This window comes from Sinohyriopsis cumingii, chromosome 11, assembly GCF_028554795.1.
Source record: "Sinohyriopsis cumingii isolate HCF-2022 chromosome 11, ASM2855479v2, whole genome shotgun sequence".
Classification (NCBI taxonomy): domain Eukaryota; kingdom Metazoa; phylum Mollusca; class Bivalvia; order Unionida; family Unionidae; genus Sinohyriopsis; species Sinohyriopsis cumingii.
In genome coordinates, this window is record NC_142971.1 from 87,678,470 (window position 1) to 87,813,340 (window position 134,871).

Sequence of the window (134,871 nt, forward strand, 5' to 3'; positions counted from 1 at the left end):
TATTTATTTATCAGGACATGATACTGTGGCAGACTTCCTCAACTGCTTGATCGTAAATTTGTCTTCTAAACAGTTCAGACTTCTTGCCTGCTGGTTGATCTTGGTGACTAAAATTGCTGACAAATTTTCTGCAGCTAAGGAGGCCCAAAAGTCTGTCTTATTTTTCCTCACTAGAGAAAATACTCTTTTGCTGTCACTGTTGGCTGTTGCTGTGAGGAATGCACAGGAGCTACAGCACTTTTGGTTCTTCCACAGGAAAATTTGGAAGTGATTTTCAAGTCCGGGAACATTTGTCAGAACAAATGTTTAGCATGGTCTCCAGCTGGTAAAGGTAGATTGTGTTCGACAAAAAAACTCACAAATAATGCTTCAGCATTGGTAGCCGGCAGGTCTTCTGCCAATGGCTTAAATTATTCCAAAGATGAAATCTGCGAATTCTTAATTTTCCCAACTTCTACGTGTTTTTTGCAACCAACGTGCTTCCTCACATTGTCTCTGCGATGGCACACTGAGTACAAAATGCAAAATGAATATCAATGTTTAATGGCAGAATGCATGGCCAATTTTTGATATATTCCAAATTAAACTTCACTTTTTGAGTAATACATTTCTTTTTCCTTGGTGGTGAAGACATTTTCAACATCTTACATGCGATGCTGAATGGTAACTCAAATCAGTGTTGGTGACGCATGCATGGAACATAATTCCGGTTAGGCCCGTTTCTCTCAAAAGCATTTGTTAAACTACTCTTATACATATAGATTAAAATAGGATAAAATTGCTTGCTACCGGGCCAACTGTACTAATTGTAGATCTACTAATATCGCGACCAGCAGTACCGAACCGTTTCGGCAACTGCAAATATCGCGACTAGCGCTTAACAGGAAATCGTTTATTTTAGTAAAGATTTAAAATAATTGAGGATTGGAGAATTCATGAATTTTGGGCTTGCGGCGTGAATCCGTGAATCGCTGAAAAAGTCGTGAAATTCACACCAAATTTGTGAGGGTTGGCAGCTATGAAAATGTACTTTGCAGATTAGAAGAACTTTTGGTTGCCATCGAGTTTAATTTCCACATTCTTTATAACACTGACATGTACAACCGTGTCAGCCTATTCTGTGCGTTGGGTAATTTTGCACAATGATACTTCATTTCTGTAAACATTGGATCACGTGTTGTTTTGGTTGTAACTCCTATTTGTATCAAGAAAGAATGAGAGTTCTTTAATTAAGGAAAGTGATACTCATAAAGTGTTCAAAAATAACCCACCTTTCGATTCTAAATGAGTATAAAAATGTATAAAATGTCAACCTGAAGACCCACTCCATGACCTTCTTGAACTTGTAACCCAGAAAAACCTATTTAATATTTATCTTTTAGAATCATACAAATAAATACAGTATTTAAATGATAGAATTCTTTACCTTTGAGCAATGATGTGCCTAAATACGGGTTTCTAATTTTGCATAAAGTTGTCACACACCTACTTTATTGTCTGCTATCCAGTCTGTCACCTTGCACCTCTGACAGAATCTCAAGAAATTCCCAGGCCTATAATCTGTTTCTAAATTCTTAAGTAATTTTTCCCCATAAATGAGATGTAAACAAATTACATCCTATTCATTGTTGTTTCTTTTCAACATAATAGCTTATTTTTGATAAAATAATGAAATTTTACTAATTGTTTTTACAAGATTGGTTTAGTTTGCTTAATAGCTCTTGCCCTTTATTGGCATCATTACATTGAATTCTGTAAAACCAACTATAAACATGACCTAGTTCATCGGCTGAAAAGCTGACAGAAAAAGTCCAAAGTAATGCATTTAATTTCCATAGCCTGATGCATAAACATTACATCTTTTCAAAGCCATATGCAGAATAGGTTGACATATCACGAGTCAGGAAAACTTAGGGGTAGTATCCTGTTTGTCCAAAATTAGTATTATTTTGAACAGAATATTCTGGTGACAATTGCCAATTTTCAATCAGTAAGCATTGCAGTATTTTATTTTTGTCAATTGGTTGAATTCAGTATGCATTTTGCGGCAATATTGGTGATGGAAACCTTAGATGTGCAGAATAGCCCGACAGCAGTATAACTCTCTTATCCTTCAGAGTGAGACTGAATTTTTTCAATCCAAGGAAAGGTCTTATTCCAAACACTAAGCCAGGCATCACACACCTTCTTACAGTTGGCTACTGTCCCATTAAAACTATCAGTTCTAGCAGCTTTAAAACTGTTTTGAATCTCATTAAAATCTTTGTCAGTTTGCCGTTTAACCCCAAAATACTTATCCAAATTTGCAAATGACATTTTGAGGTCACATGCACTACATTGTATTTATTAAAGTTACAATCAGAAATGAATACAATAATGGAAGCTACAGTTCTGATGTACTCATATAATAACCACTTGTCACTCTCTGGGTCATTCAGACTCTGAATTCAGTCATTGTAAATATCAGCACATTTTCCCACGAAGTCTTTGAACTTGCCACCCAACTATTGCATCATTGTTCTTTCGATGTACAGCAGGCACATCTGGGGGTCTTTTAACCACTGAATTCTGTCATTGTAAATATCAGCACAGCTAAAATGATAAAAATCATCAACAGTCTCCCTCTCAGTAGGTGTTTGAAGTAGGACTGGTATGTCTTTGAATTTTGCCGTCCAGCTATTTGCATGCATATGGAGGACTCCTGCATGGGTCATTTTCTGTATCCCAGATCAAAAATTTGCATCCAAATAAGCGCAATTAAGCATTTCCAAGACATCTGAACCTTTTGTTTTGGTTACAAAAGATTTGAATGTCCTCTCAAGTTTAGACAAAACAAACTGGTATCCTTGAACCAAAAACAAATAGTTCCTGGTAAATTTTTTGGATAAAAGCAAATGTCTTATAAACCAGACTTAAACTTACTAATGTTTATTTCCTTAATTATGGTTAATATGTTCTTGTTATGTAATTATATAATTATATTTGATTTTATGTGTTATCTCATATTGTCAAATGCTTACAGTTTCTATAGATTAGGACCTGTACTAAATCCACATTATTTTTATTTTTATTATTATTATTATCATTTAGCTGTTTTTCAGGTGCTGTTGTATTAAGTCATGAAACTGGATACACAATTTCTTTGAGTGTACTACTTACTACAAGCAAAAATAGGCCACAGTATTTTGCATCTCTGCTTCTTGTAAAACACTATTATATGTAAAGTCATGTAACCTGATGGATGTATTTAACTTGGAGAGCATCGCCAAAGTCACAATGGCTTATTTTTCAAGCTCCATTTAAATTTTTTGGCATTTAGCTTCATTTCTCTGAGACTGTATGTAAAATAATGAAATGTGACGAGTAAAATGTACTACTCATCACGGACAAAAGTAGGTCACAATAACAAACTTTTTCCCCTCTAGTGATTATTTTAGCAGTTAGCTAGTTTTCTCTAACACTGTTGCACGTACAGCATAAAACTTGATGTGCATATTTCTCTTGGAGTATGTTACTTGCCATGAGCAAAATTAGGTTTTCATATCAGTACTATACCTGTTGCTGTTGCATAGCTGGTACTTTTCCAGGTTGAAAATACCTACCGGTAGATCTTAAGACAAGAATTTGTCTTCCCATTAGGATAAACCTGAAGATTCCAGATAACTGGATATTCTGTGTTCTTATTCTCTGTGTTAATCAGGTTGGGAGAAGGATTACTCCTGTCTTTGGAATCTCTTGGATTAGTCAGCCCCCTCCCAGGGGAGTTTTAAATGGGTGGAGAATGAGTCACCCCTTTTCATGAGGGAGTATCAGCACCCTCCCCAATCTGTGAGTGCAGAGAGTGAGTTGTGCCTGCCCATGAGGGAGGAGCAACACCCTCTCTTTTTCACTTGGACAGAGGGCGAGTTGCACTCTCCCCTTAGGGAGAAGCAGCACCCTGTTTCATCCAGAAGGGCAGAGAGTGATTTGTGCCTCTCTGTGAGTGATGAAGAGTGTCCTCTACACTCTCACAACTCGCCAGTTACCCAGCACTGGACACCAGTCACTGGAGTCTCAAAGGTACAGAATGGGGATCAGGCTGAAGCCCCTCCCAATCTCCAGACTGCTGTTTCATCCTACTTGGAACTGAGAATTGACTTATATACATCAGATTATTTAGAAGAGTGCAGCAGAGAGGGTATAGCTAGCTAATCTACCTCATTCCTCTGTGGAGCATGTGACGAAAGCCACATTTAAGCTACTTTCTCCTCCTTTAGACTTTGCCTGTTAGCTCACCAAAGTGAAGACATTTTCTGCTTGGGCCTGATTGTCAGCATTCAGAAAGTGAGCCAGTAGATTCCATTCTATTGTAGCCTCCTATTCTTCACCGAGGATGAGTATTCCTTGTTTGTTTTTATTTGCCAGTTGTGGGATTAGCAACCTCACCATACTGACAAATTCAGCTATGCAATAGCAACAGGTATGGTATTACTGATATTAAAATGTAGTTTGGGATAGATGAAATACTTAACCTATTGCTATTGCCAGATTCCCTCCTCCCACACCATTCCACCCTGCACTGATGTCCCACTAATTGGTCTGCATCCTAGAAAAAGAATGAAGAGCAGTGTGCATGGGCAGCATCTCTATGGGGTGTCCCAGGGGCAATCTAGTCTTTTGGTTCACCCTAATGGGAAGACAAATTCTTGTCATGTGGTTGAGGTATTTTATATCCAGAAAAGTACCAGCTATGAAACAGAAACAGGTAAGTATTACATCATTAAAATTAGTTTTACACCCCACTCCACCCACATTTCAGTGGCCAGCCTTTCATGCTCCCATGATTACATTACATTCTGGCATTTAGCTTGGTTTAACTGACAATGGTGCATGTAAAATCTTGAAATCGGATGGCTGTATTCCAGAGCTGCCAACCCTCCAGACTCTAAATTAGTGAAAAGAGGGATAAAAATGACTAAATTTTGAAAACAATTAGTGAAAAATTATACCATGACACTAGCTCCAGCCTCTTTGATGGTCAGTGTGCAATATATGAAAATCGCAAAATCAAAGTAAAACAAATTATTTACACTAACAACATGGACAAATTTATTTGCAGCCAAATTTACTGATATACACAAACTGCACTCTTTTAGTAATGATATGAGGGTGTGGCAAACTTTGCCTTCATTAATTGGGCTTTGGTAAATTTGTTTTCAGAACAGTTCAGGCTTTATGCTTGGTGGTTGATCTTTGTGACTAAAAATAACTGTTCCAAATTTTCAGCACATAAGGAGGCCCTAAAGTCCATCTTATTTTTCCTCGCGATAGAAAATACTCTTTCACCATCAATGATCTCCAACAGAGAAAGGCAGGTTATGTTCAACAAGAAAACTCACAATGCTTCAGCAATGGTGGCTTGCAGGTCTTCAGTCAAAGGCCTGAAGTATTCCAGAGCTGAAATCTGCTGGGTACTCTTAATTTTCTATTAGACCTATCTGTGCTTTTTGCTAGCAGTGTGCCTTTTCACATTGTCTCTGCCACATGCCCACAGGGGCTCATATCATTGCTTACAATTTATCTGTCATACATGCGATATATAATATTATTATACAGTACATGTATAACAGGTAAACTGTAAGCAACAATACAAGCCCATGTACACATTCCCAATTCTAAAATGTGCAGAATACTGTGTGGAGAAAGCATAATGTACATCAATGTTTGATGGCCAATTTTTGGTGTATTCCAATCTTCACTTCACTTTTGTGGAATACATTTCTTTTTCCTTGGAGGTGAAAACATTTTAACTGTTGTGTAGCTTAATTACAAAATGTTATTAATCCAATAGATGAGATGTCAAACAGTTAATGATTAGTGGTGCTGGCATATATGCAGAAAAAATATGAACTCAAGCAAATTATGATATTTAGTAATATTAATCTTAGTGTTACATGTACTTTAGCCAACACTTCTTTCAGTAATGGAAACCTAACATCAGGAGACAGGTACTGACGGTAGAGATAATCTGATTACTCACCTTATGATATTATTGGTTCTGGACACATTTGAAATAAAAAGTGGCTGCTTGTGAGGGGAACATTTTACATTTTTGTATTAATATGTTGGCTGCTGGTTGCGTTAGCAGGGTGGCCATTCTTGAGGGGTTCTTTTAAGAAGGGGACCACTGTATGCTAATCTTTCAATATCTCAAAAATTCCTACACTCGAAAAAGCTGTCTTCATTAAGTGTTTGTTTTAAAAAATTACAGTTGATATGCTTGTGTGTATGATTTGGATTTTTTACATAGTTTTAAGAATTTTTCAGTCATATTGCTATGATGCAGTGTGGCAGTTTATAATGATGTCTAGCACTGGGGCATTATGCCACAGACATACAGAATCATGTCCCATCAAGTCACACCATAACCTCTTAATGCTGAGCACCAAGCGAGGCAGCTGCCCAGTCTTTGGTATGACTCGGCCTTTGTTTGAACCTGTGACCTTCCGCATCCAAGCGGATGCAATAACCACTAGGCCACTAGAGCAGTCGCTATGAAAATGTACATGTGCCAACCAAAAAAAAAATAAAAAACAAAATTCCAGTTGGGCCCCCGTTTTCTTCACAAGTGTTTGTAAAACATCTCTTCTGAACAAAGATTAAATACTTTAAAATGCTTGCTACTGGGCAAACTGTAACAATTGGATAGAGTTTTGTTAACACTGCGATGAGCAGTATAGGACTGTTATTGTGACTAACACTTAATGTTTAAAAAAGTTATTTTATTCCTATTTTAGCCAATTGAGAATTGAGGAATTTATTTTATTTATCATGTGGCGTGAATCGGTCTCAAGAGTTGTGAAATTCATGCCAAAATCGTGAGGGTTGGCAGGTCTAGTATTCATTTGGCAGAATGCTATATACCATGGGCAAAAACAGGTCACAGTGACCTACTTTCACCACTGGTGATTGCGATGCTTTGAATGACACGACAGAGTTTGTGAGACATAATGCAATCAGCAGAATGCTTCACTTTTATTATAGTTAATACTCAAGAGAGCCAGAAAAATTAGCTTTCTGATACTAAAATAATACTGTATTTTTGTGGTTTAATTATTTAGAACTCCGCCTTGTTGGAACATCCCTCAGTATAAAACATCCATGCTTATAATGCAGGTAACTTGTATGGTTTTCATGAACAGCATTATGAGGGAGCACTATCAGTAAAAGACTCCAAGCCAGAATTACATTCAATGATTACACCCTCACTATCATTTCATCCTACCCTAAAACCATGACACATTTCTACTTTGTACATATTTTAGTACAAGCTTAAAATCAGGTGATAAAAAAAGCCCCCATAATATTACTGATAAAATTTAAATACTGTATGAATAGACAAAGCCATCCAATCTATCTAGCCTAACTCTTCTGATAAACTTTATGACAATCTACTTGCTTGACTGCAAGAAACCATTTTGTGTATTTTGTCCCAAAATTACAGTGCCAAAGTCAGATACTGAATTGGCTGCAATCAAGACAATTTGTACGAGAGAAATAAAATTATGCCCAATATTTGTCCAATAAAAGCGATTGCCTGATAAATCAATGCCAGACTGTACTCTAGTTTCCAGGCTAAAACAAACCTTTGGGTTTTAATAACAAAAAAGCATACAGAACTTTATCATTAAATTGTGACCTTATATATTGGCATGTTTTTCTACCCAAGCCATTTATAAAATTAGGTTTCTTGTTTTTTTTTTTAAAACGATGATACAACACTACACTATAGTGTGGATTTGAATATCATGTTCTACAATAGGACCAATGTAAAAAATACATGTTTGTAATATTTATCACAGAATATTTATTAACTAATATGCCATTCAGAAACACAGGACAAGATTGGGGCATAACACTTTAGATTGCTGAGCCAAAAATGGTAAAATATTGTGTTCCCATCTGTTTTCACCAAAACTATAACTTTATCAAAATGCTTTTTTCTTTTTCAAACTTGCAACAAAATGGGGCTGGAGTGACATACTTGACTTGATGAGTATAAATAATATATTACAGATAAAGATGTTATAATAAATGGTCAAAACACAAAATAGGAACCATTTCTAATGAATGCACAAAGACCAAAGCAATATACCCATCACAATGATGCAATGTGAAGACTAACAAACTACCGTGTACAGTCGCTTAGAAGTGGGATTCAACTGCAAACTGCAAAGACCCAGATCTGCTGTTGAATAATGTGGTATTAGATCTAGGTTTGTGCTGTTTGTTATAAAAAATTAGCAGAACAAACAACATAGACCCTGATCTGCTGGTACATTAGGCTATTAACTGCAGCTGGATCTGAGTTATAAGTGAATAAATATGGTAATCATACTACATATATGACAGTTACATGCAAAGTAAATTTAATCTCACTGCAGAGTTTGAAATACATTGGTGTACTTGGCAGGGCTGTTCTGTGTGAATTTATTTTAGTTCCAAAATGTGGTTTATGGTACCAGCAAGTCAGAAGATCAATGAACAGGCAATATAATGGATGCCATTTAGTGGTTACATATCCATCATGATGACTTTTGTAGCCCAAACTATAGATGCAGATTTTTAAATTAATTTTCCATATATCTAAAAGAGTTCAGTGGATTTTACTAAATTTGGTTTATATTTTCATTCATTTAGTATACTCATTTAATGCACAAAACAAACTATTTTTTTCCCTCTTGAATAGTTCACGTAGGAAGTACAATCAATTTGATCAGTACAAAGGGATTAAAAAACATTTTTTTCTTCACTTTCCCACAACAAGTTACTGTAATAATAAAGACAAGTTAATATCTACATTTGTATTTCCTGTTTTCTTTTGTTTTCTATCGCCAAGCAATAAATATGAAATGGGTATACAACCAGAGCCCCTCAAATTACATCAATAGGTAGGGAAGCAGCAAAGTACAGAGACAGGGAAGGATACAAATAAGCAAGTCTGTAACCAATTATGTGCACGAATGTATGTGTTTGCATGTATGCATCTTGTCGTTAAGAATGCCGACATCATTCAAAAGAAGTGAACAAAACTTTCAGATGGAGATTCAGTTTGCTAACAATGACATATATAAGGACTGAAAATTTCAAGGATTTTCTGTTTTCTACAGATTTGCACCTTTAATAGTTATGTTGAGCATTAGTGTAAAAAAATTTTTTTAGAGGTTTTGTTCAGGAGATTTGGGATTCTATTTCTTCAAAAAATATGTAAATTGTAGATGAAATATTCCGCTTTGAAATAGATCAAATATATTTATAAGTTTGAAGAGAAAAATATTTCTGAAACAGTAAAACATTATTGAGTTTAATTAAAGTATGATCTGGAATGGAAACTTCTACAGTTCTTTTATCAAGTCTATTTATCAAAAGTGTATTTTTCTTATGGAAATTCTAGAACTAACCTGGTTTGTGGATGTATTTCTCTGCATGTCTGCTGATATTCATTTTTAACTTTTATTACAATGACCAAGTTCATTTCCATCCCTTTTGTCAGACTAACAAATTCTGTCATCATACAGATCAAGCCTTTCATGTAAATGACTTATCATTCTTGTCTTGTAGTTGTCAAACGATCATTTATAAATAAGATTGAATCAGAAATGTAAATCTGTTCATTTAATTTCATGTACATTTCCTATGTGGAATTTTTTTTGTGAATAAATAGAATATTTACATTGTACTATCTTATTCATATGCCATATTCCCAGTGGAAATTGATAACGATAGGAATTATGATACTGTAAAGAGGAATATATACAGAAAATATGCATGTTATTTTTTGAGTTGCCATCCTAGTAAAAAGATGTATAAAAATTCACCATTGAACATGTTTGCTCCCATCAGTGTCCTGTTGAAATCCAGATATTCCACAATAATGAAAACCACTGCAATCAGAGTTTACTGTATCAGATTATGCATGTTTGTAACATATCAATTTCAGATAGACAATCATCCAAAGCGGAACACAGAGAGATTAGATCTGAGAAGCCTGTCTGTCGATATTCGTATTTAATAGTCAACTTTTATTACATGTAAATGTATACCCATGACACAACATCCATGGAAAATGAATACTGTGAATGTTATAAGCCTCCCTATATATAATAGTGCTCTACATGGATAACTAAACTTTTCTACAAAAAAAACTTTCTTTCTTCAATCACTGTGATCTTGAACTTTAAAAATTTTTGACCCCAAAATCAATAGCTTTCTTCCTCACCACAGCTATAAGCTAGCTGCAAGGTATTGTTCGAGGTATGTTACGTAGAACTAATGTTACTGTGCTGAAACCATTTTTCTTGTATCATTCACAGTGACCCAGACATCTTTGAAACCAAAATTGATAGGGTTTCTTCCTTTCCCCATGGTAATATTGATAGTGGACATCTCAAGTTATTGTGCATAAATAAAAATGGTAACAAATGGATGGACATCATCATGTAATATGCCCCAGTTTATGGCAGGCATATAAAGCGAGTAGAAGCCACATTTCAGTCATACCACTACGATATCTGCAGTGTGACAGTTTATAGCGATGTCTAGCACTGGAACATCATACCGCAGACGTGTAGCATGATGTCTCACCCAGTCACATTATCCTGACACCAGGCCAACCAGTCCTAACACTAACTTCTTATGCTGAGCACCAAGTGAGGCACCTGTTAGTACTGTTTTTTATAAGTCTTTGGCATGACTCTGCCGGGGATTGAACCCATGACATCCTGCATCCAAGGCAGATGCTCTAACAACTAGGCCACCAGAGTGGTGCCACATTTAATCACTTAAGTAGTGTTTGCATATACTACTTAGGTTGGGACCATCTCTATTCAAGTTAAACACTAGCAACAAAATGAAACCTTAAATGAACTTAATAACAGCAAACCATTTTTCTTAACAAAATCAACATAATAAGGAAGAATTATTTTCATACCATTCTGGTACTTTAAGCACAAAATAACTGGCCATCTCCGGAAGCCAATTATATGCTGGAAGTTTACACTGCCATTTATAATGTGCTTGGTTCCCATGGAAAATAAATAACCTCCCTTTATTTCCTTCTTTTTTGCATCACTGTCTGAATGGCTGCTTACTAAAAGCTTTGTTGCACCTGAGAGAACCTTTTGTAGATTATGCAAAATATATCAGTAGATAAATATGTATCTTAAATATGGAAACGTCATACTGATTGCTTTATCTTCTGCAGTTCACAACAACTTAGTCCAGTTTTATCATTATCTAGAAGCTGTCAATGATATCTGATGCAGCAATCTTTACCAAGCTTCTGCACTGCTGATGCCATTATTTTACATCCAATTAATCCTGATGATGCCATTATTTTACATCCAATTAACACTGATGATGTCATTATTTTACATCCAATTAACAGTGAAGAGAAGTAGTCTGAGTGAACACTGTAAGCGCTTGCAATACATGGGTATATGTATAGAAATGCTTTCATTAATATGCATTTTTGTTGGTTTTGCACAAGTGTGCATATTCAAAATGCTAGTTTATTGTTCACACACTGAAAAGTGAATCTACCAATGCTAACAAGAAATCATTTTAAGAGCAGACTGTGTGCATAGTTTACACATTGCCTATCCTATGGGAATAATTAACACACTACCTATGCCATGTGAATAGTTTCAAAGATAATCTATGCCATGTGAACAGTTTACAGTCTATCATGTTAAAAGTGCATACACTGCATATGCCATATTTATAGGTTACTGCATTTGTATGGGAAACTATCAACAAATTTTTGGGATGGAATATTGCACGACCATGGGAGTGCAATATATCCATCTGACAAAACGAGTTCATATTTTCCCAAACAAATGCAGTAAACTTTTTATTATATGCTCATTTTTTTAATTCTACCTAAGGCTTAATTATGTAAACAAAATACAATACAAGAAACAACGTAAATGAATGTATGCCATATTCCAAACTAAATACACAAGCGCAGATTCATCATTACACAACATTATTAATGCGCACATAACCTTCAAAAGAAATTGGCATGTCTAGTTAAAATTGAAATTTGCAGTCATATTGTGAATAAATGTGCATTGCAACAACTTTCCATCTATCTGGAATGAATAGATTTTGGTATTTTGTTTTGATTCAACAAAAGTTCGTGATTTTGGACTGGATTCATCTGTGCAAACTGTACATGAAAGAGGGAGAAGCGTGTTTACATCTGCAAGTGTGTTTGTTCTGTCACTGGCTATGAAATCATAATGTGGGAAAAATATGAAGTGTTTCATTTGCAATTATCAAAAAGACACTAATGAATTTAATGTTTATTTCGAGTGCAGTAAGGAAGAAGTAACTGCACTTGGAATATAGTTGAAATTACAGTAAAATTTTGAAATGTGTAATCAAGCTAGAGAACTCATGACATGGCTCATGTAATTCGGATTTGCAGAACTAAGAAAGTACATTTTGAGGAAATTCTGGATGTAAAACTGTAAGTAAATTTATTTGCCATTCTTATTACCAGCTAAAGGAGACAGTTTATGCCTTTATAGATTGCATGTAATTTGTAGGTACCAAGCAATTTTATGAAATCTGGTGTCTATTGCAAAATCTGAAACAACATATCAAAAGTTAACGTGGAATGTAGCAAAACAGTTGGTATGTTGCAGTCCATGAAATATCTGCTTTAGTTCATTCAGAAACAAATTTAATCAACCAAAACATATTGTGCCTACTATGCGAATGTACATGATTTGTTTACAAAGTAGTTCCTAATACACTATTGGGCACAGGTGTCCTGTGCGTGGGTGCAATATGAAGGTGTGCAATATCGTAAAATACGGAACGATTCTGATAATGTAAAGTTAACGGAGAAAAAAATGAGCATATAATAAGAATAAGTTACATATTGCCTATGCCATGCAAATAGTTTACACACTACCTATAACATGTGAATAGTTTCACACATTACCTATGCCATGTGAATAATTTACTATTTACCTGTATTTACAGACATAAGTTACAGATCAACATGCACACATCTATGCAATTATCAGGTTTAATTTTCATGTGAAAATTTTATTTAGCAATATGAAAATATCAATCAATTTACAAAGAAAAAATACGCATTGGATTTAATGCATCGTTTCACATAAAAACAATGTGTAACTCGTTATTTTTATTATACACAAATTTGGATCAATAGCAAAAACTATACAGATCAACTTGACATACTGCAGGCAAAACAATATTAACAGATTTGTGCATATGAAAAATGCTAGGCATAACATCTGTATAATATTATTATAATAGTTAAACAATAGCATCATGCGATCAATTTTTTAAGTACAAATGCAACAAAAAAATAGTACCAATATTGCTCATAGCTGTATAAAATGATCAATTAACATTTGCCTTCTTTCACACTAAGAGTTTTAAAAAACATTTATGTCATGTAACAGTGATGGTTCCTTTTTAAGTCATATTTGGAACATATGGACTTAAATATAACAAAAACCACTAAGAATCTCCCATTATAAGGAAATGTTGACAGTTTACATCATTTCTACTGTATTAATCTTGCAAGCTATCAAGGCAATTTTGATGATAGATACAGTAATTCCTTTTTTGAATGGAAGAAAATATATGTACATGTGTTTTATGTGAGCACAAAACGTGTACCATTGTATTATTACCATCACCAAACACTCTGAACATCATTTCACAAAGAAAATAAAGAGCTATGTTGCTGTTGTTGTTGTGGGGTTTAACGCCATTTTTCAGTACAAGATAGGCTATGCATGGTGACCAGTATTAATGACGGAGGAAGAACCCAGGAAAACCCCGGAAAGAACCACCGACGAGAAGCTACTGGCAAGCTTTCTCACATACCCACATTAGCCGAATCCTAGACTTGAACCCACTCAGACAGAGGTGAGACGGCAGTGATCTGTAACGGAGATTGCTTTAGACCGATAGGTCACTCAGGGCCCCTTAAGAGCTATGTACTAATGAATATCTACAAGTAGACTAAGCTTAAAAATGATAAGCATCTTACTTAAATAGGCAACACAAACTCATCAAAGGAAGCATCATATGTATTCATTTTCACTTTTAGCATTATCACACAAAACTGTACAAGTGCTATGTGCTTTCTAACATTTTTGTTTAACTCATTAATCCCAAGTGTCTTGAGTTTGTATCCCACTTCCGAGCTCTGTACCATCAACACCATTTAGAATGCACCAAAGTGAGTGGGATTTCAGAGAAGTAGACAGATGTAGCTCTACTGTGATGCCAAATAATGTACACTTTCTATTCACATTACAATATACAGTGGGAAAAACCTAATTAGAGACCTAATTTTTTTAGGCAAAACATTACCAGATTTTTGGAACTGGAGTTTTTGTCCAGATTTTAAACTTTTTGGCCTGAAATCTAGAGCAGACTATTTCAAATTGTACACAGACAGGTAAACTATACAAAAAGTATGAAAAGTTTGAGATCTGGAGTAAAAAGAGGCCAGGGCATGGAAACTCATGGGTCTATTATGCAACAAAGGAACAAAAAAAGGAGTCAAATTTGTACCCTTCTGCACACGTGCAAGCAAAATAGCCAATCAAAAAACATCTTGTACAACTAGACATCCAGCTAAATGAAAATCCCTTGGAAGCAGATTATATTTGGATGCAATGAAAAGTTATTCCAAAAATATGTTTCCAATCCCCATTTCAGGTGGAAAGAAAAGAATCTCCAGGGGTTAATGAGTTAATGGGTGAACTGTGATGATGTCACTAAATTTGATTATTCTTTGCATATTTAATCATTATGCAATAATACTGCACAGAAATTACAAAAAAGTTGTTGTTGTTATAGGGTTTAACGCCATTTTTCAGCATAAGATAGGTTATACATGGTGGCCAGTATAAATGGTGGAGGAAGAACCCAGGAAAACCCTGGAATGAACCACTGACCCACGAGAAGCTACCGGCAAGCCTTCTCACATATCCACACTGGCCGAGCCCGAGACTCGAACCCACACAGACAGAGTGGAGATGGCAGTGATCTGTAATGGTGAGTGCTTTAGACCACTCGACCGCTCTGGACCCCTTACAAAAATAGTAATTCCTTCACAATAGTAAGAAATTTCACAAAACATTCACCACATGTGCTATGTTTATGTGTCATGAGGGTGTACCTATTTCTGAGCTCTGTACCGAAAATATCATTTATGATACAAAAAAAACTAAATTGTGTTGTATTACAGAAAAGTAGACAGATGTGTTTCAACAATGATATCAGATAATGCAGACTTGCTACTCACATTACAATATACTGTGGGAAAAATCTCATTTTTGAGACCTGATCTTTATAGGCCAAAAACTATCAGTTTTAGAAACTGGAGTTTGTATCTAGATTTTAGAATTTTTGGCCTGAGCTCTAAAGCAGGCTGGTCCGAATTGCACACAGAATGGTGAATCTTTGCAAAAAGTAGGATAAGTTTGTGATTTGGTGTAAAAAGTGGCAACGACATGAAAATCATGAATCCAATAAGCAAAAGAAGTAATATTTTTACCAATTCATCACATATGTAAGCAAAACAGCCAACCAAAAATGTCTGGGCATCTGGCTAAATGAAAATTTCTCAGAAGCAGATGTTTCTGAATGTATTGAGAAATAACCCCCAAAAAGCATTTCCTACCCCATTTCAGGTGAAAATGAAATGAATCTCCAGTGGTTAATGAATTAAATTTCAAGGAGAATATTAATACATATCCATACCTTTAATATAAAGTAGGCTGCAGAGATTTTAACAATGAGTAATTTGAATAGCATGTAATATGCCCATCTGTGTTTTATAGACCTTTATGTTAACTGAAACTTCTGTGCATGAAACACTTTTTTCTCTTTCAATCACAGTAACCCTGACCTTTGACCTTTTGATCCCTAAAGTGATAAGCTTCTTCTTTACCCCAAGTGTAAGAAATCCACAAAGTATGGGCCAAATTGGTGTTCTTCAACTATTGTTATTGTCCAGAAACCAAATTTTTTTTTTGGTTGGTGTACTTGACCATAGACCTTTAAAACCCTAGATCAGTAGGGTTCTTCTTTATACAAGGTATAAGATATCCATATTTTTGGGTCAACTGTTTTGGTGAAGGACTTGAATTTATGTGCAGAAACCATTTGTCTTCTTTTAGTCAGTGATCCTGACCTTTGATCTTTTGAATCCAGAAATAAAACAGGGTTTTTACCCCGAAAGCAAGCTATCCACAAAGTTTGGTGAAGGTACATGCTGTAGAACAGAAGTTATTATACAGAAACTGGTTTTTGTTTTTTCAGCTACAGTGGCCTTGACTTCTGAGGTTTTGACAACCATCTCTTCCCTACCCCAAGTGTAGGCTATTTACAGACTTTGGTAACTGTAGACAGCTTAAGCTGTTAGTAGCAAACTAAAATGATAACACACAGAAAAACATCACAATATAATATGCTCTGCTTTATGACTGACAAAAAATGGGATGCAGTGACCTATATTCATCTCAACTTCTTAGATTAGCATTTATCTGACATATCAGAACATGCATACAATTCACAGCAACTAATGGGTGAATGAAAATGGGGAAGAGCTTTTGCAATATCTGAGTGTTACCTAGTCCCACTAACAAAGTCAAAATAATAATTCAATTTAACAGTATTACATTCTGGAGACAAACTAATAAAAATGAAATCAAAGATAAACAGAAAAATATATATCTTTCACCTCAATTTTAATGTCAATTAAAAACATAACATTTTACTTAAATCTACAGACTGATTTAAATTTTAGAAAATTACAAACCTCCCAAACAGGGTCAGCCATCCATATAGGCAGTTGCCTAGACACCAAGTTAAATGGGATGCCAAATCTGAAGAGAAACTATCGGGGTGGGGGGTGGGCTGATGACATGGTTCGCCTATGGCACCAGATGCCGGCAGCTATTCTGGGACTGCCCCTGCTCCCAAAAAGTTTTAAAGTTTCATGTAAGAGAAGAACTGACAAATGATATGACAGAGTTTGAATTATCTTTTACACTCCTACCTATTATCTACAGTATGTTGATTGCACTACTACTTTCAGGAATGTGACATGTGATTTTCCAGTGCACCATTCCTATGTTGCATCAGCCAGTGTACAAGTTAAATTCCAAAGCAAAGTCATTCATTACATGTCAGGTGTCATGTTGAGAACCCTTCATTTTGTACTTGTATCTTGCACTAATGTGCTTTGACTCCCTGGGTGTTCTACCCGAATTCTGTTTCTTCTTGTACTTCTCAAAGATCTCTACAAGTTTGCTATGGACATTTCCCAGATGAGGGCGCTGTATGGGATCCCCTTCCCAGCATTTAGACATCAAATTCCAGCAATCATCGTCAAAAATGGACAATTTCTCAGGTCTCAGTCCTGTTAAGGAAATGGACAATGAAAATGAAACACTCTTCAGTTAAGACTTCCCATGTATACCTTACTTAATGAAATTTCATGATATGCAAATTAACCATTACATAACGATTCATTAGCAGCCAATCACAATCATCATCTGTGAATGCACCAATTTCAGTAGACAAATGTTTCTTCCATCATACTTATCTGATCATAATGTGTTGGAGTAATATCCACTATCTTGCGAATATAACCATCCCAAGCAAACATAGCCCCATTAACCATATCATTTGGTTTGTTTTAGCAATAAAAGTTTACCAAGATGGAAGTTTGACAAGAGTGGACTCTCTTCTAATAAAGGGGCTGATGCCAAATACAATTCTTTTTCAGCATAAAATCTTTAGCACTTATGCTGCAAAAAAATTTAAAATATGTGAATGTCTTTGTAGCTTAGAAGCAGTGAATTTGTGAGGAAGTGATTACACTCTAAATGTACTATGATCAGGCAAGCAATATCAAAGAAAATATTTTAATATAAAAATAGGTCTCTTTAATTTCCAAACAGTAGTGTAGGAGATGTGGTAACAGGCAGACCTACAGATGAACAGACAGGTGTACGATATCACAATATCCTCAGATTAAAATTAAACACCTTACCTTTTTTGACTGATGTCCAGAGTTGATCTTTGTTGGCACACTGCTCAAAATTTGCTGGAAGTTTAACATTTCCAGAACAGACATACCAGAAAAGGATGCCAAATGCATACACATCTACACTGTTGTCATAGCGACCTGTAAACAGCTCAGGTGCCATGTGGATGGGAGTACCTGTGATAAGATAAAATCTTTTATTATATGTAGATACTGAGATCTATTAATGTCAGAAAAATTAATACATGTATTGCACTTGTGGTGATAAAAGTGGTAATGACATTGTCATGATATCACTTCTGGAACAACTGTTCTTTTTTGATTCAGAAAATATATCTGTCCTAAGATATATATATATATATATATATATATATATATATATATATATATATATATATATATATATATATATATATATATATATATATATATATATATATATATATATATATATATATATATATATATATATATATATATATATATATATATATATATATATATATATATCTGTGTGTGTGTGTGTAGCATCAACAGCCAATAAATAACCTGTGTCTACAATGTACATTTAATATGTGTATTATGAAACACTGTGGCACCTCCCAAAAACAAAGTATCTTAAAAACAAACTACATGCCACAAGTACAATAAATGTATTAGCTTGTTTTAGTGTATTTCCAAATGAATCATCTAATCTTGCAAACTGCCATTTACACATCTTACCAAGACCTGTTTCTATTAAATATTCATCGTCACTGACTGTCCAAATACCACATGAACTGGACAATCAAGTTTAAAGGCAAAACTCTTGACTAAATATAATAACTAAATATAATATTACAACTTGGTTAACTAGTTCTTTTAATTCTCATCACACTCATACCTATGGTCATGGATAAGTGCTGATTGCAAAGCAAGATGAAGTGACTAATGAAATTTAGATGAAGTATCTGTTATTGAACTGGACTTCCAGTCGCATTTATATGCAGAAGTAACAAATGCTCACACCATAACAAGTAGCTCACGATCCTTTAAATCTTTAGTTAATAAGTTATGCTCTGAAGGCTGTTGGATTTCACTGAATTGTGATACTAGACTCAACATAGTTCAAGGTACCAATAAAAAAGAAATGTGTTAACTAAAATATTTGTTTCAAATTTTCATTTTCAAAATATCAATTAATTAAACAAAAGACTATTTAAATTGGTGGTCTCAAACTCAACTCACCAAGAGGGCCACATGAGAACTAGTACATTGGCCCGAGGGCGCATCACTGAGGGCCACATGAGGACTAGTACACTGGCCCAAGGGCGCATCACTGAGGGCCATGTGAGGACTAGTACATTGGCCTGAGGGCGCATCACTGAGGGCCATGTGAGGACTAGTACATTGGCTTGAGGGCTCATCACTGAGGGCCACATGAGGACTAGTACATTGGCCCGAGGGCACCTCACTGAGGGCCACATAAGGACTAGTACATTGGCCCAAGGGCGCATCACTGAAACCTTTTCATGCAGCAAAAGCAGCTCATATAAAAGGTACCCAGCTGAAATGCTGTAAACAAGTAAAGATGTAACAATTTAACATTTATCAAACCTGGCTGGATGTAAGGAAAAACTCTGCATTGTTAATTGGTTTACATGTGTTATTGCAGGCCACAAGAAATACCTCAATGGGCCATATGTTTGACACTCCTATTAATTACCAGATGTTGGAGAATTTATTAAAAAATTACTGTCCTAAATTTTCATAAATTTCATAGCTTTTTATCTTTGTAGCAATACAGCTGACTCAGTCATTCATTCTAATATAACCAAACTTCTCCAAACTGGCTATGTCTAAAAAAGGAGCAAAAATATAAGGTAACATCACTGCCCAGCTTAAGGGAATTTTGGTTTATGTTTATATAATCTCTTGCTGTACAAAGTCTCCATGATATAGGAGAAGTTGATGCAATATACTATTTGGATAAATAGACATAAGCATCAGTATTACCACTAACTCAAGTCTTAGAGAACAAAAAAAAACAATAGAACTAGATGCATTTTTAGCATTTTAATTAATTAATAATGGTTTTAACTGCAGTACAACCTGTTTTGAGAAACCACTGCTATGAGACCACATGTCTTGAGGGACCATTATGTTTTGGCACAAAGGGTGGTCTTTGAAGACTGGTTCTACTGTACTAGCAGATTAGTGAATTTAACATTTAACATTCACAGGACATCAGACTTTAATGTTTATAACTTTAAAAAGAAAAATATGCAATTATATTTTAGGCTAGGCCATGAATTAATAGATTTTACAAGAGAAATAATTTTGATAACTTCACTGTCCTCTCAATAGGCATAACATTATGACAAAGAAATATGAGCTATTTTTAGATGCTTGCATACTCTCCTAGTAAGTATGGCCACCTCGTATGCAGACAAAGTTCAAGTCCTCAGTGTGCATATGAATTGCAATTCATGCAATACAAGGTGTATGGTGCAAATAACCAAAAGTGTATTATGTCCAGGTTAACAACATAATATTTTGCTCAAAAAAAAATTATCAAATAGATCCACTGTGAATACAAATGACAATATATTACAAGAGTATTCTTAAAGACAATTAAAGCTGCATAAGCTGTTGTACTCTGCTGACATCAATGCCTGTTTGTATCAATTATGATAACAAGGTGGAAAACAATAAAAACTTTTGTGGTGACTGAACACACCTGGTAGCGAGAAGTATATCCATTGTTTCAACTTGAGCTACGAAATACAATAATGTTATTTTATTTACAAAGCAAACCAACCCAAGAAGCAGACTTCAGATTCTTTTAAATATGTTAATTTTTTATATACAGTGTAGGCTGACCTAGAGACGCCAACCTTGATATTCACAGGAACTCTGAAAATAAACTGAAACAAAGGAACATTTTGGGCTTTCGGCATACATTCTGTGAAATCTATTAAAGCATATGCCTCAACTGAATAGGTTTAAATTGTGCGGCATAATCATAGGAAGTTCAAATAAACTTTTAACTGAATTAGGACCACTTGGCACTGAGCAATTCAAATTCCTGGCAAACAAAGGGTTGTGAAAAAAGTGAGTGTTGCCATTACAAGCTAAAGGCTTTGTGCTGGCAGATAACTAAGGAAGTATTACTTGGGAAATTGACCTGCCTTATGAAAATAGCAAACAAAAATAAAATCAGAATTTTTATTGCATCAAACACATTATACAGCAAAACATAAAATATAATACCAACACTTGCAAGAAAATAGAAGCAATATACTTGCTAGTAAACACCCAAGGGTAAACAACACTGATGGAAACTTCACTCTGTGGCAAGTAATACTTCATATTTAAAATTATTAAAAGCCAAATAAATGTAGAAACTAATATCATGTAACGAATACTGCAATAAACAGATAAATGAAGTGCATACCATAGTCTATATGCATTTCTTGGTGGAAATAGTGGCGTGATAATGTAAAAATATTTGAATTTAAAGTACCTGTATACACCTAAATCTATGAACTTTCTTCATATGTTTTGCGGTTTGGAAGAAAGTTGTGAAAAACGATGACCTTACTCTATCAATTTTAATAAAATTTAAATTTGCATGCATTTTTTGGACATGTAAGTTTCAAATGATTTCTTTCATAATTCCTACAATTTATAACTCTTATTGCCATATATACTTGCGTATAAGCCCATTTGCGTATAAGCCGACCACCCAAACTGAACAGGTATATATCAAAAAGTGTATGATCTGCATATAAACCAACCCACAACTTCAAGACATCTCAAGATGCATGAATTCTAAATGTGTTTATTTATGCTTACTTATATTTAATAAAAATTACATGTATATTTAAGTAATTTATTTAAGTTTCTGTTATCTTATTGTTTTGCGTAATTTATATTTGTGTATAATGATGACAAGAATTTAGCAATCACAAGTTGCTGTAACACTACCCTTTCCTATTGACTCAATTATTTTTTGCTTATGCATTATTGCACTGGACATTTTATATCAGTGCACCAGTAATTATGTTTTTACTTTGCTTTGAAATTGTATATACCTGACTCATTAAAATGTAATCCCAGTATGACAACATAAAGAACGACAATACGGTCCAATTCAACACCCACAGGCACCACCGCATGTACATTGTAGGTTTAATTGCATGCTGAATTAAGCACATCCCATGGAGTCGAATCATGGGCACCACTGCGCTAAACTTTAATGATATTTCCAAAATACAATTATGAAGTTTCTAAAATAATGCTTTGAAAATTATGCTAATACTGCAAAAGCTGAGTTGTAGTTTGCTTTAATGTAAGTGACCTTACACTGTAAATTGTCAAATTTCATGCCAGGAGGAAAAGAAAAACTTTTTTGGGTTGCTCCAAACCTACCTCCTAATTTCATATCTTCCGATTTTTGCAAAGAACTCCTGATTATTACATTAAGTCTTGGATTTTCATTTCTTCTAAACAAGAAAAGTCCTACATGTTCTGGTGCATCACCTGTGAGTTATTGTTGTGACAAAATAACTACTTTACTAGAAAGAATTCACTTCTTCATTAAATAGAATGTTAAGTTTAAACAGTATTCACGTAAATGAATGATTTTTTAATTCTACAACAATACAAAAATAAAAAATAAACCAGAACAAAAAACTCATCCACAATTAATTTCAATCCCTAGAGTGATCACTATGAATGCTGTAACTCCATATGCTATAGCGCCATTCCCACAAAAGAAACTTACACGAATGAACACCTGGCATTTTTATACCATATACACCAATGTTAATTACCATGGTTAAATTAAAAGAAGGAATGAAAATACATACCACACAGCAAATGTGTCTTCAAAAAACGAATTCATAATACATGTTTTATAATAAACATTAAGGGAATATGGTTGGATATACAAAGAGGGGAAAATAGTTGCCACATGTTAGGTTACCATGAGGCTGGCTATTTTGGTACCTTTAGATCAACAAAATTGTGAATCCTTTATTTGCTAATCATTTGCTGGTGCTTGCATAACACACAATAGTGTAGAACATGGTTTCTTTGAAATACAACACGGCCAGTTGTTTTCACAACAAAGATGCATCGATAATGATTAACTTTTAATTAGACATGTTAGCTTTCTTGCTTGTTTAAGACTAATCTTTAGCTATTGTGCAGTTTGACCACAGCTGACTAGAATATGAATCTAGGGCATGACCTGGGCAAAAATATGGTGCATCACAGGGAGAAACAGCGAGTCTTTTGCGAATTTCACGCATACTGGACCGGGTAGGTTGATCAATATTTAGTGAGAACAAGGCTTTAAAAATGCCACAAAAAAACTCCCGATTTTAGGTCCCAATCTCTTTTTTATAAATTCTGTCTCCCTACTTGGCTTTTGAAAAGTTTGTAGGTATGTTTTATACCCATGTTACAAAATTACGGTAATTGCACTAATATTATGGAATTAAACATCAATGTACTGGTATAGTTGCCAGTCAAATTTCCCTCTTAACACAAGCCAGTTTCAGGGTTTTAATAATTAACTGGCCTGTACTGCTGTTGCAAAATGAAAAACAAATTTGCTGACTATCAAAATAGGAGACACCGAAACATCAAGCTTTCCATCATGTGGAAAGTTATGATATCTGTTCAGTCAAAACACAAAACACAAAACTAAAACTGACTGATGTTGATCTTAGTTGATCTATATGTGAATTTTAGCCTTTATTATTACCACTCTTCCTGAATATGTAAATTATGCTGGTTATGTGCCTTGTACAATTAAACATGCATACCTTTTTAAAAATAGTACCTCAATTTGTAGGATTGCTAATATCATTGAAAATGAGTAACTTGTGAGCACGTGATTCAACGTAAATGAAACAGCTATTAAGGACTAGCCGAAATATTATCTGGAAATATGCAATTTGGTCGAAACAATGAATAAAGCAAAATCTGCATCTAATATATTTAGGAATAAATAAGGATTTAAGTGATGCTATGCACGCTTTTTTGTGTAACTACTGTACATTTTAGTTCAGCCTGGTCTTCCATGTAAACTCAACCGGTCCGCGAATTATGAAGTTTGCATTTACCTTTATTTAATTTAGTGTTGGAGAAATCAGAAAATATGCACTTGCAAAATAAGAAAAAAATCAGTCATAATACTTTATAACAGTTTAATAAATGTCGGGTTACCGAAAAAAATTTTTTTTACATGCTTACATGCTTATGTCTTAGTACACAGAAAAATTACTCTTTCATGTCCCAAGATTTACAGCCATTAGAGTAGTCAACAAAAAGATCTAAAAACTGTCAAGTTTAGACATTGGCCCATGGATAAGCCAACACCCCCTTCTTCCAGGCCTTTAATTTTCTTAAATTATTCAGCTTATATGCGAGTATATATGGTAATCATTTTACCAGTTAAGCATCAATAGTATGATTGAAAAGATATTCCAAAACTAACGACTCAAAAATAAAGATCTGTTCCAGAACATTTAGTGCACAAAACAATACTTTAGAAATAAATTTATTGGTACAGAAAACACAGCAGAACATAACAAGCTGCTGACACAGTAAGAAATCTACTTCAATCTGATAACCAATATATTTGAGCATAAAGTAAAAATAACATTTGCTTGCTCTGAGTGAATGAGAGATATTTCATTTTGTGAGTGAAAAATGTTTCACCCACAAATGAAAACCGCCTATTTATTCACTTGTTACAAGCAAATATCCCTTGTGTAATGCCACACACAAGTGAAATATTTGTGTGTGACCAAATATATTTAACCTACCCACTGGCACCTATAGTGCAAAGGAAACTGCTTCATGTGTACCTATGAAATCCCTGGTTCTGGTATGTGCATCGGTAAATGGACACTCATCAAAATTTGTTTCTCTCTAGGTTCTCCAGATTTGATCATCTCCGAAGATTATGTCATGCTAACATTTTATCCAATAAGACTGCAAGATACTGGTTATTATAATTAGTACAGGTGATGTGAATTAAGTGTGATAACTTACCCACAATACTTCCACTCATCATGGCTTCAGGTTTACAGAACCCAAGATCCGTGATCTTGCCTCTGTTTTTTTCATCCAACTACAATGTATTAATTCAAACGTAAAAAGACAAGAAACTTATTTGAAAGTTAAATACAGAATATACTAAAGTTTTAAAAAATTACAGTAAAGCACACATTTAACTGATTAAAGGTAAATACTATCTTAAAATTCATAACATGTCAATAAATAGGTTCATCACACCTTTTATAAATTTCTTCAAATACCACTGGATAATCTAGGTCACATGGTGATCATGGAAATTCAGTATTGCGTCTGTGTTAGTTCATGTCCCATGGTTCATACAGATATTTCATCAGGAAAATCAAGCACTTTTCAAAGTCTTTTCAAGGACAATAATTTAATTTTCAAGTACTATAATTAACTATTTTAAAACCTGGGAAGAATGTTAATTATGGTATTATAGTCAAAATAATTTCAGAATTACGTATTTCATTCTTAAACAAGAACTCCGGAATATTTCATGTTAAATTAGGCCTAATAGAAGATACTTAAGTTTAATGGTCTTTGGAGCATGGGGTAGAGATGCAGCCATCTCATCTATGTCAGTTTCAGAGGCAGCAGTCTTATTTGATTCAGACTCGTGTTTTTTCAAGTCTTGTCTTGTGACTTCTGAGCATCTTCCCTCACTGAGGTTTCAAAGCTCTTTAAATTCATAGTTATACCGGTGGTGCAAAATTTAGAGCTAAGGTCAAACGCATGGACATTTTTAGCAGAGGTATCAGATCCCAGTGATAAAATATACTGTGCTATTTCTATTGTATTTCTTCATCAATTTTAATTAAATAATTATGTATTCTATGATTAATTCTCTATTCATTCTAAGCAATTTTTTATTCAACATGACAAGAAATTTACCATTCTGAAATTTTGTGGATCAACATGCAAGTCACCATACTGTCCCCACCATGTGCAAAATCTGGAGACTTACAAAGCTATAATAGTAACTTCAGTTAGCATTCATCCAACATCTTTCAACAAACACAAAGACACTGCACTTGATTTATTATTTGGTCTTACAAATATATACAGCATCCAGCATGTACAACTCAGGGAATCTTGTTTGGAAATGTGCTTCCCAAGCAGAGTTCTTGACCGATTTCCGTTCATCAGCCTTAACAGCCCAATGAACACATCATCAATTTATTTTACAACAAGGGATGGTTACAATCCCAAATGAGGCTAAGTCTTACTGAATATATAAGCAAACCAACATGGCAATAAAATTCCAGGAAGACTCGGCTTCTGATTCTTTAATGGATTTTTTATTTTTTCTTCTTAATATTTATGTCAGAAAATTAATGTCTTTTAATGAATAGTGCCTCTTTTAAAATTAAAACACTTTTCAAGAACTACTAGTACTTTCTAGCACCTTTCCAGTACTTTTGCAGTCAGCCACAAGCATTTTTCAAGGTACATTAAAAATTCAAGCACTTTTCAAGATTACGCAAACCCTGGTATCAAGCATAAATCTGCAAAATTGAACTGTCTTCCTTTCGTTCTTTACCATGGCAACCTAAAACTGTGGAGGCAATCACATGCTTCTGTTGCTATTATTATAGTCCAATGCAGAGGATTTTTGATGGGATAAATTCATAATATAGCTTGTTAGCGACTGGATTTGAGATTTATGGGACCAGTGTGAAATTCGTACAGGACTTGGGGACAAGTGCCTTGTCCAATATTAATTACGAACTGACCCCATACATCTCATTTACGGTCATTTGTAAATACTGTGCAGTTTGTTATGAGTAATCAATTGAACAAATAAGACCTTTCCGGTGGCCTAAGTGGTTAGAGCATCTGCCTCAGATGCAGGAGGTCACGGAATTGAAACTCAGTCAAGCCATACCAAAGACCGATAAAAATGGTACAAACAACTGCCTCGTTTTGCAGTCAGTAATAAAAAAAAGCTTACCAAGACATTTTTCATCTTGATGTCCCTATGAACTAGACCCTGGTTATGAAGATATCGGATTCCCTCAACTACATCAATTGACACCTGCAGCCTTGAAATAGAAAAAAATATACATATATTGTCCTGCAGACATAAAACTATAGATGTGACCAGTATGCACGTGTGGTCTCTCTCAACAGGTTCAATATGATATAATCAATAAATCTGTACTATGATAACCTGGTCCTCCCAAGTGATCTCTAACAGCTTGAGAAGAAGAGAAATCACAATCTTAAAGAGTGACAATAATTTAGAAGAAAATGTGATAATCTAAATTTCATCATCTTGATACTCCATCAGATTTTAAGAGTTATCATTGGGAAATTTGTTGTTGTTTTTGTTGTTGTAGGGTTTAACGCCATTTTTCAGCACATGATAGACTATACATGGCGGCCAGCATTAATGGTGGAGGAAGAATTCAGGAACACCCCAGAAAGAACCACCAACCCTCGAGAAGCTACTGGCAAGCTTTCTCACATACCCACATTGGCTGAATCCGAGACTCGAACCCACGCAGACAGAGGTGAGATGGCAGTGATCTGTAACGGATAGTGCTTGAGATCACTTGGCCACTCGGGGCCCCCATCATTGGGAAATAACATTTGTGATCCAAGGGATGAATATACTTACAAAGACAGACAAACATAAACAGACACATGTAAAAACAAGACAAAAAATTAAACCATAAAGGTATGCAGCCTTTTTCAAGACAGGAATAATGGTAATTGGGGCAAAGTACTAACAACAATTCTGCTAAATTTTAGAAAGGAAATGTCGCTGTCAATTATCGTTTTACTAGAATATTTACCAATTCACATTAACATTTGGAAACTAAGCTCTGCTACCTCCCAAAAAGATAAAAAAATTATCTTTTCCACCTTTTATTTAGATAGACAATAAAAAAATGAATTTAAAATTAATATTAATCTAAAAAACTTTCACCTAAACCTAGGGTGTGGGCAAACATATATTTGGACGCTGACACAGATACCAAAGTGACACTTACATCAAACTTCCATCAAGGCAAACTCAACAAAAAACATGTATTTCTGGATTTGTTTAACCATAATACGAAGTTAGGAATTGGATCTATACTAGGCCTAACTCATTATGCTTGGCTCAAAATCATCATGTTCCGATACAGAATTTTCAATTGCTAACATTTACAGTTGACGTGAGCTAAACAGTTTGATCAGATATACTGATAGGTATAGTTTTGAAGACATATTCAAAATAATTCTACATCTTTCCTACATTAGTCACCATGTTCACGTGATGGGAAAAATTACTAAAAATATCAGACACTTGATATTAATCAGGACTGAAGAAGTGATACTGACCATAAAATGTGTAATGTTACTAGTGATAAAAAATAGAATGCACAGCAAATAAAGAATGAATGAAAACAGAATATAAGGCTATACAGAATGAATACAAATGACATGCAGAAAAAATGCAAATGAAATGATGAATATAAATAGAGAGCACAAATACTAGGCAAACATAATTATTTTCAAGCTGATGCTACATTTCCATATTCAAAAGCCCTTTCACAAAACCAAGGACCTAGTCTTTACACTGATGGGCCATTATTGAACTCCTTATATCCTGTGACGTAGTTCTTATTGAGGCAGACATAAAAAAACAACTACCATGTATATGTACAGTTTTTATCTGAACAAAGAAATAAAATCTGCTGTCAAATATTCTGAAACTACATTTTTACACTTATTGCAGTTGCAGTTTTATTTTCATTTATTGTAAATTCAATGGCATTTTATCCATTTGCTTTTTTACTTTAAGCTCATTTTTAAGGACAAGAAATCAAAAGTTTTTTCCCTTTATATTTTTAAATTATGGTTAACCTCACTTTACTCGATATGTACTTCCATTTAATTTCAAACAAAAGGGAACAATGGATGGAGGCAATAAATGCTACATCTAAAAGCAGTCTGAGACCATCAACGATGAATTATCAGATATCATTCTAAAAGAAAACATGACTGGAATGCAGATGGAAAGAAAGAACTAAATTCTGAATAACTTTTTTTATATAAATGACTGAATGAAGTTTGCAATAGTAAATTTCTTCTTCAAAATATATTGAAAAATGGAAATGCACAGGCACTGCACCTTTCATGTGAGTGCATATTCAAGTAAGGCTATAACATCTTCATGATCAATATGTAAATGTCACATTATGTTTATGTCTCGCCTACAAATATTATGCTGCACCCTCAAGGTATAAACTCTGAAAACAATTTATTAAAAATTGAAACCTAAAATTTTAACACATCAATGAAAAACTGTTGATGTTGGCGAGTCTAAAAAAAAATACATACCTGCCGGCCCAATCCAGTCCCTGTTTGATAGCAGCATACAAGTCCTTCTGTAGTCTGTCCATAATAAGCAATACAGCAGGATTTGTCCCCCCTCCATAGCTGTAATCTATCACAGACCCCAGTAATGTCAGAATTCTGTCATGGGGAGGAATGTTCCTGATATTCAATTAAACATTAAGTTAGACTTACCCTGGTAAATTGCACAATTGTACAAAGAGTGTCTGAAAGCAACTTTTGAAGACTTAATTGACATTTATTTTAAAAAGATATGTCCTTGCAAAGTTAATCTTTATAAAGTTAAAAGTAAAGAATAAGCACTATTTCAGTAAATATTTTTTAAAAAAGGTTTGCCAACGACCAATACTTATAGTGTGAGCTTGTATTAACTTATCGTTATTCAACTGGTTCCTTTTACATTTCTGTGATGAATAGCCTTACAAAAGAAAGAAGACCCAGCCAAATGTAAAGTCATGGCCAAAAGTAACAACTGTACAGTCTTATAATTTACATAAAAATTGACCTACTGCACTATTATTTTTTTTAATGTGGCTCCACAAATATTAATATTACTTAAATGATATTTCTCAGAGGTAAGGCAAATTGTTTTCCAATATATTATTTTCCAATATTTAAGATTAAATTTTAAAAAATAAATTTTAAAAAATAACAATAATTGGGAAATCACAAATCTTAGCATACTGATATACTGTGGTTTCGTTAATTTTCATGGATATCATTGTTTCCTCAAACCACAATATAAAGACTCAACAAAAAAATATGCCACATGTGATGAAGAAGCCCCTCTCTATTCTCCATTTTCTAACTGAAATATTCCTAGAGATCAACAAAGCTATTTGATAAATCACACTCTGTTCTCCATTTTCTAACTGAAATATTAATAGAGATCAACTCTATTCTCCATTTTCTTAATGATACATTCCTAGAGATCAACAAAGCTATTTGATAAATCAGACTCTGTTCTCCATTTTCTAACCGAAATATTCCTAGAGATCAACAAAGTTATTTGATAAATCACATTCTATTCTCCATTTTCTAACCAAAATATTCCTAAAGATCAACAAAGCTTTTTGATAAATCGCACTCTATTCTCCATTTTCTTAATGATACATTCCGAGAGATCAACAAAGCTGTTTGATAAATCAATGTCGTTACTGTGATCTGGTAATATTATTACACTTGTTTCATTTAACTCTTTAAGAAAATACAATCATAATGCATTTTATATTGCTCCAATGTACATGTACCTATACAGTAACTGGTAGCTTTAATTTCCAATCACTACCTTAAAGTGATACTTGTGAGATAAGTAAGGATACAGAGAAACTAGAAAAACATATGGTACTCAAGCATTAGTACTGCTGAAAATAAAAAATAAAAATAAAAACCTTTACTTAAAACCAGATTTATCACTTATTCTAAAAAACTTCTTCATTCAAGTAAAACTATTGTCAAAATCTTTAAATCTTCCTGATAGTACATCTCATTTAATCCATGCATGCTTGAAGCACAATCACTAATGGAGCCCTATGCTGATACACTAATTACAGCACAGTAAATAAGCTCACACTGCACTCATTTTCAGACAAAAACCCTGAATCAAAAACATGTCCATAAAGACTGCTGGTACATCCAAATGTTTGTCAGGTAAATAATCCTTAAGCTGTTGAATTACAAGTCCAGCTTTCTCAAAACCATGGATAATTAGGTCCATTTCTGCACACATCTTCACACAAGCCACAATTATTTATTCATTATGAATCAATGTTTTAAGGTCCATTAATATGGCACTGATCTTCACCAGTGATGCCTTCTTTTTCTGCAATGGCCTCCATGAAGTGTTTAGTGTACAGGTTGTGGAAGTGTGAACTGAATTCTTTTTTGTAGTTTATTTATTGTTATGTCTTGCATTCAAGTTGGTTTGTACATAAGGCAGGCTAAAATAAATTCTCTTTAAGATCTTCAAACTCTGATCGGCTCTGAACAAGGGCTCACATGTGGAATGATGATATTATCCAAACAGATGGGGGTCTAAGCCAAATTTTACCACACTTAAGCCACAGTGTTAACAACATATAATGTACTTATGGTGCAACTTTATGGACAGTGTTTTAAGGAAGTGATCATTAAAGATGCCAATGGGTACCCAGGTACTCACCCACTGATAATAACCTGGGTAATAAAACGAACAACTGGTACCTGTTTTAAAAAAACAATTTTCCAAGTTCAGATCAAGACAGAATAATGATTACAGTTCGAGGCTCATGTCCTATATGCATTATTCATCATCACTGGGACATCTATGGTTGCTAACAATTTAAGAATCAATGCTAATATTTCAAGCTTGACCGTCCCAACTTCGTGCCCATCCATGGTTCGTGCACCATTTTTTCATGACTTGAATGCACTTGTTTTGATATCCTGATGACATTAACTAAAATCAAATTTAAATTGCACTACTATTCAAATAAAAGAAAGCACAATGGAAATGTCTGGTTTAACCAATGCCATCTTTGTCTCAAGTTTGTGGCCTTGGAGCCAGTGTTCGCTGTTCAAGTCAGGGTCGCTTTTCACATGTTTAATTACCTGACTTTTATATTAGTAGGAAACCAAAGACATTTTTTTTGTCATGGCAAAGGCTACACAAAAACGTGTTACTCTAAGATGCACTTCATATATCATGTTATGAAAAAATAAATGAAATTGACAACTATATAAATTTAAATTTTTCACTGAAATATTTAAATATAAGGGAAAAAATCTTTATCTAATAACATCAAAATAAATTTTATACAAAAATTCACATGTAAAAGTAATTTTTGCATGAATTTTACATTGAACAGTTCCAAGAAAATAGATGAGTTTCTTGACTGTGAAACCACTTGTCCTAGATTCATTCTATTTTGATACTGCATACACCACTCCCTCTATAACTCGCACCCTGATAATTCATGACTCAGCTTATAATGTGGGGTCAGGCGTGGATCCCATTTTTTAAACCAGAAAATTACCAAAAACTGATCATTATTTGTTGAGCTTGAAGAAAATCGCAAACAAAATTGGTAATGGAAAACTTGATACATCATTCGTTTTATTGTCAAAAACAGCAGATGGGAGATGGACATTTTAATCAACATTAGGAAATATCAACTCATAAAATTTGTTATATTTTCTTTCCAAACTACATTCTTAGTTCACTGTAATTAACTATATTCAAGGAAATTGTAATCAATGAAACTGTCACTTACACCTAGTGAAGGCAGCACTTTAATAAACAAATATCAATTAAATAATTTTTTTATCAACTGAAATTTGTGTTCTTCTATCTTTCAGTTCCTTTAACTCATTCGGCCCCAGAGGTTTTTGTTGTTTTTGCCTGAAATGTGCATAGGAATGACATTTGGGGTGCTATTTCTGAATACATCATAATACAGCAGTTTTCAACAGATTATCCATGAGAATAATGCTTAGTTGTATTAGAAACATCAATTTCCATTGGTTATTTTGCTTGCGCATGAGCAGAAGGGTAAAAGTTGGGTTCTTTGGGGTTTTTTTTGCTTAATAGACCCATCATTTTCATATGGGGACTGCAATTTATTCCAAATGCCCACCTTATCCTAGTTTTTGCAAAGGTTCTGTGTGCAGTTAAGACCGGTATGCCTTAGATCTGAGGCCAAAAGGTCTAAAATCCGGACACAAAATCGCATTCCGATCTCGAGCGAATTTTGGGTGAAAAAAAAACGGGTCCAAAAAATGAGCTTTTTCTCTCTGTATTTTGTAGTGCAACTAGAACTTCCAGATTATTTGATATCTTTTTAGAGCTATATCTGTCTGCTTTTTTCTAATACCACCCACGTTGGTGTATCTTAAATGGCCTTGATGCTGCAGGGCTTTGAAGTAGGGTACAGCCTCATCACGCCTATAGACGGGATCGGGGCCAAATCGGTTAAGCAAGTTTATGGAAATTTCTTAGAAATTGTCACAGAATGGTTCTTTTTGTAATTTATGTGCAAAACTGATTCACAAATGATGAAATAAATAAGTAATATTCCGATTTAGTGATGTCACGAAAATTCACCCATTAACTTATTCGGCCCCAGAGGTTTTTGTCGTTTTTGCCTGAAATGTGCGTGGGAACGACATTTGGGGTGCTATTTCTGAATACATCGTAATACAGCGGTTTTCAACAGATTATCCATGAGAATAATGCTTAGTTGTATTAGAAACATCAATTTCCATTGGTTATTTTGCTTGCGCATGAGCAGAAGGGTAAAAGTTGGATTTCTTTCTTTTTTTTTTTGTTTGTTAATAGACCCATCATTTTTGTATGGAAACTGCAATTTATTCCAAATGCCCACCTTATCCTAGTTTTTGCAAAGGTTCACCTGTCTGTGTGCAGTTAAGACTGTTATGCCTTAGATCTGAGGCCAAAAGGTCTAAAATCTGGACACAAAATCGCATTCCGATCTCGAGTGAATTTTGGGTGAAAAAAAAACGGGTCCAAAAAATGAGCTTTTTCTCTCTGTATTTTGTACTGCAACTGAACTTCCAGATTATTTGATATCATTTTAGAGCTATATCTGTCTGCTTTTTTTTAATACCACCCACGTTGGTGTATCTTAAATGGCCTTGATGCTGCAGGGCTTTGAAGTACAGCCTCATCACGCCTACAGACGGGATTGGGGCCGAATCGGTTAAGTGTAATCATCATAAATGCAATGTGTCCTCTTGTAATTAAATGCAAAATGTGTCAAAATCTACTGCAACAGCTATGTCTGCAAGCAACTCTCTGAAAACCTAATTAATTGCCTCCCGTGTTTTGATATCGGACTGGTGGAAGCATTTGTAGTCTTGTTGTACTAATTAAAAAGCAGGTCTACTTATCTGTTGTCATGTTAATTACATCTTTTGAATTAAATAAAGGAGGTGGAATAAACAAAAAAGTTAAAATGCATACAAATCCTACATACTTAAGAACCAGTGGCCCCAGCTGTATGTAAGTTGATCAACTGAACACTTGTAATAGTTATTGTGCATGCAATCTAATTAAACTACTTTGAATTAACCTACTCAATCATAACTAACTGAAGATAGCAAGGCAACCAAGAGAAATGAGAAATTCATAAAATAAAGAGCTTTGTTTCACAGATACGGACCATCATGGGGAAAACGAGTTTCAGAGAATTCCTGAATTCACAAGTACGGATATCCTCAAGGATGATAAGAAGTTTCACTGTTACTTGCAGTGAAATCACGACATCAATATTTTACAAATTGAACAATTCAAAAATTGAGTTTGAACGTAGACAATTGTCTCAGGAAATGTTGCATTTTTTTTATATAAAAAAGAGTCCTGTATGGTAGTGTATAAACAGTTAGTCTGGTTCTCTGCTTCATAGACTCCTTGTTTCACAAATACTATTATACACAACTATGGGAACCAGACTAATCAACAAAACAAAAAGCTGTGACATAATACATTAATGTTTTTGCATATCGTGTTGGTTGTTGAAACCAGTTGGAATCATGTTATTGATCTTTCAGATGTTGGACAAAAAGGTCGAAAATAATACAGCAATCATCATTTGTGGACTTTATGACTATCTGCGAAAGTTACTGCAGACGTGCAGACTAGTTGAAATGAGTGCTATGCATAAATAATTTTCAATTTCTTGTGTCTATACCCTTTTACTAACTACTAATCCACATGAATTTAGCTGATTTGTGACAAAAGTATTAAATGCAGATCAAGGTAAATAGCAAACATAAAGGTACGTTTTTCATAGTTTTCTGTAATTATGGCGCGTAATATATAGATTGCTCTTTTTATGCTCAGACCACTCTGGTGGCCTAGTGGTTAGAGCATCCGTCTCGGATGTGGGAGGTCATGGGTTCAATCCCCAGTCGAGTCACCTGAAAGACTTACATAAATGGTACCAACAGCTGCCTCACTTGGCACTTAGCATTACGAGGTTAGTGTTAGGACTGGTCGGCCTGGTGTCAGGATAATGTGAGTGGGTGGGACATCATGCTAAATGTCTGCGGCATGATGCCCCAGTGCTAGACATCACTATAAATTGCCACACTGCAGACATTGTAGCAATATGACTGAAAAATTGTTAAAGCTACGTTAAAAATCTAAATCACGCACTCACTTTTTATGCTCAGATTACATTAGTAATCATTATGCATATACTTCTCTTGGCGGTTGGCATGTTCAGGTTCACATTTAATACAATTTCCCTTTGATTGGGTACCTTGGTAACTGATAGTTAGGACTGACAGGTACCCAACAGAAATTTCACCAAATTTCGACATCTTTAGTGATCTAACACGTATACTCTAGCAACCAATTAGCTTCATGTTGCTAGCTGCATCGGCTCACTTTTATGTTGAGTGTAAGTGATTGATCTTGACAGATATTTGATTAATGCCGTTCATCTGGATCTATTGTTTTAACCGCTTTAGTGACCATCATTTGTTGCTGATGTAGTTTTCTTCTTTTGTAATCTTTATTTTGGGTCTTTGCTGTGGTTAATCCATGAAATTAAATACCTACAAAAATGTGAACTTTGAAAGGCAAATCCATGAATTTAAGTACCCAAGACAATATCTTTTAGTTATAAAACCATGAGAATGGGACCCAAGAAAATAAATGAAACTCAGGACCACAGCCCTACTATAATTTTACTTACTTAGTGTAGAAGAACTCTAGTGCCAGATCATTCCAGTGTTTATCATCTGGGGGAACAACAGACTTTATGGCACATGGAGAATGCCCTGCCCAGGAGTCACAGGAGTAAACAACTCCATACTGACCTCTTCCAATCTCTCGGCCTGCCTGAGGCATACCTGGTGAAGATGAACAATGTTCTTACATGATCTAGCCACTTCCATTTAAAGTGTGTATAACATACCTACCATATTCCAAGACAGTGCAAGGGGTGGGGTTGAGACTAAAAAAGTGTGTTTTGTGATACAAAGGGGGGGGGGGGTCAGCGCATGTGACAAAACAAACACATCATCCAATAGAGAAAAAGCTATCTTTGATAAAAGCCAATGGAAAATTATTGGAAATTCAAAATCTGAATAAAATAAAATAACTTTTGTGGGTTTTTTTAAAGCATTTAATACACTTATAAAAGGAAAAAGTTGTATACCTACAACTGTTAAATATCATCACAACACACAAACACATATTAATAAACATGCAAACAATCACAACCACACTGACATTAAATAAAAACATACACCAAGCTTCTATCTTTAAAATCCACTGGATAGCAAAATATAGACAGAAATAGATGCAGTGTTTGTGGCTCTCAATAGTTCAATAGGGGTGTCTGAAGGTAATGCAAGTGTCATTTGTGTTCATCTTAGCACTCATTGGAGACTAAATCTAATTTCCCTGCTAGATTTTCTGAGCTAATCCTGGTCAGAACTGAGTTGTTATTGATGACCAGAATGTTAGAACTGAATCTCATGCAGCCTGACCATTACATATGCTCGTCTCTATTGAAAAAAAATATATACATCACATTCTTTTGCACATGCTTAAACAGCGTTCTTTTGCATACCAGGGTCCAACAACATGGAATGAATTGCCCACTGAACTTAGACACAAAGACACAGTGATCACATTCAAGAGGGCTCTCAAAACTCACTTATTTCAATTGCAAGAACAAACTTAAAGACCTAATAATGTTTCCTACCTGAAATATTCTCAGCATGTTTTTTATTTTTTAATGTTTTTCTACTTTCGTGTTGTTTGTTTTTGTAATAATATTATTGTTTCTTATCTTATAGGTGTTGTCTGATGTTGTAAAGCGCTTAGAGCTTCTGAAGATTAGGTGCTATACAAAGTATTCATTATTATTATTATTATTTGGAAGTCACCACTTCAACGAGGGAAGGGAGGAGGGAACCACGATATTTTCAAGTCAAATGGGGACCTTACAGGTAATACATAAGTAAGAAACACCTCTGTCCATATGGGTGCTGCCACTTTATTAACACAAATCAACTGTACTTGTCTTTCAAATATCTATTTCATAGCTAAAAACATCCTGGGGGCCCAGAGTGGGCAAGTGGTCTAAAGCGCTCTCCCGTTACGGATCACTGCCATCTCACCTCTGTCTGCGTGGGTTCGAGTCTTGGATTTGGCCAATGTGGATATGTGAGAAAGCTTGCCAGTAGCTTCTCAAGGGTCAGTGGTTCTTTCCAGGGATTTCCCGGGTTCTTCCTCCACCATTAATACTGGCCACCATGTATAGCCTATCGCGTGCTGAAAAATGGCATTAAACCCTACAACAACAACAAAAACATCCTGAAAAGTATGGGTCAATTAAAAATTGGTAATACAATTACAATAATGAATAATAAAAAAAAATCTGAATGTTCAATTTAGTGTGCCAAAAGTATTCTGCTATTTTTATGGACTTTGTACACTCCAGAATAATTCATGTCTATATTGTTGTTTAAGCATGTGCAAAAAATGCAATGCTCCCTTTGCTGCTCTGCTTGATAAAGTCAAATTTCATAAATCAGGAATTCTGTTGCTGGGCTTTGCATGTTTTGCCTACAGTTTGATAGTTTGATGCTGCCTGAATCAAAGGGAATGTGTTCTGATATTTTGCCTTTAAAAAAAAAATCACACTTGAGCATTATTCTGATGACTAAAGTAATCCATTTTGCATTTTATATATGGAGTCTAAAAAAATCTGACTCAATTCGTCAACATGCATCTCTTTTATTAACCTATAACCTAAAATGAATTGGGATGTTCCCCTTTGTGAACTTTACCTATGCAAATTAGCATGGAGAGAAAAAGTCAGTGATTATGTTAGAATGTTGTGTTATGGCAGTAATGTTATAAAACCGAGAGTGATACCTTCTGCAAAGGACACTTGTGCCCTATGAACACTTAGTGTGCTGATTAACTTCCTGATTCACAGAATCTAACAAGGTCCAAGTTTTTATTAGAAATCAATGTGAAATTTTGACATTTGATTCAAGTATTAACATGAAGGTAGAAAAAAGTAATATATAGGATTGCACATTATTTATGAAGTCTTTGATAACAGTAAGCACTGAAATAATAAACAAACAGAACTCACCATACAAAATTACATCTTTGAGAGAAGTGCTTTCTAGAGCAACTTTAGCCACACGTGGGGCATGGACTTTCCGAAGCTGTAGCCTGCTCTCTTCTATCTTATCAAGTCTGCCACTATGCTTTGCCTCTAGTTGTTTCAGGGCATGGGAGAATGCCTCATGAGACTTGCTCAGTCGATCCTTTATCTGGGAGGATATGCTCTTGGCAAGTCTGGACAAAACCAAATGACAATATTTTTATTTGTAATCCAACAAAAAATTGTAATCCAATACAAAACTTCTATTACAAAGGGGTAGTGGGGGATGAGGTGGGCAAGCATTCTTTTAATATGCACTGATATGCCGTATGCAAATACAAATCAGCTGCCATAGTGTCCTGTAATTTGTTATCATGGTGTCCCATAATCAGTTGTCTAGGTGTCCAATAACTAGGTACTGTTTCAGCCAAATGCGGTATTGTTGTAACTGTCTTGGTACAATGCAAAAATAATAAACTGGCATTTCCACCCTTGGCCTGAGCACCAGGTAGCATATTGTGCTTAAAATATGAGGCAGATAGTCAAAATATACAGCTCTCCTGCATTATAACACAGTAGTCAGGTTGATAACTGCAGACGGTATAATGTACAGAACAGAGTTATTGAATATTATAAGAGTACTTGTGTATTAGGGAGGGATGGGGAAAACAAACTGTTTAGCAATACTGTTAGTTTATGTAAATTGGGTATTTTGATTTCACTGCAAATTGTTTCCAATAATAATGTTTTAAAAGTAAATACAATCATACTACCAAGCTTCTGGCTGTTTTCTTTTCAATCCATAATGTCATACATATTATGGATCAGATGATAGTAACAACAAAACAATGATGCAAACACCTCATTTTAATAAATATACATTCTAGCTATAATTTCCATCTACAACTGCATCACGTATAAGTTATTTTAAAATGATGAAAAATATCAATGGCCCAAAAAAAATTATTAAATTCAGGTTGCACTTGAGGTCAATGCATCCTGATCTTAAAAACATCTTTTTTAAATACTCAGTCCACGGTTGCACGTTTACCACTTCTACATCCATTTTGCAACAAAATAAATGAACATCTATCTGTCTGTAACAAGTGCACTGAGCAACGTCAAGTCATTTTTATTAATAAAATATTGTTTTCAATTCAAAATATCAGTTAAATATGATGATTAATGGCTAAATGATAATCACATCATGTGCTGAACATCATCAAATGAGTTAAAAAGTCCCCATAGTACAACATTAGCCTATTCAAAATCCTCCTCCTTGAATCCCTTAAAATCTAAATCATATTCTCACGATAAACTTTCCTTTTCCCGGACATCTCAATTGTGAGGATTAAGCGTCTTAATTAATTTGTAAATACCAATAATAATGCTGAACTCACTTTTAAATCTAACTGATTTCACTAGAAAGAAAATTACAATGGCTTGAATGGACCTTGCTTGTAGCTTTTTTATGCAAATGAGGAATTGTCTATTCTGGGCTGTAATGCAATACAATACAAAAAGTGGCAGTAAATACAAAAGATATGCTGCTTTAATCCTTTCTGTGATCTGTTGCTGTCCAGGTTTCGGTAAACAATGATCAACAATAAGCTGGTCTACTGTATAATCAGTGAGCTGTGTTTACTGAGATTAAGTCACTGATCTGTCCTGCCAGAGAGGATTTAGTGTTAAAGGCACGTTCAACAGTCCTGTGCACCTTTGTCAAAAACACTAGTCACTATAATCCAGCGACAATTATGGCTTATTAAGGAAATGACTATATCGAATCCAATATTTTAAACTGTGTGCATACAATAGTTGTTAATCAGAGTTAAACCGTGACTGTAAAAACATGTTCTGGTAATCTCCAAATCAAGTACAGTAGCTATGATGTAAAGTTTTCAGCTTATATATTTTTAACATAAAAATAAAAATTGTTATAATTTTTATTGTAGAGTCGATTGCATTGCATTACTGTTATATCTGCAATCACATTATAGCAAAGCTTATAATTATGTGGAGGAGAGCTGTATGAAGGTCAACATTTTATTACCATTCTACTGTTAACTACATGATTCTAATAAGAAAAAAGGTTAGAACACTAGTGACCTATCAGTAATTAAAATCTTAAATCATATTCTCTACATTTAGTAATGACAGACAATAACAGAGTTTATGAAGCAACAAAGCAATGTCAGAAACTGAATTTACCATAAATACTTGCTTATAAGTTGGGTACAACTGCAAATAGCACAGACTGTGATCTGCCATTGCATAATGAGCCAGCAAATCAGGGGCCATGTTGTGCATATGATTACTCCTAAGAAACTGTGGAGACCCAGATCTCTTGATCCATTATGTAGCATCAGATCTGGATCTTTGCAATATACAGTAGAAATTGACTTGTAAGCAAGTATATATGGTACTCTTGTTGATATTGATTTTCATGGTTTTGCACATAGGTCATTTTTTTTCAATACTTAAATTCCTACATATCACTCTAATTCAAAAAGGCCATATTGTCATCACATAACGAATGATGAAGCACATTTTCTTTAAAGTACGTTCCAAGTTGGTAAAAGTTAGTTTGCGTTTTAAGCCGCCGTTGGAATAAACGTTTTCCCTACAAAAAGGAAACTTTCACAGCACAGTAAACGTGTTCCAGTCACGTTGGAAAATGCAAAAATCCATAAGATTCCATCACTTTTGTTTAAGTTTGGTACTGACTTCCTTTGAAGAAAAGTTCTTTGCTGTTATTGAAAGATTGCAATCAGCTTTCTTTGATGAAGGGTGCATGCGCTATTGGAGTCACCGCTAAAGGACAGCTTTGGAGAACCAAACGAATGCCCATTTCTTATTGTGGCAGCAACATCAAATAATTGTATTGCATAACTGAGACTGGTATTTTTTCCATTTGATGTGCACATTTTCATAACAGTCGGTGCTTCAAAGGTAATCTCTTTCCTTTGAAATTTCAGCAAACTATTTTATCTGGGCACATTTTTACAAAGGAATTAGCCATCGTTTAGACTATTCTAGTTACTGTCCCTCCATGCCTACTGAATAAACCAATAAGTAATTACAGTGGAACCCCGCTATAACGTGCCCCGATTTAACGCGAATTCGGATACAATGCGGTTGTGGCATGGCTCCCGAAATTTCATATTTTTTTCTCTCGAAAGTACATGAAATAGCACATAAATAAATTACTATCATCATGGAGAGGTGATCGCATATGGATTCTAATTTAATATGATCATGGCGTGGTTCCTGAAATAGGGTGTAAAATGTTTATTATCATTTTGGGGGAAGAGTTTGCGTATAAATTTTAATATAATACGATCGTGGCGTAACTTCTGAAATTTAACAATATCACCAGGTTCTTAAAGTGTTATGCCAAAAATAAACATTATCGGAAATGTTACTTATTACTGATCCAGTAAAAAGAAAAAGCCGCCAGCATGTTTGCTGGGCTTGATGGTGTTATTAGATGAAATCAGTTGACCAGTAAATAATGTCTGCTTTATTAGCTGGAAACTGAAAGGCTATGAAATCAAATTTTATATGATCGTGTCGTGGTTCCTAAAATTTTAAATACATGTGTATTTTTCTGGTACCGGGATTTTTTTTATTTTAGGTACGAGAAATAGTGTGTAAAATGTTTATTATCATTCTGGGGAAGAGTTCATGTATGAATTTTAATATAATACAATTGTGGCATAGCTTCTGAAATTTAACAATATTCACCAGGTTCTTGAAGTGTTATGCCAAAATAAACATTTTCGGAAATGCAATTTATTATTGGTCCATGAGTAAAAGTCAGTAAGTCATCCTTGTGATTGTTTTCAATTAATTCTGTATACAATCATTGCTCAAACAATAGCCAACATGTATTTCTTCTTTAACTGCGTTCACAACCAAGCATCAGACAATGCGGTGGTTGATTAAAGATTCTCACAATTTAATAAACATCAAAAAAGGGTAGGGTAGGAAATTGTAAATGCGTTACAATTTAATTTTTTATTTTTATTTATAAAAGTGCCTCGTTGCCATTTGGTTGTTGTTGTTGTTGTAGGGTTTAACGCCATTTTTCAGCACAAGATAGGCTATACATGGCGGCCAGTATTAATGGTGGAGGAAGAACCCGGGAAAACCCCGGAAAGAACCACCGACCCACGAGAAGCTACTGGCAAGCTTTCTCACATACCCACATTGGCTGAATCTGAGACTCGAACCCACGCAGACAGAGGTGAGATGGCAGTGATCCGTAACGGAGAGTGCTTTAGACCACTCGGCCACTCGGGGCCCCCGTTGCCATTTGGGTTTACTTATGAACTCATTATTGCGCAACAAATTATTATCATTTTGGGGAAGAAATCGTGTATGAATTCGAGTATAATACGATATAGAATACGATCGTAGCATGGTTCCTGAAATTTTAAATAATGTATGTGTATTTTTCTCGTACCTGGGAAAATACTTTTTTTAAGGTACGAGAAATAGTGAGTAAAACGTTTATTTTCATTTTGGGAAGAGTTCGAGAATAAATTTGAATATAATATGATCGTGGCTTGGCTCCTGAAATTTAACAATTTTACCAGGTCCTTGAAGTGTTATGCCAAAATAAACATTATCAGAAATGTTGCTTGCTTGTTACTGATCCATGAGTAAAGCCAGTAAGTCGTCTTTGTGATTGTCTTCAATTAATTCTGAATACAATCGTTCCTCAAACAATAACCGACATGTGTTTCTTCTTTAACTGCGTACACAAACAAGCAGCAGCCAATGCAGTGGTTGATAAAAGATTCTCACAATTTAATAAACATCAAAAAACGAAAGCCGCCAACATGTTTGCTGGGCTTGGCGGTGTTATTAGATGCAAACAGTTGACTAGTAAATAATGTCCGCTTTATTAGCTGGACATTGAAAGGGTATGAAATTGAACATGCGTTCAGCTTTAAATTTTTTTACAAATAAAAGTGATTTGTGATCATTGCAGGCCTACTGCACCTAGTTTATTGAATAGTTTACATATATATGCAATTTTTACAATGGAATTACGTATTTTATGGATTAATTTCAAGCCCCGACGGTACGATACCAGACGGCCAGTAAACGGTGTTGATACTCTGTTCATGCTATATATTAAACGTTGAATTCAGACACAATGATCTGGGGAAAAATATTGAATATTGTAAGTCTGAGTGCCATTTTTCAATGGAATTACGTGCATTATAGATGAACTGAATGCCACAACGGCACGATAGTAAACAGTGTTGATACCCTATTCATTATATACATTAGGCATGAATACAGTTGAGTTGTTTTCTGAAAAAAGTAAAATACTTTAAAACCCCACATTAACGCGACCCCGGTATTAACGCGATCCAATTTTGTGGAACCCAATTATCACATTATAGCAGGGTTCCACTGTACGATGTATTTTTTATAAAAATTAAATATTTTTTTATACATTTGTGGTAGCAGCGTGATGCTGCCTTCCATGCATGCGTCTGAAAATTAACAAAGGGTCAATTGACGATAGACACAGGTGTTTTGATGACAGGGATTATTACAGAAAACATGAGCGTTCTGAAGAATTTAATTCTGAGTGAAACGAAGAGGAATTTTACTTAACATCCACATACAAATGTCAGTCTTTGTAAATATATTAATTACTAGCGAGCGGCCAAAAATCCGATGGAAGATAGATTACGAGACAATGCCTCATCCGGTTGATCTCCGTTACCAGAAATGTCAACAACAAAAAATTGGATATTTCACAACATAGAGAACTCATGCTAGATGTCAGGATAAGCGGATTATGATATAACAATGCACTGTTTAGATGGTTTGTCGGTATGGACAAAGAATTTGTTTATGTAACAATATATAAATTTCAGTGCATTTTATATCCAGTTTATGGCTTCCTTTCATGGGGCCTCTGAACTTCTGCACTCCAAACCAATGGTTGTATATAAAAGTTTAAACAGCCAACAATGTCGGCAACAAATAAAAAAAGCCACATTATATAAAACAGAAAATAAGGACAAACAATCCAAGTTTGCGTCATTGGCGAAAACCTACACAATCCCAGAATAAACTTTTTATGCGTTTTTTCTTGTTCTTACTTTTAAGAAGAAAAAAAATTACTTTTTCGTGTGCGAGAAAAATACTTTTTCATGTACGAGAAAAATACATAAAAAATTTCAGGAGCCAAGCCACAATCATCTTGAATTATTCATACGTGATCTCTTCCCTAAAATGATAAGCAACTTTTAAAGTTTTTTGGGTACCTTTTAAGATTTTTTTTTTGTGCACAAGAAAAATACATGTATACGAAATTTCAGGAGCCATTCCACGACCACGTTATATCCAAATTCATGTTATAATGGAGCGCGCTATAGCGGGGTCACACTGTATATCTCTGGTACTGAGACTATACAACAGCTTTAAGATATCTGCCTTTTGGGACTGAGACTGTACATCTTTAAAATATCTACCTCTTGGGACTGAGACTATTCAACATCTTTAATATATCTACCTCATGAGACTGAGACTATATACCTCTTTAAGATATCTGCATGTTGGGACTGAGAATATACAACATCTTTAAAACATCTACCTCCTGGGATTGAGACTATACATCAGCTTTAACATATCTACCTCTTAGGACTGAGACTATACAACTCCCTTAAGATATCTACCTCTTAGGACTGAGCCTATACATCAGCTTTAAGATATCTGCCTCTTGTGACTGAGACTGTATAACATCTTTAAGATATTTACCTGTTGGGACTGAGACTATACAACAGCTTTAAGATAGCTACCTCTTGGGACTGAGCCTATACATCAGCTTTAAGATATCTGCCTCTTGTGACTGAGACTGTATAACATCTTTAAGATATTTACCTGTTGGGACTGAGACTATACAACAGCTTTAAGATAGCTACCTCTTGGGACTGAGACCAAATAACATCTTTACCTGTTAGCACTGAGACTATTCAACATCTCTGAGGCAACCCTCTTTTTCCAGTCATTGTCAATCTTTGGGGGTGTACTCCATGGCATGGCTTGAACAAGCTAAAAAGTAATATTATATATACTATATTATATATACTGTATTAGTTTTATTTTTACATTACACAATGGGTTTTATCTACTGTATGTGCACCATATGTACTCACTTATAAATTGAATCCAACTACAAACTGCTCAGACCTAGATCTGATTTTGCATAATGTGCCAGAAGATTTTGTGTCTATGCAGTTTGTTTAAAGAAGTGAGAAGAAGAAACAAGACAGACCAATATCTGCTGGCACATTATGCAACATTAGATCATGTCTATGTTGTTTAGAGTTTGATTTAACTTTTATGTGAGTATATACAGTATGTTTTATACAAGGATTTGACACAAATTTAAGATTTTATTCTACACATAAGTGTGATGACTTTGAATGACTTGATGAGTTGTTGTCAAGCACTTGTGTCACTATGATCAGAGTGACACAAACACCATGACAGTAACAACAGGGATGTCATAAGATAAAATAGTGTCTTCAGATCTGGAGTAAAAAGATCAACTCCAGAACTGATTATTGCACTATATTTAAGTGTCTGTCACCATGGTCATGTAGATGTATTTGCTCAAAATAAATGAAACATTAACAGCTGTTTCATCAAAGTTGCTTCAATCCTGATTTTTGAATGGCTCTGCACCTTAAATTCATCCAAAAGAAACTTCCACATAAAAATTAATCATCACTATGAACTTTTAGGTACAAAACTGGGTCAAGAAAAGAGGATGTTGGGTCTAGTGCAACAAATGACAGGTATTACAAATTTGTTTTCAACATGTGCTGCTTTCTTTGTGATATCATTGCGTATCAAAATTCCTGTTTCACTGGATAACACCTTGCTGATGACCTTAACACGTTGCTGATGACCTTAACACGTTGCTGATGACCTTAACAAATTGCTGATGACCGTAACACCTTGCTGATGACCTTTTCAAAAATTATCATATAATTTAAAATTGATTTTGCCATACGTATTTCTCTAGGCATGTATATAATGACCTTCAAAAAGGAAAATGGATTAGTGATAATCCAAATAAAGTGTAAAGTGAATAATTTCTATTTAAAGGCATGCATAATCTAATTCTAAAAACTGACAACCATTACTGAAATAGTCAGTCCTGAACACCTACATGACCTTATGACCTTTACTACTTGAAAAGTTATTATCTGGTATTCTTAACAACAACAACTTTGAATTAATTCAATGTGATAGCATAAAATATTGTCTTTCAATTTATAGTTTAGAGTCAAATGATTACTTTTATTTAGCAGTTACCTGGATCTTTCATGGGTTATTGACTCTTTCCCCATGGATAAACATTCAGTTCTTCTGCTTCTCATCACTTGTTGTTTTTTTAAAGAATTGTTCCTTTTGTTCCTTCTTTTAACTGATTAAAATTCCTTCATTATGTGAATTTAATTAGTAATTATACAGGGATAAACCATTTACAATCAGCACCATATATACATACATACTTATGAATGTAAGTCAAGTGCAAAATGCATAGACCCAGATCTGTTGTCACATGATGCAGCGGCAAATGGATCTATTCAGTCTGTTATGATTAATCAGTAGAACAAAATCCTGATCTGCCAGTGTATTATATAACAGCAGATCAGGGACTATGTTGTTTGCAGTAGGACTCAACTTACGTTGTATATGTGAGTATAATAAGAATAATGAGGACTTGTATAGTGCCTAAGCGCTTTCCAACATTAGATAACACCTATAAGATAAAAAACATATAATGATATGATTTCAAAAACAAACACCATGAAATTAGAAAACATTAAAAACCATGCTGAAAATATATAAGGTAGGAATAATTATTAGGTCTTTAAGTTTGTTCTTGCAGTCGAAATAAGTGAGTTTTGAGAGCCCTCTTGAATGTGATCACTGTGTCTTTGTGTCTGAGTTTAGTGGGCAATTCATTCCACGTTGCTGGGCCCTGGTATGCAAAAGAATGCTGTTCATATGACTTTGTTTTCATACTTGGAATAATGAGTATATGATTGTTAGAAGAGGAGCGTAAGTATCTTGCTGGTGTGTACACATGGTTGAGGTCGGATAGGTATGTTGGGCTAGAGTCTGACAGTGAAACGTAGCACAGAGAACAAATTTTTTGTTTGATTCTGGATCGAATGGATAGCCAGTGTAGGGTACAGAACAGCGGGGAGGTGTGCTCTGATTGTGGTACTCTAAGTATGATCCGAGCAGTTGTGTTTTAACTTTTTGAAGTTACTGTAGCAGATATTGAGATGAACCAGACATAATTGAGTTACAATAGTCCAGTCTTGAAAATACTAATGAACACACGTGTTTTAGTGGCATTAACTGAAAGATATTTGCGAATTGAGATGATGTGTCTCAGCTCAAGATATGCAGCCTTGCATATGTTCATGACATGTTGGTGCAATGTGAGAGTACTGTCCAGAGTAACACCTAGGTTTTGTACAGATTGTGTGAATTTAATGTTGGTGTTGCTGATATTTATTGTTTGAGGTAAAGGATGTGAATGAGAAAGTCTTTGTGTTGTGATCAGAATGGCCTCAGTTTTATCATCATTCATCTGCAGCTTGTTACATGTCATCCATGATTTCACATCAGAAAAGCACCTCTCTACACCTTGGATGGTAGCATCAACTTCAGTTGGGTGGCTAGATTTGTATATTTGGGTGTCATCAGCGTACAATAGGTGAGACACTGGATGATGATCTATGACACTTGAGAGTGGCTGAGTGTACAGAATGAAGAGAACAGGTCCAAGAACAGACCCCTGTGGAACACCACAACATAGATCAACTGGGCTGGAGTGTATTCTGTTTGCAGATACAATTTGTGTCTGATGACCAAGTAGGACTTGAACCACAGTAAGGCTGTATCATGAATGCCAAATACATGCTGCAGGCGGTGAAGTAATGTATCATGGTCTATTGTGTCAAATGCTGCAGACAAATCAAGGAGGATGAGGACTGTAATCTTTCCACTATCCAACGCAGAGAGAATGTCATTAACTATTTTTAGAAGAGTAGTTTCAGTACTGTGGCAAGGGTGATATGCAGATTGTACATTGCTAAAAAGACTCTTTGAATTTAGATGAGATACAAGCTGGGATAGAACAACCTTTTCTAAGATTTTATATATAAGAGTATATATATTTTTGCATCGATATCTTTGGTCTAAAATAATTTTTTAATTGGCTGAATTGGCTCCTTGAGAAAGCAATGTTCACTGGCCAAACAATATTAGGTGCTAAATAAAAACAAAAGTAAAACATGTTTATTTCATAATATGAGTACACTCACTACTTTCCATATTCAACCCTATTAATTTAAGAAAGACATTACTACATCTTCTGGTTTGTTTTAGCAACAAAAGTGCTAAAAGGTTATCTACCTGCCTAGGTGGAAGTCAGAGTAGATTTTTTTCCCTTGGTTACAAGGATTGGCGCCATATCCCATCAGCCATTAGTGCTTACAGGTGCAGATGTGCATTTTGTACTAGGAATGTATGTGTAGGGATGACTTGTGCCTGTACTATGATTGGTATGTATTATCAAAAAAAATATTTTACATCATAAACATTTTTTTCTTCTTCATGCACATGATCTGAAGCATGAATATATCTCTTGCAATCCAGCAGAAGCAGAGTGACTGACTAAAATGGTGAATAACTTGGGAGTTGTGCTACTGATATAGGTTCAACCAGATCAAAATAAGCTGTTTGGAAAGTGTGTGAGTGTGTGAGATTTGGATTTTTAACAGAGCTATAACAATTTTTCCATCATATAACTACAATGTCTGCAGTGTGGCAGTTTATAGTGATGTCTAGCACTGGGGCATCATGCTGCAGACATATAGCATGATGTCCCACCCAGTCACATTATCTTGACACCAGGCCAACCAGTCCTAACACTAACCTCCTAATGCTGAGCGCCAAGCAAAGCAGCTGTTTGTACCATTTTTGTAAGTCTTTGGTATGACTTGGCCGGGGATCAAACCCATGACCTCACACATCTGAGGCGTACGCTCTAACCACTAGGCCAAAAAAGCTCGAGAATGTTGTCTCTGACCTCCATCCCACAGCTTAGATTATGTCAGTTAGGAAGAGTGTGTGTGATTTGGATTTTTAACATAGCTTTAACAATTTTTCAGTCATATCGCTATGCTGTCGGCAGTATGACAGTTTATAGTAATGTCTAGCTCTGGGGCATCATCCTGCAGACATGTAGCATCATGTCCCACCCACCCAGTCACATTATCCTGACACCAGGCTGACCAGTCCTAACAATAACCTCTTAATGCTGAGTGTCTAAAGAGACAGCTGTTAGTACCATTTTTATAAGTCTTTGGTACGAGTCTGCCAGGGTTAAAACCAGCCACCTCCCATGCAAATGCTCTAACCACTAGGCCCCCAGAGCGGTCTGTCAGTTAGGAAGAAATGTTGCTCGATTGCTGATGTTGATTAGTCTGACCATGTGAGCCAATACATGCAAGAAATTTTCAGCTCATCCTGCATGTCGAACTGGTAACCCAGTGTATCCAGTTTGATAGAACCTGAGTGAAAATATCATCCCTTCATAATTAAGTGGTACAAACAATCAATATCTCCCTCTTCTGTGAGTCTTGTTTCACTCACAGTGCCACCTCAGAGTCCAGATCAGGTCCTGCTGATGGACCTGGGATGAAAGGTCCAATGAAGACAGTGGTCTTATGACAAAGGACCAATTTCCTATCAGCAAAGCACCTTTTCTTGGCAATGATAGCAAGGGCCATTGTGAGAGAAACTGAACCACTGTGGAAGAACTGAAGATAGTTCAGGTTGACCAATAAAGTATGTATCTCACTGATTCTGCCTACTTAACTAAGGTTACAAGGCAGCAGCTCTTGTATGAGAAAGGAGTCAATGACACATCAGTTCAAAGGGAATCATATTCAATCACATCTGACTCCATTTTAGACATGTCCTTTGATTGAAAAATGTCAAAATTTGTATGAAGCCAAATGTCTTTGCTCTGGCTTTTATCTTCTTTTCCATGACAAAAAAAAATCATAGAATGCTTGCCCCTGATTGTAATGAAGATAACTTCTCTGTGAAGAGCCAGAGAAGAAAGTTACCTATTTGCGGGACTAAAGCTTACAAGGGAAAGATGTGTTACTGCTTGTTAGAAAATTCAAGATGTTTGCCATGGTGGTCACACTGAATATCAGACTTGCACCAATATTCATTTAGTATCAACTAAAACCAAAATTCATTTAATACCAACTAGACATCAAAAGCAGTCATTTAGTGAAAACTTAATGTTGATACAACTTTCCATCAAGGAGAAGTACTAATAAAACTTCAAAGATGGTCACTCTCGTGGCTGTATTTGATATCAGATCAGCACAGTTTTAATATAGGACCAACCAGACACCATAAGAAACATACTGGCAAAAAGCTCATACTGCCAAGTTCAGGAGAAGTAGCAATGACACAATTTTCAGGATGGGTGATTGGTTGTCGTACAAAATGTCAGATTGGCACCATTTCATTTAGGACCAACTAGACATCATAAGAAATCTTTAAGCAAAAACACCATCTTGATAAAAGCATCAATTCAGGTGAAGTAGTGATAACAAGATTTTAGAGATGGCTGCAATGGTGGCAATAATCAACATCATATAAGCACGATTTCATTTAGGATCAACTACACATCATAAAAAAAAAAAAAAAAACTGAGTTAAAATGCAAAGTTGATATGGCTGTCTTGCATGTCCAAGATGAACCATTTACAATAAGGACCAACTATATATAAAAAATATCCTCTGGCGAAAACCCCATTGTAATTTGACTTTCCATTCAGAAGCCATATGTTTTCATGAAGGCTACAATGGCTCATGTTGATCAGACTTTCCATTAAGGAGAAGTGATAAGATTTACAAGATGGCTGCCATGGTGGCCATACTGGAAACCAGATTGGCATCATTCTCATTTAAGACCAGGTAGACATAATAAGATGTCTTTTGGTGAAATCCCATGTTGAAATTAATATCCATAGAAGTAGTACTAATAAGATTTTCGAGATGGCTGCTGTGGAGATATGAGCAGCAAAGTTTTGATTTTGGACCAACCAGACCTTGGGAAGAATGTGTGCAACATTTCATGGTAATTGTCCAAGTAGTTCAAAAGAATAGCATCAACAAATGTGCTAACATACTGATGGACAATGGACAAGAGACCAGCCATAGGCTTTTGTAGTCAATGACCAGTAGAGCTAAAAATGAGAATTCTCATCTATCTTTATCAATATTTTTTATCTACCAAGAAAAGATAATAAATTGGCAGTAGTCATCCCAAAAACTCAGTCAAAGAACTCTGTCTTGTAGTTTAAAGTTTAAAAAGACTATTGACATGTACCATAAACCTAGTCCAAAATGTATTTGGAAAGAGTTAATGTATTAAGACTCATGCACTTGGGCAAAACGCAACAGAAACACTATTAAATCGTGTAAATCTTGTCTGCTAGTAAAGGAACATTACTGTAAATGAACTCAAATAAGTTCTCGTATATAACTGCAAATCTACTACATGTATAATCAGGAAACAGACATAATTCTCTTATGGAAAATTTCAAATAGTGTCCATAACAACAAGCTGGATTGTTAAAAGTGCATGTAACACATGCAAAGGAAGTGTGGGCTGTAAGTAGAAATTATAAGAACACAGTCAAGTACTGCAGTGATACATGCAAGGAACACAAGGCATCAGCAATGTCCCACCATGAGATCTTACAAAATGGATCCCCAAATTGTCCTTTATGGTCAGATATCCTTCATATATGTATGTATATAGTTTAATGGCACATCAGCACAATGCTGGCTATATACCGACAATTAATATACATTAAAATAGGGTTCAATGGCACATCAGCACAGTGCTGACTATATAGTTGTAGTTGTTGTTGGGTTTAACACCATTTTTCAGCACATGATAGGCTATACATGGCGGCCAGTATTAATGGTGGAGGAAGAACCCAAGAAAACCCCGGAAAGAACCACCGAACCACGAGAAGCTATTGGCAAGCCTTCTCACATACCCACATGACTACACAGTACTAATTTAAAGCTGCATGAAATTTTAAATTCTTTAATAGGAACATATTAAAAAGACAATTAAAACATTGATATCATTGGGTGGAAATCAATAATCTTGAGAAGTGGATCCTATTGAGGTCAAGGTACACCTTTTACGCATGAGTCGGGTATGGGCCTATATATAAGTGACACAATGCCAGCTCAAGCCTGCAATCTGTTCTATGAGATGCCACTCATTTTAATCTTCTGAAGTTTGACTGTGGAGTCTTCATTCGGCATGTTTTGTATATAGAAAATGCAGATTTAAATCATATTGAAATCAGTAATATGTTAAATTTTCCTTTCATAAACAGGTGTCCTTTTGTAACCCTTTATACCAATGTGACTAGGCAGCCATGTCTACACAAAACCTTTTCCAGATTCAATGAACAAATCACATTTCTGTAAAATCTGGTATATTAGCAGATTGTCAGATTTAAGGTTTTGTTATGTTTCCAGAGAAGAAAGGGCATCGGAAATGATGAAATTAGTTATATTCTTGAAAATTTAATAAACATTCAAGTTTGGTTTTGGAGTATTATGTCATAGATATGGATAAAAAAATTCAAGACTTCACATGAATTTACAATATATATTGTCACCCACCCACGCCCACCTGCATCATGCCATCACAATCTGCATTTTGACCTTTATCAGAGCATTCCAGGAAAGGTTTAACCTAACAATGGTTCTGGTGTTTTATATAATTTTAAATTTCTGAATATAAAATGAAGCCTGTCCATAAAGCATACTCGGGGGATCATAAAATGTGAACTTAAGGATGACCACTTATGAAATATTGGAGCATAGAACTACTGGATATTTTCACCAAGCTAAAAATCCAAGTAGTTAAAAGTCATCAACAATCTATGCATATTGATGTGCATTTTCTTGGTCTACTCTTAGCTAAATATGTATTCCCATGTATGGGTTATTACATAAAACAAAACTGAAATAAGTACATGGTCACCAATTGTCCATAAAATAAAAAAAAAGTAACTGCCTCAGCATTTAAAAATTCATCAAATTTTTCACAGATTCATGATGCCCTCTTGTCAAATGTAACAAGAATATGGGTTCATAAATGGTGTTCTTTCTGATCAGGTATCCATTATATCAAGAAGTGTGCTGAGTCAGGTTGTAATGTTCATCATTCTCTTTTCAGCATGAACAAAGAGTGAAAAAGAAGATTTTGAAAAAGGCTGCAATTATAGGACATTACAGTATCCTTAAAAGCAATAATCTTATGGGGAGATTTTCATAAATTATCTCCCCTACTACCACCTCACCTTGTGCATTTTCAGTTGAAGTGCATGTTTAAATGACTCGCTTGTGCTAGTGGTTATCTCTAGTCGGTACGCTGTGGTAAGAATCTGCGGGATAAAAGCCACAATAATAATGAGCTTAATACAACATGAATAAAACAGAGTGGCCTCGCTGGCTTGCCATTATTGCCATCAAAGTTTATGACAGTGTTGTAACAAGGGATAAAGACAAGTCTTGTAGGTCATGATTTGTTTGAAAATAACTTTAAAGTTTCATTCTTAGTAGTTGCAAAATGAACATACTGAACCAAAATTTGAGTTGTTCACAATTTACATCAAAAAGAATCCTTAGATGTGGTCTTGCACCTTTATGGCAAAATTTATAAACATGAAAAGTTCTTGCAAAGATAATTAAAAAAAAGCCCAACAAAAAAGATAAAAACAACTGTTTCTCTGGTTATCAGTCTAATGTATCAGTTATCATGCTGAATATTTACATGAGGTGATTTAACCTCATTCCAAATAAAGAGCATTTTTGTGACCCTGCATATGCATGTCTGATGGCAACGCTGACAAATAAGGGAGGCCATTCAAGCTGGTCACATGGTTATTCACAATCTCACCTGTTTCATTCTCTCAAGAAGAAAATGTATAAAAGAGGAACTAGATCGCACAGTTATCTCCACCTGATATGCGGCATTCAAAATCTGCAAAATAGCATCATTAACAATAATACACAAGGGTTCCACAGAATGCGATGACTCGCCTGCCGCCATTGCAGGCAAGACAGGTAACCCTAGCAATATCAGGGTACAAACTTTACACATAAAGTAGTCTTAAAGCAAACATTTTAGCTGAATACAATATATGATGTTAAATACAAATGACTCTGAACAACTTTAACACAGTATCATAATGGCGATACCACTACTGCAGCCACTGGAAAAGCGATAGCTATGTCTTGCCATTAACAGGTGAGACAAATTCACAGGTAGGGCTGTCAACGGGTACTCGGGTACCCGACTGTATTGAAAAACCCGGGTATTGAAACGTAAACGCAGGTACCCGTAAAAAAAAAATCGCCACACTCACCAACCACTTCAAACAGGTGTGACAGCTATGGCTTTAATTAGAAACCAGATCCCTGCTTAATATAAATAAACAATACATCAGAGAGTCTGTTTGGATTAATAAAATTCATTGGCATTGTGCAAAAGGACAAACCGTTATCCCCGAGGCATTATATACCAAGGTTAAAACATAGCATTGTTCTACAGGTAATAAACCTCTTTGTAGACGATAACTATTGATTGTGGGTGCTAAATGATCGGTAAATTGCATGCTCTTTTAATGAAATCCAGATGGATACCTTTGATTTCCGAACACACATGTCGAAGAAATCCCACAATTTATATTATGAACAATTATCACCTAGACACCTTGAAATCTTCGTACACACACACACACACAAGGATGGTTTTAACGCATTACTCTTGACATGTGGTAAAGCTGCTTTACACGCATGCGTGGGTAATTCAAATCTGCGGTCAAAAGCCGATGAATAAACATGGTCTGTTCTAACAAGGACTTATACTTTAAAAAAAGGTGAGTGTTCTAAAGGATTTAACGCGGCTGATCACAGTGATCATTAAAAGTTGGATTATACCTACCATCTGTGTACAAAGGTCATTCTAAATAAATTTATTAATTAATAGCGTGCGGTCAGATCATTCGCAGCTACATCGGTGCAGACGCATCAGACAGAGTAGTGCATTACACGGTTAGCCTCTATCGCCATATAAAATATTAAAGAAATGGGGATAACAATTAGTTGGTCTACGGTTGTACATGTCATTCATGTGCTAACGGGTACCCGGGTACCCGTTAAATTTCGCAACGGGTACCCGGGTTGGTTTTTCGTGATTTTTGACAGCCCTATTCACAGGCGAGATAAAAATGACTCTACTGTGGTAGAAATATATTATGCAAATGCAATGAATACATGCTGTAAAGGCCAAAAATAAAATAAATAACCAAGCATTTTAACCTGAACACTTTTTGCTAATATTCAAATTCAGAGATAACGCTTTGGATAAGAATACTTTCTTACTCAGATTCAACAGAAAATCAGTACTTACATAGTGATTTGTTTACCAAATAGCAAGTCTGACAGCAATTTGTGAAACAAAAGAAACAAGATGAAATGTATATTACACAACAAAGAATTAGTTTTACAAAGGAACAAATTTCAAACTGTCTAAATTACCTGAAACTTAAACTCTGACTCAAAAGATAATGATCAAATCAGCATTATGAAAAGACACATTGCTCATGACATAGCCATTTTTAATCATTGTCATTTAGGTGCTCTTGAAAAGAGAACATCATTACATGTAATACAAGAAGTTGATAAGTTTAACTTAACAGTTATACAGCCTGAGGTGGCCAGGGTTGACACCAAAATCACAGCCCTTGGATAACTAGTATGACACTTTATCCACTGAGCTAACATGTCTCCCATCTATTTAAATGGCCAGTGTTACTTATATTATGGCCAACTGGTAAAATCTCCAAAGAGAGTTACATATACTTACTTTAACATCTCACTAAATGCTCTTTATATGGAAGCCGATATACGTATGAGAGAGTTGGCAGTTTGTTTCGAGAAGGTATTAAGCCATTTCTGAACATATATGGATGAAGAATTTCATTTATGTCCTTACTGTTGAAAGTTAAAAGAAATAAAATAGACCATATTTATAGTGATTCCTTCTTGAACATTAATCAACACTCTATTATGAACAGAATTTAGTTAAAACAGGAAATACATAATATTATGTCATCAGTTTCATTAAGTACAGTATTTTGTAAAAAACAATGACATAAGATCTAGGTGCATACATTTCATAATAGTATAAGGGAATTACCTGTTTAAGAGCCTGAGTTGTTGAGGCTCCATCTGGGTTTTCTCGATCTATTCGCTCTAAGCTCTCAAGGCAACGTGTCAGAGTTCCTTCAAAATAGAAAAAAATTATTTGTAAGGATAGGTCAGAAATGTAGAACATAGTGAAAGGCACACAATGGGCCCACTCTGTAGAACATAGTGAAAGGCACATGATGGGCGCACTCTGTAGAACATAGTGAAAGGCACATGATGGGCCCACTCTGTAGAACATAGTGAAAGGCACATGATGGGCCCACTCTGTAGAACATAGTGAAAGGCACACGATGGGCCCACTCTGTAGAACATAGTGAAAGGCATATGATGGGCCCACTCTGTTTGCACTAGTTCTCCATGTAGATAATTTAAACTTTTGCACAGAAATCACTTTTTTTTTCTTCTTTTAGTCCATGAACCTGAACTTTGAACTTTGACTCCAAAATTTTATAGGTTTCTTGCTTACCCCTTGTGTAAGCCATCCAGGTCTGTGATGTAGATCTAAAGCTGTTGTGTGAAAAGTTTTTTTTTCCATTCAGTCAATGTGACCTTGGCCACTGACCTGCTGACAACAAAATCAATTTAGCTTCTGTATTACAAAAGTGTAAGCAATCCATTCAGTTTGGTCATGGTATATGTTGTAAAATGTTATTATATAAGTAAATGGGGGTATTTTAAAATAAAATTCATAGCTAAAACTATATAAAAAAAAATCCAAATAATTTTGTGAGCATTGGTACTGAAAGTATGAAAGCCATAAAATAATGCTCAATGCATGTTATAACGTTTAAGAAAAAAATGTCTCAAACAGTTTAACATGCCACTACTAGCAATTTGCAATTTTCAGAATATTTCACCAAATGTATCAAGCTAGCATTTTTAGAAATAATTATCTGCAAAATGTATAACTTGCACATGATTTGTTTACAAGAAATGCATTCTTATTGAAGCAAAATCAATATTAGAAGGAAAAAAAACAAATATTCACAAATATCTAAATCTGTAAAAAGAAATTTTCATTCCTAATTGCAACAATACACAGATTATGCTGATTGCAACTGTACATATTCTTTATAAAAAAATTCAATTTTTACTTTTTCCTGAGTTATAAAATACAAGCTATTCATTTAATCATTAATGTGTATTATTTTGCAAACTTGTAAAAATTGTTCTTTTGAAACATGTGCATATTGCATTTGAATTTATTTTGTTATTGATTTTCATGATTGCTGAACATATGGAAGAATCTCCAAACCTGTAATTCTCAAAAGTCAATATCATGTGTTACATCCCTTGCATTACATTAATTTAGAAAGATGGAACAGTATTCCAAAAGCAAAAAAATTGTTTTAATTACATACAATTTGAGAACTATTTCCAACTAACAGCAAAACTCATTGACATTTTGATGACTCAAGGCTATTTACCAAGTTTAATCCAAACTCATTCTAAAATACATTCTCTTGTGTGGTAACACATTAGCCAATCAGATGCAAAGTTACCTCATTCCCATGTGTGGTAACACATTAGTCATTCAGATACAAGTTACCTCATTACCATGTGTGACTCTTGCTATTTATTAAACTTGTGCGAGATTTGTTCCTTTTTGCACACATTCTAAGTTTTATCAAAATCTTATGAGAAATATAGCCTCAATGGTGGTAACAAATTCACCATTTTAACATACGTGTGGATCTTGTTCAACATCAAACTCATTCAAGTGCTTGATAATATATTAGGCTGTATTCCATGTCTGATCAAAACAGACGCTGAAATATTACTCTGAGAATATTAACAAGCTCAGGGAATCAAATGCCAGATCACCTTATTAATATCCATTTATCATCCTCATTATCAAATTCATCCAAGATCTTGGTTATATAAGCAGATATTTCAAGCTGAATCCAAGTGACATAAAAAAATAATGCCTATGATAACCTAAAACAATTGTGTGAAACCATCACTGAACCATGTACAGCAAATCTCCAGATCTGCCACCATCTAATTTACCAAGAGGTTTTGATGAGGTCACAGGTGATGAACAAAATTGGAACATGAGTAACAGAAAAGTAAACATTCAATATAGTTCACATGGCCTCCGACACAGTGAGCGAATCTATAATGTAATTTACTGAACAAAGGAACTGGGGTCTTTTGTATATTTTGCCCTAATATATAATGTATGTCATCAAAAATTATATTGACATTCATGGCAAATATTCTGAAACTCCTTGCATGCAATGAATTAATTTCAAAATCCAGATACATTCAGCATGCTGAATACACAATAATTATAGCAATGCTACAAGAATTATTTCCCCACAAAAGCGCTGTCACATTCCCAGAATTTAGTACAATATTTAGTATTTTCTTACAACAAATATGGACACAACTCACTGCAGTCAGGTGTTTCAGAATCTGGTTGCACTTTTATAAAATATTAAAACCTCAAAAGTATGTAATAATGACCACACATTCAGTGTGCTATCAACAGGTAGATTTTATAATTAATTTGCCACTGAGGTGAAATGCAAATATCATCCTCAAACTGAAGAAACATGGCAGACTTTTCTCCATGTCAGTATCCATTTTTGATGTACATTATATGCCCTGCTGAAAGCTGAGTACTTGATACAGTATAAAACTGAAACAATTTACATGCAGCAGTATATAGTACCAATGGGTCAATATGCCATGGATGGACATGGACTAAATGATAACATTACTGCATGAAGTTCTGGTCAGAGTAGCCCATTGCTTTTCTTACTTCTTTGAATGGATCCTCTAAATTCAATGGAAAGACTTTTGTCATTGGTTTAAAGCATACAGCATAAATCCTGTTCTTCCAGATCTCGACACAGTCAGAGATCGTTCTATGGTGTTTGCATCTGGGATAATGTTATGCACTAGTAAATATGGTAATTTTTTAAGCTGAAACTTCCCCCTCATAATAGTGGGAAAGAAGCTGACAAAGTGGGACTGTCATCACTCATCTAGAGGAAAAAAGGAGGGCAGTAATACATTGTGAGAGAAAAGAGAACTAGGATGCATTTAATGGAGGATGACTATAAGAGGAATATGTCATCTGAATGATTATTATTAAAAAGGTTAATACTTACCACCATGTATGAAAATAAATGTATTGAGCAAGTATGTCCTGCCAATCCACCCCATCTAGTTTGTACAACACTAGTCATAAGTCAATGAATAATGAAATAAAACTCAGTGACCAATGTTTGGTTGGGTGGCTTTGTACTCACCAAGTTGCATCCATAAAAATGCTGAATGCCTCTTGGCCAATTTCTCCTAAGAAACTGACTGAAACACATACCTAATGGAAGTCATAGAGGCAAAAAATGAAGGTCACTTTGACCAACTTATGGTATGATGGTGCTACCCTCACCAAGATGCTCCTACATACTAAGTTGTATGTCTCTTAGGCTAACAAAACCAGAGAAATTACCCTTTTAAAAAACCATAACTGAAGTCCATGCATGAAAAGTTTATCAGTGATCTGCATTTGGTAACATGATGATGTAATCACCATAATGCATCTACATAAAAAAAACTGATTGTCTGTTGAGCTATCAAAACATGATCAACACCAAACACAAAACTTAACCAACGTCACTGTAGCATGAAATGTGGTCAGTGACCAAATCTCAAGAAGGCTCTGGGTCTTACATTGTCCGAGACAGTGGCCTAAATGCAAAATGTATCATAATTAATGTGTGATAAACAGACATAACTACATAGATAGCAAATATGCCAACTAAAAATATGACTAAACCCAGAAAGCATGATGTCTGTAACATTTATCAAGAGTTCCATATGCAATCATGCATGTAACTAATAACTGATATCTACTGCACTATACAAATATCTCAATATTTTAAAGATGATAATACATGCAAACATTTTTACATTTATGATAAAAAAACTGATTTAATTCAAGTATCTCTTAGTTTTCATAAGTGGCAAATTATTTATCACCAGGTATTGACAATCCATCCAGAGTCAAATAAAAAAATCTGCTGACAATAAATGTGTTCATAAAAAGATTTTAATTTTTTTGTTTTCTTGGCTTTAACACCATTTTTCAGCACATATAAGCTATACACGACAACTTTTATATTCGGTTGAAGAAGAACCTGCAAAAAACCCAGGCAGAAACCATTGATCATGGGAAGCTACAGGCAAACTTCTCACTTATCTCAGACTCAAACTCATGTAGACAGTGGTGAGATGTCAGTGATCTGTTAGGCGAGTGCTTTGGACCACTCAGCCTACTGTGAGCTCCTGCCTTAAAGAGAAATACTGGATACTGCATATGTGAACAAACGGTGATTTCGATTAAAGCATAAAATACTAGTCCAAAAAGTGTTCCGTTTAACCTACTGTTTATCAGATTCTTCCCATCAGTCTATTAATATTTATTGTCGTTGTTATTATCATTATTCCATCTTAACGCAACCTATTACCTTCTCTTGTAATGCAGATAGCATTCACACATTTGCTCCTCATAGTGGAAATTATATCTGGAATGTAAAGTTATCACAAACAATAGTCCCTCAAAAGGGACTGATCCTCTATTGGCTGAAAAGAATTTCCAGGAATTCAAGATAAGACCATTTCTTGCTTTCAACTACCAAGAGTTGAAACCATCTTTGATATTCTTCAGCAATAACAAGATCTTCAAATCAGCTTGTATAGTGGACATACTGGATATATCCTTGGCCCCATCTTCATTTAGGACCAATAAGGCATCATAAAAAGTCTTCTGGTAGAAATCCCATGTTGATATGACTTTCTGTTTTGGAGAAGCAATGATAACAAGATTTCCAAGATGTATGCTATGTGTGGCTATATTCGATATCAGTGTGGCACCATTTCTGCTTAGTACTAGAGCATAAAACCAGTATGACCAACCATCTAGAAGAAGCAGTAATAAGATTTTCAAGAAAGCCATTGTTGCTGTCATATTAGAAGTCAGATCAGTACCATTTTCACTGATGACCAACTAGACGTCACAAGTCATGCAGAGAAAACCCAATGCTAATATGATCGTTCAGAAGAAAAAGAAATAGTGGTACGAAGGTTTTCATGCTGGCCACTGTATGTATAAAATATCTGAACTGCAACATTGTAACAAACCCAACATCATAAGTTGTTTAGTAAAAACCATATGCTGATATGACCATCCATTTAAAAGGTGTAATGACAACAATATTTTCAAATGGCCATTGTTGTGGCCATATTGGACGGAAGATCAACACCACTTTCATTTTGGACCAATAATATATCAGAAGAAGTCTTCTGGTGAAAACCCCACAGCAATACAATGTATTAGGACCAACAATATATCAGAAGTCCTCTGGTGAAAACCCCACAGCAATACAATATATTACTCTTCATTCAAGAGGATTAACAATAACAATTTTCAAGATAGCCCCTTTGGCAGCCATACTTGATATCAGATCAAACCATTTTTAATTTAGAACAACTAGACATCAATAGAAGTCTTTTACTGAAAATCAAATTACTTTTCATTCAGGAGGATTAGATATTACAAGATTTTCAAGATGGCTGATATAGCAAACATACTGGAAATCACATTGGCAACATTTTCATTTAGGACTAGACACTAATTAGAAGTCTTCCACATGGCCATATTAAATTTCATTCAGGAGAACTTACAATAAAAAGGTTTTCGAAATGGCCAAAGTGGCAGCCATATTAGACATCATAAGTCTTCTGGTGAAAATCCCATGTTGATGTGACCATCCATTCTGGAGGAATAGCAATGACAAGATTTTCAAGATGGTCATATCTGAGCAATGCTGGACCTCTTAATGGTATCATTTTCATCTGGGACCAACAAGACCATGGAATGTGTGTGAAGTTTCATGGCAACCCTCCAAGTAGTTTAGGAGGAGTAATGATAATCAACTTGTGCTGACAGATAGATGGTCAATGAAAAACAGACTGTCCCATAAGCTCTTCAGGATAGATGGTCAATGGAAAACAAACTGTCCCATAAGCTCTTCAGGATAGATGGTCAATGGAAAACAAACTGTCCCATAAGCTCTTCAGGTCTATGACCAGTAGAGCTAAAAATAAACACTGCTATAGATGGCACCCAATGAAACCCAATCTCCTTGCAATGATAAATGCTAAGCAGTATAAACTATAAGTGTGCATGCAAATTTGTTTGCTTTATCGACAAATAGTTAAGTTTATAGTCGCATAGTTACTATGCTATTTTATTATTTTTATTTAGTTTAGACCTCTTCATTATTCGGGATGATTTCAGTTTTTTGAAAGTATTTATTGTTTTATTAGTATGTCATTCTTTTTGTGTTTATGTTTCCATGATATTTCTTGTCTACAAGGAAGGCCTTGGTCTAAGTCTCTCTTTTTGAAAAGTTTCTAACTAATGTGCCACACACACACACACACACACAGAGCTGTACCAAGGGTACATACGTGACCCTTGATATACTGACCTGCATCATTAAGAGAATTGGGAAAATGATTGGTGAACTACATTAGAGCGAGAATGATGAATGCACACATGTTGGAAAGCATGGAAATAAGTACACAAGCGTAAACAAAACACCAATTATATCTAATGTAATAAATTTCAAATGTAAATTAAATACATCTTTTTACTTCATGGGATCTCTGCATACAATTTTGTCAAATAAAAATATACAAACCTTTAATTTCTTAAAACCCATATTGTCATATAATGAATACACCAATTCAAGTAAAATGGTTTCACACAAGTTGTTCAGCTACTGGATGTTGAGAGTTCTAATTTTGTTACATTTTTAAACTTTTTGTTTATTTCTTTTATAAATTTGGTCATGAGGTACATTTGATTTATTTATACAAAGAATCACATTACAGTGAAGTGTATTATAATGAGAAGAAATATGAATCACATTACTGTCAAGTGTATTATAATGAGAAGAAATATATCTCTGAGGTTTTTAAATTTTATGAATGCCAACACTCTCCAGCAACTTCATCACACCAAGAAGATAAATTTTCAGCCACCTTTGCTTTCGTAATATATGCAATATAAATATGCCCTTGTATATGCTAACATGAATGCCTTTCAGTTTAAAGAAAGTACTTTATGTCTATACTTGCTTCATTTAAAACAATGCAAGTGCATTGCATGCTTAATGGACCCATCATTTTCTTATCCAGACCACGTTTTTTTCCAAATCCTCAAAGGTTCACCTGTCTGTGTGCAGTTCAGACCTGACTGCTTTAGATCTGAGGCCAAAAAGTCTAAAATCTGGACACAAAATCGGATTCTGACAATGGGTGAATTTTTAGTGGAAAAAAATCAGGTCAAAAAAGTTACGTTTTCCCCTCTGTATTTGGTAGTGCAACAAGAAAGTCCAGATTATTTGGTATCATTATAGAGCTACATCTGTCTACCTTTCTATAATACCACCCACTTTAGTATCTTAAATGACCTTGACACTACAGAACTCCAAAGTGGGATACTGCCTCCTGATGCGTAAATGAGGCACCATTAATGTGGTCTAATGAGTTAACAAGGGTTTTGGAAATTTCTTACAAATTGTCAAGGAATAGCTAATTTTGTAATTTATGTGCAATGCTGATGCACAAGTGATTAAATACACAAGGAATATTCAAAGTTGGTGACATCATCAAAATGCACCCATTAATCAGTGATGTTTCTATTAATTGGCCAACAAAGAATCAGTCTAAACTTGATCTAGACACCTCTGAATTAAACTAAGTTAGTGACATCTCTATTGATTGTCCAACTGACTCAATCTGCACACTAGACCTTGTGACCTATGAATTTTACTCCATTAAGGTATTTATCTGGCAGTTTAATGGTTACACAAATATAAAAATAGTGATATCTGAGAACTCTCAAAACCAACGTCTGGTTGTTCAGAGAATGTACCAGTGAAAATCTCTGATCTACCAGACATGTCCAGCAAATACACATCTATCTATCTATCTATCTGGGGGCCCCGAAGGGCTGAGTGGTTTAAAGCGCTCTCCGTTACGGATCATTGCCATCTCACCTCTATATGCGTGGGTTTGAGTCTCAGATTCGACTAATATGGGTATGTGAGAAAGCTTGCCAGTTGCTTCTCATGGGTCGGTGGTTCTTTCCAGGGTTTTCCCGGGTTCTTCCTCCACCATTAATACTGGCCACCATGTATAGCATATCGTGTGCTGAAATATGCGTTAAACCCTACAACAACAACAAATCTATCTATCACTCTCTCTCTCTATCTATCTATTTATTATTATCATCATCAATCTATCTAATAGTATCTAAAATTAAACTTGCCATTGCAGAAACTAAAGTACAGTAAAGTACATTAAACAAACGAGCAAAGCACACAATCTTAAGTAACTGACTGACTCAAGGAAGCTACATGTATTTTATGTCAGGTGAAATAAAGCAAAGGAAGTTCCTCAACAAGATATGAACTTGATAATAACCCTGGGAATGATTTGAGGATAAGTGAATAAAGGAAAGAAATAATTTCCTGAACTAACTGTACAAACAGGTTAACTGATACATCAGTCATGATATCTTCCCTGCAAGTCAATGATCTGACAACATAATGCTTCTTATGTACTAAATATTGGGATATTATATGCAGAGAATATTAATTTTTAGTTTTAAAAAATATGACATTTTCATTGGTAATTAAATCTGAAACAACACAAGTGGTCAGAATGTTCCAACAGAAAAAAACAAGTCACTCCTTGCTAATCCTTGGAAAGGGCCTATTCTAAACCTGAAAATTTAGTGACCAATTAACCCCTTCTATTTTGAGAATAATGGGGGGGGGTGTACTTTTCTGCATACAAAATAGACTTATTGAAGAAATATGATTTAAAAATATGATTGCTTGTTGCAAAATTTGTGTCAAGCCTCCTATAATGTGTCCTTAAGTAGTCCCTATTTGGGACTTTAAATCTGTGGTACCAATTATACTTGCATATAAGACGAGTCCAACTGCAAACTACACAGGCCGAGATCTGCCATTGCATAATGTGTTGGCAGATCTTGGTCTATGCAGTTTGTCACAAGTAATCAGTACAACAAAAACACACAATGATAACCAATGAGAAAAAATGAAATGATGAGATATACTGATTTGCTGTTCGTTGTTAGCTGTAAACAGTTGAAATTTTATTCTCTGATGCCTGACAGACCTGTGTATGAGTCCCGCAGTATGTTTACAGAGCTGACCAGCTTTCCTGCAATGGCTTGATTTAGTCCCCCTAAAACAAGTTCCTGGATCTGCCCGGTACAAATCTTTAGCCCCTTATGTGTCAGGATGACTCCATCCTCATCAAAGTCTACTCCTGAAATATATCAATTTAATTAGGTTAAAAGTGTAGCTAAAGAATATATATTTTATTTAAGTTGACTGAAATTATACAGTTTTCTGATTCTTAATAACACAAATGTTGACAAGATATAATGTCTGAGGTGGAAGAAACTGTAGAATCTACCAATTCCAACTTGTACTGGGACTCCAATGAAATTTTACATTTCATCATCGGAAATATACATATAACCAGCAACTGAACACATTCAGTTCAGAATGAAATGAGTGCTACAAAAATCTGAGAAACAGGCTATGGAAATACGAGAGTAGGGCCTACAAGATTATGCTTTGGGACCAGCATATTAAAAATCTTTTTAACAAATCTTTCAATGCATATTTCTTCTTACAAAGTCAACACACACATTTTGTCATTTCCCTTGGTTAATGAACCCTTCTTTTCAGTCTTAATAAAAGGAAACAATCTCCATAATTTAGATCAGAGTTTATTCTCAGGGCGACTAGATAAGAATCCCAAAAATCCAATGGCTCTTATAAGATATTTCTCCCCTGAAATTAACATGGTAGCCAGATATTTGTGAAATTTCATTTAAAAACATTCAAGGAGGTATAAAAAGTTAACACATATAAAGAATACATTTATATACTTAATTATCAAATGTACTGGAAAATATGTCCTCTCTGTTCCAGATTTGCTTTTCGTTAAGTTTTAGTGTTATTCTTCAATGCATTACTTGCATGGGTTACAGTCTTGGGCTCAGCCAATGTGGGTACATTAGAAAGCTTGCCAGTAGCTTCTCATGGGTCAGTGGTTCTTTCCTGGGTTTTCCTAGGTTCTTCCTCCACCATTTATACCGGCCGCCATGTATAGCCTGTCTTGTGCTGAAAACTGGTGTTAAGCCCTAAAACAACAACAACATCAATGCATTACTAGTGTTTTCTAAAACTATTAAATTATAACAAGAGTCCCTTGATGGGATTGATGATCTTCTGGCTGGGAGATTTCTAGAAATCCACTACAAGACCATTTCTTTAGTCCTTTCTTCTTGTCAACTGCTGAGCACTGAAACCACCTTGGATATTCTCAAACAAGAGTCACATGAAGGACTGATGTTCCAATGGCAAAGAATTTCCAGGAATTTGAGATAAGACCACATCTTCCTTTCAACTGCAAAGTGTTGGAACCATCTCTGATATTCTTCAACAATAACAAAAATTTCAAATTAGTTGCTGTGGTACACACTCTGGATGTCAGTTTGGCACCATTTTAATTTATATGCAGGACAAATTAGACATCATTAGAAGTCTTTTGGTAAAACCCCATGTCATAAAGATCATCAGTTCTGAGGGACCAGTGACAAGAAGATTTTTAAGACCCTCATAATGGTGGCCATATTGGATATATGACTGGTACCATTTTCATACAAGTCCAACTAGATACGTAAAAAGTCTACTGGTAGAAACCTCATCTTGATATAGCCATCCATTTGGAGAGGAGTTGAAATAATATTTTCAAGACATGACTTTCTTTTCTCGAGTAGCAATAACAAGATTTTCACAATGGCTTGTGCTGGCGCCATACTGGACAAGAGATCAACACGATTTTAAGACCAACTGGACATCACCAGAAGTCTTCTGGTGAAAACTCCACATCAATGTAACTTTCTGTTCAAGCCGAGTTGTGACATGATTTTTAAGATGGCTGCCATGTGGCCATACTGAATGTTAGATTGGCATCATTTTTATTTCAGACCACCTTGACATCAACAGAAGTCTCAGTGAAAATTCCATGCTGCTACAACCATCTATCCTGGAAGAGTAGCAAAAACAAGATTTTCAAGATGGTTGCCATAGTGGCCATATTGGAAATCAGATTGGCACCATTTGTATTTAGCACCAACAAGACATCATAAGAGTTCCTTGAGAGAAAATCAAATGTTGATATGATCATCCAATCAGAAGTAGCAATAGCAAGATTTTCAAGATGACTGCTGTGGCAGCCATACTCCAGTTGGTAAAACTGTAATTTTGTACCAAACAGACATCATATGAAGTCATTTAGTGAAAATCCAATTCTGATTTTACAACCAGTTCAGGAGGTGTTGTGATAACAAGATTTTCAAGATGAACATCAGATTGACACCATTTTCATTTTGGTCCAACTAGATATCATAAAAATAATTGTTATTTAGTGAAACTGGATACTGGTAAGACCATCCATTCATGAGGAGTAGCAATCACAAGATTTTCAAGATGGCTGCCCTGTTGGCCATACTGGATGTTGGTTTGGCACCATAAGAAGCCTTTTAGTGAAACTTTGTGTTTATAAGCCATCCACTGAGAAGAGTACCAATAACAAGATTTGTCAAGATGGCCAATGTAGTGGCAATCCTGATGTATGAGTGTTACCATTTTCATTTAGGACCAACTAGAAAAGGGGCGAGTGTGTTTGTATAAAGTTTCAATGCAATTTTCCAAGTAGTTTAGGAAGAGAGACGATAACAAACTTGTGCTAACAGACCAACAGATTTGGATGACGGACAGCAGATTATCTATGCCCTGTAGGGTAAAAACTCTACATATGAAAACCTGTAAATATGGCCATCTGCCCAGAAGGAGTAGCAATAAACAGCTAAACAAGATGGCCACCATGGCTGCCATATTGGAAGTCTGTGGAGCACTATTTTCATTCATGACCAACTACAAGAAGATGCCATAAGCAGTATTTTAGTGAAAACCCCGTCCATTCAGGAGAACTAGCAACAAGATTATCAAGATGAATACCATAATGACAATAATTTCATTCAGGACAAACTAGACACTATAAGAAATCTTTTAGTGAAAATGCAATGTAGTTAGATTGTCATGATGGCCACTACTACCGCAATACTAGAAAGGTACAATACACTATTTTCAAGATGGCTACTCTTGTGGCATGGAATATTTTATGTCTGAAGAGCACCATTTTCATTTTTCTAAGTTAGGTACTTACTTCACACAAATGTTTGATTCCAAATTAATTTTGAATGCTGAGCAGTAAGCAAGGCAGCTGTTAGTACCATTTTTGTAAGTCTTTGGTATGACTCAGCTGGGGATCGAACCCACAACCTCCTCCCGCATCCGAGGTGGACGCTCTAACCACTAGGCCATCAGAGCGGTTAGACATCAAAGTGAAGTAAATCTGTTTAACTTTGAAAGTGATATGCAATTGTCTAAAACTACTGTACACAAAAAAGACGAGGAAACAAACATTACAATTAGCTTTGTGCACTATACAATGCTTGCGGGAACAATTTATGTCCGACTTCACAGGAAAGCAAATGACTAAACATTTATGATTGTTTGGTGCAGTGTTGTTTTTCTTTAAATTTGTGCAAACCAAATAATTTGTTAACATAAAATAGTCGTACAGATGAACTTTGTGAAAACACAATCTGGCATGTTTATCTATTTTTCCCCTTGGTTTTTGAAGCTGCAAGCACTGAATAATGTTGCTGTGTCATTTCAAGACATCTGATTTTCAAGGCAAATCACTTATGTGTTTTATATTAAAAATAGTGTTTTCCATATCGCAGATTGATGGAGTGACATGCCAAGTCTCCTTAGATTCCAGTCCATTTGCCCTTTATTTACATCAACTTTATCCATATACATGTACCCTTATGCCCTTCTGATAGCGGCAATAAGCCCATATTTCTTTATAGTTTATTCATTTGTTGCAAATAAAAAATCCTGGATTTTGTCTCCAATTTAGTGATATGGCTGCTTTCTAATTACCAGTATAGTTATCATATGGTTCCAATTACATGTACTATGAACAAACATGAAACTCCAAGTTAGTTTGCTTTACATAACCAAAGCAAAGTATCAGTTCATTAAAAGTTTGGCCAACCATAACATGCGATCTGGCACTATATACATGTGATCAAGATTCCTTTTAATGCTTACTTTCTTTACTTAAACATCAACATAAACTATAATTGACACATGAAAGAGTAGTATTAAAGTGAAATAGTGTGAAAGCTTCTCTATATAGTGGATAGGATAACACAAAACTTGAAAAGAGAAATGATCGAAAAGGACTGACTGACTGGGAAAAACTGTAATAATATTAAATTTACAATTCTTGAAAGCAATCTCATTCATTTGGAAAAAGAAAATTCCATCCGTTAAGAGAGCTTTGTGGTTTTGTGAAATTAAGAACTTGCACTGGACATGCTGAATACAGTGCAGTGTAAAAATTAGTTAACACCAGTGTAAATATATCTTTAAGGGACTGACATTCTACTGGCCAAAAATATGTGTTCAGTAATTCAAGACCATTTCTTCCCTTTAATTGTTGGCTGTTGAAACCATCTCTGATTGTAACAGGTAATAACAAGATCCTCAAATTAGCTGCTGTGGTAGTCATATTGGTCATCAGATTGGCACCATTTTCATTTTGGACCCGTAAGACATCCTAAGAAGTCTTCTTGTGGAAACCCCCCATGTTGATAGCATTTACAGTTTTGGAGGAATAGCATGATGATTTCAAGGTGGCTTGCATGGTGGTCATACTCTGTGTGTGTGTGTGTGTGTGTGTGTGTGTGTGTGTTTGTGTACTTATGGCACTTCAACACAATAGTCGCTATATGGTCTCAACAAAAGGTAAATGAATAGAAAGTTTAGGAAGATAAACCCTTCTATATGTGTGTTTGTGTATGTAAACATCAGGCACAACAAGGTAAAATATAAAATTTAAATGCTAAAATTCTGTAAAATGTATCTAAAAGACACAGATAACACATGAAAATATAGGACCACCTAGACATCATTAGAAGTATCAATAACAACATTTTCAAGACTACCATTGTAGTGACCATACTGGAAGTTAGACTGGCACCATTTTCACCTATGACCAACCTGACATGGTAAGAAATGTTTCATTATCACTACCATGATTGTTGACTATCATCAATATCATGGCTGTTAATTGATACCATCACTAATTTTGACGCTGTTACCAATGGAAAGTGATATACATGTCCTTTTGTCTCGCCATCTGCTAAACATTGGGCTAAGCAGAAAGTCATTTATAGCCTTTTATGTGATACTTGGGTACAATTTATTGCAGTGTAAAAATTAACAATCTCAAAATATTAATTGCATTTCTTCAGCTCATTTTTAAGTTTTGAAAATCTGTACAAGTTCATATAACACAAAAGTTCTCTGTACAAAAACTGAATGTATAATAATGTTATTTTCATGGACTGATGGTAGGCATATGAAGAATTTGAGTATGAAAATTAACTGCTAATAAATTTGAGGGTATGAAAAATCAAGAGTATGAGAAATTGGAGTGTGTGATAAATTACTGTACATGATAAATTATAGGATATGAGAAATCTGAGTATATGATAAATTAGAGTGTATGTAAAACAGAGTAGAATAAATCTGAGGGTACAAAATATCAGTGTATGATAAATTAGAGTGCATGAAAAAGGAGTGTAGAATACATTTGAGGGTACAAAATATTCGAGTGTATGAAATTAGTATGATAAAATAGAGTGTATGAAAAATGAGTGTAGAATTACTAGAATAAATTTGAGGGTACAAAATATCAGAGTATATAATAAATTAGAGAATGTAAAATCAGAGTGTACAAAAAAAATTGAGGTACAAAATATTAAGGTGTACGATAAATCAGAGTATATATAAGAGTGTAGAAAAAATTTGAGGGTATAAAATATTAGAGTGTATGATAAATTAGAGTATGTAAAATCAGAGTGTAGATTAAATTTGAGGGTACAAATTATCAGAGTGAATGATAAATTTGAGCATAAGAAAAATCAGTCTAGAATAAATCTGAGGGTACAAAATATTTGAATGATAGATTAGAGTGTATTTAAAATCATAGTTTAGAATAAACTTGAGGGTATAAAATATTAGAGTGAATGATAAATTAGAGTGTATGTAAAATCAGAGTATAAAATACATTTGAGGGTACAAAATATTAGAGTGTATGATAAATTTGAGTGTAAAAAATATTAGAGTGAATGACAGATTAGAGAGTATTTCAAATCAGTGTGAGAATAAATTTGAGTGTACAAAATACATGTAATAGAGTGTATGATAAATTGGAGTGTTATGTAATATCAGTCAAGAATAAATCTGAGGGTACAAAATATTAGCATGTATGACAGATTAGAGTGTATTGAAAATCAGAGTGTAGAATAAATTTGAGGGTATAAAATATTGAGTGTATGATAAATAAGAGGGTATTAAAAATTAGAGCATATGATAAATCAGATGTATGCAAAAATACAGACAAAAGCAACAGTACAGTGAAAAAGACAAAGTGAAACCTTTTACGATTAAAAAACCCATAGGGAACAAATTTAAATTTCAGTTTTCTATTTACTGAAACTTTGATTTCACTGTAAATGAAAAAGAATGATATTATGTCAAGCAAGAATTTCAGGAAACTGTTGCAGTGTACCAGATTAAGAGAAAGATACTGTGTGGCACACGTTAGCACAAGATCATTTTACAGTATCAAATGATAGACAGTGCTAGTACAATTCTTAAGATCCATTGTACCATCATCTATGTGGTACAAATTAGGGGTCATGAAGTAGACTCTGTAGTGGTCCTGCCTTTTAATTCCGACTCCAAGTGAAGGATGGAATTTCTTGTCATCCCAAATGGTACGCATATACATGTCAATTGTAATTTTGCTCACTTTCCTTACTGAGAAGTAGACGAACACAATTTCAGACAATTATTCAGACATGTCTTTCGAAAACTTTTTCTTCATAAAATGTCAGGTCTGGTCTCCAGTAGTACATTCAATAGTTTAAGTTTTGCATACAGTCATAAAATTGTAACTTACAGATAGTAAATATATTTGTTACTATTAAGATGTAAGAAATACATTTCATCAGTAGCCCATTACATGTACATCATATGGACAACTGTAATTACTACTTAGTTCCAATACTAGGACTGAGAGATTCCTATTTTCAATATTATGACTTCTGTAAGTACATTATCATGAACTTGCTGTAATTACTTGCTAGCTCCAATCATCTGAATTAGAGATTAATATTTCCATTATGACTTCTTTAAGAACACTATCATAAACTCACTGTAATTACTGTTTACCTACTGTGTACTGTATATACTCATTTATAAGTCAAGTCCATCAGCAAACAATTGAGATCATGATCTGTGGTCAGATAACATGCTGGGAACTCACTGTCTATGTTGTTAGTTCTAACTGATACTGAGGTCTCGGAAACGTTTAATCACATGTATCTGGATGCAAAAAATTATATCGGACGCAGACAGTCACTTAGTCGGGAGTCCTCAGTATGCATGTAAAAAGTGGGCAGCAAAATTCAAAGACCTGCCAGACTTGTTTTAGCCCACTTCTGAGTGGGAAATGTTTTGATCAATTAGCTGTGCTGATATTTACAATGACAGAAATCAGTAGCTGAAAGATCCTTTTATGAGCACATTGCCATTATAAGAGTACATCAAAAGAGCATGATACAATAGCAAGGCAGCAAGTTCAAAGACTCTGGCTCCTGGGTGGGAAAATGTGCTGATATTTACAGTGGTTGAATCTAGAGGCAAAAAGACACAGAAATCGTCATGTGGTTATTTATAAGAGTACATCAAATAAACAACTTTAGCTTTCATTACTGGGTTTATTTCCGAGTGTAGCTGAAAAAGTAGTGTGTGTAATCTTGAAATCAAGACTTGTTGGACAAAATGCCTTTTGCAAATTTGGATAAGTATTTTGGGGTTAAATGGCAAATGATGAAGATTTTAATGAGATTCAAAAGGGACTAAAGTTGCTAGAACGAACAGTTCAGATGGGACTGGACATTAGCCAATTGTAAGGAAATGTGTGATGCCTAGCTTCGTGTTCGGAATAAGACCTTTCCTTGGATTGACAAAACTGACAAAATTCAGTCACACTCTGTTGGACAAACAAGAGCTATCTGTCAGTGTTATAAAGAATGTTGAAATTAAACAGTGGCAACCAACAGTTCTTCTAATCTGCGAAGTTCACATCTTCTGGGAGGGGACTGCAACTTTTGTTGGTGGAACCCTATTTTTACCTGGAAGCCTAGTTTTAAAATCCTAGGGAGACCTTTGTGATAGACCTAACAAACTTCACAAAACCAGATCTGCCAGCACATTACATGATGGAAGATCTTGGTCTGTGCAGTGTGTAACTGAACTTTACTTATAAAAATGTATATGTGGTAAGAATCTAGAATCAATATTTCCATTATTATTACTTTTAAAAGTACATGAACTGAGTTTACTCACCAATGAAGTCATACTCTTCAGCTTTTTTAACCAGCTGGTCATGATTGGCAGTTATGGTAGTCCCAATCATCTCACGAATTTCATCTCCCTTTGCCAATGCAATCTGCAGCAGGGAATTATAAAGTTCACTTTCCCGATCACGTGCGAATTCTATCTTTTTTGGGGTAATTAGGATATCCCGAGCCATATCAAATGCTGAAGTAATAAAGGTGTTGAGACAGCGAACATGAGTATTATTCAAAACTGCTGCTGCATTGATCAGATATCGCTGAAGAGTGTAACTAACAAAGTTTGTAAAATCATGTGTAAAATTATCATAATCTATTACTAAAACACTTTCAACTTCAAAGTAGTCACCAGTCATAATGGCTGACAAGTTTCTGCATCCAGGTGTTTCAGGAAAAAATCCAAGGCTGCTAAATTGCAAATATATATTAGAGGAATGAGCACTTGCAGACAAAACTTTAGGCCCAAAATCTGTTCTCATTTTGCCAAATGCACCGCTGAAAGAGTTTGCCATCGGAAGAATATCAGGAGAGATTTCCGATGCACAACCAATAACCTCATTAAAGTCATCTGTACTTGCTACTTCACAAGGAGAATTTAAACTTGGGGATGACCCACTGGAGGGAGAGTCATTTGGAATTAACTGTTGTGGAGCTTGATAAAGATGAGCTTTTGATAAAGCAGAAGCAACAACTTCTGATGGATCAAGATCTGATTCCCTCTCCCCACGAGATGGAACTCGGATGAAAAAGACAGGCTGATAGTGGCTGCAATCCAAACAAGTTTTCAATTTCTTCAGCTTCTGTTGTTCCTTAAAAAGGAAATGTTAAATACATGTTGTTAAATTCTTAAAATAGCAGAATAACAAAGAAACATGAGACCTAAAAGGATCTGCTATCACTCATTAGGGCAACTGGTATGAGTGTAAAAGAAAATTCACACATGTATGAAAATGTGAAACAGAAAGAAAAGTTTGAAGCAATTTGCTGACATCTTGTCTATTAGACCTAACAAAACAAAAGTAAAAGCCTTGTTTTTGGTTTTATTCTAAAACAATATGCCCAAGTACACCTGAGGGTGGTCACCTGATTGATTTCTGCCTTAATTGCCAAATAAAAGTGCATTTGACCAAAACCTCAAGAGTCAAAACTGAAATCTCTCTAGTCATGTTTTTGACCCGTGTTCTCATAGCTGGGATTGTTTGTTATTCATGAAGAAATCATATGCTTGAGATTTCTTGTATCATGTTGAATAAAAGGAAAACACTTGTACAGTACATGTATTTAGCAGTCATATGCTTGAGATTTCTTGTATCATGTTGAATAAAGGGAAACACATGTACAGTACATGTATTTAGCAATCATATGCTTGAGATTTCTTGTATCATGTTGAATAAAAGGAAAACACTTGTACAGTACATGTATTTAGCAATCATATGCTTGAGATTTCTTGTATCATGTTGAATAAAGGGAAACAATTGTACAGTACATGTATTTAGCAATCATATGCTTGAGATTTCTTGTATCATGTTGAATAAAGGGAAACAATTGTACAGTAAGTACATGTATTTAGCAACTGATGCTTAAGATTTCTTACAACTTTAGAATGTTTATTCTCCTTCTCCTCACAATTGTTACTCTGCTTTTTTGGAGTCTTGGGATTAGAATGCTCATCTCTGGCAGGTCATTTCTCACACTGAGACAGGATAGAAAAGATACTGCTTGAACCATTATGATCAATTAATTATGAGCCAGTGTATGACAATTTGATGAAAACAGAAGAGGTACAGGATACTGTATAGATTTTTAAAAAAATAAAACCCACCAGCATTCTTAATTTCATTCACAATATCACTGATGGGTGACCACTGGTGGCATAATTGTGATTATTAAGTTATGCATTTAATAGGCCCTCCATCGTTTTCTAGTCCAGATTTCCCCTTAAATAATTTTATTTTGGATAAGAATTTCTTCTTTCTGTCAACATTAGAATGTGGCAATGACACTCAGCCTGCAAGAAATATCATACTTCAGCTTTTTGTTTTTTTTATATATTTCAAATTGCTGACTGCTCTCCAATACTAATCCAATTCATCCTATGGATCAAGTTTCAGAGTTGAACATGGCATGTAATCTCAAACTTCATGTTTCTTTTTTAGTCAGTGTTTTGTTTTTTTTATATTGGAAGAAAGCTTAAGTTTCAGCATTTTGACATGAACTGAACTCAAAGGTATCAACATCGCTTGCACAATCCTCTAGGGTATATAAACATCCTGGGTAATACAATAACAATCCAACAACACAAAAACCAAATGTCAGCAGAATTTTTTTAAAATACCTGAAAGCCATCATTAAACACTTTTGATCCCTTTATTATGTTAATGCCTCATAAAACAGCCAGCATTTTGCCTCAGCTCTCCAGATAATCGTAGTAAGGTTGTTGTTGTTGTTGTAGGGTTTAATGCCATTTTTCAGCACACGATAGGCTATACATGGCGGCCAGTATTAATGGTGGAGCAAGAACCAGGAAATCCCCGGAAAGAACCACCGACCCTCGAGAAGCTACTGGCAAGCTTTCTCACATACCCACATTAGCCAAATCCGAGACTCGAACCCATGCAAAGGTGAGATGGCAGTGATCCGTAATCGATAGCACTTTAGACCACTCGGCCACTCTGGGCCCCTTCGTAGTAAGGTAATCAAGTAACAGTTTGTTAAGTACACATGTCAACATTCACAACTTCATAACTTGAGTACCACACATTATTACACCAGTATTACATTTCTGGTTTCCAGTAGACTGGTTCCCAATGGGAGTGAGATTCACAGATGTACTGATTATTTTTATCTTTAAAAAATAAATAACTTTTTATTTTTCAAAAGTGATAGATTGAAACATGAAAACTGCATGCACGAGAGACAGCCTTTAAAATGATATTTTTGTCCTACTCCAGGTAGAATCACATGTATGCTGATAGGCAATCAAACAAATGCTGTTATTTGATTTAAAAGCTAATCCAATCAAGTCATAGTTGTTGCCCTCTTTCTCTATTATAAATGTCAAGGACAATCTCAAAACAATCTAACCTTAATTCAGCTATGTCCACCTAAGCATGAAATCAGTGATCTGTTGGCTCATGCCCAGTTCATATTGATTTTGCAATGGGGCTGATAACAGGTAATGGTCTAGCAAATGTCAATCACTGGTGCATACAGTTAATTTATTATGGACAATGCAGCTTGGTAGAAAATTATGCCAGAGGCAAATCATGGGAAATTAAGACTGATGCACTGGCTGAAATAAATAGGCATCATAAAAATGCATAGGTTTGAATTTCCATGCATCAGAAATGTGGAAAACTTAAAATTCCACATGTCAAAACCTAAAGGGTACTCATCTATTAAGAACTCTACAAGCATACTTTCTATAAATTTTAGTCAAATCTTATTCAGTGACTTTGGAGAAGTCATTTTAGGGCCTATTCTATTTTTAGCATTGGCAGTCAAATTTAATAGCCAAGAGACATCTTTTGTATACATCTGACAGGTCTTGATGCCACAATTGGCAGTCAAATTTAATGGCCAAGAGACATCTTTTGTATACATCTGACAGGTCTTGATGCCACAATTCTTTCTGTCAAATTTGATCAAAATTTGTTTGGCAGTTTTCAAGAAGTTGTTCAAATTTGTTTTTCTTTCTAATCTGAATAGCGGTAACCATCTTTGATGGCAGAGTGGCATCTTTTACATAATCTAAATTGATGACTGGAAATCTGCATCATTTGTGGATGCCTGTAAGGCCTACAGACCAGAATATTTTCAGCAAAATTTGGTCAAATTCTGTGAAGCAGTCTTTAAGAAGCAGTAATTAAAGGTTTTTCTATTGTTAGTAATGCTGGCCATATTTGATGGCAGATCAGCATCATTTTTACAAATCTGAAAGGCTTTTATGCCTGAATGTTTTCTGTCCAATTGGTGAAATTCTGTTGAGTGATTTCTGAGAAGTAGTTTAAAGTTTTTCTTCATTTTAGTAGCAGCATCTATATCTGATGATAGGATTTGAACTCAGACCATTCTAACAACTAGTCCAGCATGTTAACCATGGAGCTACTTCAGCTCCTGCCCCTGTTAGTCACCTCTTATCACATGCAAGTGGATGGATTAACCCTACTCTTCATTCCCAAGCACGCAGGGTAGGAAATAAAGTTAGTAAAAGCAGTTTTGACATGTGTGTCATTTGGATTTTTTTATGCAGCTGTAACAATTTTTCAGTCATAATGCTATGATGTCTGCAGTGTGGCAGTTTATGGTGATGTCTAGTAATGAGTTATCATGCCACAGACATTTAGCATCATGTCCCATCCAGTAAAATTATCCTGACACCAGGCCAACCAGTCCTAACATTAACCTTTTAATGTTGAGCACCAAGGAAGGCAGCTGCTAGTACCATTTTTATAAGTCTTTGGTCTGCTTTGGCCATCACTCAAACCCACGACCTCCCGCATGCAAAACTGACACTCTAACCACTTAGGCCATCAAAGTGGTCTGTTTTGACATAGATCAGACTACATGTGATAGAGTTACTCAACAAGCACATTTAATGGCAGCGGCTATCCAAGTTTCTATTTTAATGGGTATAAATTTTAATGGTTTGGTGAAAAATAACATTTTAACTGCATGTAAAAATGCTGATTATGCAAGGTCATGTTTTCTCCAAAAACAAATTGTGATTCATTAAGTTCTTACATTTAATTAAATCAATTAAAATTGGTACCCCACTAAATATTATAGACTCATAGTATATTGAATTGTAAATCAACATGACATTACCTGTTCAGCCAGAGTTTCAGACTGGAAGGCATACAACAATATTGGGGACACAGTTTCCATGTTGGACAACACCTGTTCAAGCTCTTTCTCATGGTTGGAACCCGAAACTAAAACTGCACATCCATTTCGCAAAATCTGATGATTGAATGATACTTCCAAAATGGCTGCCCCATCAGCTGCATCCCGCTGTGAGGCATCTGCCATCTGAAGGTCTTTTCGAGGAATTGTGTTCCATGGCCCATTGTAGGCTTCCAAATTGTCTACCAGTGCATAATCATCTGGAAGGGCAAGACTGATACAAAGGTTCTCTCCATGCTTGAATCGAACCATGCGAAACTGCTGTGATTTATCACTGTCATCAAAACTAGGAAATATTGTCCTATTGAAAATCTCATTGACTATGAAGGCTTTGGTGTAAACATTCTCTCCAAGGATAATAATCCCTGGTGGTTTTTCTGCTGTGGATAGAATCTCTTCCTCTTCCTCACGCAAAAGTTCAAATGAAAAAAGTTGACCTGCAAATGAATAGAAAAAAGAGTGTATTATGTTTCACAGTCTTTTTCTGGCAGCCTCACATCATCATTATTATCTTCACCATCTTCTTCATCATTCATAATCACCACCATCATCTTCATCTACATCAAATTTCACAGTTCTCAGCAGGCTTTTGAAAATGGATGCTCAGTAGGGTCATACAGTACTTGTTACTTGTTAAAATGTAAAGAAAAAATTGAGCAAATTCATTAGGATCATGATTAACCTTCTATCCACCTCAACCAGACTGTATACCCTACCAGTATCCACTGAAACTGGAACACGTTCTTCTCAACAATGTTACACAATGAGCATCAGGCTGCAGGTTTCCCACAATATTCTGTCCTAATGTTCCCCAAATTTTGGCATCCGAAATATTATACATATTATTATCACATTATCATGATCATGAATGCTAGATCATGCTAAGTTGTTAGCATCTGAAAATCTAGTTCATGTCGAGTTGTGACCCAAAGTTTTGATGCTGAAAATGAGACATGATCTAGCCATCAAAATCACAAAACTATGATAATGGTAATTTTGTTCAAATTATACTTATCAATTCTGAGATAATTACAGTATTTATAATTTCAAATCCATTATGTCAGAATGCATTAAAAACATGAACATAATATGCTGCAGTTTCACATCTTGCTCTCAATTTTTACAATGGTACTTGCATTCATAGTGACACCTTTCAGTTATTTGGATGTGGAAAAACCTTATTCAGCAAACCTTTTTGATACAAGATGAAAATCAAAATCTGACATGTCTCTTAACTTCTCCCATATCTCACTTTTAAAGATGTGTAAATGCTCATCAACACAGACAATTTCTTGACATGAAAATGGCACTGAAATCACTTATAGGTGTCACTGTAAATGTGACTACCATTAAGTTTTGTGCATTTTTTATATCCTTGATGCTTTTCATTTTTAAAATTGATGGGGGTTACAAGCTGCTGAGATGAAGGCTGAAACTACAGGCACCATTTACCTTCGTTTTTAACTGAACTCTTATGTGACTTTTGAATAGAATGTTGGCCACTTTCATTACCTCTCACATGTATTTTGTTGGGTTTTTTTATTAAGCAAGCAAGTGCAGCAGATGGTCATGTACCAGCTTAATCAGTAGCCATGTATTGTAAGACGTCTACCTGATATTTATGTTGCTTGAGTAGACCCAAAGAACATAAATATCAGGGTAGACAACTTATATTTGTAGGACTACTTAAGAAGCAGCAAGGGCAAGGTGGGTGCTCAAAGCCCTGATGCGTACTCTCAACCCCAACCACCCAAAAAATGACATCATTATGAAAATATGGAATATTGTTGCTTCTTTAAACCTCATCAAGGATATACAGTACACATCTTTTCTTTTTATTACATTCCTGACCCTGTGGAAAAACGAGAAACTCCGCAGTGGCACTAAAACAACGACTTCATCGAATTCAAGGAAACGTCCCCAAATACCGCAACTTTTTCCCCCGTGTTTAAATAACGCATCCTACCGTGTGATCAATGGAATGATGAACAACACAATATTTGAAGAGCACTATTACAAAACCTATTGATTTTTTAATACAAAAATAGAAAGATACTGCTATTTTCAAATCAAAACAATGAAAACTGATGATACACAATAACAATAACATCATGGTGGGTCAATGAACTGTTGAACTCAGAGTCTTGACAGTACTTGGTCACATTTTCTAACCTACCATTTTCGTGCTTGCCAGACTCGTTTATGTTGTCAAAACATCTCCTTGTCTCATCTAAAATCTGTTTAAGTCGCCTTGTATGATTACAGAATCTTTTCAATTCGGCTGCGAGTGTAGTCGTCATTTTAGAAGGAAAATGAAACAAATCGCCATGACATATTTGTCATCTGAACTTTCAACCTTACTTCCGAACAGTTTGACGCTAGTAAGTTATAAGTTATTTCCCTTGATCGGTAGATTGCCCCAATCGGAATATTTTCTGACTTTTTCTTTAAATCAAGAAAGATGCCTCTGGTGTAATTCGTCGCATCGAGAACTATATTCAGAACTACTTTAGCTCACTTGGAACAATATGGCGGCAGAAGGAGACAAAGTCACAATCGGAATATTTTGGCTGTTTTTCTTGTAACATATATGATATACGCCATCAGAGATGTATCACCCAAAACATGAAATAAATGTGTATTCCTACACCACTTCTAAGTCTATTTCATGGTCTCACCGAGAAATGATCGTGCATTACTTTGCTCTTGTTTACAGTTACTTCGGCTTGGTTTGGAAATTATTTCACATCTTTTAATCTATTCCTTTTCACCATTAAAGAACGTAATATCAGTGACCTGGATCCTAGGTGACTTGACGTACCCAAAATTTAATTGTGATAGAGAGTATGTCCCCACCCACCCACCTCATCATTTTTTGGGGAGGGAGGGGATTGGGCTTCTTGATATGATTCCTTTAGAAAAAATAGAATTAATTATATCCAATATATTACTTAATCACAAACTCATGGGCCTCCCCGTGGACACGTTTTCGGGTAGACGTGAACCGCCAGAGAACTTTGAAGAAGAAGATAGAGTACATAGATGACAAGTTGGTTCTGTGAAAGCAGAATTAGACTTAACGATAAGCCTTGTAAAATCAGCGACAATGAATGGAGAAAACGGTGAGTACATACACTATTATCATCGAATCAGCTTATTAAATACGTCCGACATGCAAAACGGATACTGATATTGAAAGTTTATTTGACATTTTAATACCAAAGTTGAAGTTTTAGACAGGACTTAAAGGAAAGTACAAAACCGACGTGTGTATATATATATATATATATATATATATATATATATATATATATATATATATATATGAGAAACATCGATACCATGAGTAGAAAAGTTAAAATGTCCATTATTTATTAGTCTTTGGAATAGTGTTATTCACCACGTTGGTATTGACATTAGGGTTTAATCCCAGCTTAAGAGCGTCACTGGATTTCTGTAAAAAGCTGTTGTACACATTTTAAAAACCATGCTATTGGGTAAGAAACAATGTCATCACCAACATCGCATAATTTTGGTATAGAGTGTTTACCTTTGGTCACATTATTTTCGTACGAGTCATGATCTTGTTGCCCTTAGACTTTTTGCTCAGTTATCATTTTAGCAGTGTCTTCAAGTTATAAACTACTGGATAACAGATGTTTACTTTCCAACGTGCGAAATACAAAATAATTTTAGCATTGCAATACATTCATCTGTTAATACGTTGCTGACGTGCAAAAAGGTCCCAGCTTCACATTTATCTTAAAGTTAGTAAATTTCATCCGCTCTCAATCATCGTTTCTTCAGAGACCATTTTAATTTAATGATTGTACATGTTTATTATATATAAAGTGTTTTGCATTTGTTTGCTCCATTTCGCATCAATCTTTTGTACCACTGTACAACTGATTGTACTTTCCGTGAACGCTGTCTCTGTAAGATTGCAATCCAATATTGATTGTATTCCTTATTTATGTATTCTCATATCAATTACTATTAATTGTCAAATGAAAATCCCACAAGAAAAATTGCACCTTTAACATTTGTATTTTACACTCTGTGGAATGTGTACAGGTTTTTCTTCACGTTTACGTTTTCATCCATAAAAAGGCGTAGTTGATATAGCGTTCATTTGGCACAGTTGATGTACCTTTTAAGTACGAACTGTCCCTGTATCAAAGTTTATGCTAGTTTCATGACCAATTATCTTCTTAGTGATCTCACAGTCCAGTTTGGAGTATCCTATACTGTAGTTATATTTTTCAGTGTTTTACGTTAAGATGTAATTTGAGTCAAGTTCATATTTTGAATGGTATCTCTAATTTTATAATATAATTTATTGCCCTGTTGTGACATTGTATAGATTGTAATCTCCTTGACCCATTTATCCTGTGTATTATTTCGTTGCTTACTGGTACTTTATGGGTGTATTTTCTTTTTTTTTTTCCTTTTTTTTTTCTTCTCATTTTTCTGTGTTCTAATCAGTACAAATTCACATACCATGCACGTTGTTGTCAAGTGACCGAATAGGTTGATCTATAGTTTTACCTGTTTACTTCATTTCTTTCTTTAACCGCTGCCGAGTCTTTTAGTCTATGATGTATTGTATTGTAGCCATCGATTAGTTTATAAGGTAAAACATTTGCCGATTTTTTGTTTTATCTTAAATTATATTTTTTAGGGTTCTTTAAACATTTCTACTACAGACGCTTTTCCCTCTCAGTTAGTTGAGAAGTAGTCAATGTTTTTCTTTTTTTTCAAACAAATCCTTAACATTCTTTATTATAAAAACTCTTTTCCCTCATCAAAATGTATGTTTTCAGATATTCGCTCTTAAGAAATTTCTTTTAAATACACTGTGTATGTCGTCTCCATTTTCGATTTTACTTTTCAGCCTAGACGTATTTTGCTAAGACATCTACAACTGTTAAAATGTATTTGTATCCATTGTTGTCTGTTGTATGTGTGGATCTCAAGAAGGTGCCGCTGGTCATCCCAGTAAATAACATTGGCCCTTCTGTATGGAGATTCTTCTCACTTGCTCATGAAATCTATCAGTAGATTAATCTGTAAATAAATCCTTTACTCCGGTGTGTTTTCTTTTCTTTCCGACTTGATTAATGTATTGTCACTACTGATTAACATTTCAATGTGTGTTAGAAGAAAATAGACTTTCAAAATTGTAGTAAAAATGTCTTAACTTGCTGTTTTCTTTTGTCAGTCCTTTCAAACGAAATTAAAACATACACAGTATACCCCTTTCCTGATAGATTCTATTTAACTTTTGTCGTTCATTTACGGAGGCGGGCTCCTCCATGATCATTTCCACTCTTTTGACCATTTGGACAGTCTGGTATAGTGCAACGACGCCCTTAGTAAGACGGGTGGCTAATTGGGTTTGGCTGGCGTTATCTAGGGAATGATCTACCTCGATGTTATAGCCCGGTGGGAGTGGATCGATAGAGCATCAACAGAGAACTAAACAAGACTATTGGGAAAAAATAATGCAATACGAGCCTCCTTGGACAAGAAAAATAACAAATTTAATCAATAATAATTAATAGTGGTAACTCCAATTCAATCTAAGTTATGTCAACAGAATTTAGTAGAAGTGTCTACTTTGGACTTATTTCACCATACAAACGAGTTGTGAAAAGAACGCAAAGTCCACGACTGGTTGCATCACCTTCCTCTCGTGGCCCGTGTATCACGTCTTCCTATTCTCTAGTCTTCCTTTTCTGAACGCTTCATCTCTTCCTGGACTTTCTAATCTTTTATTCTGAACACGTCGTCTATTTCCGGACTTCCGATTTCGGACTGTCCCGTCTCTTCCAGAAAGCTGTTTCCTTTAAGGACAAAATTACCCATAAATCTCTATACGTATCACTTCCTATACGTACATAAAATTCCATCACTTACGTTGCTCAGAAGCATCACTAGTTTTCCGAACACTGCATAAATTCTGACCTAATTCGATAGATCATCACTCTCGCTTCACAGCGACCGACATAAATTAACACTTGAGCGGTGTATCTAACATTACCGTATCTCTTTACCTTCGCTACCAAATGCTCGATTACTGTTTCATAAAATTAACAAAATTCTAATTAACAGCATCCCTAACCTACAAGATTATTTAAACATTACAAAATCAGATATAAATATGTGATTATCGTTAACTCATAATAGTCAATATCGTCCTAACAGACAAAGCAAATTATTTCATATAACCCTATGAAATCCTACACATATGAAAATTTGGAACGCATGCAATCCGTCAGTTCTATCAATGAACTAGTAACTGTAACATTAAAGAGATAAATTGCATAACAGCTCTTGCATCAACAGATTTCCATGAAATTGAATAAACGATACATAATATGGATCCTAGTCATATCAAACATAATTGCACAAAACAAACAATCAAAAAACATTTACATGAAAATTAAAATTGCGTATCTAAATGCTGTTTTTACCCCAGAAATTATGCGTCCTAGCACTAAAACCGCTCTTTTCTTACAAGACAGCCATCTGGTCGCCTTTTCTTGTCTAACGAAGAAAGTACTATTTTTTAGGCTTCCTCTGTGCCAAACTTCTCCTCTCACATGAATTTCGGACTAAAGAATTTCGACCAAGGTCATCACTTTAAATTCACACTACTTCCAAAGTGTACGCTTTAATTTACTCTGACTAATCGTACGCAGCGGTTCCTAAATTTTCCCAAGATAATCATTTCTTTCGTCAGATTACGGATAGCCTAGAATATCTGGCATACGTTGCAATCAACTTCCCTGTAAACAAAATGACTATTTGACATGGGTTCCTATCAAACGGTTATGGTTGACAGCTCAGATGTTTACTTTTCTCAGGACAGCTTTGCGATGCCCCGGTCAAATCTCATTGACTCGTAGATGTTAGACTTTCACGTTTATCACTGACAGGGGGTTGGGGTAAGAATTAAGGTCGAAGTGACCATTGACAAAGATTTTTCTGTTCTTAAATGTGATAAATTTGTAATGCTCAATGCATTCAACTTTAATGTTCAATACTCATTCAAAATTCGACACTGTATATATAGTAATTGTTATAATTTATAATTTATGAAATAATTTATGTTATAATTTATGAAATAATTAAGTGTGACTTGTCTGTTAATGTTTCGGTTGTGGTACCAATTACGGTTTGCATTATTGACCTAGATGACGTAATAAAGCTATCAAACCCCCACAGAAGAAGATATTGGAATTGTGAAAAGAGATGAATTATGCTCCATAATTATACAACTGAACAAACTTATGCATTTTTATTTTGTTGTCAAATAAGATTTTGTGGCATAATTTAAAAAAATTTTGGGGAAAATCGGAAAATTTAATTTTGTTTGGAAAAATAAAATTCAGTGAAAATATATCGTTTCCACAGTGAATTCCTTCCTCCCATTGTTGATCCGTATGATGAGTCAAATGAGTGTATTACGTAGTGTGTGAAAGGGTTCACTACTGGTTCTATTAGAAGGGTTTTGTAGTGAGTTTTATATTAGCATTTATTTTGCTAAAAGAATGTACGAAGTCCATATTGTGGTTGTATTTAAGCACTGTAACGTAAATAATTTACAAATTGGTACAAGCAAAAAAAATGCAAACAAATGGTTTTCTTTACATTAATATCGTACGTTTGAACGAAACCTAAACGTGTCAAATATTCCAGACGTGTCGCCTGCTTACTTAACGTGAATGGGTTTTAGTCATGCGTAAATCTTGTGACCTAAACAAATCAAGCGTCATTAAATATTTGTTATGTAAACCATACTTTTACTCTCGACACTCAGTGGATATAGGAATATGTAAAGCAGGCATGTTACCCTCGAAACTCAATGAATATGTCTTATGTAAAGCAGGCATGTTACTCTTGACACTTAGTAAAAATTCTCTTGTAAAAAGCAGGCGTGTTACTCTCGAAACTCAGTAAATATGTCTTATGTAAAGCAGGCATGTTACTCTCGACACTCAGTAAAAATTCTCTTGTAAAAAGCAGGCGTGTTACTCTCGAAACTCAGTAAATATGTCTGTTGTAAACCAGCCTATTACTCTCGAAACCTTTCTTACGCAGGTGGAACAATAACCTATCAATCAATCAATTAAAATGATGAACAGATATGTGCATCAGATTTTTGTACGAGACCTAATCTCACTTGACCTGTGTTAAGAACATTAAGATGGTATAAAGTTGGGATTATATCACTTACTAATTATCAGTGAATTATATTTTTGTTTAACGTTCAGTACAATAGATGAAGGCTAAATAATACTTCCATGAAATTTTAATAAAGGCAGTTTGTGATAAACATTAGGATTTGCAATGTTTTCTAAAGGGTATAAAACTCCTGTCACGCTTCCAACATTAAGCTTGTGTCCCTTATTTACGAGGGACTTTATACAATACAATGCAAAGATTTAGTATAAATTGAATGGAAGATACCACACACGAACAACAATCTTGAACAAATAAAAAGACGGGGATAGTTATTTTAAGAAAAGAAATCTAAATGAATTTTATGGATAGCCGCGTTGCAAACAGGTTAAGCCATAGCTAATAATGAATACGTAAATGGAGCGTAGAGTCTATATGGATACGTAGGTAGGTTGGATAAAAGGCATGTCACACGTGGAGAGAATGATTGAGAAGTATACTCTATCCAATAAATAGGAGAGAAAGCGGTTTAAACAGTTCTACGTGAAACTTATATACCTGCTTCTTCGACTGTTTCTAGAATCTTGTTACGTTTTTTTCTAAACTGAATCATTTTGATTTTTCTCCATTAAAGTTTTATTAAAAATATGGAAAGAAAGTTTCTATGTTCCTAACACTTACTATGGAAGAATGCTCAATCCGTGCACTCTTGTATGTGAGCATGGAGGGCAAATATCTACATTATTATATGCATATAGTTTTATTGTTATTATGTGCCTTATATTCTATCCTGCATCATTCGTTTTACATTTTCTGCTAGTTCTTTCTCGTATATTCGAATTTGTATTATTCTATTCTGCATTTCCTATGTGCGTAAGATGCATATTGTTGACGGCATCTTTATATTTGCCAATATCTATTATTGAGTTTTTTAGGTATGATATCATAATGTTTTAATTTCGTGTCTTCAGATTCCATTTGATTAATTTGTATGTGCCTTTTTAATAGTAAACACGATAACATTCCTAATTGTGTCTTTCCTGCTCTAAAATTTCTCATCGCAATTAACTGATCTCATCTTACAATACACTGCTAAGTATTACACATGTAAAACGTTCATATACTGAAAGTTACGATGTAGCGCAATAAAAGCTGCAAGTTTGCTGATAACATCACAGAAGATGCAATAGATTAATATCGCATTTGAGAACAGAGGGTGTCGTGATAACCGAATGAAAATAGCAGGCGGATAAGTATAATGCACGCTCTGATGATAGATGACTGAACTTTACATCCGACCTTTTATGCGTCACTCGACAGGAACGAAGCATTTGCTGAGTAATAAGACAGTACAAATGCTTCCATCTTTCAGGGTATTTTTTATTTTTATTTTTTTAATTTTTTTAAATGAATACTCCTTCAGCTCGTCACAAAAGAGTTTACATAAACAAAACACTGTTTAAGCGAGGAATGTTTCGGACCTAAGTATTCAGTGTGTTCTATAAACAGAAACGCCCAAAAGAAAAAAAACAAACAATATTTGTTTCTAAAGTAATTGAAAATGATGATTAGGGCGGGGTTTGGAAGGGTGCAAATGCATTTGCGATGTTGCAGATAGGTATAACTAATTGTCACAATATAGCAGCTAACCAAAACATACTATTGGTTTTAAGAGGACTTATCGTGGGACGATATTTCCTGCAGTCTTTGAGAATACGGCCATTTTTGTTGCAGCCATAGCATACAACTTCGGTTTTTTTTTTATCAGGGGTACCTTTATCTACCCCTTGGGTCGTTCCTCGACCACGGATCTAATCACGGCTGGAATTATCAGCCCCTAGCTTCCCACCATTTTTACCATTCCGCTTATGAGGTGCCAAACCATTAGCTCTTCTAAATTCAGTGACGCTGGGTCTATCCATAACACATCAGGTGGTTGTACGAGTGTTTGCATTCTCATATCACTCAGCCATTACACTGATATCTTCTAAGGTCGCGAAATCACGCTCCGCTAAAAATACAATCAGTTCTTTCCAATATATATTGAGGACATGTTCTTTCAAGATCTCTTCCCGTATGCCTTCATAAGTGAGCGCGGTGCCTGTCATTTTATTCCGTTTATCGAAAAGCACGCCTATGCGAGTATGAAATTGAGCGTGTGCCTCCCTTGTTCGCTTAGACGACTCTCTGAAACGTTTGCGAAAACTTTCAGCCGACAACTCTTAGTACCTTAACAGGGTTTCTTGAGAGCATCGTAATCATATACTTCAGTCGGTGCCATATTATGATAGACATCCTTGGCAGCTCTTTGCAGAATTGCAGAGATATTAAATGTCCCACTGGTCTTTGGGTATATAATGGATTAAAGTTAACTTTTCAAACTGAGTTAGAAAGTTATCGATGATTTCGTTTCTGTCGTTATACATCGGCATTGTTATCTGGACGGTACGTCTATCCTCTGATCATTTGCTTGTAGGTCCTGAATGTTCATTCAGTTCTTCGCCCCTCTTAGATTCCGCTTCGATCCTTAGTCTCTCTTTGGCTAACGTATGTTCTCTCTCCTTGACTCTTTCTTCGGCCTGCAATCTGACTAACTCGATTACTCTTTGTTTTTCTTTCTCCTAGGATTGTCTGATTCTTTTTCCTCGGCTTGTCTAATTCTTTCTTTTTCCTTGGCTTTCTCCAATTCTTTCTTTCTCTACTGCCTGCTGTTCCCTGTATTTCCTGAGACGCTGCTCTACAAGTTCCGCTAATTGGGTCCCTTCATCACCTAATTCGTTATTACCAGTAGACTTAAACTACTTCACCAACTGCCTATCAGTTGCTATTCTAGTCTACTCGAATGTATCACCAACCAAGTTACTTACCGTAAGTATTTACTAACTCTTACTGCCTTACAGAAAATAGCTTCCTTAAGAATACTTATCCGTATTCTATTCCAATAAAGTCTTAACCAACGGATTTACTAAATTACTCCAAAGCAACCTAACAGCGTTTGGCAGTACAGAAATCCGAATTTTCTCCAAATTCAGCTTGTTCGTACCAACAATGTACAATTCAGGCAACGATAACACTATCAGAGTAGTTCAGGTACGGAATCTTAATTTCTTACAATACATTAAAGAAAGAGCAAATAATGGAATGCACTAACTAAAGAATGCATAGATATTGACTCGATTCACTCTCGCAATTCCTTGCTTAAATATTTGCCAAATTTGTCACTGCTATAGTACTCTACTTTCTATGCAATATCCTACTCAGCCTTTGTCAATCACACCGTTAAAAATATCCCAGACAATAGACCCACTTTGTAACGTCGCCCTCTTAATAAGAGAGGTGGTTAATTGGGATTGGCTGCCATTATCTAGGGGATGATCTTCCTAGATTGTATAGCCCAATGGGAGTGGATAGATAGAATATTGTTACGAATTTTACATGAATACAAATATACTAGCTTCATATCGAGATGGGTAGTTTGAGACTATGTTAAGTAAGATGGCGCTCTACAGTTTTCTATTTTGCATAGTTAGGATTTTAAAGAAAAAGAATTTCCCCGGCTTTCCTCACTGGTTATACTGACTATATCTTAGGTATAATTCAAAGAACCTTTAATTGCTTTTATTTTGGTGTATGATTGATGGGTGTAATATGGGTTATAGAGTACACAGCTTGGCCGTACTCCAGATGTGCACCTTTCAAAAAAGTGCTAGCTCCACTTGGTCATTTTCACTTCCTGAACTTCGGAGGTAAATTCTATTTTAAAAAAGAGCCGATAACTTGTTTCACATTTTATATATTTGGTAATTCATTCATTGTACTTTCAGAAGTTGTTATTGTCTAGTCTGGCAAAATTCATCTTCCCTATTTTAATAGCTGCTATGGATAGTGTACTTTAGACTAATTCAGGTTGATTTTTTAGCACAAGGGAGCAGTCATTTTAGTTAGCAGTGTGTTTAAATCAGCACAATTTCCAAAAGTACAATATCCAAAGAACTATCATCCACATTACATTAATGTAGCATAGAGGTATGGCAACATTCTCTCCATTGTGCATGTTTTAAATGCAAACAACTTCACCTTACATACGTCACTCTCTCAAAAGTACATAATAACTGGTGAGCGCCTCCTAAGATGGTTTGTCAACGAATGTTCTGTATCATTTATATTTCGCACAACGTTCCATGTATTTTACGATGTCCGCCATCTTTGTTTTGGAGGCAATTTATGTACTGGAGGCACCTCCAGTGTGTCATATCAATGGTTTACATTGTTTAAATGCTGCAAATCACACATATACTAGTTTCATGTACAGATGGATATTCTGATACTATGTTAAGTTCGGTGTGATACAAAATAAATGTTCTGTATTGATATTATGTACAACGTTAAATGTATTTCACGATGTCCGCCATCTTTGTTTGGGAGGCATTAGATCCACCTCACATTTCCACTACACGGTGTGTGCAATCATTACTGAAGACCAATACACCGTTGATATGACTAGTTTTTACGTAGAAAGGTTATGCTCAACAAGTAAATAATGCACTTACCTTCTCCTGCAAGGATAACGCATTAGGAGACCAATGTTTACTGTTTGTACGTATGACACAAGGATTTTAGTGTTTGATCATACGTTTGTGATTAAGATTGTAATAATATAATTAATTTAATGTTTGTTTTGAATCTCAATAATTTAACAATATTTAATATTTATTGAGTCTTAAATACTTGTTAGCAATATTTACTATTTGGCGGAGTGTTACACTGTGTAGTGCAACCGCCGGGTGTCGTGCACACCAGTCAGTTTACTTTCAACCGGCATCAGGTTCGTATGCAAATGCAATACATAATGTATAATCGGCTTCCAAAAGTGATAGGGAATGTTATCATTATCTAAGTAGAAATTAACTTGAAATAATCATATTAGAAAATATACGTTCACTTCTGCAATATAAAAAGTAATAGTAAATTTCTGTACTTAGGGCAATCAAAGCCAAATATAAAGCGTTGCATACTCTTACGTAGGGATATATGGCCTCCATAACGCAATTTCATTACATGTGTATGACTTTATATTTTCCCTCGTAACAGAAATGGCCACCCGTTTCACCTGATAATTCTATTTATTTAAATTCATTTGTATTGGGATTATAATGTTACCCCTATTAATATTCTTAAATTATTATAGTAAATTCTATTTGATCAATATTATTTTTTAATTCAAATTGTTGAGAATGTTGGTTATAATTATATGCACATTCTGTTATGTTAATTTATTTATTGACTAGGAAGAGAATATGTGAATTCTATTATATTGATTTGTTTATTGACATTTTAAGACTAAAATAAATCCTCTATTTTTCTCATTCAGATTTTGTTGTTTATATACTTAGATAAATAATTTCCTTACATATAAGTAGCTAGTATAAGAAGCCATTATTTCTATAGGGATTTCGTCTGTTATCAGACGACATTCCATATACTACCAGTACATTATAATATTGCAGCCAATTCAAGGTCTCAATTTAAGGATTGCCGAAGTTTCGAAACAGGAAGAAATTTTCTAAATAAAAGTGACCCTGCGCTGGAAAGTTAAACCGGAGTTAGCACGTTACAATATCAACAGAGACCTGAGCAAGACTATTGTGAAGAAATAATGCAAAAAGAGCCCCTTAGACAAGAAAATTAACAAAATTTAATCAATAACAATTAATAACCGTAACTCCAATTGAATCTCTTATGTCAACATAATTTAATAGCAGTGTCTAATTTAGATTTATTTCCTCATACTAACGAGTGGTGAAAGGAGAACAATGTTTACGAATGGTTGCATCACCTTCCTCTCGTGACCCGTCTTCCTATTTCTAGTCTTCCTATTCTGAACGCTTCATGTCTTCCTGAACTTCCTAGTCTTTTGTTCTGAACACGTCATCTATTTCTGGACTTCCGACTTCGGACTGTCCCGTCTCTCCCAGAAAGCTGTTTCCTTTAAGGACAAAATTACTAATAAATCTCTACACTTATCACTTCCTAAACGTATATACAATTCCCTCACTTACGTTACTCAGAATCATAACTAGTTATCCGAACACTGCATAAACTTAGACATAATTCGATAGATCACCACTCTCACTTTACAGCGACTTACCATAAATTAACACGTGAGCGGTGTATCTAACATTACAGTATCTCTTTACTTAGGCTAGCACATGCTCAATTACCATTGTATAAAATTCGCAAAATTCTAGCTGTCCGCAATCCCTTAACTATAAGATTATTTAAACATTACAAAATCAGATATAATCAGATATAAATATGCAATTATCCTTAACTGACGATAGTCAGTACCGTCATAACATACAAAGGAAATTATTTAATATAAACCTATGAAATCCTACACATATGGAAATTCGGATCGCATGAAATCCATCAATTCTATCAACGAACTAGTAACTGTAACATTAAAGAGATAAATTGCATAACATTTCTAGCATCAACAGATGTCCATAAAATTGAATAAACGATATATAATAGGGATCCTAGTCTTGTCAAACATATTTGCACAAAACAAACAATCAAAAAAGATGACGTGAAAATTAAAATTACGTACCTTAATGCTGTTCTTTTTCAGAAATGGTGCGTCCTAGCACTAAAACCTCTCTTTTCTTACAAGACAGCCATCCGGTCGCCTTTTCTTGTCTAACGAATAAAGTGCTATTATTTTTAGGCTTCCTCAGTGCCAAACTTCTCCTCTCACATGAATTTCGGACTAAAGAATTTCGACCAAGGTCGTCACTTTAAATTCACACTACTTCCAAAGTGTACGCCTTAATTTACTCTGACTAATCGTACGCAGCGGTTCCTAAATTTTCCCAAGATAATCATTTCTTTCGTCAGATTACGGATATCCTAAAATCTTTGACATTCGTTGCAATCAACTTCCCTGTAAACAAAATGACTATCTGACATGGGTTCCTATCAAACGGTTATGGCTGACAGCTCAAATGTTTACTTTCTCATTACAGCCTTGCGATGCACCGGTCAAATCTCAATGAATCGTACATGCTAGCCTTTCAAGTTTATCACTGACATGGAGGGGAGGTTGAAGTGACCATTCACAAAGACGTTTCTTTCATAAATGTGATAAATTTGTAATGCTCAATGCATTCAACTTTAAGTTCAATACTCATTCAAATTTCGAGACTTTATATATAGTAATTGTTATAATTTATAATTTATGAAATAATTTATGTTATACTTTATGAAATAATTAAGTGTGACTTGTCTGTTAATGTTTAGGTTGTGGTACCAATTACGGTTTGCATTATTGACCTAGATGACGTAATAATGCTATCAAACCCCCCACAAAAGAAGATATTGGAATTGTAAAAAGAGACGAATTATGCTCCATAATGATACAACTGAACAAACTTATGCATTTTATTTTGTTGTCAAATAAGATTTTGTGGCATTATTTTAAAAAATTGGGAGAATTGGACAATTTAATTTTGTTTGGAAAAATAAAATTCAGTGAAAATATATCGTTTCCACAGTGAGTTCCTTCCTCCCATTGTTGATCCGTATGATGAGTAAAAAAGCGTATTACATACTGTGTGAAAGGGTTCATTACTGGTTCTGTTAGAAGGGTTTTATAGTGAGTTTTTAAATTAGCATTTATTTTGCTAAAAGAGTGTATGAAGTCCATATTGTTGTCATATTTAAGCACTATAACGTAAATATTTTACAAATTGGTCCAAAACCAGAAAATGCAAATAAATGGTTTTCTTTACATTAATACCGTACGTTTTGAACGAAATCTAAATGTGTCATCTATTCCAGACGTGTCGCATGCTTACTGAACGTGAATGGGTTTTAGTCATGCGTAAATCTTGTGACCTAAACAAACCAAGCGTCATTAGATATTTCTTATGTAAACCATACTTTTACTCTCGATACTCAATGTATATTAGGATTATGTAAAGCAGGCATGTTACTCTCGAAACTCAGTAAATATGTCTGTTGTAAACCAGCCTATTACTCTCGAAACCTTTCTTACGCAGGTGGAACAATAAACCTATCAACCAAGCAATTGAAATGATGAACAGAAATGTGCATCAGCTTTTTGTACGAGACCTAATCTCACTTGACCTGTGTTAAGAACATTGAGATGGTATGAAGTTGGGATTATATCACTTACTAATTATCAGTGAATTATATTTTTGTTTAACGTTCAGTAAATAGATGAAGGCTAAATAATACTTCCATGAAACTTTAATAAAGGCAGTTTGTGATAAACATTAGGATCTGCAGTGTTTTCTAAAGGGTATAAAACTCCTGTCACGCTTCCAAAATTAAGCTTGTGACCCTTATTTACGAGAGACTTTATACAATACAATGCAAAGATTTAGTATAAATTGAATGGAAGATACCACACACGAACAACAATCTTGAACAAATAAAAAGGCGGGAATTTTATAAGAAAAACAATCTTAATGAATTTTATGGATAGCCGGGTTGCAAACAGGTTAAGTCAGAGCTAATAATGAATATGTAAATAGAGCGTAGAGTCTATATGGGTACGTATGTAGGTGGAATACAGGGCATGTCACACGTGGAAAGAATGATTGAGAAGTATACTCTATCCAAAAAATAGGAGAGAAAGCGGTTTGAAAAGTCCAACATGAAACTTAGATACTTGCATCTTCAACTGTTTGTAGAATCTTGCTTTTTTTTCCTTCAAAACTGAATCATTTTGATTTTTCTCCATTAATGTTTTTAATTAAAAATGTGGAAAGAAAGTTTCTATGTTCCTAACACTTACTATGGAAGAATGCTCAATCTGTGCCCTCTTGTATGTAATGATGGAGGAGGAATATATATATATATATATATATATATATATATATATATATATATATATATATATATATATATATATATATATATATATATATATATATATATATATTATTGTATACATATAGTTTTTTTTTTATTATGCGCTTTGTCTTCTACTAGTTCTTTCTCATATATTCAAATTTTTATTTTTTATTTTTAAATAAATAGTTTACATAAACAAAACACTGTTTATGCGAGGAATATTTCGGACCTAATTATTCAGTGTGTTCCATAAACATTAACACCCCCAACACAAACCAAACAATATTTGTTTATAACTTTATTGAAAAAGATGATTGGGCGTGGTCGGGAAGGGGTCAAATGCATTTGCGATGTTGCAGATAGTTATAACTACTTGTTACAAAATGGCAGCTGATCAAAACACGCTATTAGTTTTTGTTAAATAAGAATTAATATATATATATATATATATATATATATATATATATATATATATATATATATATATATATATATATATATATATATATATATATATCCATCAATAATGTAGAATGAGCTATCTTTACAGACAGAACGGACGGACGGACAGATAGAGGGAATCATTAAATGCCCCGACTATGTAACGTGTTCTAGATCATGTTATAGACGAGTATATATATAGTATATAGGGGATGACAAGTTAACCATTATGAGAACAGGAGGCGACGCTTACAATATTCCAGCTTCAGTTATGCTAACATCTTAGTTGTAACTCTTATTGTGCTACTTTGTATCATGCTAACATCTTAGTTGTAACTTTCACTCCGCTAACTTCTTAGTTGCAACTTTCATTGTGCTACATTGTATCATGCTAACATCTAAGTTGCAACTTGCATTGTGCTACACTGTATCATGCTAACATCTAAGTTGTAACTTGTATTGTACTACTTTGTATCATGCTCTACCTCTTAGTTGCAAATTGCATTGTGTTACACTGTATCATGCTAACATCTTAGCTGTAACATTCATTGCGCTACATTGTATCATGTTAACATCTAAGTTGTAATTTTTATTGTACTACCTTGTATCATGCCAACATCTTAGTTGTAATTTCATTGCGCTAATATCTTCGTTGCAACTTTCATTGTGTTACACTGTATCATGCTAACATCTTAGCTGTAACATTTATTGTGCTACATTGTATCATGCTACCATCTAAGTTGTAACTTTTATTGTACTACCTTGTATCATGCCAACATCTTAGTTGTAATTTCATTGCGCTAATATCTTCGTTGCGACTTTCATTGTGTTACACTGTATCATGCTAACATCTTAGCTGTAACATTTATTGTGCTACATTGTATCATGCTACCATCTAAGTTGTAATTTTTATTGTACTACCTTGTATTATGCCAACATCTTAGTTGTAATTTCATTGCGCTAATATCTTCGTTGCGACTTTCATTATGCTACATTGTATCATGCTAACATCTTAGCTGTAACATTTATTGTGCTACTTTGTATCATGATAACATCTTACTTGCAACTTTCTCTATGCTACATTATAACTTCTAAAACGTTTTGTAAATTTTACCTTTACGGTGATCAACACGTAGTGAAATAAACTGCCAGAATGCAAGAGGAGACTTAGAAATGGAATATTGCGATAGAATGTTGACATGTGTAATACTGAAAATAATCTGGATATATGAAATGACGGTATTCAATAACACGCATATCAAATTTAGAAGAACTCTTGGCAGACGTAAAGATACAATCTCGAATGTACATCTTGAACACATAGAAAATGGAAAAACTGATTAGTGCAGAAAAGAATATACAAAATGTACTAATAGAAAATGCACGTATATAATTATGGTCGTAATCCCCTTCTATATCTGAGTGCATGTGTATGTATGTATGTATGTATGTATGTATGTATGTATGTATGTATGTATGAGAGAGAGAGAGTGAGAGAGAGAGAGCAGTATGGTGTTCCTCAAAACACAAATATCGTGTGCTATATAGGCATGCAGTAGATCAATGTCCTTTGCAGTGTGCTCTATATTTAGACAGCAGCTCGGAGGCTCAATCACATCATGTTCAGGCCGTACTTGTTATAACATGTTCTGCTTCGTCAGCATTTTCTACCTATGTATATCCATACCTTCAGTCACCGCCGGTATGACGTAAAGCTCGAGCGAAACAACAAGAACACAGAGAAGAATACTTAACTACAACAACAAAAATACCTCCTTTTCTGTATTGTCGAATATTGAAATTGAAAGGTAATTATCAGAATAACGGAACAAAATATTAAAACCAGTAAATGGCATATAAATAATAAGATACAAGCTGTTTAAGTTTAATAACTCTCAGTTCACCAGACGATTTCTTTAAAATGTAGAGAAAGCATATTTAAAATATCAGGTATTTAGTTAGAATGCAAAAACTTCAACCAGAAAGAAAGCATCAATACAATAGAAAATCATGCCTTCATGCAAACGTTGGTTTTTATTTTCTATTATCTATATTAGTGCCAAATGGCAAACCTTTTCATAATTTAAATATATGTTTCAATGTTTTACACGATTTTACAGTTCTTTTCCTCCAATATTTTTGTTACATCATCATGATCATCGTGATCTTGTAATATTAAATATTTTTGATCGCTTTATAACAGTGTTATTTTTTATTATACCAAAAGCAGCACGAAGCCCTAAATTTGATGTATTTATAGCTGTACTTCATATTTTCATAATTTCTGCCTCAATATTTTTTATATATAAAAATGTCATGTTCAACAATGTAATGTGAGGGTACAACCTACGTTGTTCAAGTTGTTTGCTTTTTAAAATCTTTTTATATGCTAGGAATGAAAAATATAAACTAAAATAGCTTTCTAACTTTCCACAGAGAGCATAGCTATCATTTTACCTCCTACTGGACTCGTGGAAATAGTGTTCTCCTTTGACACCACAGCATCCATTTCGTCATGTCTTGAAGAGGTAAAATGTCGTCTCCGCGACATGGTGTAGCGCCTCCAGGCGGACATTCCATGAATGAGGATTGCAATTTTTGCACATGGAGATTATTGTGATGAAATTATTTATGTTAACAAATTATGTGAATTTCACCGAAAATGTAGCCGAATTGTGCGAATTCGTGCAAAAGGTTGAGTCAACTCGGGTTTCGGTCCACTTTAACTGTTAACAGGTAATGCTTAGCCTTTTTCGTCGTATTTAACCAAATCTTATCTGCACAATAGCTGACCTGTTTATGTACTCACAATAGAAAATAGTGAAGTTGACGTATATAAGAATGATTATCTTTACTGTACAATGGAGAGAGAGAGAGAGAGAGAGAGAGAAATTCTTTACACATGCGAACTTTTCTCGAGATACCTTTGAGCTGTTTTAATTATGTAACACGTACTTTTAAACTTTTTGGATATTATGTTCCCATTATGTATAAATCATATTCTAGTCCATTGTTATAAATGTATTTTAATTATGTCTCTATGAGATAAATAAAACCATACATTTACAGAAACATCAGTTTGTATTTTCTGAATCGTTTTTAAACTTCACATACGTACATCAAAGAAAACTTTATAAAACCGGCTCCTGGAAAAACAAAATCCTCTCTCTGTCCACGAAATGAGAATCACACGAGAACATAAGAGATTACAGTAGATGTTTTAGGTGCACTAACCGACTTCTCGATCTCTACCTCAAAGTAATTTTCATCAATTATGTAATCGTGTTCGCTCTTAGGAAGGAACAATTGGCACGCTTCGGTTCCACTTAAATAACTATATTTCCCCGTCATTGATGTTCCATATTCTCCTTATTTTATATCTTTAAAAATGTGTTCTTTTAATCTATTAATAAGCAAAATTGAAATATTCAAGGGTAATTGAGTACTTTATTATTGATATTAGAAAACAAATGGCATTTTTTATATCTTTGATCACATTTAAAATGTATAAATTTTAATCATGTTTTTAATTTATTGGACTAATTTATAAAAAATTTGGCGAATTTTCATAATCATAAGTTAGTGAAAGGCTTACTTTGAATGCATGTTTTTCACTACAGAGATCCTTTGCGATAACAATGCAATATTGATAAGCGTAGACTCTAACACTGAATCCCCATACTGACTCAGTTTTGTTTCAATTTTACACTGAAAAGTACACATTTTAGACTTCAAACATAAAAGCAAACGCACGGCCGTTTAATGAAGAATTTGTATTGGTATGGCCGTTTTTGGCATACTGTGTACAGTGATGGAGTGATGGGTTGGGGCGGAGTGGAGTGGCCTGATAGATTCCGACATTTCTACCCTTCGGCAGGCTTCGTCCTGAATTTGACTCAACTACCATTGTACGAGCTTACAGACAAGACACGATATCTCGAAAAACGAGTAGTCAGCAAATTTTCAAGATCGTGTAGAAATTCTGATCAGGCATTGTTGGGAAAGGCTGATATTAAAACATAAATTGATAGCAGTGCATACATGTACATTAGGCGTGTTGTGTTGGCTACATGCCAGTTGAAAAGAAGGTTCTTGGTGGAAATTAAGAATCATAATTACGCAAGTAGTAGAAACACATGCTCATAGTCCGATAGAGGGCGGTGACCAATACAAAATGTCAGGATTTTTTATTATTGACATTTCCGAATGTCCTTCGTTAGTCTAGAAGAAGTTTCTAATAAAGCATATTTTTTTCAGGCCAGTCTAATATTGGAAGAAAATGTATTATATTTTGTGATCATGAAATAAAGCGATTACAATTTATCCTTTGGACATCAATTTATGTCCAAATTATGCTGTACGATCTAGCGCCTTTTTGTAGAGGTTTGGTTTAATGTATGTTGTAACATCATTGAAACCGAATGGGAATGGATTAAGTGAAAACACCGAACACAATATATGCGAATAAAATGTTTATCATTGTCACAGAATTGGGCAAAGAAATAACTTGGTTTTGTCTTAAAACTATTCGACTATTTCTCGTTGTACATGCGTACAACGTTATCTAGGGTGAATGTGTTTTTCCAGGTAAGTGACTGTATTAACATGTACCTAGCCACAGAGATTACTTTTGACGAGGTAATATGACTAACATGATATGCACGGGTATTCTACCCTGACTTGTACTCACTCTCCTATGGATTTAAGTAAGACCAATTCCTAAAACCAGACTGGTCGTTTTTGGATCACGTCAAGGAGTATACACTCTCCATTGTTCTCCAGCCATAGGGCTGACTGTGTTTGTAGCTGACTGTGTTTGAAGCTGATTATGACTGTTATTGTAGCTGATTGTGACTGTCGCTGTGATTGTGTCTATGAAGTGTGATTGTCAATGTGACTGTGAATATGACTAGAGCGGTCTGAAGCTGTCCGAAGCCGTCTAAAGTTGTTTAGAGCTATCTGGAGTTTCAAGAACATTTAATGCTACGTGCTGTCGATACGTATGTATGTATGTACGTATGTCTGTGCCACGGACGTAGACGTAGCAAATTAGAAAAAGTGGTGTATGCTGTCTGTACGTGTAACGTATGACTGTACTCGTGGTGGATTCATAAAGGGTGCGAGCGGTCGATAAGAGTGTGGACCAACCCAAGGAATCGTGCGACTGTACAAGGGGTCTAGAAGCATACGTTTGGATCAATTGTTGTTCCATTGCATTTTTTATATCATAAGATTATTTTGAATCTCCGTTATGTTTATAAGATTATTTTGAATCTTAGTTGTGTTCTTAAAATTATTTTGAATCTTAATATAATTCATATTCGAGATTATGTGAATCTCTTATTGTGAAAAATACTGTTTGAAGCGTATGTGCAGTCCATGAGGTTTCTTGGATCTGTACTTCATATTGATTTAATAGTTTTGGTTTATTTTCGATGTGTGAATGTTGTGTAGAGTGATTTGAGTAAATCGTATGTTGAGAGCGTGAGAGATTCATTGTATTTTTACATCATATATTTATCTTTATTAATTCATTCATAAATTTCCATCTTTCTCACATTGTGTTTGTCTTATTCATTTAGTGCAAAGACCCACTCGTTGCAATTCTGCGACAATCATAATGAAATATCAGAGTGTCTGCAAATCTTCAATTTAAAAATTAAATCAAAATTCAACTGAAAATAAATTAATAGAAAACAACAAACGCTCTACTAAGACTAAAAGGGGCCCCGAGTGGCCGAGTGGTCTAAAGCGCTCTCCGTTACGGATCACTGCCATCTCACCTCTGTCTGCGTAGGTTCGAGTCTCGGATTCGGCCAATGTGGGTATGTGAGAAAGCTTGCCAGTAGCTTCTCGAGGGTCGGTGGTTCTTTCCGGGGATTTCCTGGGTTCTTCCTCCACCATTAATACTGGCCGCCATGTATAGCCTATCATGTGCTGAAAAATGGCGTAAACCCTACAACAACAACAACTAAGACTAAAACCTAGGACAAGATATGCAGTGTCGTACACAAAACGACATTAACAAAATTGCCGAAGCTACACGCTCCTATGAAAATGTACAAACATTCACCGAATCGTATGATACTAACGTCATATACAACTAGTGTACTGTTGAATTCACCATAACGTCAACTTGTTTTAATAAAAAGGTGCGTGTGGTACATGTAACCAAATGCACTGTCAACTTTCTATATTCACAGATCAAGGTTCAAAATACACCGCTTAAAATTCACATCCTTCCAACGAAAGTATGTGGCTACTCCACCATCCGATTACATCATATTGCCCACCGTATTGTCAGAGAAGGTGACATCAAAATGACATAACTAAGTATTATTATGTATGGTCTGTTACGGAAGGAGGTTCTTTTGGTTGAAACCATGATTTACTTGAGGGTGACACCATGAGTTACCGCACTGGGTGACACCAATACTAATGACGCTACTGCAACTATGTTGATCTGTTGCCAACCACGTTGCCCTATTCCCTACATTGTTGTACTGTTGCATATTTGCCAACCATGAGTCTCTGCTACCACTCCTTTTGCCCCTTTTCCATACTTTGTGGCTATGCATCTTCGCTAGCCAAGTTCCGATAACTCTTCTCTACAGCTAGGGTTATCGGAACCTTGGCAAGCGAAGATGGTTGCTATGCTGAAAGCTACGTCGCCCTTTTGCTAGTTATATTGCCATTCTGCTTACTGCAAATAAACCAAACTGGCTACTGTATTATATATAATACAGTTCAATAGCAAAATAAAATACATCCGATCAGTGATACCCAAATTATCAAAGAAATACATATAATTATTGCAGCAAGCCATTTCAATACACACTGCAGTGTACTGAATACATCATGGTGATTGCAAAACCGTAAACTGACGATCAGTATCCCAAGCTCGGTATAATTTACCGAAAGTCCAGATATCACAAATACAAGCTTAAATAGTACATCCAGACGAGACTTTCGAACTATGAATACAGCTGTGACTGCAACTTAGTAAAACTAAAATAAACTAGTACTCAATACCTATGGCTGTAGTAAACTGTCTGTAAACAAAACACTACCTGACAAAATCTTAGAATCGTTATGTCTGCATTAAACATATGCGTCATATATATATATATATATATATATATATATATATATATATATATATATATATATATATATACGAAAAAGAAAAAAGTGCAAGACCCAAAGGTCCGTACACATCATGAAATATGGATATCTCGCTACGAAACATCTACAACGAAAGGGGTCTAGTAGGCTACCTTATGTTGGGGTGGGGTGCTCCCAGTATTATCTTTAATTATTACAGAAGACCCACCCTGGCTCGTTTTGTTTTTTTTAGAAATTGAAGTAGTGATAGAGATGCAAGGCTCCGAGCCCCCAGTAAGCGATGCCGACAGTTAAATTACTGGATACACAACAGGTGAAATTCAAATAAACAACAAATTTAATGCCATTAAATTACAGATAGTCCTTCCTCAAATGAAATTCAATATTCAAAACCCTATCACTCGTCTTTTACTCGACCAAGTGACGGCCTATTTCATCATCTGACTTAATTTGATAGATTTTCCTTCTTTCCTGTGTTTCTACTCATCTGTAGTATTTCTTGACTGGTACCCAGTACCCCTTCAGTCCAACAACCACGTCCTTCACCCTTGCACTTCCGTTCTCTTCTTTTCTTGTCTCCCAGAGACTCGGGACCAACTGCACCAGGGTATTTCCCTCCTCTGTCTCCTACAGATCCTCCGGTCCCTAAAAGCTTCCTGTCCGAACACACACAAGGACATTAGTATATTCCGCTAGCTATCTAGTCTCACACTAAACAACAATATATCATCAGATAAGCCATTACCTTCTTTGGTCACGCATTCGTGCACATCGAAATACCCATATTTTCTGGTATGGTGTACACGGTATCAGCTGCTTATCATGCATATATGAACAGATTCCATCACATCGGTATATATAGATTCTCAATCTTATTATACAGAACAATATCACATAATCAGACGCATTTCTGTACATTACACTTCTACAAAGTGTACACAGATATCCACATATCCATGCGCTGATATATCCTTATACATTATACTCCTACAAAGTATACACAAATAGTCAAATACTCCTATTAACTAATGTTGCACACTGCAACCATGATGCAAAGTTATAATTTAATTCAACATTTGCAGTTCTAGAATATCACATGAATAAATGCACGAGGGTACAACGAATTAACCAAATAGCGAATTACAATATTAATTCTTTACATAAACATTGCTCATATCTCAAAATATGCATGTAGATCAAACACTACAAATGAATCAAACCATACAATCGGTAATTCTACGTACTAACGATTCTAGTAATGAAGTATACATACCGCACTTAATTATTTTTTTCCTACATGTTTTGATTGTTATTATGTATGTTTTGCTATTGTGTTATTGTTTTATGATAATTTTTTTTAATTTAAATTTTATGTATTCGTATTTTTTTCAATGTATTCATCTGTGCTGAACCAAATTTCTTCCTCCATTCTTTTTTTCTCTTCCTCTTGTTGTCGTCTTCTTTTTTCTTGTCGTTTTGCTTTCGTCATTTCTCTGAGCGCTTTCCGTACTTCTGGGCTTGTTTTCCGTTGCTCATCTTCTTCCTGCATTTGTTTTTTATTTGTATTTTCTCTCTTTTCTGGATGTTCTTGTGGATTTATATTTTCCTTGGTTCTTTTTGTTATATCTGATAGTTTGGGTACTTGAGTTTTCTGTATTTGTTGTAATTGGAAGGTTGTAATCTCTTCCTGTAATGAATCATTCCTTAGACTATCTTGCAGTTGTTTTGCAATTTCTACACCTTGCTGTAATGACTTGGTTTCATGATGCTGTTGTGATTGTATTGGTATAATCTCTTTTCCTTGTAGGCTTAGCTGAGTTTGTTTTTTTTGTTGGTTCCTTTGTTGTTGTTGTTGTTGTCTGGTTTCAGTAATTTGTTGGCTTGGCGTGTTTTTTTTTTGTTGTTGACCTGCTTGTATCTATATTTGTTGTTGTTGTTGTTGTTTATATTCCTGCTGTCCATTTTCTACTGGGAACTGGGCTCGAGTCTGTTGGCTTTGTTGTTGTTGCATTTTCTGCCCTTGTTTTGTATTTGTAGTTTCTTGTTGCTCTATATTTCCTAGTTGCTGTTGTGATTTTATTGTCTTTTGTTGTTGTTGTTGTCTTGGTGTGTTTTTTGTTGTTGACTTTTTTCTAGTTGTTTCTGTATTTGTTGTTGTTGTTGTTGCTGTTTATCTTCTGGAAACTGAGCTCGAATCTGTTGTTATTTCTGTTGTTGTTGTTGAATTTTCTGCCCTTGTTTTGCGTTTGTAGTTTCTTTCTGTAGTGAGTTTTCTCTTTCTTGATTCTCTATATTTTCTTGTTGTTGTTGTGGTTGCATTTGTTCTATCCTTTGCTTTTTTGCTGCTTGTATCGGTCTTTCCTGTTCTTGTATTTGTTGTCTTTCTTTTTGTTGTTTGGTACCTTGCCGGTTATTTTCTACTGTCTGTACTTGTAACTGTTGCAGTTGTTGCTGTATCCCATCTTGTGGTATTTGTTTTTGTTGTTGCTGCATCTTTCCTGTTTCCATTTGTCTGCTGGATGAGGTTGCTGTTGTTGTCATTGTTGGTACTATCATTTCTTGATTTTGGGGACATTTAAATGGTGTGTGACCTGTTTTTCCACATCTATTGCATGTACGGTCATATATGCATCCTTTGTACCATGACTTGGCTAGGAACCTGAACATGTAGAAAGCTCTCTTGATCTTCATTTCACTTTTTTCGATTTCCAATATTCGTGTTCCGTCTAATATTGTTGTTGTCTCTATAGTTCTATTCCGTGCTGAAATAACTGGAATATGAAATTTTTCCTCAAACCGTTTTACTATTTCTTCTAGTGGAATTTCAAGCGGGATGTCAGTTACACGTAGTTCTCCTATTCGTTTTTTTTATCTCCCTTAGCAGGGGTGCTGGTTCTTTTACTGTCACCTTTTCTCTCCCAATACACATCTCTCCATATGGTAAAATCGGTGTCTTCCCTTTCGGTCTTACGATGTAGCCTTTGTATCCATTAGGGTTTATGGAGTACACTCTGTTTATACATTCCGGATTGGCTATCTTCATTGCTATCATTACCGAAGTAATACTTGGTATTTTTTTCCCTTTGTATATGTCTCATATCTATCTCCTGTGTACCTTCTCTATATGTGCATTGCAGGTAGCTTCTTTCATGTATATCTATCCTTTTAAGCTTGAAGAATTTCTCAAGTTGTTTTACTTCTCTTCTAGTTGCCATATTGCCTCGTGTTGCACGTGCTCTGGTTTCGCTTGCTTGGTTTTCCATGGTATATTATTTCCTTTATATTTGTTTGTGTAAATTTGTTATTAGATATAAGTTGATTCTTACCCTTGATAAGATTTGGAGTCCGTAATGGACAGTAAAGATAGTCCTGCTGGGGGTCCAGTACTTCCATGAATAAACGCACGAGGTTACTACGAATTAACCAAATAGCGAATTACAATATTAATTCTTTACATAAACATTGCTAATATATCAAAATACGCATGTAAAACCCTACAAATCAATCAAACCCTGCACATGGTATTTCTACGTACTAACGATTCTAGTAATGAAGTATACATACTGCACATAATTAAAGTACAATTACCTTGCCGTAATAGATTGCGACAATCGAGCGAATAAGTCACTGACCTATCCGAAGCTCCTTTGTAATTCCCAGAATAACAACGTTTCCCGCCAATTTCGAGTGACGTCGGAGTAGCTTATAACTTCCTTATGTAATTCCCGCAAGATGGTTTAGCGACTACTGACGTTTAGTTTCAAGACACTAGATTTCAACTTGAGATTCCAATTGTGGCCACGCCTTGCTCAATTCCAGTGGATGTCGATTCATCCATGGTCTACATAATTAGCAGACATTGCCCCCCCCCCCAATCCCCGGCAGTCTGTCAAGGGTGGATTTACGACCCTCACTTGATATTTATTTGAGCCCACCGACAATTCATATCACTTACCTGTGAATCGCACTCAGCAGAATAAGGTACAAGTAACAAGTTCCTATGGCCATGTTATATACAACTGGCTTCTCCTCCGTCTTTTTTATGTCGGCTTACACTCGCAACATTTATGAAGCGAATATATAGCCTTAGGGTCTAGCATATATATGTTGCAATCTGGCTATTGTTCCTTACTTATAACGTGACAGATATGCACCCATTACTCAGTTACTATTAGTCAAAATAAAAAGTAAAAGTAAAACTACTATAGGTAACGCTGTACGCGTCAGTGAACTCCATGGCATATAATAGTTCTAATGCGTCACCAAGCTATTATATTGCCCTATTCCGTGACAATTTTGCAGTCATATCGCTACGATGTCTGCATTGTGGCAATTTATAGTGATGTCTAGCCCTGGGACATCATGCCGAGACATGTAGCATCATGTCCCATCCAGTTACATTATCCCGACACCAGGCCGACCAGTCCTAACACTAGTCTCTTAATGCTGAGCGCCAAGCGAGGCAGCGGCTAGTACATTTTTATAAGTCTTTGATATGACTCAACCGGGTTTCGAACGCACATTAGGCATTTAATATTGCAGTAAAGTGTATAGAGAGTGAGTATAAATCGACTATATTTGCATGAAACTATTGTTTCCATTTTTAGCTCACATCGGGCATATACTCGTATCGTTATAAAGTTAGTCTGCATAAGTACTATTTCAGTCAATAGGATGCTCTCTCTCTCTCTCTCGTGACACTTTGACAAAATATTAGATGAACCAAAACGTTCGAGTAAAGTTCCATGATGCCTAATTTCATCCTTGTCGAAATTTGTTTAGCAAGCATTTCATAATGTGATGATGTCTATCCTGTGTAATTCATTGACAAACTTTACATATCGAACTGACACAGAAACTATACATTTTGCGGGAATGCACTTGGTGATACTTACATATCGTTTAAGGAGCCGCAGAATAATGTTCTTTAGTATAGTTAATTCATATTTAAAATTAAATTAATTGTTTCGAATGCATCATTTTTTTTAATTATTTTCAATCGCTCAATAGCATCCTGTTGTAATTTTTGAAGGAAATTATACTGTCAGATCAGCAATACCTATAAATATGACATGTGACTAGAACATTCGGGGTTTTACATGTTTGCCTAGCCAAACCAATAGCACGTATTAGCAGATGGATAGATTTTCAACGGAATCCCGATAAAATAACTAGAACTTGGACTTTTCACTCCATCAGCACATAAAAAAGTAACCTGGCGGATTTTAAAGGGTATTAGCTACTTAACTCCTTCTTGTACAATATTTATATAGTGTTCTGAGTGAATAATTTGTTTTTCACAAAGAATATTTCCTTCCACACCACTGGTTTCTTACTTCACCCTTATTTATATTGTTTTCACATACAAACACATATTAACATATAATAACAATTACTGCTATGTAACTGCTATATAACTTCTATGTAACGGAAGACAGGAGTTGAAGCAGATTTTTTTGGGAAACATTTATTTAAAACGACTTTGGAAAGAATTTAATGGTATAATTTTTTTTGTGGCAGAAATTTTGTAGTTATTTCTGGAGACAGTTTAATCTATAAATAATATATCGCACATGAGCTTAATATTTATTTATGTCTTATCGTTTAAGATTGAAACTGAATACCCATAATGTGGTGAAAAAGCGCTTTTCAACTTTTCTTCAATCCTTTTCTGCAGCAGTTTGATCACACACATGCTTATATTTGTCCGAGCGATGCGTGTAAGACAGTTATCGATCATTGAAAATACAGATAAGAGTATTTGTCAATACACAAGTGTCTCCTACACTACACTACGGTAGATCGATGAGTTCATGCTCTATATTTAGATGACACAGTCACGTGAACAAAACAAAACGGAGAACAAGTCTGGTCCAGTTGCAAGTCTGAACGTGTTATGTCGTGTTCTATTTCGTCAGCATTATCGGCCTATATAAACCCGCAGTCACCACTGGTATGGCATACAGCTCAAGCGACGGAACAAGTAAACATCTAAATAGAGAAGAATACTGACATATCGTCAGAGGAATATCTCTTCTTTTGAGGATTTAACTAACAGGTAGTCATTACAATCATGGCTATAATAGTTAAGGTCAATACATGAAATATAGGTAATGAGATAGAAACCTTGGTAAATATTTTCTCTGAACAAAGTGATTCCTTTACAGAAAATAACTTCTAAGAAAGGAATATTTGTGGAAGAAAGAAAAGACGGCTTTATTCAGAATGTTAAAACAATAATTATTGCAAAAAATATATGCATGTACCTTTTCTTGCTTCCCTAGATCAAAATTAACGCCTAATTCTATCAGTGTCGTGCATAAAAATATGATTTTTTCACCCATGAGAAACTTTCAGGGTTTTGAAGATATTTCACACACACACACACACACACACACACACACATCTCTATAACACAGAATATTCCATTTTAGAGGTCTATGCAAATTCTCTATTCTTTTTCTGTATGACACAGAGTGTGTAAAGTCCCTAGTAACGTATTTTGAATCCGTATATTTCGTATTCTGTCAGTTCTAATCGACATTTTTCCCCATTTCTTTCTTCATTTTCACCAGTACATTTCGATTTCTTGTAACAATTATGCATAGTGCATTTTCTGTGTTGAGAATAGGTGGATATGTTTAAAGTAAAAGATTTTACATTTATACAGCAATAAAGGTTCGTTTAGGAAGGATCATGGCCGCCATATTACCTCCTGCAGGACCCATGGAAGTCGTGTTCTCTTTCGACACCACTGGATCCATGTCGTCATATCTCGAAGAGGTTAGAGGTCGTCTCCAAGACATGGTGCAGCGACTCCAGGCGGATATTCCAAGAATCAGGATTGCAATTTTTGCACACGGAGATTATTGTGATGCACATACTTATGTTACTAAGTACGTGGATTTCACCGAAAATGTAGCCGACTTGTGCGAATTCGTGAAAAATGCCGGGTCGACTGGAGGCGGGGATGCTGATGAATGTTACGAACTCGTTCTGCATGAAGTCCGTACCAAATTGTCATGGACACCTGGCTCGCAGAGATTGTTGGTACTGATTGGAGATGCAAATCCGCATGAACCAAACTATCCACAGAATACAATGAAACTGGACTGGAGAGTTGAAGCAGACAAACTCATGGAGGAGGTTTGTACAGATTCTAACTTTAATTGCCGTTATTAACTAATAAGCGAAACCATCTCAGATATAAATTGAACGGTATGATATATATTGCATCAACTTTTCCACACGTAAATAACGGTTTGCTTATAATTCAAATATCAAAACATCTTGCAAGTTTGTGTTATAAATTGGTGGTGATATTAAATTTATTATACTTATACTGTTTGTGAAATATTTTAAGGTATTCCAAAAGCGCAAGAATTTCAACGACGGTTTCATGCTTGTTTTATTCGCTTTCAATATCCTTTCTTTTGATTCGATTATTCAAAATACAAAATAGCTTCTGGAACAAAACTTGAACGTTTCAAATAAGCCTAATAATTAATAATCGCCAAATGACACAATGACTGGCAAAGAGTTAACATTTTCCAAGTTCTACTGAATTTTTGCATGCTATAGTAAATATCCTAATTCTTCCTTCTTGTCTGGCAAATACAGTCAGTGCGCATCTATGGTGTACACTGTGGAACCTGCAGCAATGGGGATTTCTACAAAACCATATCTGAGAAAACCTGCGGACGTTATCTAAAACTCAACGAGTTCCAAAACATATTTGACCTCATAATGGCCGTCTGCTACAGAGAGAAGGGTGAAGATTTCTTTTCGGTACGTTTTGTTCCTCTGTTTCTTAATATTATAAATATAATCCCATTTTGTTTCAACAACAAAATGTTCTAAACACTAATACTCTAACAGTTGCTATAAATCGACAAACGATTATTAGTAAACATGAACCTTTTCAGTAGGGCTGTATTTAAAGCAACAGTGAGAATTATCTAAGAGCATTTATTACTAATATGGCATTTTGATTAGTGCGCGTTACATTTTATATACCGTTAGCATTTTAAGAAAGATGGATTTTAAATAAAGAAAATGAAATATTTTTTAATCTGCGGAATCATAAGATGTCAAGTGTGAATTATATATAATCCGATATATAAAAATACAACATTGTTTGCATGCATTCCTTACAGATGTATGAGAAGGAGGTAAGAGACAGATGTTCTAGGGAAGGAATGTACAAAGACTTGGACACAATGTTCGGAATGCTGCGGAAGGCCTCATCTACGGAATCTCAAGCAAAAGTGATTTTGCCCACTGCAAAGAAGTTTGCTCCGAAAAAGTTGTCAAAAGCACTAATGCCGACAAAGGGTGGCTTAACAATGTATACTGTTAAGACAAAAGCAACCAGCCGTACTAAATTTGCAAAGAGAAACGAGGGAAAGAAACTAATAAAGGTAATTCTAACTTGTGACTTTAATATTTCCAAATTTAAACTTAATTTAGGAATTTCATCAGAGAAAAAGGTTATTTGATTGGGTTAGAATTTATATTTCAATCCATGACGGGAACAAAACGAGAACAAAATAACAACACACTATAAAATATTCCGATCTCAGTGACTTTTATCGAAATGCAGATGGAACAAATTGAACATTATATTTTTATTAATAATACGATGCATTTTGAAATGTTATGTATAAAGATAAAATCAGAACGTTCAATTGACAAAGTTTGTCCGTCAGTTCAGTTGCATTTGTATCACATAGCAATGCATGTACCCTTCTATTAATAGGAAAGTCATAAACGTGATCCACATCTGAAAAGGGAAAATGTACCAGAGACAAACTTCATGCTGAGGGATCTCAACTGGTCTCCATGGCAACTGGCTATTATTCCCGATGCAGCAGAATGCTCTGCGTCAAGGTGGAGAAAGAGATGCGGGGACGGAAGTGGATACAGCAGACGACAACTGTTCAGCGGGAAAATGAACGTACCGGCCTTTTACGAAGTGGCAGTGCAAATGAAATTTCGCTCAAAGAAATTTGTTGTTTTCAGCAAATTTGTGAAATCTTGCAGAAATTGGGAGAGGAAATTGGTAGGAAAGCCTGACATCAAGGCACAAATCGATGACGTAATTCAAAAGAACTGCAAGGTGTACATAAGACGAGTTGTGTTGAAAAGACAACAAGTTCAGAAAAAAATGATTTTGGACATTCAGAATTATGACTACGCCTGGAGTAAGATCCCAGGACGGAGACTCGGACACAGAACGGTCACAAAGGCTAATGTCAGGATTTCATATGATGCGCTCTAATGTTATTCGTAAGCTCTTTACCGTGACAATATTAAAGGGATCCTCTGAAATGAGTAAATTGTTCGAACAATTCAAAGTGAAGAAGCAAATTACTAAAGTAACAGATTATGTTTTGAGGTTTAGTTCCATACACACTACTTTTCCACAATGTTTTATGTAAACAGGTAATTTGTATTATTTTGTGTATTGTTTAATTAAGCCTGATGTACACAATAGCTGGTCTGTTGGTGTGGTTACCATAGAAAATAGTGTTATTCATGCATACAAGAATTGAGGCGTTTACTATACAATTAATTTTGTGTGTGAGAGAGAGACAGAGAGAGGGTGGTGGTGGCGGGTTTGAGAGAGATTGTATTGCATTACATATATTTATTGCATATATGAATATTTCTTGACGTACATTTTGTCTGTTATCAGATTTATATAGCACGTATTACCACGTTTTTGGATATTATGTTCTCATTAAGTAAGAATTATGGTCTGGTTTGTGGTTGTTAATGTAATAATATTTCCATCTCTATGAGAAAAATAAAGGCATCCATGTATAGAAATATTATTTTACAAGTTTATAATTGTTTTGAGACTTCCTGCCGAAGAAGTCGTTATTACAAGACATGTTCCAGTAAATTAATATGCTCTCTCTCTCTCTCTCTCCATGAAATGAGAATCACCGATAAATTAAGGAAATTAAGAGATTAAGCTATCTAGGTGCACTAACCCATTACTCGATTACTAGAAATTTTATTCTTTCACAATGGGGACAAATTCAATCTAAAAATATGTTTGAGCCTATAATTGTATTCGTAGTTTTATTGATTTCTCCTTCATTTATGTTCATATTCTTTGCATTGTATTTCCTCCAAAAAAAATTATTTCTACATTATCGCAATTTATAAACCTAAATTAAATATTCTCTCGGTTGAATTAAGTACTTTATTCTTGATGCTAAAATCATACAAGTTTGATACTTTATAACATATGAAATTTATAATTATTTTATAATAATGTTTATAGTTGATTGGAATTAGTTATTATAAGTTTTGTCTCACTTATTCATAAAATATATTGAAGGAATTAATGACCCTTTCTGCCAACCAAGATCTCTCTCTCTCTCTCTCGCTATATATATATATATATATATATATATATATATATATATATATATATATATATATATATGAATTGTAATGGTGTTCACAACATTAACTAGGACGTTGATTCTCGTACACTCTTTCTATTATATTCTGAATGAATACTTGCTTTAAAACAAACTCGTATTCCAATTCAAAACCACCAGTCTCTTTCTATGCCGCTATAGAATGAACTCGTTAATAATTTTTTGACATATATCAAGCATATTGGCATATAAAAAAAAACAATACTATTTTTGTGGACATCCCGCATTGGCGTCGCTACACATAGAAGTGGTTGGAACATTTGGAATGAAATTTCATATTTTCTAAATTCAAAACTTTTATATGTGTTTTCTCTACCCTCGCTTTTGATTGGGTATTATCCATAAAAGAAAACAACATACATATGGAAATTTCTTTGGGGGATTTAGGTTTTTCTTGGAATAAGATTATTCTTTGTCTTGTCTCGATTTATGGCTAGTCCAAAAATAAGTTTCAGGTTCATACTCCCTTCCATTAATGCACGAAGCTGTTATGGTAGGTTTCCTTGCCTTTCCCTTATTTAAATTCCAAGTTTTAGATCAAATAGCGACCTCTGCTTTAAAGGTCTATTCATGATCTAGTTAGTTCCCTTAGTGTGGTGGTGTTGGTCTTGCAATTGTTGCTTTAAGTCCTGCATTGTTGCTAGGGGCATGCTTATATAAGTGAAAGTTTTTATTGAAATCAGTAGTCTTTTCTTTTTTAACCTTTGCGGAAGAGAATGGAAAAAGTGATAACAAGGCCTGGAATGGCTAGGTTGTAGGATATTGTGGCGTTCTGTCGTATTGGGGTGGGGTACTTCCAATATAATTTAATTAAATTATGATGAAAGTTCCACCCTGGCTCGTTAGGTTAGAAAGTTAAATTAGTGATGATGTAGATTTACAGCTCTGAACCCCCAGTCAGCAATGCCGACGGTTAAATTATAGAGAACACGAAGATGAAATTCAATCAATAACAATTTAATAAATGTGATCATTTAAAAAACGATAACTTCCAATCACTCGTCTTTCCCTCGACCAAGTGACAGCCTAATTCATCCCATGATTTACAGTGTGAGTTCGATTTTCCCCCTGTCCTTGCATCTACTCATCTATTTCTTCCCGCTGATTCTTCCTTCTTTCCGTTCCTCTAACTCCTTCTTTGTCTCTGTTTCTCTCTCTACTATCTCCTCCTCCAACTTCGCTCCAGACTTCAACTTCCCCTTCTTCTCCTTTCCCTCTCTATTATCTCCTCCAATTCCGCTCCCAGACTTCACTCCACCTTCTTCTCCTTCCATCCTTTCCTCCGTCTCTCTATCCGAGACAACGGGACCAAACTTTAACTGGTCTGTCCCTCAAAGCTTCCTGTGAAAAACCACAAGGCGTTAACAAATGTTTTATCGAACCTCACCTCACTCTATAACGACAATTAACCATCAGATAGCTGTCACTGTTTCGGCCACGCATGCATACACATCGAAATTCCCACACACTTCTTGCAGGGTAAACAATGGCGTAATAACACAGTATCAGCGAATTGTTATACAGACATCAATACATTGCGTCACGTCAGTATATACACATATATATTTAATCTCATCGTACTACAATCTGACAAAATCAGATGCATGTCTGTACATTACAAATATTCAACAATGGCAAAATCTATAATCATATGAACATATGTGTTAGTCTACTATAAAATACCCACATAGTAAATTACAATATTAACTCTTACGACGGCTGGCAAGCTATATAATTCTTTACAAATATCAACTCATTTCTTCAAAATATGCAAACATATTAACAAAACAAAGTAATTCTTCGTACTACGATTCTAGTACTACTAAAGTATACATACGACCTACAATTAAAATGCAGTCGCATTCCACAAAGACCGAACAAATATCTACTGACCTTTTGAAGCTTTCTGTACTTAGAATTTCCCGCTCTAAGATTTTCCCGCCAATAACGAATGGCTATTCGGAGTTACGCTAACCTCTTCTCTGGGTAATTTCTCTCAGCGAACTAACTTTTGCCGGAAAACGCAGGGATATCATTCTACCCAAATCAAGGTCTCCCCCCATCTCGATTCTGATTGGGTGGCGCTGTGCCCCTGTCCAATCGTCTTAGCGGCCAGTTCAACCTGTCTGTCTGTTTGCAGGGGAAAGAAGTTAGGACACTCCCACTTCTTCATGCAATTTCTTCTGATCTGGGAACATTTTGACACCTAGGTGATAACTGGCTATCGGGCGCCTCGCAACTCCGATATCCGGTTTTTCGATTCTAGCCACAACAGTCTTACGTAACGGATTAGTGCTAGCCTTCGGCAATGTTGGACATCAAACAATGACCCGTCAGAATTACCTTGATTATACATGTTTCAAACTGGGCTACTCTGGGTCGGGGTAAACATGACAGATATATGGGAACGGCTCGGTAGTAGGATATATGGGAATGGCTAGCTTGTAGCATATATATTCTGTTAATGCATGCATGGTATTTATTGATGTTCTGTCCATTTTTTACTTTCCTATTAATTCATTTTATTATTTATTGTTATTATTATCTTTCTTCAGGTGTTGTTTATACTATTATCATAGTTCTGTTCTTGAATAAAAAGCGGATTGAAATTATCTCCGAAGCGTAGGTGATGGAAATATGATAATCTTGAATTTGCACTATTTAGTTTTATTCGCTAGCTTGGTCAGTCAATCAATTAAAAGATTTAAGTGGCCTACGCAACTAATGCTTTCGTGACTGGTTAAGTCTCGAAGGTCGAGATTTTCAATTGATCGGGACTGTAGGAATGGAGCTACTACAGTTCCTCTTTTATGTGCGAATATCGCACGTTATAATTCATGAACATGTTCGGCCGAGGAAAGGAGGCAAGTGACCCGCGAGACGCGAAACGCCCCAGAAAAGCTGTACGCCCCGAAACGGCAAAGCGCGTAAGATCAAATCAAGTCAGTTGTACTAGTGGACAGAAATCTATTCTAATGGTGTGTAAGCCACTCGTGTAATTTTCCTAATCCTTCGATTTGTGTAATTTCATTACTATTTTTAATTAAAGCTGGAATTTGGTGTACATGGTGTACGTTTGATTTTCCGAAATGTTGTCAATCGCCTGGTGTCAGGCACCCTATACACGTTTGGGTCACGCTGCGTTTACTTTCGGTTTTCACTTTTGATGGTATACAAAGGATCGAGCTAAGGTTGTGGGGATAGAGCTTTTATCGAAAGAGGTCTTCAATAGCCATAGCCAAATGAAGAACCTCATATAAATTCTCAATTTGAAAGTCGATGTCCGTTCTCATCGTTACTCCTTCTTCATCCTGTGTTACCTTCTTTCTTTCTTCTTCGTGCTGTTGTAGTGTTTGACTGTTTTGCTAGAGTTTGCTGTTCTGCTCCGACTCGACTTCCATTGCCTTAGATCTTGATGTTTACGACTGGTCTTTTATCGCCATGATTCTTTGTTTAATAGCTATATTGAATTTGGAAGGTATATTGTGCCCCTTTTGTTGTATAAATATAATAAATAAGTATGTTTGGTCTGAATATCATTGTTTGATTTACATGTTTTAATAATTGTGGATTGTGTTGTTGTTTATATAGTTCCGCCTTATGTATATGTGTTTTTTTTTGGAGGGGGGGGGGGCGATGACTGGGTTTAGGTCACCCTACAGTCTTAAGATGGTTGGGGCCTAATATTTTTTTGTGTTTGTTTATATCTTGCCACTCGTGTTGTCGTGTGTATCTCTCTATACGATAATAAATTTAGGTCGATGCGCAGCTAGTGCTTGCGCGACCGGTTAAGTCCTGAAGGTCAGGATTCTTAATTATTCGGGTCTGTGGGTATTGTGCCACCACAGCCCCGTTTTTATGTGCAATGTCGCACTTATTAATTTTGAAATTTTGGACATGTCTAGGCGAGGCAAAGAGGAAAGGGACCCCTGTGACGCTGTGAGCCATTCGATGCTGGTACGCCCTGGAACGCTGAGACTCGTACGATCGAATTTTCGTCCAGTTTTACTATTGGACACTTACTTTTCCAATAATGTGTCAGCCACCTATGCAATTTTCCAAATTTTTCGAGTTGTATAATTTTCTGTATTATTTTTAACAAAAGATTGTAATTTTGTGTATATGGTGTACCTTTATTTTTCCGAAAAGGTGCCAATCAGCTGGGTATCAGGTACCCTGTATACTTTTTGTATCCTGTTAGGTTTTTTTGGTTTTGAATTTTGATGCTGGTAATCAAAGGTTCAGATTAGGATTTTGTGGATAGAGCTTTTGTCAAAACAGGACTTCATAAACCAAAGGAAGAACCTCGTTAATAGAAGGCAATTAGAAAGTCGATGTCGGTCTTCTTTTTCTTACTTCTCTGTCTTCTTTCTGCTTTCTGTTGCTGAGGTGGGATGTTTTTCGTTCCGACTCGACTTTCAATTTTGTAATCCGGTATGATGTTTGCGACTGGTCTCTCTGGTTATTACGCCGTTGTTCTCATTTACTTGATGGAGTTTTGGAATTACATTGTGCCTCTAAGTGTTATTAGTTTTGTGAAAATGTTAAACTTATGTAACGTTGGGCTTTAGATAGCCTGATGACTGGGCTTTGTCACCTTATATTCTGATTTCTTATTGGGCCCTATGGTTAAATGATGGTTTGTTTGAGTACGTATTGGCAATCTTTGTCGCCTTGTGCGACCGAACCTGATGGCGAGGATTTGACCTCCTCATATATTACTATTTCCTTGGGTTGGAATTGGTTCTTACAGACCTATGTGTTTATTATTATGTTAGTTTGGAGTGCACATGCTGACATGCAATAGAAGAGAGTTATTGCTATATATAAACAGACATACATGTTCGTATACACCTTTAAGAACAATGAAGTAAATAATTTTGCTTTTGTTTTTTTTTTGTTTAATACAGAATTATTATATATTTATTTATTTATTTTTTATTGTAATTTTTTTATTATATATATATATATATATATATATATATATATATATATATATATATATATATATAGATATATATATATTATTTTGGGGGTGAGGGGTGGGGGTGCGTGATATGGGCTTGCCTTTTGGCTAGGGATCTTACCTTATCTCTTTAGTCCAGTTCAGTGTGGATGTGATTAATTTTGTGTTATTTGTGATTTTAGGTCTATTTTTGTTTAGATTTATTTGGCCCTATTTTAGATTAAATACCCTATATTTATTATATATATATATATATATATATATATATATATATATATATATATATATATATATATATATATATATATATATATATATTCTTATTTATTTATTTATTTATTATTTTTTTATTTATTATTTTTAATTTATTTGTACGATGTTTATTTTTCCAGCTAAGTTTATTTTGATGAGACCGGCGTCCTTGCCGAGTAATCGGGTCCTAGGACTTTTCAAGGACATCCGGTCTTTTTTATTCCATAAGTTTAGGTTTATTAATCTGTTTTAGTTATTTCTATTTTCAGGCTGAATATTTATATAGTGTTAACTTTCTGGCTACTTCCATTTTGATTAAGACATTTGTCTTTGCTCGGGTCATTAAGACTTTTCAAGGACATCTAGCACTTTTTGTATAATTTTTTTTTTCTCCCAATGTTTAGATATATTAGCCGGTTTCCTAATTGTGTTAGTTTTGATTTCTTTGTTTTGTGTGTTTGTATATCCAATAATTTCTATTTTGTTTTGTTAAATTTTGTCATATTTGTCAATATGTTTTAGGTACCATATTATATTTTTGTATGTATTTTCCATATTTTTGTTATGTATCTTATTTAACATGTTTGGGTATGTTGTAGGTGATCCTAGTTTATGTTGTTTGTTGTGGAAGTTATTTCGTTGACTGTGATATTTGAGGCAGGTGTTGAAAAGAAGTCCAATGTTTCTATTCTTGGACAATGGGGACAGTTTATGTTTTGGTTTGTTTCTTTGGTGAGGTACTTTCCAAAGCTGTTTTAAAGTAAGGTTTTTCCTGTTTTTAATATGTTGGTAACACGGAGGTCAGTGGTGTTTATGTATTTAGGTGTTATGATGGTTCTGCTGACCTCTTTTTGCAGTTGGAATAGTTGTCTGCCCTTGTTGGTATTTTCCCAGAGTTGTTGTCATTTGTTGTTTATTTTAGTTTTTATTTGGCTGTATATCTCTTGTACACTATAGTCAAGATGTGTTACTGAGGTGTTCATAAGGTTTAGTTTTGCTTGTTGGTCTGCTTTGTCGTTTCCTATTAGATGGATATGCGATGGTACCCATACAAATTCAAGGCTGTGTTGTTTTCCTTCAATCTCTCGAGTGGACATTTGTGTTTCTTCCAGCATGTTACCTCTGCCTTTTGTTGTACCAGTCTCTGTGGATTTTAATATGCTTAGAGAGTCTGTTATGATAACATATTGTTTATGTGGTTGAGTTTTTATCCATTGGAGTACCTTGTTTATCGCCCAAAATTCTGCTGTATAGATGGAGCATGCATCTGGGAGTCTGTCTCCGAGTGTTATCCTGCTTTCGGGTATTATTATTGCCGCTGCCGTTCTCTTTAGTTCTTGGGATTTGGAACCATCAGTATAAATTTTAAGGTGTTTAGAGTAGTTTTCTTCGATGGTCTTGTGTATTTCTGATAATATACCTGTAGGGTTATGCAGTTTGGATCTAAATGTTTGGGCAATAAGATTGATTTTGGGGATGTTGTTTTTCCATGGGGTAGGATCACATATTTTGTATCGTTCTGCTTGGATGGCTGGAAGTTCCATTTTTTTGCAGAGTGTATGTACTTTTTGGCCTGCTGGTGGGTGGGGTACAAGTTTTTTGTTGAACGGGGTATTACATCTTTCGATCGTAAGTTTAGTTGGGTTGGTGTTGTTATGGGTTGAGTTTCTGGTGGCATATCTTAGTATTTGTTCCTCTCGTCTCAGATGTAATGGTAGGTCCCCTGTTAATGTATGTAGCTCTTCCATTGAGGTGTTGGGTAGGGCTTCGGTACAAAGTCTGCGTGCTTTGTATTGTATGCTGTTTGGTTTTTGGAGCAGAGTATTGTTAGCTGACGCATATATTTGGCAGCCATAGTCAAGTTGAGCTCTGATTAGCGATTTATAGAGAATGAGCATTGTTGTTTGATCAGCTCCTCATTTTGTTCCCTTGATGTTTCTTAGTAGATTGAGGTCTTGTGAGCATTTTTTGGTTAGTTCTGTAATGTGTTTCTCCCATGTGAGGGTCTCATCCATTAACGTTCCTAGGAAGTATGTTGTTGCTTGGTGGTCTAAAATGACTGAAATCATTCTGCACGCAGACGTAATAGAAAACACGATTAGTATGTTAACACTATTTATTGAATAATATGTTACAGCTGTAAATTCAAGTTCAAGGCTGTCACGTTAGGAGTTAGTGTCGTGGTCTTCGTATTATCAATGGACTTGATGGAAAACATTCGTATTTTAAAACGTTTGTATTAGTATTAAATATCGCGTAGCCTGAATCTTCCGTGGCGATTTTGTATCATCTGAAAAGGATTTGTGTTATTATATAAAATATAAAAATAAGTGTTATGTATGTTTGATTTAATTTATATTTGATTTAATTTAATTGTTTGTTAGTTAGTTTATTTTTTTTAATTCCATTAAATGTTATTGTATTGTAACTTTATTTACTGGACTTGATTTTGTTCAGCTCTGACTGTTTTTGACGTAAACAACTAATGATAGACACTTTGTATCTAATTCTGACCTAGTTCCTGACTTTGATTCAGACACTAGTAAGAGTTGTAGTAAACAACATTTTTATATTTTTTTCTTCATTCTTTCTCATTGGAATCGAGACCATACACTTGGAGTACGTGACAAATAGCATGTATCAAATATGTTTTTCCAGTGGATTGACCCACACCCGGGCTTCTGTTTTGAGTTGTATGTAGATTTATTGTTGATGTTTTGAGAAATAATTGTCATTCTTGTCATAACACTTGAGAAGTTAAAGTGTTTTATGTTGTGACCAGTTTTTGGTCTAATTATATTAATTTTCTTCAAATTATTTGGATTCCAAGAGATTATTGTTCCCTGAAAATACTTGTGCTCTAAATTAATTCTTGGACAAAGACAGTTATCGAAATTTACACAGAATTCAAACGCTGTTATTGTTGTTGAGTTTAATTATAGTGGCGTGCGCACACTTGTGCATGTACCACTTTTTTTTCTGACTGCACCGCAGCCTGCTAGTTGTTCCTGGGGAAGGGAATGGTGCCACCTACTCCAGGTTTTTATGGGTTCAAGGAACCCTGATCGTTTGGCCTAAATCTGTGGGTCCATAAAGGTCCCTTACAGTTGAATGGTTGGCTGTCATTAGTGGGAAGGAGAGCTCGGGAACGGTCCTGATTGCTTTACATCGCTGGTTTCTTGTTGCATTTGCCTGGTGTTTCTTGCGGTCCCCCCCCCCCCGCAATGTTCTAAAAAGGGGGGTGTTCTATGCTGTTTATAGAGGTTGTTAGTAGAAATCATGTATGAAGATAGATTTTCAAGGTTATTATGGTATTACTAGTCGAGGTGTTTAGTGTGTGCTTCCTACATTATGTTATTTATACGTTTTTAGATATCACTGGACAACAAATTTTTACAAAAGTCATGTTACTGAAATAAAATTAGTCAATTCTTATCAATTTTTATGTGCTGAACACGAATATGACAGTCAAATTGCAAAATTGGCTCTAGTTTTTTTGTAATCTGCAAGAAATTAATGTTTACATAACGAAATGCATTCCAATAGTAAAAGGTCAACTGTAATAGCCTACCTATAAAAAATCAAGTCATTGACTACATCTTAGATTTCTTCGCCTGTCTCTTGTACAGCTGTTCGAGAGCATCTCTGAGGAGTGTCCAGCAGTAGTCAGCCAGCATTGTAGTGGACCATTTTCCCTGGTATCTTTGTTCCATTGTTGCGATATCTTGATGAAAACGTTCGCCGTGTTCATCACTAACAATACCACAGTTGCTAGGAAAGAAATCCAAATGGGAATGAAGGAAGTGAATCTTTAGAGACATATTGCAGCCAAGTTTCTTATACTTCATCAACATGTCTTCTACTAGTTCCTTATAGTTTTCTGCCCTAACATTTCCGAGGAAGTTTGTAGAAACTAGGCGAAAAGCATTCCATGCTTGTTTCGCGTCACCTTCCAGCAAGTTGTTGAACCGGTCATCTTTGAAAAGCTCTCGAATCTGAGGACCCACAAAAACTCCCTCTTTAATCTTTGCTTCGCTGAGTCGAGGGAATTTTTCATGCAGGTATCGGAATGCTGGCAAAGTCCGGTCAATGGCTTTCACGAAGTTCTTCATCAAACCTAGTTTGATGTGAAGGGGTGGTAGCAAGATTTTCTGAGCCTCAACCAGAGCTGGGTGTTGGATATTCTTCTCTCCAATGGCTACATTCTGCCTGTGAGTCCATTCCTTCCTCATGTAGTGCATTTCCCTTGCTCGGCTATCCCACTCGCATAAGAAACACATGTATTTTGTATATCCTTGCTGCAGTCCCATTAAAAGGGCAACTACCTTCAAATCACCACAGAGGTGCCAGCTGTACTTGTTATACTCAATGGAATTCAGTAGCTGCCTTAAGTTATCGTATGTCTCTTTCATGTGGACAGCATACGCTACTGGAATAGATGGAAGAATGTTTCCATTGTGCAAAAGCACAGCCTTGAGACTCAGTTTCGAAGAGTCCACAAATAGTCTCCATTCTTGTGGGTCATGAGTGATTTTTAAAGCATTCATGAGGCCCTCAATATCGGAACAGAATATCAGATTACTTTCCTTTCTGAAGAAAGGCTCCAATTGCTGGTGGCGCTTTCGATATGCAGTAATTGTGACATCTTCTTCTAGAAGATTCCATTGTTGGAGTCTTGATCCTAGCAATTCTGCCTTGTTCTTTGATAAGTCCAAATCACGAATCAGGTCATTTAGTTCTTCCTGTGTTATTCTGTGTGGGGTTGATGATGCACCACAGTGAAAATCTGGATCACTGCATGCTGATGGACCAGGAGAAGAACAGGTCGACTCACCTTTGTCTTCGTCAGATGAATCAAGAGAATATTCTGCTGGAGGTTCTGGAATAGGAAGTCCCTCACCATGTGGAACTGGTCTCAATGCAGACGGAATGTTTGGGTAGACTATTCTCGACTTCTTTCGCTTCGTTATTCCGCCGGAAAGAGGAGGAACCAAGCAGAAGTAACAGTCATTTAGGTGGTTGCTTGGCTCTCTCCACACCATTGGGACTGCAAACGGCATTGATGACCTTTTGCAATTCAACCACTGTGAAAGCTGTGTTGTACATGTAGCACAGCATATATGCGGAGCCCAAGGCTTGTCTTGGTCACCAACCTTGCATCCGAAGTAAAGATGATATGCCTTCTTCACCTGAGAATTGATACTTTTCTTCTGGTTGGCAAATGTCACTTCCCCACAAATATAGCAAAAATTGTCCGCGGTATTAACACACTTTCGAGGCATTACTGTTCTTTATTGTACGTAAATGGATAAAATAATAAGTTTTATGTAACAGTAGCTTGAACTGTCTCGCACAACGTCTAAAATATTTTAAATGCTGAACCTATCTGATTGGGCTTTATATAGTACACTGCTTACGTCAGCTTCAGCAGCCGCCTGGCATTAGTATAATAGGCCTACACATGTATAGTACACTGCTGACGTCAACTTACTTCAGCAGCCGCATGGCATTAGTATTGCATTGCATCAGAAAATGATGCAATCAACTGTGGATGATGTGAGCATGATGGTATTATGCAATGTTACATCATTATTCCGGATGTTGCTGCAGTCCTACTGGAGAAATTTACACAGTGAAACATAGAAAATGAGGTATATGAATATCTTCAAAACGAGAGCCAATACAAATTTTTCACGGTTATATTCGTGTTCGGCACACCAAAATACTACAGATTAGGGCCTTTTCAAGTCAGTAATGATTTCACTGTTGACCAGTGTATTGTGCCTCTTTAAGTTATTTATTTATTAATGTTTTTAGAGACTGAATGTTATTTATACTTTATTTTGCAAGAGACCGGAGTCCTAGCCGATTACACGGTTCGTTAAGGACATCTAGGACCGGAGTCCTAGCTGATTACCCGGTTCGTTAAGGACATCTAGGACATCCGATTTTGCGGTTTCCTTAGTTTTTTTTATAGGTGCTTCGTAAGTGAATTATTTATTAATATCTTTATAAAATTGAATTGTATGTTATGGGTTTTTATGTGGTAGCTTCTAAATTTATTTAGCTAGTTACTGGGTCTTTTGGTTTTGTGTGGATAGTAATTATATTTTGTTCCTAAGTCCTGCTGAGTCTATGAATTTATTTATATTTTTATATGCTGATTGTTTATTTTTATTAGAGTCCATAAGTAACTCTGGGTATGTGTGTGGTGATCCAATCACTTTTTGGTTTTTGATAAATATTTTCCGAGCGGGTTGATATTTTGGGCACATATTGAATACGTGGTGTAGATCTTCGGTGGTGTGGCAGTTAAAGCAGTTAATGGTTGCTGGTTTGGGTCCTATAAACCTTCCAAAACTGCTTGCTAGTTTAGTTTTTCCAGTTATTATCCTGTTTATGGCTTTCTGTTCTAAATAGGTACCCTTAGGTAGCTGTATGTTCCTATCTACGGTTTTTGGGATTTCATGGTGCTTTTTACCTTTTGTGGAGGAGTTCCAAAAATCTTGCCATGTTTGGTCTATATATATATTTGTGCGAAGCTTAGTGCTTCTGTAGAGCAATAGTTAAGCTTGATAGAGTTTTGATCTCCTAGTTTGGTTTGTGCAACTTTGCTGTTTCGTTGCCAGAGATTCCAATGTGCGACGGTATCCACATGAGCTCGACTAATTGATGTGCTGTGGTGATATCGTCGATTAATTGGCATGATCTGTCGAGGAATTGTTCCCTAGAGTGTGTATTGCGATTTTGGATCGATTTGATAACGCTTAGGGAATCGCTTATAATGACTGTTTTAGGTATTTGGTTGTCTTTGATCCATTGTAGTGATTCAAGTATAGCCCAGAATTCAGTGGGTAAATGGAGCAATAGTCAGGTAATCTGGATCCCGTTTGTATATTGAATTCAGCGATGACTATTGCTGCTGCTGTTCTTGGTGGGTTGTTTGTTTTTGATCCATCGGTATATATTTTAACATAGTCCGTGTATTTTTGGTATTTTTGGTTCATTTGGTTTACCAGTACAGGTTTTAGTAAGTTTTCTTGTCCTTCTTTATTGCCTAATTTGGTTGCTTCAATGTTCATCCTTGGTGGCTTTTATAACCATGGTGATTTGTTCTGGTCTGTATTGTTTGTTACCTGTTTTTTTTTTAGTAGAGGTATCTTTTCTCTTAGTTCAAGGATTACTTTGCCACTTGGTGTGGTGGGTATGATTTTGGGTTTGAAGACAACTTTACACTTGTTTATAGCTATTTTGGTGGGATGGTTGTCTAGGTGGGTATCTAATCGAATGGAGTATCGGAGGAGCAGTTCTTGCCTACGTAATTTTAAGGGTAGTTCTCCTGTTAGTGTTTGTAGTTCTTCTAATGATGTTGAGGGGAGTGTTCCTGTGCATAATAGTAAGGCTTTTCTCTGGATAGTGTCAAGTTTTTGTAGTACAGGTTGCTTAGTCGAGTTATATGCTTGGCAACCGTAATCCAGTTTTGATCTAATTAGGGTTTTATATATCGTGAGGAGGGTTTCCTGGTTGGATCCCCAGTCAGTCCCTGTGATGTTCCTGAGTAAATTAATTTTTTTTTTTACAATTCTGGGTGAGTTGTTCAATGTGCTGTTTCCATGTGAGGTGGTTGTCAAAGAACATTCCTAGGAATTTTACTACTGTTACGTATTTGATTAACTGATTTTGTATATAGAAGTTTGGATAGACTGGGTTGTTATTTCGTTTGGGGGTGAATATCATTGCACTGGAATATTATTTTCTGTGATTCAACAAAAAAATGTTGGCACATCAGTACGACGCTGACCACAGCATACGTCATCATCTTCCATTTTGGATTTCATCGGGATTCATTAGGACTTTTTATTACTAGGACTTTTTTAATTCTTGTACTATTTGTGGAATTGATTCTTAAAACCGTAAGTTCTTTTACTCCTTTTTGCCATGTTTTTCAAAGGAAATAAATTATTTGTCAAACTGTACAAAGCTTGTTATCTTCACTCTTTTCTTGTTACGTTTTGTAAAGCCTAAACAGTATCATAAGAAAGAAAAAAATTAAAATCTTCTGCCAGGTTTTCGTCATTTTTGTCTTAAATGAAAACATTATTGATTATTAACCTGAAAAAAAGTATATTTTAGTATTTTCATAACTTTCTTTTCTCTCTCTCTCTCTCTCTCTCTCTCTCTCTCTCTCTCTCTCTCCGCTTGCTGTGCATTGTCCTTTGCTTTCCTTTCTTCTGCTATTTTCGTAGCTTTCTCTTCCTTCCACTCCTTTTCTTTTTCAGGTGTTGCTCCATTTTCGTTTGCTTTTATTTCTTCTGCTATTTCCCTACCTTTCTGTCCCTTCTCTTTGTTTTATTTTTCTGCATTTTCATTTGCTTACAATGCCTCTGCTGCTCTTTCCTTCGCTTTTCTTACTTATCTGGTGCAGGAGATGGAAAATTCCCACCTGGATTTTGTTCGGTTTCTTCTGCTTCCTTGTCCTAAAGTTAACCATTACTAGTGCCATGGCCTTTAGTGCTACATTTGTTACATTTCCTATGACATATACACCCTCCATACCAAGATGTTGCTCTGAATCCCTGCCTATAGATCAATGTTGGTCCTGTTAGGATTCCATCGGAATCGTTGTATTTGGCCATTTGGTACTTTTGTACTTTTACACCAATTTTTGTTTAACTCCTTGCGCTGTTATTTCTTATTTGGAAGTCATACAGTATTACTGTTCTGTACATGCACCGTTTTTTGCTCTGGTTTTTGGTCTTGGGTTTACTTCACCTTTCTACCCTTTGACCCTAATGTGATTCTGGTTTCGGGATTCCCCCCCCCCCCCCCGTTTAGGTATAATACATATGCTCCTTTGTTTAACGAGATGAGTGCTTGTATGTTTTTTCCTTAGACCCCATTAGCTATTATTGATGTGATTACATCACTGACTCGAGGTTTTGCCCCTCGAAGTTTATTCGCTGATACTGCTATGATTAACATCACTAGCTTCAGGTTTTGCCCCTCGAAGTGTATTCGTTGAGCTCCCTCTATTTGCTCAGTCGTGAAGTATCTCTGTCGTTCATCTTCTAAAGGTCGGAATGTGATCTTCAAGAACTGGCATTTTGCTTTGTTGTTATATCTCTATGCTCAATGCTATTAATTTAAATAAAAGGATATGTTATTTAAAGATTTCAGGTCAGTTAGTTAAACTATCATGATTGTCCACTGGCATGCGCCTGTCAAGTTGCTGTCACGCGTTCGCGGAGTGCGAAATAGGACTATTTTACATTAAAATTTTTCTTTTACATTTCCAATTGTCTTATCCTCTCTTCAGCACTCCACCTTTATCTTCCTCCGACACATTTCTTCCTTCCGGACATGATTATTAATGTACTTGCTTCAGTTAGCAACAATAACTGATACGTAACGGATGAAAAGAGTTGAAATCTTCCAGACAAAAAGAAATTCAAAATTTGCCATTGGAGACAGATAAAACGATTAATAAATACAACATATGAGCTTAATACTTACCTATGTCTTGTTGTGTCAGTTTAAAATGGAATACAAAACTGCGTCAAGAACCTTTTTCAACTGCTCTTTATTCCTTATTTTCAAAAATCTTCATCACAAGCAAGCATATATTCGACGAAGTTCTGCACGGGAGGAAGTTATCGATCACTGAAAATATAGATGAGGGTGTTAGTCAATACACAAACGTTGTCGGCTACATACGGTAGATCAATAGGAGTTACACTATGATTTATATTTAGATAGACACCGTCACGTAAACAAAACGGAGAACAAGTCTAGTCCAGTTGCAAGTCTGAACGTGTTATGTCGTGTTCTATTTCGTCAGCATTATCGGTCTATATAAACCCGCAGTCCCCACAGGTATGGCATACAGCTAAAGCGACGGAACAAGTAAACATCTAAATAGAGAAGAATACTTACATACAGTGAGAGGAATATCTCTTCTTTAGAGGATTTAACTAACAGGTAGTCATTACAATCATGGCTATTATACTCAAGGTCAATACATGAAATGTAGGTAATGAGATAGAAACCTTGGTAAATATTTTCTCTGAACAAAGTGATTCCTTTACAGAAAATAACTTCTAAGAAAGGAATATTTGTGGAAGAAAGTAAAGATGGCTTTATTCAGAATGTTAAACAATAATTATTGCAAAAATATGTTCGTTTTCTTGCTTCCCTAGCTCAAAAATACCGCCTAATTCTATCAGTGTCGTGCATAAAAATATGATTTTTCACCCTTGAGAAACTTTCAAGGTTTTGAAGTTTCAAACACACACACACACACACACACACACACACATATATATAAAACACAGAATATTCCATTTTAGAGTCCTATTCTAAATTCCCTATTATTTTTCTATATGACACAGAGTGTGTAAAGTCACTAGTAACGTATTTTGAATCCGTATATTTCGTATTCTGTCAGTTCTAATCGACATTTTTCCCCATTTCTTTCTTCATTTTCACCATTGCATTTCGATTTCTTGTAACAATTGTGCATAGTGCATTTTCTGTGTTGAGAATAGGTGGATATGTTTAAAGTAAAAGATTTTTACATTTATACAGCAATAAAGGTTCGTTTAGGAAAGATCATGGCCGCCATATTACCTGCTGCAGGACCCATGGAAGTCGTGTTCTCTTTCGACACCACTGGATCCATGTCGTCCTATCTCGAAGAGGTTAGAGGTCGTCTCCAAGACATGGTGCAGCGACTCCAGGCGGATATTCCCGGAATCAGGATTGCAATTTTTGCACACGGAGATTATTGTGATGCACATACTTATGTCACAAAGTACGTGGATTTCACCGATAATGTAGCCGACTTGTGCGAATTCGTGAAAAATGCCGGGTTGACTGGAGGCGGGGATGCTGATGAATGTTACGAACTCGTTCTGCATGAAGTCCGTACCAAATTGTCATGGACACCTGGCTCGCAGAGATTGTTGGTACTGATTGGAGATGCAAATCCGCATGAACCAAACTATCCACAGAATACAATGAAACTGGACTGGAGAGTTGAAGCAAACAAACTCATGGAGGGGGTTTGTACACATTTTGACTTTAATTGCCGTTATTAACTAATAAGTGAAACCATCTCGGATATAAATTGAACGGTATGATATATATTGCTTCAACATTTCCAGACGTAAACACCTGTTTACTTATAATTCAAATATCAAAACATCTTGCAAGTTTGTGTTACAAATTAGTGGTGATATTATACTTATCATACTTGTACTGTTTGTGGAATATTTTAAGATATTCCAAAAAGATTTCAACGACGGTTTCATGCTTGTTTTATTCGCTTTCAGTATCCTTTCTTTTGATTCGATTATTCAAAATACAGAATAGCTTCTGGAACAAAACTTGAACGTTTCAAATAAGCCTAATAATTAATAATCGCCAAATGACACAATGACTGGCAAAGAGTTAACATTTTCCAAGTTCTACTGAATTTTTGCATGCTATAGTAAACATCCTGACTAATTCTTTCCTCTTGTCTGGCAAATACAGTCAGTGCGCATCTATGGTGTACACTGTGGAACTTGCAGCAATGGGGATTTCTACAAAACCATATCTGAGAAAACAAGCGGACGTTATCTGAAACTCAACGAGTTCCAAAACATATTTGACCTCATAATGGCCGTCTGCTACAGAGAGAAGGGTGAAGATTTCTTGTCGGTACGTTTTGTTCCTCTGTTCCTTAATATTATAAAAATAATCCCATTTTGTTTCAACAACAAAATGTTCTAAACACTAATACTCTAACAGTTGCTATAAATCGACAAACGATTATTAGTAAACATGAACCTTTTCAGTAGGGCTGTATTTAAAGCAACAGTGAGAATTATCTAAGAGCATTTATTACTTATATGGCATTTTGATTAGTGCGCGTTACATTTTAGATACCGTTAGCATTTTAAGAAAGATGGATGTTAAATACAGAAAATGAAATATTTTTTAATCTGCGGAATCATAAGATGTCAAGTGTGAATTATATATAATCCGATGTATAAAAATACAACATTGTTTACATGCATTCCTTACAGATGTATGAGAAGGAGGTAAGAGACAGATGTTCTAGGGAAGGAATGCACAAAGACTTGGACACAATGTTCGGAATGCTGCGGAAGGCCTCATCTACGGAATCTCATGCAAAAATGATTTTGCCCACTGCAAAGAAGCTTGCTCCGAAAAAGTTGTCAAAACCTCTAATGCTGACAAAGGGTGGTTTAAAAAAGTATACTGTTAAGACAAAAGCAACCAACCGTCCTAAACTTGCAAAGAGAAACGAGGGAAAGAAACTAATAAAGGTAATTCTAACTTGTGACTTTAATATTTCCAAATTTAAACTTAATTTCGGAATTTCATCCACAAAAAAGGTTATTTGATTGGGTTAGAATTCGTATTTCAATCCCTGACGGGAACAAAACGAGAACAAAAAGACAACACACTATAAAATATTCCGATCTCAGTGAGTTTTATCGAAATGTAGATGGAATATGTTTTTTTATATTACGATTGCATTTTGTAATGTTATGTATTAAGATAAAATCAGAACGGTCCATTGACAAAGTTTGTCGGTCAGTTTAGTTGCATTTGTGTCATATAGCAATGCATGTACCCTTCTATTAATAGGAAAGTCATAAAAGTGATCCACATCTGAAAAGGGAAAATGTACCAGAGACAAACTTCATGCTGAGGGATCTCAACTGGTCTCCATGGCAACTGGCTATTATTCCCGGTGTAGTAGAATGCTCTGCGTCAAGATGGAGAAAGAGATGCGGGGACGGAAGTGGATACAGCAGACGACAGCTGTTTGGCGGGAAAATGAACGTACCGGCCTTTTACGAAGTGGCAGTGCAAATGAAATTTCGCTCAAAGAAATTTGTTGTTTTCAGCAAATTTGTGAAATCTTGCAGAAATTGGGAGAGGAAATTGGTAGGAAAGCCTGACATCAAGGCACAAATCGATGACGTAATTAAAAAGAACTGCAAGGTGTACATAAGACGAGTTGTGTTGAAAAGACGACAAGTTCAGGAAAAAATGATTTTGGACATTCAGAATTATGACTACGCCTGGAGTAAGATTCCAGGACGGAGACTCGGACACAGAACGGTCACAAAGGCTAATGTCAGGATTTCATATGATGCGCTCTAATGTTATTCGTAAGCTCTTTACCGTGACAATATTAAAGGGATCCTCTGAAATGAGTAAATTGTTCGAACAATTCAAAGTGAAGAAGCAAATTACTAAAGTAACAGATTATGTTTTGAGGTTTAGTTCCATACACACTACTTTTCCACAATGTTTTATGTAAACAGGTAATTTGTATTATTTTGTGTATTGTTTAATTAAGCCTGATGTACACAATAGCTGGTCTGTTGGTGTGGTTACCATAGAAAATAGTGTTATTCATGCATACAAGAATTGAGGCGTTTACTATACAATTAATTTTGTGTGTGAGAGAGAGACAGAGAGAGGGTGGTGGTGGCGGGTTTGAGAGAGATTGTATTGCATTACATATATTTATTGCATATATGAATATTTCTTGACGTACATTTTGTCTGTTATCAGATTTATATAGCACGTATTACCACGTTTTTGGATATTATGTTCCCATTAAGTAAGAATTATGGTCTGGTTTGTGGTTGTTAATGTAATAATATTTCCATCTCTATGAGAAAAATAAAGGCATCCATGTATAGAAATATTATTTTACAAGTTTATAATTGTTTTGAGACTTCCTGCCGAAGAAGTCGTTATTACAAGACATGTTCCAGTAAATTAATATGCTCTCTCTCTCTCTCTCCATGAAATGAGAATCACCGATAAATTAAGGAAATTAAGAGATTAAGCTATCTAGGTGCACTAACCCATTACTCGATTACTAGAAATTTTATTCTTTCACAAAGGGGAGAAATTCAATCTAAAAATATGTTTGAGCCTATAATTGTATTCGTAGTTTTATTGATTTCTCCTTCATTTATGTTCATATTCTTTGCATTGTATTTCCTCCAAAAAAAATTATTTCTACATTATCGCAATTTATAAACCTAAATTAAATATTCTCTCGGTTGAATTAAGTACTTTATTCTTGATGCTAAAATCATACAAGTTTGATACTTTATAACATATGAAATTTATAATTATTTTATAATAATGTTTATAGTTGATTGGAATTAGTTATTATAAGTTTTGTCTCACTTATTCATAAAATATATTGAAGGAATTAATGACCCTTTCTGCCAACCAAGATCTCTCTCTCTCTCTCTCGCTATATATATATATATATATATATATATATATATATATATATATATATATGAATTGTAATGGTGTTCACAACATTAACTAGGACGTTGATTCTCGTACACTCTTTCTATTATATTCTGAATGAATACTTGCTTTAAAACAAACTCGTATTCCAATTCAAAACCACCAGTCTCTTTCTATGCCGCTATAGAATGAACTCGTTAATAATTTTTTGACATATATCAAGCATATTGGCATATAAAAAAAAACAATACTATTTTTGTGGACATCCCGCATTGGCGTCGCTACACATAGAAGTGGTTGGAACATTTGGAATGAAATTTCATATTTTCTAAATTCAAAACTTTTATATGTGTTTTCTCTACCCTCGCTTTTGATTGGGTATTATCCATAAAAGAAAACAACATACATATGGAAATTTCTTTGGGGGATTTAGGTTTTTCTTGGAATAAGATTATTCTTTGTCTTGTCTCGATTTATGGCTAGTCCAAAAATAAGTTTCAGGTTCATACTCCCTTCCATTAATGCACGAAGCTGTTATGGTAGGTTTCCTTGCCTTTCCCTTATTTAAATTCCAAGTTTTAGATCAAATAGCGACCTCTGCTTTAAAGGTCT

General features: G+C 35.1%; 3 protein-coding genes across 4 annotated transcripts; 2 read left to right on the forward strand and 1 right to left on the reverse strand.

Moving 5' to 3' along the window:
- Nucleotides 1–10,032: 10,032 nt before the first annotated feature.
- LOC149788922 (dual serine/threonine and tyrosine protein kinase-like) lies at nt 10,033–82,172 on the reverse strand. Of its 2 annotated transcripts, none has more exons than XM_089975062.1 (14): nt 81,830–82,172; nt 79,576–80,090; nt 74,741–75,557; nt 66,282–66,434; nt 57,040–57,125; nt 54,736–54,819; nt 45,638–45,735; nt 38,638–38,846; nt 36,217–36,373; nt 29,504–29,659; nt 27,123–27,213; nt 25,145–25,223; nt 18,101–18,271; nt 10,033–17,464 (listed from the first exon to the last, which is right to left on the reverse strand). In XM_089975062.1, exons 1-14 carry the CDS (start codon nt 81,951–81,953, stop codon nt 17,232–17,234), a joined length of 2,973 nt encoding a protein of 990 aa, XP_089831188.1. In that variant the 5' UTR covers nt 81,954–82,172; the 3' UTR covers nt 10,033–17,231. The 2 variants fall into 2 exon arrangements, with proteins under 2 accessions (XP_089831188.1, XP_089831187.1); XM_089975061.1 differs by lacking the exon at nt 54,736–54,819 and adding an exon at nt 54,137–54,220 and having other exon boundaries at nt 81,830–82,171.
- Nucleotides 82,173–110,155: 27,983 nt separating this feature from the next.
- Nucleotides 110,156–114,109, forward strand: LOC149788923 (uncharacterized). The gene is made up of 5 exons (XM_089975063.1): nt 110,156–110,344; nt 110,957–111,432; nt 111,907–112,074; nt 112,443–112,706; nt 113,045–114,109. The coding sequence occupies exons 2-5, from the start codon at nt 110,983–110,985 to the stop codon at nt 113,564–113,566; spliced, it is 1,404 nt and encodes a 467-aa protein (XP_089831189.1). The 5' UTR covers nt 110,156–110,344; nt 110,957–110,982; the 3' UTR covers nt 113,567–114,109.
- A 15,723-nt stretch (nt 114,110–129,832) lies between these two features.
- On the forward strand, nt 129,833–133,891 carry LOC149788924 (uncharacterized). The gene is made up of 5 exons (XM_089975064.1): nt 129,833–129,939; nt 130,546–131,021; nt 131,494–131,661; nt 132,030–132,293; nt 132,619–133,891. The coding sequence occupies exons 2-5, from the start codon at nt 130,572–130,574 to the stop codon at nt 133,138–133,140; spliced, it is 1,404 nt and encodes a 467-aa protein (XP_089831190.1). The 5' UTR covers nt 129,833–129,939; nt 130,546–130,571; the 3' UTR covers nt 133,141–133,891.
- The last annotated feature ends 980 nt before the right edge of the window (nt 133,892–134,871 follow it).

Bases quoted from the DNA above. Each gene is read 5' to 3' on its own strand.
- LOC149788922 (XM_089975062.1), bottom strand. From the start codon at position 81,953: ATGACGACTACACTCGCAGCCGAATTGAAAAGATTCTGTAATCATACA. The intron at 38,847-45,637 runs GTAAAGATGTTA...GGTTTTGTCCAG, and splicing joins AATAGTCTCAGTGCTAACAG to ACTTGCCAAGAGCATATCCT. The intron at 18,272-25,144 runs GTAAGTTATCAC...ATCTTATCACAG, and splicing joins GATGAGTGGAAGTATTGTGG to GTACTCCCATCCACATGGCA.
- LOC149788923 (XM_089975063.1), top strand. From the start codon at position 110,983: ATGGCCGCCATATTACCTCCTGCAGGACCCATGGAAGTCGTGTTCTCT. The intron at 112,075-112,442 runs GTACGTTTTGTT...CATTCCTTACAG, and splicing joins AGGGTGAAGATTTCTTTTCG to ATGTATGAGAAGGAGGTAAG. The intron at 112,707-113,044 runs GTAATTCTAACT...TTCTATTAATAG, and splicing joins AGGGAAAGAAACTAATAAAG to GAAAGTCATAAACGTGATCC.
- LOC149788924 (XM_089975064.1), top strand. From the start codon at position 130,572: ATGGCCGCCATATTACCTGCTGCAGGACCCATGGAAGTCGTGTTCTCT. The intron at 131,022-131,493 runs GTTTGTACACAT...TGGCAAATACAG, and splicing joins CAAACAAACTCATGGAGGGG to TCAGTGCGCATCTATGGTGT. The intron at 132,294-132,618 runs GTAATTCTAACT...TTCTATTAATAG, and splicing joins AGGGAAAGAAACTAATAAAG to GAAAGTCATAAAAGTGATCC.